Source organism: Cynocephalus volans, chromosome 8 (genome assembly GCF_027409185.1).
Source record: "Cynocephalus volans isolate mCynVol1 chromosome 8, mCynVol1.pri, whole genome shotgun sequence".
NCBI lineage: Eukaryota > Metazoa > Chordata > Mammalia > Dermoptera > Cynocephalidae > Cynocephalus > Cynocephalus volans.
Genome location: NC_084467.1, coordinates 46,039,695 through 46,183,109, shown reverse-complemented (window position 1 = coordinate 46,183,109; position 143,415 = coordinate 46,039,695). Strand labels below are relative to the sequence as shown.

Here is a 143,415-nt window from a genome sequence, read left to right as displayed (position 1 = left end):
CTCTTCTGATTCATACCCATTTCCTCTGTGAGATGGGCAACATTGCCCACCTTCCCCTCCCAACCCTTATGTTCCCTGTCTTCATTAGCCATCACCCCTAATACCAGCTACCACCTTTGGTTCTAGGTTTTAAACATCCCAGAGACAGTCACTTGAGTGAGGTGCCCACTCTGGACCAACAACTATGGCCAGGCAGCAGGGTCACTTAGCAAAGACATGACTACTGATGGTCCATCCCTGTATATCAGGGTGTTCCTAGAGACTGGAGAAACTGAGCAAGAGAGGCAGCCATCGGATTGTTGGTGCCTGCTGCAAATGGCTCCGCACTCATTTTAGTGCTGTGGTCTTACTGTTTAGTGGGGGTTATATGCCCTTTGAGAATTTGATAAAAGGCATAGACCTACCCTCTAGAAAAATAATCTTCACAAAATTTTGCATAAATTTCAAGAGATTTGTAAGCCTTCTAAAGCCCAATGTTTGGTCCTTGAGTTAATGCCTGCCTAGGAATGAAAAAGTCTTTGCCTGGCTTCTGGGGCCCAGCATGATCCAGCCTCATCCCTCCACATTGCCCCCTCGGCCCTAGGACCTATTCTCTAGCCATGCCCGACTCCTCACCTGGACGGAGTTGCTCCACACTTTGGTTTGTTTCCCATCCCTCCCCACATTTTGAATTCAACCTGCAAAACTCAATTCATGGATCAGCTCCTCCAGGAACCGTCCCTGATTCCAGTGAACCCAAGCTGAGTTTCTAGATTCAAATTGCCTCTACTACCCCCAAACACTGTTACAAATAATTCCTAGTAAGGCTTGAAATTTTTCTGGAAACCTGCCAGACAGTAACAGAAGCATAAAGCAGAGACATTTATAAAAAGCAATTCCTGGCTATCTCCCAGTAGATATTATTGTCTGGGTGCAATGGCTAAAATCCAGCCTACCGCAAGGTTTTATACAGCCCATGAACTAAGAATAGTTTTTACATTTTTGAATGGTTGACAAAAAAAATCAAGAGAAAAATAGTATTTTGTGACACATGAAAATTATATAAAATTCAAAAGCCAGTGTTCATAAATAGCTTTATTGACACAGCCACATTCATTCATTTACATATTATCCACGGCCGCTTTTGCACTACGACAGCAGAGATGAGTAGTTGTGACAGAGACCATATGGCCCACAAAGCCTAAAATATTTACTATCCATCCTTTTGTTTTTTAAAGTTTGCTGACCTCTATTCTAGACACTCCAAATAACTACCATATTTCATTAAAAGTAAAATGTCATCAATTGTGTGGCAACATTAGTTTATATACCAGCAAGAAAGAAGTGATGCTGCCAGTCAGACTTTAACAATGAATCCCAGTATCAGGGAAGTTCAAATTTAGGGGGTAATGCCTCTTTGACATTGATTAAATAGATTGTTCTAGAATGCCTATTATGTGCTAGACAATATGCCACCTATTTGATATTTATTTTCCTAATTAATAATTCCTAATTAATCATTCCCCCTAATGAAACTTTTCCAAGAGGAAACAACTATTATCCCTATGTCCTAGAGGAGGAAACAGGCTCAGACAGGTTAGGTAAGACGCCCAAGGTCATGCCTTCCCCCAAAGCCTGACTCTTTCCCTCCACCAGGCTCTCTCTAACTCAGTCCTGTCCAGATCCCTAATCCCTTCACCCTGAACTCTGTGCTTCAACCATCACCAAGTGGGAACTGAAGGCTCTCTTGCCCCTCGAGGCTTTGCAAATGCTGTGCCTGCTGCTGGCACATCCCTGCCGTCTCGTCCTTCCTGTTCCAGCTGAGGTATCATTCTCCTGAGGAAGCTCTCTCAGATCAGAGGAGGGCCCCTCTCTTGGGCTCCCAACAAAGTGCCAGTTTACCTCTCTATTTCTCCATGACTACACTGGGTTCCTCAGAGATGGGAATATTTTCACCCTATAACCCAGCCCTGCCACAGTGCTGGGCACAGAGTAAGCACCCAGTGCATACTGACTGTGTAAATCAGTGAGGGCGGAGGGATGATGATCACTTTTTAAATTACACAATTGTCCACTAGGTGCCTGGTTCTTAAAGCCAGCCTTGCCCCTGAGCCTCCCACACTCAGCAGACCATAAGATGGGCACTAGACACAGCCGGTGCTGAGGCCATTGCTTGGAGAGCTCCTTTCTCCCTGAGCCACCTCACTTGAATGTCATCTCTTCAACACTGCTCTCCTGGTCCCAAGGGCCCAACTTTGTTCTCCACTTTTGGTCTCTTGTCTTCCTACCTGGCAGCACCTCCCTCTCTCTCTCCCTATCACAATGGCACTGCTCAAACATTTCCTAAAATTCTCAGAGATCCCCATTCTCCAGGCTTATCTACCCTCTGAAGGCCCATGGTCTTTTCCACTGACCCCCCTGACTGGGCTCTGAGGATGAGGGTCACAGGTATCTCCTCCTCACACCACTAGCCCAACCCTTCAGGCTCCTGGAAAGATCCCTTCCTACCCCCAGTGAAAGGCAGTGCTGTTTATTCTCATGGAAATTTAAGCCTCAAGTTTGTGAATATCTAATCTGGTAGGTTGCTACTTCATCAGAAGTCCAGCCACATCCTTGGTATGAGGAAGAATTATCTATCAGTTAGGAATATTTTCAGCTACAATAACAGATGACTAGCAGTTGTTTAAATCAATATGACTGTCTTTCTCGTGCAACAAGAAGTTTAGATGGAGGCATTTCTTCCAGCTGGCTCAGCAGCTCAGCATGGCCAATAGGAGCTCAGGATCTTCCATACTTCTGTTCTGCCAACCTTTTCTTTGGCTTTCATCCTTAAGTTGTTACCTCATGCTAACATAATGGCTGCTACTGCTCCAGACATTGAAGGCAGAACAAAAGGGGAAGGGCTGGCATCAGCTACAGCTGTCCATTTCATTGGAAAGCAAAAGCCTTCCCAGGGGCTGCCTTCCAGCAGACTTTCCCTTGCTCTCATTGGTCAGAACTGAGTCACACAACTACCCCTATCTGTAAGAGGAAGAGAGTTGTGATAACTGACTAAGAATAATCATGATTCATTTGCTGGACCTGAGAATGCAGATGCCCAAAACAACCGTGGAAGGAAACAGGGATGGAAATAGGACAGCCAACTATAGTGGATTCTCTAGATAAGTTCATTCATCACCGGTTCCAACCCCTTTCCAACATGCAGAGGCTGGAAACTTACACACTCTGTTTTCTAGACTTGCTTGCAGCTAGAGTCACATATGTGATTTTGGTTTCTCCAATCAGCTGCACATGAATGGAATTTTGAGTCCAGTGAAGAGACAGGCAGGATGAGGACATTGTGAGGACTGGGTCCAGCAGTGGCTGCCTCACCGTAAGGGAAGTTTTCCAATTGCGGCAGAAGCAGCAGCTCCCTTGATGGTCCAGCTCTGTGCTGGTGGAAATTTCTGGAAATTCAGCCTAGTATCTGTGTCTTCACCCCTCTGAGAAGACTGTGAACCATCTAACTCCCTTAATAAATTCCTATCTTCTTAACTCACTGAAGTAGACATTATTAGTCCCACTCCACAGATGAGTACGCAGAAACCTCACTAGAAAAGCTCAGTGTCTTGCTGCAGGTAACCCAACTAGCAGTGGCACAACTAGAATTCAACTCAGGTCCACCCTGTTCTTCCCATAGGGTTCCTACCCAAGGGTGCTATGACAAGGAACAACAGCTGAATGGAAATCACTAGCCTACTTTATTAGTATTTGAGTCAGTGTCCAGTAACTGCCAAAGTGGTAAAAGTCTGAATTGGATCAGAAAACTTAGGCTTAAGACCAACGTGAGCCATTCTACCTGTTCCAGGCCCTGCAAGGATTCAGTAGGCTCAGGTGAGTTCTGACCTTAAAAAAAACAGTAACCTTGCCCACTGGTATAATCTGGTCCAGTAAACATCTCAGGCTCAGACAAATGACATTAATGGCTTATGGGGTTGAAGAGGTGAGCAGGGGTATGTCTGATCATAAAGGAAGGCAGAGAACACGTCTATCTTACACAAATCCCTCCAGAGGATTGAAAAAGAGGGAACACTTCTCAATTCATTTTATGAGGCCAAACCAACCTTAATACCAAAACCTGACAAGGACACTACATGAAAGGAAAATTATAGGCCAATCTCTCTCATGAACATAGATATATAAATCCTAAACAAAATATTAGGAAATCAGATACAGTGATATATAAGAACAGTATTACATTACAACCAAGTTAGTTTTATTTCCCAAAGCAAGATTGATATAGCACTCAAAAATTAAGCAATGAACATCAGGGTTTCTCAACCTCGGCACTATTGACCTTTTTGGTTGGATGATTCTTTGTTGTGGATGGCAGTCCTGCATGTTGTAGAATGTTTGACAACACCCTTGGCTTCTACCCACTAGATGCCTGTGATGGACACACACCGCCAGTTGAGTCAATCAAAAATGTCTCCAAACATTGCCAAATGTCCCCTAGGGGAAAAAATTACCCCCAGTTGAGAGTCATGATGAAATCACCCCATTAAAGAGTAAGTATAAGATCATCTTAACAGATATAGGAAAAGCATTTGATAAAATTTAACACCAATTCATGCTTTAAAAAATTAGCAAATTAGAATGCACAGAAACTTATTTCATCTGATAAAAGGTACCTACTTTTAAAAAAATCTATATAAACATTATACTTAATGGTGAAATACTGAAAGTTTTCCCCCTGAGATCAGGAAAGAGACAAGGATGTCTGCTATTATTTATTATATTACATCTTATTGGAGATCCTAGCCAGTGCAGTAAGGCAGGGGAAAGAAATAAAAACAGGAAGAAATAAAACTGTTATTATTTGCACATGATATAATTGTCTACATAGCAAATCTAAAGGAATCTACAGGTGAATTTAGCAAGTTCACTATATACAAGTACAAGAAACAAAAGTCAAAAAAAATTTTTTTAATGAACCAGCAATAAGCAATTAGATGTTAAAAGTAATGAGGACTATAATTGCCTATACCCTTTCTACCTCACTGGAGCTGCTGTGAGGGTCAGGTTGGATCATTCTGGCCTAAAATGGCCTGAATGTCAGCGCTTCTGAGGACAGAAGGGAGGGATCCCCACATCTGGGGAAGAGAACTGGGACTGGGACTTGAAGGATAGGCAGCAACAAGGAACAAGAACCTTCCAACCCCGGCCTCTTCTTCACAGCCCCCCTCCCTCCGCCTGCCTCCCACTTGTGACCCTGCTATGTGGTTCCTTACCCTTCCCACCCAAGCCAGGTTCTTCCCTGATGTGTCTTTGCACATGCTCTTCCTCTTGCCCAGAATGCCCTTCCCCTCCTCCTTATCCAGAGAACTCTTCTTACTCTTCAAGGCCCAACTCAGAGGTGCCCTTTTGGGTGAACACTTACCCTCGCCTTCCCAGGCAGAGTTAGGAGTCCTCCAGCCTCCCCCATGGTGAGCCCCTTAGTTCAGCAAACATGCATCTCAGGGGTCCTGGGCAGGGGTGAGAGTCTGATGAAGCAGACACACTTTCTACCCTAAACCTCCCCCTCACCCAAGCCTCCATGCTCTCTCTCTTCCCTTGTTGGCTGGCCAAATGCAGAGGATCTGGGGGAACTCTGAGCCCCTGGAGGGTGGCAAGGTCACTAGATGGAATTACCCTGGGTCCTGAGTGACTGTGTGAAACAGGACCCCTCCCCCCACCATATCTGACTTTCATTAAACTGTGATATGAGTGAGAAATCTCCAGTGTGATAAGTGTGGAGAGTTGAGGTTATTTGTTGGAGCCATCAGCGTTGTTTTCTGTAATATCCTCAGTGACTGTCCTGACCTCCAGACCAGGTGGATTAAGTGAGGAGTGAACTGAGAGACCGCTGAGGGCCTAGGGAGCTGGGACCAGAAGACAGAGAAGTGAGAAGAGAATGCCCCACCCTGGGGGCTGAGGACTTAGTCACTTCTCCCCAGCAGGGGTGACCTTGCACTAGTCACTTCCCCACAATGAATTTCTGTTTGCTTCTCAGTCAAATGGGGAGAGTTCCTACCTTAAGTGGTTACTAAGATCTTCTCAGATTACATACGTAAAGTGCTTCAGATACAGTTCTGCTTTATAAATGTTTGTTTTCCCCACTCTCTGTGGCATCTCCACCAACAAAGGGCAAAGTAAAGCAGGTGGAGAAGACACAGGGTAACTCGCACTTATAAAAACCCCCGTTACATGCCAGGCACTGTTCTAAGCACATTACAAATGAACTCAATTCCCACAGCAACCCATTTTACAGATGGGGAAACCAAGCCACAGTAAAGTTAAATCACTTAACCAAACTTACATAGCTAGCAAATAATAAGAGCTGAGATTTGAAACCAGACAGTCTGGCTCCAGGGTCCATGCTTATAACCACCATGTTATACTTCTGAGTGGGCAGAGACTGTTGAAAAAGACAGAGCTGCCAATAGGGGGCATCTGAGAACAGCTGGCACAGCCAAATCTGACTTCTGGACACTCCCTAGCTGAGCAGACATCAAAGAAATGCCAGGCTCACTTGATGTCTGCTTCCTAAAAACAGAAAGCAAACCAAACCTTGTGCACAGAGGCAAACCCTTCCTGAGAACTTTGTTCAAGAAGTGACTCACGTGGTCCCCTCTCCAGGAGGCCCTGAATCACCCAGTGGACAAGGAATCCTATTACGGTTTTGCAAAGGCCCAGATCTGCAGGAAACTGTGTCATTTCTGGAAGCAATCTGACTGTTCTCTTGTAAATACCTATGTTGTAGTGCAAACTGGAGCCTCCCTTCACCAGGACCAGCCAGCCTTAATGCCAAGGTGTTAACAGATACTGGGCAGGTATCAGAGGAAGTCTTGTTCTGCCTTGGAGAACTGAAGTCATTGTTCTGAACTCCTGTCACCTTGGGCTGGTGGTTAGGACATTCAGTGTCCAGCCCTGGATGGCCACACATTGAATGTGAGACCTAAGGGATGCTACTCACAAACCTGGGCCCAGGAGGACCCGTGCCTCAAGGGAGACTCCTCCAGGTGACAGCACCTGAAGGCAGCCACTGCCACCCCAGCAGCCAGCACAGGGCCAGGGAAGGAGCAGGAGCTCAGTAACTGCTGGCTGGAAGAATCAAGCTGAGGTGGTGTGCAGGGCTGGGTTCTGGGAGGCTTTGGTGAGAAATGGAAAGTACAGTCCTGCTTCTGTCTGACCTTACTTCCTCCAAGAACCCTGTGAGGGAGGAATGATTATTATCCCCATTTTCCATTTGAGGAAAACTGAGGTTCCAAGAGGTTAAATTACTTGCCCAAGGTCACAGAGCTTGTGACCAAGGTCACACTGGTCAGGATGTTGCACTGTTGTGCCATGGGTGGCTGCCATCCAAACCAGGTTGTTGAATTAAAAATTTGGTCTTGGAATCCTAGCCTGTATTTCCCAGGCTGGGCAGTAGTGACAACATGGTAGAATAGGGAACACTACAGCACTTGCAGTCAGCTTGTCATAACTTGTGGAGACCAAGTCAGGGCTCTGCTTGAATCCCAAATTTGTCATGAATCCCCAATTTGTCGTGGAGGGACGGAAATGAAAAATACAGAAAGCCTGTGAGCGCCACCTTGTGGTGAGTGCCACCTTGTGGTGAGCTCTGCCATCCCATGTCTACTAGTGGCGCTTCAACTGAGGACACATGACACTGTAGTTCTCAAGCCACTTAAGCCACTCAGCCACAGGGCTGGAGATCAGCCTGCCAGGCTGCTCTTGGTCACGGTGCCTGCCGCTCAGAGGGCTTATAAATGGTCATTAATGGCCTAAGGCCTATGCCCAGTTACCACACCTAAATATTTGTGCATCTCTCCATTTCTCTGCCTTGCGGTTCTTGCCTAGTGCAAGCCACCACCATCTCTGCCCTGGACAGCAAAGACCCACTCACTGGCCTCCCTACCCCACCCCCTGACCCTTGAACCTGTTCGGCCCACTGTGATCAGAGTCAACCTTCTAGAAGGGAAATATGAGCAATGGAAATTTCCTTGTAGAAACCCACCAGGGAAAGTTCTCAACTCTATAAAATAATTAAAAGGGGGAAAAAATCAGGAAAACGTACAAAATGGATATATAAAGGAAATGTAAAATTTAATACATAAAGAAGTTATTTCTTAAAGTGCCCCATGCTCGGCACCTAGGAGATCTTCAATACACAGCCACTAAATTACTCCTCAAAATGTGCAGGAGACTGCAGCATCATATCATTGGGAGCTTGTTAGCAATGCAGTCTGGGCCCCAACTCAGATCTCCTGAACCAGGATCTGCATCTTTAATCCGCTCCTGGCCTGCAGCCTGCGTGTGTGGTACAGCAGAGGCTGAACTCCTTGAGTGCAGGCCCTGCCCTTTGCTTCTGTATCTGCACCCCCAGCCCTCAGCCTGGCTCCCAGGGAATGCGAATGTGTGTGACAGAACAGGAGGAGGTATGCATGACTGGGGTCTGTCCCAGCAACGCCTCTGCTAGGCTGATCTCTGTGCCCCACTCTGATGTGGAAATACCCTGACTGGTGACACAGCCAGGCTCAGTGGGGTCTGTATTAGTCTGTTTTGTGTTGCTGTAGCAGAATAGCTGAGACTGGGTAATTTATAAAGAACAAAGGTTTATTCGGCTTACAATTCTGGGACAGCTGCATCTGGTGTGGGCCTCAGGCTGCTTCTACTCATGGTGGAAAGAGACAGGCAGCCAGCACAAGCAGATCACATGGCAAGAGGAAGCAAGAGAGAGAGAAGGGGGAAATGCCAGGGTCTTTTAAATAACCTGCTTTCATGGGAACTAATAGAATGAGATTTCACTCAGGACCCTTACTACCCACAAGGGAGAGCATTAATCCATTCATGAGGGATCCGCCCCCCTGACTCAAACAGCTTCCAGCGCTGCCACATTGGGGATCAGATTTCCACATGAGTTTTAGCGAGGACAACACATCCAAACTCTATCAGGGTCCATTGTACAGACACTCACCTTGGTGGCCACCCTGTGCAATACTGAAGAGTATGTGGAAGATCTCAACATGATCTAGGACAGCTGCAGACTGTCAACAAATTTAAAGATGTCAATGGCCTTATTGTGTTTCTAGAATCGGGCAACATTTCATTCCATAAAATAGAATAGGTGTTCCAATGAGTTGAGCAGAAGAGCTTGGTTTTATAGACAGAAAAGGCTGAAGAAAGCAGAAACAAAGAACAAAAAGCAGATTGGTCATTTCAAGGATACTTTCCTTGTAAGGAGAAGACAGGGAAACAGAACAGTAGAAAAATAACTATTTCACATCAGGTCACTTCAGGCTATCCTTTCTGCATAAGGATTAAAGCAGAGGGAACTTCATTATCCTGCCTACTGAAGATTTAAACTGGCCTCTTTGGGAAATGGCTGTTCTTGCCCTCTCCTGATATCTGGAAAGTCAGGCCATACCTTAGTTTAGGTTTGGTGACATGGAACTTAGCAGGAGTGACTTTATTTTGATTTTTAGACTGGTCTTTTGGAGCCTACTACAGGAATTTAGTCCAAAACAATGGACCCCTATAATTTGTATCTAACAAGACACACTGAGAAGCCACCAGTTTGTTTTGAAAGTTTTCTTGTTAAGAAAAATCATAAGAATAAAAAAATAGCAAGAATAAAAAGTACAGTCACTTCTCCTTTCCGGAACCAAAGAAGTGGCTGGACTCCCTCCCCTACCCCTCCCTACCAAGTCTTCCTCTTCACCCTCCAGAGTCCTTTTTCTGCCTCACTGTGGCTGGTATTGGGGGAGAAGGGCTCTTTTCACAGTTAAATGAACATGCCACAGATTGGATGCCCCCCCAACCTCACTGAGGCTCAATCCCCATTGTAACCATTGAGAGTGGGAAATCCTATTAAGGTAATTGAAAAGTGGAGCCTTGAAGAGGTGATTAGATTATATGACCACATTGTAGTGAATGGATTAATAATGGTGGTCAGGGGCATGGTTCTGAGGGCTTTAAAAGGACAGTGAATGAGGAGGTTAACTCTCTCTGCTCCACCATTTTCTGCCATGTGAGACCCCTGGGTCACTGTCGCCACCACCAAGGCCTTCACCAAATGTGCTTCCTGGTCTGTGGACTTCCCAGCCTCCAAAACTGCAAGCAATAAATTTTGTTTTCTTTATTAATTACCCAGTTCCAAATATTTTGTTATAAGCAACAGAAATGGACTAATACAGTATACAGAGTCCTTCATGACAATTGCCTTTATGATTAGGAGATGAGAGAGTGGGGCCACTGAATGGGGCATATGGACATCAAGATGGGAGAGCAGAGCTCTGGTATGGGCTCTACCCCATTATCCTGCTATGTGACCCTGCAGGCCACTCGCTCTCTTTGGGCCTTGGTTAGCTTTGTAGTAAAATGCAGGAAGGCAAGGGTGGGATGGACTGCTCTTTCTCTCCCCTGATTCTGGGCAGCCAGGCCCTGGGTTGTTCTGGGTTGTGCTGGGGCTCTGGGCAGAGTGAAGCAGTGGAGGAAGCAGAGGCATCAGGGTCAGATGTACATTTTAGTTGTGATTCCACCACTTCCCAGCTGGGCAGTCCTACCGACTGTGCACCTTACCTCTCCACACCTAGACTTCCTCTTCTAAATTGGGTTTGAACACTGAAACAATAAAACTTCTTAAAGAAAACATAGGAGAAACACTTCAGGAAGTAGGACTGGGCACAGACTTCATGAATATGACCCCCAAAGCACGGGCAACCAAAGGAAAAATAAACAAATGGGATTATATCAAACTAAAAAGCTTCTGCACAGCAAAAGAAACAACAGAGTTAAAAGACAACCAACAGATTGGGAGAAAATATTTGCAAAATATACATCTGACGAAGGATCAATATCCAGAATATACAAGGAACTGAAACAACTTTACAACAAAAAAACAAGTAACCCAATTAAAAAATGGGCAAAAGAGTGAAATAGGCATTTCTCAAAGGAAGATCTACAAATGGCCAACAGACACATGAAAAAAATGCTCAACGTCACTCAGCATTCGGGAAATGCAAATCAAAACCACACAGAGATACCATCTCACCCCAGTGAGGATGGCTAAAATCCAAGACTGTGAATGATAAATGCTGGCGAGGTTGCGGAGAAAAAGGAACTCTCACACATTGTTGGTGGGACTGCAAAATGGTGCAGCCTCTATGGAAAATGGTATGGAGGTTCCTCAAACAATTGCAGATAGATCGGCCATATGACCCAGCTATCCCACTGCTGGGAATATACCCAGAGGAATGGAAATCATCAAGTTGAAGGTATACCTGTTCTCCAGTGTTCATTGCAACACCATTTACAATAGGTAAGAGTTGGAACAAGCCCAAATGTCCATCATCAAATGAGTGGATACAGAAAACGTGGTATATCTACACAATGGAATACTACTCTGCTGTAAAAAAGAATGAAGTACTGCCATTTGCAACAACATGGATGGACCTAGAGAGAATTATATTAAGTAAAACGAGTCAGGTAAAGAAAGAGAAATATCACATGTTCTCACTTATTGGTGGGAGCTAAAAATAAATAATTAAATACACAAATAAATGGCGGGGGGAGGGAAGAAGACACAATTACAATTCCTTGAAGTTGATACGACAAGCAAATGGATATGAAGTCGTTGGGAGGGAGGGGGGAGAGGGAAGAGGGAGGGAGGTTTCGGTAATGGGCCACAATAATCAACCACGTTGTATATTGACAAAATAAAATAAAATTTAAAAAATAAATAAATAAATAAATACCCAAAGGTTCTTAGAGTTGGGGATGTATGGAGGGGGAGGGCCAGGCAAAGCCCTGCCCCAGACTCATGAAAGGCCAGAGTTCCCTGGGTCATTATAAATCTTCAAACCTCCCCATCACAGCCCAGTGAGGGAGGTCAGGCAATCTGATGGGTCTATTTGAATATCACCCTCAGAGCTGCAGGTGCTTTAGCTACAGTCTCCCTGAGTTGTCACCTGGCTGGCTGCCAGCATCCTTGGAATGGGCAGGGGTTGGGGAGAATGAAAGGGTGGAAAGGGTCAGAAACTACACAAATTTTATTATCTACCATGGGCTAGATGCTTCACAGACATCTTGAATCACTACAACAATTACATGAAATAGATACCATTTTCTTGTTTTACAGAGGAGGAAACTGAGGCTCAGAGAGGTGAAAGGCTTTGCCCAAGGTCTTGCAGCTAGTCCGAGGTGGAGCTGGGATTGGACCTGGGTCTGACCCCAGGCCGACGCAGTAAGTTCATTCATCTGTCCTCCTGGATTGCAGGAGTGTGGACCTCACTCACCCAGTTCTCAAGCCTGGGGTGGCTCTGCTGAGCAGGCAGGGAAGTGCTCTGCTGTACTGTGCTCCTCCCTAGATGGTACTGGGGCAGGGCAAGGGCTACTAGAGGGAAGAATGGGGTCCTTCAACCCCAAACTCCATGCACAGATATGTGCGTGCACACACATACACACACAGCAATCACCATCTGACCTTGCCCAGATAGCCTCTGTGTTACAGGAACCCCCCAGGAGGATTCTAGTTTCTTTCTACCATTTTTGCTTGCAGGTGCAGACTACTTAGCCCAGCACTGATGAGTAGCAGGGCTGATCTTATCCACCTGGGTTCCTGGTGCCCAGCCAGGGTCTGAGAGTATCTGAAATGTTTGCTCAAAAATGAATGAATGAATGGAAAGGCAATTAGGAGTAAATACCATAATTCCAGCTTTAGCGGTAGATAAATGAGGGCACAAGGTAGCCAAATGTCTGTGTCTCAGCACCCTGGCTAAAGCCAATGGTGGCAGAGCCCGAACTTCCTTCCTAGTTTAAGGTCCCCTGTTAAGTCAGACCAATGTTCTCACCTGCTCCTCTCCACGGAGAAGGGAGAGAAACGTTGGTAAGCTATGTGACCTGCTGCTTTGTGCTGCCACCTTGTGGCCTCACAGGGAGAGGTTTTATTTTTCAACCCAAGCACTCAATGACAAAAGACTGAGATAAAACCAATCTGAATTGATTTAATCCTAGAAAATTTATCTTCATATTCCACTGACAAAACACATATTCGAGTGATAAAGAGCAAGAGACCACCAGTACGCACACACTGGATTATAATTTCAACCAAAGCCACAATTTCTGATGCCTGTGACTCTCCATTATGGGTAGGTGTGTGACTAGGTTATATCTTTCGGAATTTTGAGAATTATTCAAGAACCCTACTCCCACCCCACCCCTATTATGGAGAGGCAGCATACTACAGTGTAAATTAAATAGCAGTCCAGGTTGTGCCTGCTTTGGGCGAGGTTCTGTGAGATACGTGGTGAACCAAACAGAGTTGGTCCTTACCCTCAGGGAGCTTAGAGTCTGGAGGCCGACACGGATCTTATTCAAGTAATCATATGACTGCATCATTTTAAACTGAGATAAATGCCATGAAGAAAAAGTACGTGGGGCCCTAAAAACAAATAACGCTGGGATCAGTTCCAGCATGGGGGACTGAAGGAAAGGCTTCCTTGGGGAAGTGACTTTTGAGTGGAGTTCTGAAAAATGAGTAAGTATTAGATATTGAAGGAATCTGATTCATTAGAGATATTGAAGGATCAGTGTGGCTGGAGCATGGAGAGAAAGGGGGGAGAGGTATAAGTCCAGTTTGGCCAGATTGGTGGGATAGGAGACCACTTAGGGTCTTATAGGCCAGGTCTCCCTGAGAGCAATGGGAAACCAGAGAAGAGCTTTTAGCCAGAGGGTTGGCATCAGATGCTTTATTTTAAAAGACAGCCTGTGCCACCTGGAGAATGAATTGGAGTGGGCGCAAGTGGCTTCAGGGAGACCTGTGAGGAGGCTGTTGGGGGAGCCAGTGAGAGACGGGCGCAGTCTATGCTAGGAAGTCAGCTGGCAAGAAGTTCACCAACCTTACATACACTTAAGCTAACTCAGCAGTGCTTGGCGATGGGTATAGGGAAGGGGAGGAGAAGGAAGTGAGATGATAAGTCCTAGATTTCTGGCTTATTCAACCCAGTGGACAACAGTGCCACTTCCTGAGATGGGGGACAATGGAAGAGGATTGGGTTTGAGGGAAAGAGCACAAGTTTTGTTTTAGGCAGGCTGAGTTTGAAGGGCCTGAGGGGCATCCGCTCCAAGGTGATGGGCATTAGGATCTAGCCAGTTTCACTATCTACTAGTTACGTGACTTTGGGTAAATTATGGAGCCTCTTTGAATCTCCATTTTCTAAGCTGTCAAACAGGGATAATAAAGACTATTATATTGAGTAGTTCCAAGATCAAACTTGGGGAGAAGATTAAACAGGTGTGACATGATGTTAAAATGTAAGTTTTGAATAAGATAGCAAGATATGATCAATATCAAATACCAAAGTGATATGACAAATGCCAAAATGCAGATTTTCAAAGGCGATGTTGTAGAACTGGTTTCCTAACTCACTTGGAGGTCAAGGTCCTATTAAAATATTTAACAACCTTGTATTAGTCAGGGTTCTTCAGAGAGACAGAATTAATAGGATATGTTATAATTATATGAGAGGGATTTATTAGGGGAATTAGCTCACATGACTATGAAGAAAAGTCCCACAAAAGGCTTCTATTAACTGGATGCCGGTAGCGTGGCTCAGTCCAAGTACAAAGGCCTCAAAACCAGGGAAGCTGATGGTGTTCTTGGTGTAACTTCTGGAACCCAAAAACCGAAGAATCTCGAGCTCTGATGTCCACGGACAGGAGAGAAGAGTGTGTCCCAGCTCCAGCAGATCAAGAGAGCTTCACCTCTTTCCTCTGTCTTTTGTTCTCCCCGAACCTCCAGCGGATTGAATGGTTCCCACCCACACTGAGGGTGGGTCTTTCCCACCCAGTCCACTCAGACTCTCATACTAATCTCTGCTGGAAACACCCTCATGGACACACCTTAAAAGATTGCTTTACCAGGTTTCTCAGCATTCCTTCACCTAACCAAGTTGACACCTAGAATTAACCTTCACAAACCATAAGGCATTAACCTATCAGGGAGGAAGTGGTGCTGAGGCAGGGTCCCAAAGATCCCTGTGTGCTCCCCAAGCATTGGGTCCAGGATGTTGGGGGCACCAGTAGGGGGAAACAGGATAACCCCACGGGAAGTCTTCTTGGGGAAGCAGCTATTTGCTAACAGGTACAGAAATATTTCAATGTCTTAACAACCAGTATGGCCACACTGGCGCATACCAGCTCAACATCAGTTCTACTTGCAGGGTCTTTTAGGCAGAATTCTAAAAATGCCCCCCACCCAGGTTCCATGGCTTAATCCCTGGAGCCTGGGAATATGATGAGACCTCAGTCCCATAATTATATTACATAATATGGCACAGTTGACTTAAACAAAGATTTAAAGAGATTACATGAATGGATTTACTGTAACCACAGAGTTTTCTTGGGCTGGTAGAGAAGAGAAAGACACAGAGGCTCACAGCACAGGGTGATCTGACGCGTCATTGCTTAGATGGAGGGGCCACGTGAGGAGGAGTGTGGGTGCTGGAAAGAATTGAGAGAGAGGCCTTGGCCAACAGCCAGCAAGAAAGCTGTCCTACAACCTCAGGGACCTGACTCCTGCCAACAACCTGAAGGAGCCTGGAAGTGGATTCTTCCCCAGAGCCTCCAGATAAGAGCTTATCAGCCCGGCCGACACCTTGACTTTGGCCTTGGGAGACCCCTAAGCAGAGAACTCCATTGAGCCATATTGGACTGCCCCACAGCACTGTGAGATTGTAAATTTGTCTGGCTTCAAGCTGTCACATTTGTGGTCATTTGTCACAGGGCAATAGGAAACTGATACAGAGGGTATGGAAAGGGTGGGTTAGAAGGGGGGTATTCAGGAAGCACTGTCTTTGGAGAGAGCTGCTGAGGGGCTGTACTCTTTCCCCTCTCTCAGTTCCAGAAAGGAGGCCTCCTGGTCTACTCTCTCCCAGCATCTGTTCATTTGTTTGAAAGGCACAGTAGCCTGACTCCCAGCTGAAGATCTGAGGGGGCTGCACCAGGGGATGGAAAGAAGCAGCTGCAGGAAGCATGGCTCAGAGGACCCCAGGATGTCCCCAGGACCACCCAGGCCATGGACAGAGCTTGCTGGAACTGCTGTGATTCTTACAGGGGGACTGCGAGGTGACAACAGGCTCCAGCTGAGAGTCTGTGGGACCCTGACACTGGGAACACCAGGGGCTGAGGGGAGGGGCATCGGCCAGAGTAACAGACGGCAGAAGAGGCCCCAAAGGACCCCCAAACACGCCTACTGGTTAAAAAGCCCGCTTTAGACCCAGAGAAGCAAAGCCAGTCTCAACCTTGTCAATCAAATGAAATCTTTCCTGTACTCTCCCTCCCTCTCCCTGCCCCAGCTCCAGCAGAGGGGCCTGACCCCGTCAACAAGCCTCACCAACTGACTGAGCACATCGTCTCACTAAACCTCACCACAAGTCTCCCAGGCAAGCACCTTTAGCCTCCATTTACAGAGGAGGAAACTGAAGTGCAGAGCAATGAGGGGATGTGCCCAAGATTCTACAGTCATGAAGAGCAGCCCTGAGACTCAAGCCCACCTCTGTCCAAATTCAAAACCCGTGCCATTTTCACTGAGCTGCACCCCAGACAGACAGCAGCACACAGGAGAGCGTGTGGGGCAGGCACCACGTGCAGGGAAGTGCTTTACCTTTCAGGACACACAACTGAGTGAACCGGCTCCCTGAGTCTTCTCAGCAGCCCCATGAGGGTGTTATTATATTATCATTATTCCTGTTTCTCTGATGGGAACCAGAGGCTACAGAGAAGAAGTACTGTGCCGGTGCCGGCTCGTCTGATGCCACATCCTTTAACTTTCACCCTCAGCTTGGACGGTAGCAAGCAGAGAAGCTTCTGGAAGGTGGAGGGAGCCAAGCTGGACCTGGGAGGATGGAGCGATTTGGAGATGCAAGGTGATTTGAGCCTCCTGGGTACAGACAGCATGAACAGAGCCTCTGATGAAAGAAAGCCAAGGTCCAGAATATTCTGGAGACAGTGGCAGGTGGGAATGACCACATCCCAGCCCCAAGCATGCCCTCCATGCCTCCTGCCTGGCTCTGACTGCATCACTCTTGCCTGGACACAGACTACCTCCTACTAGGTGTCCCTGAGAGGTAGCACAGGATAGGCCACAGCGTCAGGCTGCCTGGGTTTGAACCTCATTTCTTCCAGTGACTATGTAACTGTGTTACTTGGTTGCTCTGTGCCTCAGTCTCCTCACCTGTGAAATGGGGGCAATGATCATAGATAACAACTTGCGTGGGTTCACTATGTGCCAGGTAGAGTGATCAGTGCTTCACATGCATGCAAGGGCTTTTGTGAGGATTAATGAAAAGTGCATGCAAAGTGCTTGGAACAGAGCCTGGCACATAGTAAGGGCTCAACAAATTTTGGCCATTATAATTAGGGAGGAGTCTGGCTCCTGGCCAAAAACCTATGCATGATCTTTCAGGCCCCACCACAGGTGATTACAAAGGCTTTACCTAACAGGCCTCACAGGGCGAGCTGCCCTCCCACACCAACTAGGCGCACAGCCCCCACGTTGCAGCTCTGAAGGGACTGCAGTCAAGGACTCAGGTCCCCTGGCTGGCTATTCTCTTACACATGTCTGCAGTCCTAGCCCAGGCACCCCCATTCCTGCCTGGAGAACTTATCAGGAGGGAGGGAGACCTGGAAGACATTGTTCTCCACTCTGACTCAGTACTCAGTACTTTTCCTCTTCTAGCCCTTCCCTCTCTCCTTCCTGTGGAGGAGCCTCTCCTTTGTGGTTCCCTCTCATCCCCCAGTCGGTCCTGATTTATCCAAATCTGACCAGTGCCGTTTCAGGAGGGACCAAGGGGAATGGAACAGAGGTTTAACCTCTTGCTTCAGCTTTAATCACAGTAAGTGATTAAAGCCTTGACTGTTACTTTCATTTGGGCTTTTTGTTTTAACCTGGCAACTCATCTCTCTCTCCAAATCAGCTCAGCTGTTGACAGTTATCAATAATAAAATTCCCTGCCTACATGCATCCTCCCCTCAGGACATCAATGTGACCTCCTCAAGTCTCATCCCATCACGCTAATGCCTAATGCCCTCCCATGGCTCTGTGTCCAATGGGACAATGTTTGGACTTCCTACTCCAGCCTTCAAGCCTGCTGTGGCACAGCCCCTGCCTGTCTCCCCGGCCTCATCTCGCAACCACTTAGTGCTCCCTCCAGGAACTCTTCCTGCTGCTGCACGCAGCACCTGCTCCTGGCCTCCCTGCACAAGGGGTGGTCTGCCCTGCTGCCTTGTCTTTCAAAACACAGGAAGTGATGAGCTCTTCCTAGGAGCCTTCCTCACCCCAAGCCTGATCAGTCTGATTAGATCCCCCTCCCATGCTCCCAGAGCACTGTGTGTTATTGCTCTTCTCATACTTTATAACAATCTTGTATTATGGGCTGTTTCTTAAAGGCAGGAACAAGGTCTTACTAGATTTTTTTTTTTTTTTTTTTTTTTGGTGGTTGGCTGGTGTGGGGATCTGAACTCTTGACTTTGGTGTTATAACACCACACTCTAACCAACTGAGCTAACCAGCCAGCCCACTAGGTCTTACTAGATTTTATATAGCTATACCTAGCACAGTACCTAGCACATAGGATGCATTAGGAAATCTATGGAAAATGAGAGAGGTGGCAGGGAGGAAAGGAGAGGGAAGGGGAAAAAAGGGAAGGAGGGAAAGAAAGAGAAAGAGGAAGAGAAAGAAAGATAAAAACGGGAAAAATTAAAACTCTTTGGCTTGATGTTCAAGGCCCTTCAAGACCAGATTCCTCTCGAGACTCCTTGTTTGTTACCCTCCAGCCTGCTGAATGCCTTGCAGTGCCCAATGCACAGTGCCCTCTTTTACACATCTACACACACTGTGACCTCTGTCTGGAGCCTGGAAACCCCTTGCTCATCCCTCTCCCCTTCTACATGGTGACTTCTAGTCACCTCTTCTCCCTGACTCTCTATTTCAAACATTTCAAACTTCCTACCCAGCCCCCCTTATCCTCCCTCCCAGTTTTAGTTTTCTTCATAGTGAAATGGACCCTAGCCAGGAAAATAGCCATCTTTGGGGTAACTAAGACCAAGCAGAAAGTTTCAGTCAGCCTTAACTTGAGATTAGCAGAAGAATGGAGAGACTGAACATATGGCTGAGACCGTGCAGAGATGAAATCACCACCTCTTATGTGGATTTACATCAGAGGTTGTGCACCTACAATTAAGGACTGAAACTAAGCTTCTTGGTTTTCTTTCGTCTCTAATTAGCTGCAAACAAGAGGAGATATAAGAGAGAGGCAAGACAACATCGCTGATTATAAACTCTCCCTCTTACTTAAAGGAAAACGGCATTCATGTTAATTAGAAATCCAAGTCAGGTATTTTTATGATGTTTGACTGAGGTTATTATCCTTGAGCTCTCCCTAGGAGATAAGGACTCTGACCCAGAGGTAACATCAAGGACTTGAAGCTGACTGCAGACTCTGTGATGCTGAAGTTCCCAGTCTATCATGGGGCCTCGACATCTGACTCAGACCATCTGCTGATCCCAGCCTCCCCCTTCTTTTTCAGAACAAAGACCCTTACCTCATCTTCCTGCCTCTTCCCCTTTATAAATCCCCGAACAGGCATCAGAAGGCGGATGAGTTTAGCCTGGTCATCCCCCAGATGCTAGTTATCTCGATAAACCTTCTAATCCTTGCATAAACTTCTGGACTTTTGAGTCATTTGTTTAATGCGAGAGGGCAGGCCGAGCCTGGTCTGCCAGTAACAATCTCAATTATCTCCGTCTGTCATGACATCCATCCTTCTGTCTGTCTGTCCATCCATCCATTCATCCATCCATCTGGATATCTGTCATCTACGTGTAATTTGACTCTACCCACATGAATGTAAGTTCCATGAAGAGCCAGTACAGGGATCCAGGAATCTGAACCCGTGACCTTGGTGTTATAAGGCTGCACTCTAAACAACTGAGCTAACCCACCAGCCCCTGAGGACTTCTGTCTGTTTCATTCACTGCTATATTCCCATCGGCTAGAACAATACTGGCAGTAAGGTATTCAACAGTAATTACTGAATGAATGAATTCATCCTTCAAAACCCGGTTCAACTCTTCCCTTCTTACCTGCTTTATCCATCTCGTCCCCAGTCCCCCAGGGAAATCACTTCCTTGCTTGTGTGACTTCTGCACCTGTCACACGACTGGCTTATATGGCTATCTTAGCCCAGGTTCCCTGCGTAAAGAACCCGAGGCAAAAGCTTTGTTAAGGGGTGCGATCCCAGGGAAGCGAGGGTCGGAAAGGGAACGAGGCAGGCAAGGAGGGGGCTAATATGACGGTTAGTGAAGTCTCATGGACCCTGGCCTCTTCCCTGCCTATCCCTAGTGCTCAACACAGAACCTGGCACAAAAAGGGGGCCGTGAATGTTTAGGGATGTGGTGAACATTTGTCACCTTGTTTGCCATGGAGTGTAGATAAACTGTTTTTGTGTTTCTGCAAGGCTAGGGCTTCCTGAGCAAATTTTCCTGAAACCTGGGACCCACCAAGGAGCAAACCTTTAAGTTATCTACAATTGTATAGATAGTGAGAGAACTCCGGAGAGGTTTACCTAACCCTGGAGGAATTCATTTACATTCTGAGGGATAATGAAGACTCTCAGTTTACCCAGGCCCCAGAGCGGCTGTTTACATGCCAAAGGGTTGCAATAAAAACTCCTGCCCCTTGGTTACCGAGGACACACTTTCAGTGAGCCAGGGACAGCTGCCTCCTTCTCCTTTCCAAGCAGAGAAAATTCTTTTTCAGTTCATCCTTCACTTATCATACAGACTTTGTATGCACAGGAGATTTTTTGGCTTTCCTCATGTCACCACTGGGATAAGAATTGGGGTATGAGGAGCCAAGTGATCATTCTTTGCTTTTTAAGTGAATAATGATACTCTCTCTGATCTAGATTGCCTTGTGTATACATTCAGTATAAAATTAATGAAGATCAGTATTGAACTTCCTAAAGCCTCATCATTAGGAATGATTGAAGACTGGAGTCAGGTCTTCAACGGCCTGGCCGCAAGTTCCGGGAGGCAATGCCAGATGGTTTCCTTCCCAAGCAGACACTTCACGGCCAGAATCTTGGGTGTTTGGCCTGCTGAAACCATCCCATCAAGTCTGGGAGCTTCCTGATACCCTTTCAATAGATTTCTTTTCCCCTTGGATTAGTCAGAACCCATTTCTGAGTTTGGAGGGAAAAAAAAAAAAGGCTGACAGACACAGCTGAATTTAATTCTCTGTTGACTACCTGTGATTAAAACCTCCAGCCATAAGGTTGAAAGGCTCCCACTCCCCGCCCCCCACCCCTCTGCCAGTGGCAGAAAACAGTGGCACCAATTTTGGGTACGTCCTGGCCTCTTGCCAAGAGCTTTCTGTCATGCCCAGATGTGTCATCTGATAGTGGGTGACATTCTCTCTGCTTTCAGGTACAAGTTTATTTATGCCTTCAGGACATGAGGAACTCAACTGGCTGAGATTAACACTATCACAGACCCCTAAACCAGAAGTGTTTAAATATTCAGTCCCCTCTCCCACCTCATCCCTCTCTTCACTCCCTCTCCATGCCCCTTCACACCTCTGTGCCTTTGCTCAGGTAGGGTTCCCTGGAAGCCTTTTCCCCTCTTCTGCCTAATGGGATTCTACACACCTAAAAGGCTTAGGTCACCTCTGTGAAACACCACCCACCCCTAACTCCAGAGCTAATATGTATCACTCAGTCTTCTGTGTTCTAGTCATGCTTTTCATACTGATGATGCACACAACCATTTCCATGCCATCTGACAGTTTTATGAAGCTACAAGTTCATTGACTTCACAATAACTATGCAGTACTAGTCACCTAATGATGATCAATAAATGTTGAATGATTGAGAGTTCAGTCCTCTCATTTGACAGACAAGGAAACTGGGGCTCAAAAGAAAGAAGTAATTAGGGCCGGCCCGTGGCTCACTCGGGAGAGTGTGGTGCTGAGAACACCAAGGCCCCGGGTTCGGATCCCATATAGGGATGGCTGGTTGGCTCACTGGGTGAGCGTGGTGCTGACAACACCAAACCAAGGGTTAAGATCCCCTTACCAGTCATCTTTAAAAAATAAAAAAATAAAAAAATAAAATTAAATAAATAAATAAATAAATAAATAAATAAATAAATAAATAAATAAAAGAAGTAATTAATCTGCTCCAGGCAATAGAACAAATAAGTAGTGGAGCTGGGATTTGAACTCAAATCTGCCTGAATCCAGAGTCCTATGTACCTTTCTGGCATGGTCCACGCTATGGTGGGGTCTTGAAAAGAATAGCTTGGGCTGCCCTTTCTGAGTTGGCAAGGCCCCGGAGGGAGAGCTGCTGGCAGGGCCACAACTACCAGCACTTGCTTTCACTGTAAAGATCTCTGCCTTGGCATAGTGGTGCGGCTTTTGCTTTCTCTTTTGATATTTTGGTCAGCGTGGCAGTTTCCTGAGTTTCCAAAAGATGTAAAAAATGACACACAAACAGTTGTTGTCATAAAATTAGATTATCCCACTAAAGATCCAGGAAGATTGAACAATTCCAAATTGTCCCTTTTGAGTCAATTTATTACACCAACGGATGTTTTAAAAACACCTTATGAATAGCCATGAGCAATTGTTTTTACCGAAGAAATTAATAAACAATAGAAATCCCCATCCTCTTCCCACCATCTGGGTAAATGGTTATACGGATTGTAAAATGGGGAAAGGAAAAATTTGGTACCCTCCTGGGGGAAGTCCTAAATATGACTTAAGTTGGCAAACGTCATTTACAGGGGATTACATTCATGGTAAGAGAATGGTTGGAATTAATGGAAAAAGATACTATAAAAAGAATTAAGTTTATGAGAAAGAATGCATAGAAACCCTGTTACTCACTGGTGTCCTAAGTTAAATAAAAACATCTTAGTAAGATATTGGGACAAAAACATATGATGTACAACTTTCCCTCCTAAAAATAAAGATTATAGATGGAATTTAGAAAGCACCTGGTTTTCTGAGGGATGGTGCTGTGCACTTTGACACTTTACATTGGGCCACACAGCTGCTATATTAAGTACATGCATGATAAAGCTGTTCAAATATCTTTTATTCCTTTTCCAAATAAACAATAGGTTCATGCCTTTAGAAATATGAGAATCATTAAATCAAAGTTAAAAATATATGTAAGGTTTGTTTAACACTTTGAAACCACAATCGCTGCCGTTTCAATTTTGAGTCAGACATATAATTTATGCTTGCTGGTAGTAGTAAGTTTAAGGTTAATACGAGGGCAAGAAAAAAAAAAGAAACACAATGGTGAAAAACGTCAAGAACAGCGAGTCATGGACTAATCAACCACAACAGATATAATCACCAGAAAGAATTGGCTGACCACCGAGTTTTATTTAACCTTATGGATTATTAATTTTATGAGAACTGACGTAATTTTAAGAAAAGTTTCCTTTTAACTATTGGTTTAATAATTCTAAAGGTTTATGTAGTTAAAATGCCCACATTAACCCCCCCACACCGTGTTGTGTAACAAATAAAAATGCTGTTTTCAGTCTGAAGGCTGCTTCAGCTGCTTTAGCTGCTCTGGCTGCGACAGCGCTGACAGCCCGCAGGGTGAGAACGTGCTTCAAAGGAACTGAGGTCTCTGCCTGTGTTTTTTACTTTCGCCGCCTCTCCATCCCTCTTTCAAAGACCCCCAACTCAACTGGAGCTGGTCTCCGGCACCTTTCATTTCTATGCCTCCACCATCATCAACATCATTGTCTCCACCTCCACCACCATCATACTACCATCACACCCACAATTATCACCACCAGTACCACCAACAACCAGCACCACCAACATCAACATCACCACTGCAACCATTACTACTGCCATTATCACCGTCAGCACCAGCGCCACCACCAGCATCACCACCACCTCCACCACCCCCACTAAGTCACTACCAACGCCTCTAACCACCACCTCAATTACCCCCATCCTTACCATCACCACTTCCACCACGACTATCATCATTGTCATCGTATCTCAAATTTATTCAAAAAGTTTCAGAATGCTGATAGAGTCCTCTTCACTTTCCAGACTCGTGTTCAGTTATTAAAGAAGCCAGCTTTCCCAATACACTGAGTCCCCAGACCTGTCACTGTAAATCTGTCTCTGCTGGCCATTCCTACAACTTTGATAGGTTTCATATAGGACTCTCTGTGGCTGTATCAGCCGGAGAGTACACACAGAACATGGCATAGACAATAAACAGGGCTTGTGTCTATGAGGAGCACATTGATCAACCAGGAACATCATGCACAGAGCAAATAGTTAGGCAGCACGGATCCTGGCATCTCTTGAACTGTCTTCCATAGTGGTTTCTCAAGTCAGAGTGACCTGGGCTCAAATCCTGGCTCTTCCTTTAAATGGCTCTGAAACTCTGAGTCAGCTCCTTAACACTTTATCTGTAAAAGTAGACTAATAGCACCTGCCTCAGAGACTGCTGTGAGAAGCAATGAGGTAACGCCTGTCATGGAGCTGGCTCGCAGCTGCTGTATTGAGCAGCCACCATTATTTCTGTCTGCCCAGAGTCTAGTGTAATGCTTGGCATGTTGGTCCTCTCAATCAATGTTCCCTGAACTAATCTCATCAGGGTGTGTGATAAATTTCTTACTAACATATAAAGAGTAACCAAGGTTCAAAGGAGGGAGTACTTATACTCAACCGAAAGCTAGAGGTGGGGCAGGCGGTGCTGACCCAAGGGGACTTCCTGGAGAAGGTGGTCATTGAGCTCACTTTGAGGAATAGGTAGGATTTCCCCTGGCTGAGATGGACAGGAAGAAAAGGTGGATTTGTTGTCCATTCTCTGCCTTTTAATTTCAATTGTAATACGGTTTCTGCTGCAGGTGCCTAGCAGAGAGTTGACTCACAAAAAAGTTAGTTGAATGAATGAATGGAAGGTGACTTTATTTACATGTTGCCTCACTACCACCACTAACCTGGGAGTCCTTGAGAGCAGGGACCAAGCCTTATTCATGTCTATATCCCCAGCACCCAGCACAGTGCCCAACAATTTGGCAGTGAGGTTTATTGGCAAGCAACATAACCCAATGCCAGGTATTTAAACAGAAAACAGAAAAGGAATGCATTCAAGTATCTTGGTTACTCTGCATCTCTGGAAGGACTGGAGAACCAGGCTTCGAGGCTACACATCTCCAAACAAGGCCACCAAAAGCCCAGTAAAGACCCCACTGCTGCCCTGGGCATTGATTCTGCTGCTTGCATGGCTAACACCTGGTCCTGGTGCTGCCTCAGGAGACCTAACGGAGCTGCTGCTGCCAGGGCCACCACCCTCACCACGACAGAGTCCTATGATCCCTGCTTCCTTGTTCTCTAGCTGCTGGGTCAGAGTCTGGGTGGGATGCTTCTGATTCAAATCCCTAGCAGCAAGGGAGGCTGGGAAGGCCTCCTTTGGCTTCTCTATGTAGCACTTGCCTCCCAAGACTCAAAAGTTGGGGGCTTCCCAGACATGGGAAGGAGTTCAGAGGTGGATGCTCTATTGGCATTAAGAGACTCTAGTTTGAGGGAACAGGCTGTGCACATGCTTCACATCAGGGAGGAGCTCAGAGAACATGCGTCCACCTGCTGGCCCTGAGCTCATGGGGCATGTTGTGGAGCAAACTCTAATGAAGGCTGGAAAGGAAGGGTAGGCAACATCCAGAGGGCCTTGAGTGCCAGGAAAAGGAGTGAGTGCTTTATTCTGTAGGCGATGAGGCCACTGAAGGTTTCTGAGCAGCTGTGTGATGTGAGAGAAGCAGCGGTGGGTAATGGGAAGAACTGGGTATTCAACTCAGACACACCTATGTGCCAAGGACAGGCCTTTCCAAAGAGAGGACCCCACGCCCACTTCCTCCTCTAAGCACTGCCCATCTGATAAGCCACTCCCCTGGAGAGTGAGACTGGAGGCTTCCACTCCTCCACAGAAGCCAAAACATAGAAGAGTAACCCTCTCCTCAAAAGGGCCCATGATTCTTACCTTGTAGGATTATTTGAATATTAAATGATTACCCGAATATTAAATGAGATAAAGTGTCCCAAGCATCCATCACATAATCGGCCTTTAATCAAAGATAGCTAATAATAACTAGCATTTATTGAGCACTCGATAGTATGCCAGTCACCGTGCTGAACAGTTTGCACACATTCTCTCACTAACCCTCCAAACAACCCTACGAGGTTATATATTATTCAATTTTATTTTTATTTTTTAAAAGATGACCGGGGGCCGACCCCGTGGCGCACTTGGGAGAGTCTGGCGCTGGGAGCGCAGCGACGCTCCCACCGCGGGTTCGGATCCTATATAGGAATGGCCGGTGCGCTCACTGGCTGAGCGCAACCAAGCCAAGGGTTGCGATCCCCTTACCAGTCACGAAAAAGACAAAACAAACAAACAAACAAAAAAAAAAAAAAAAGATGACCAGTAAGGGGATTTTAACCCTTGACTTGGTGTTGTCAGCACCACGCTCTCCCAAGTGAGCCACGGGCCGGCCCATATATTATTCAATTTTAGACAGGAAATCTGGCTCAGACTTGCTCAAGACCTCTCGGGGAACAAGCAGAGGAACTAGGATGCGAGCCCAGATCAGTCTGCCTCCTGAACCAGAGCTCTCAGCTGCTAAGCTCCTTTTGGAGCACAGCTAAGCCTTAGGGACATGCGTGCAATGGCATGGTTAGCAGCACAGGCTGGACAAGGAGAGACAGGAGGCAGCAAGACTGTTGAAACAGCAGGGCGTCCTCCAAGCTTTAGGTGCCACTATTCTTTCGGTCTGAATTCCTGTGGTCAGAGCTGCTTTAATTTCCTTCCACAGCCTCAGCCCTGGCCAGGGCCTGGCACCCTGTCTCTCAGTGAATGCGAGTTGAATGAATGGATTGAATGTACTGGCGGCTTCCAAGAGCAACAACTTGGCCCCCTTCACCTCTGCCCCCTAGTGCACAGCACAGGGTCCAGCACATAGAGGGTCCTCATGCTTGTGAGCTGACTGGCCCCTCTGTTGTCACCAGGCTCCTCATAAATCCAAACACCCCTCATCAGCCCAAAACCTCCTCTGAGAAGCCTTTAGGCTTCAACTCCCTCCCGAGTCATTTCATCAAAAAATTACCTCCCATTTATCTGATCTTCATGGTCAATTTAACCTTCCTCGCTCACTGCATCCTACTGGTTCTTCTCGCCTGGCACCCAATTAGAACATCGACAATCTCCTTTTAACACATTGTGCCCTGGCGACTCTCCAAAGCAGACTCCAACCACAGTTGTCAGCCTTTTACCTGTGTCACTTCTAATTCTAACATCAGCCCAAAGGAGCTATTGTTCTTCCAAAGGAGGAAATGGAAAGAAATGGAAATGAAATGGAAAGAAAGGATAAGCAATTTGTCTAATAGTTGGAAGAACGAGGATTAGAAGCCTAAGCCCTGTTTATTCTAAAACCTGGACTTTTTTCATTTCTCCCCATGTCCAGGAAGCTAAAAATTTATTTTCAATTCAACCAGCAAATATTTAAGAAGACCCTTTATGGGTCTAGCATTAAGGGAAAAGTATATAATAGTTTCATCCATTGTGTGTATGTGTGTGTGTTTGCTACTGTACCCCAGGCTCTCACTCTGACAGGGGCTAGACTCAGCACAGTGACCCAGTGACTGCCCTCTAGGAATTCATAGTCTAGTGGGATGTTTTATGTATTTCTAAATTAATATATAAGTCAAGGTCTAGTTGTTTTAACAGAGATAATTTAGCAAAGAGAAAAATGTAAGCTAGGTTAAAATTGTTGACTCAGTATGTGAAAAGTCAAGAAGAAAATGCTTAAATATCATGATGGTAGCAAGTGCAAGAAACTGCCTCCACTCCTAGGGTTGGGGGAACAAAGTGGAGAGCTTGGAATTATTAAAAGTAAACACTAGAGGAGGGCCTTGCAGGCCTGGGACCCAACCCCTGGGGAAGGGGTGCTGGTTGGCTGGTGCTAGTGCCTCTGAGACTGAGGGTAGAGAGGATGGTCTGCAACCATGGGTGTAGAGGATTCTTAAAGCAAATGTACTTCACAGGGCCTGGTTTTCCAAAGCCTTGCAGTTTCAAATATTGACCTTGCGGAGGACTGGAAATTTTCCTCAGGCTATAAAGTGTCTGGTGTAAGAAAGATAAAGATTTGTGGCACAGCAAGGTTGCTGGCTCAAGGACAGACTAGTTACTGATTGATATGTGCAGATACTGGAAAATTGGTAGAGGGAGAAGGAATGTTTGCTAAGATCAAGCTTTTGTTAATGGATCACCTAATTGCCTTACTGGAATGTCATCTGGCTTGTTTCACTGAAAGTTACCAGCCTATATTGTTAAACTATAACATCACCTATGTTCTCTTCCTGTAACTTCCTGGTCTGGAAAATAAATGCAGGAAGAGAACCCCAATTCAGGGTTAATTTCCCAAGGAAGGGATGCCTCTTGCTGGAGGGTTCCAGGGAAGTTAACCATTTCGGGGCTTCTCACTGCTCAGAAGAGATGGGCTTTCAGTACTCCTTTGTGGCTCCATCGCCCAGGGGAAGTGGGGTGACAAATCCGTGGGGGGCAAAGCAACACATGGGGAATCCAGCAAACTGGATCCAGCTGCTGCTGCAGAAGGAAATGCTACTGCAGTAGAAGTGGTGCTGGGTGAGCTTGTAGGAGGAGGAATCCAGACAGAAGTCCTCAGGAAGCAGACAGGAAGGAGCAGGGCCCTTCCTCCCCAGTTCAGCTGGTTGCTGAGTCATCTCTGTCTCCCTCTCCCTCTCTCTGAGCACATGCACAGAGCCTAACATGGGGCCAGTGGGCAAAGCAGTCTCAGTCAGTTCAAGCTGCTACAACAAATGTATCAGGGACTGGGTGGATTAAACAACATTTATTTCTCACAGTTCTGGAAGATCAAGGTGCCAGCAGATCTGATGGATGGTGAAGGCTCTCTTCCTGGTTTGCAGATGGCCACCTTCTCATTGTGTCCTCACATGGCAGACAGCAGAGAGAAAGAGAGAGAGAGAGAGAAGATCTCTCATGTATCTTCTAAGGGCATTAATCCCATTCATTAGGGTTCCACCCTCCTGACCTAATTACCTCCCATACGCCACCTCCTAATTTCATCCCACTGGGGATTAGGCTTGAACATATGAATTTGCAGGGGGTTGGAAGGGGACAAACATTCAGTCCATAGCACAGACCCCACAGCTAAAGCTGAGTGTAGAAGGACGGGGTTGGAGCTGAGAATCAGAAGCTTAATAACTGGCACACAAGGTAAAGGAAAGGCTCTGGACTGAAGTTAGGGTTCCTGAGTCCTTCTCCTTCTCCCTTCCACTAACTGTCATGTGGCTTGAAGTAAATCACTTTACTTCTCTCAGCCTCAATTTTTCCTGCTGCGAAATAAGGGGGTGCCCTAAACTCCTGCTTCTCACATTGTGGTTCTCAGATCAGCAGTGGTGGAATCACCTGGGAGCATCTCTAAGCTTGTTAGAGATGCAGAATCTCAGGCCCTACCCAGATGTCCTGCATCAGAATCTGCACCTTAGCAAGATGCCCATGTGCACAGTTACATTCCAGAAGACTGCACCAAACATCCCTCCTAGCCAGGCACATGCTCAATGAGCATCACGATGCAATGGAAAGGCATGGTGTTTACAGTCAGAGGATCTGATTTGAATCCTTGTTTGCCACAGGAGCCTGGCCAAGTTGCTTCACTTCTCTTAACTTTAATTTCCTCATCTGAAAAATAAAAAGGGGGCAGGGGTTGCATGAAACTCACAGGATTACAGTGAGGATGAAATGAAGGGAAGTATGCAAATACTCCAGCACCAGCAGGGGCCCCAGTTTGTTTTGTAGAATCAGTGTGGGGCAGGACATCAGGGCAGGCTTCCTAGGAGCAAAACTGATGCTGGTCTCAAAGAATTCACAGGATGTGAACAGACAAACCACACTCAAGAAGACTGGAATCTGAAGGGACTTTTGTAAAAAGACAGAAATGTCAAACATTTGTTCTCTTCTGCAGAACAGGTGGTGTGGTAGGAAGGGCATGATCCTTAGACTGCTTTGTATGGGTCATGTAACCTTTAGGTCATGACTCTTCTTCTGGCCTCAGTTTACATCTGTAAGATGGGATAGTTTTGTAATTTTTCCACAGTGAGCAATTCTTTTATAATGAAAAGATGTTTGCATAGTGGTTTTTTTTTAAAGAATGACTCCAGTGCCTCTGGGTGATTGTGTACAGACTGTGCCATGACTCAGGATAGGACATCTAGGAGGATGAACCAGCTTGTGGCAGGAACATCAGCATGCTGAGTTTGAGGTTTACATAGGACTCCAAGCAGAGATATCTAGCAGGCATTGCATGTATAGAATGAAAACCTAGTATATTTGTATAAGAGTATGTGCCATCTACGTCCCACCTTACCCACTCAGTATACAAATGTGGCCACAAATATGATTTTTCAAATTAACTGTTCAAGCCCCCACCTGCCCTTCTTAACAGAAAGTCCAATATCTTTCTCTTAAGAGACCTGCCTCCTTCCCAGCTACCTAAGAACTCTGAGAGCTCCAGGAACTGAAAAGTCCAATTCACTATTGCAATTACTCACTACAGCCAGAAGGTGTCACTGTTCAACACCATTCCTGCTGTAGCTCACAAATGCCAACCCGCTCCTTCAATTCCCCAAACAGAACAGCCTGTCAGGGTAGCTGAGCCCCCAGGAATGGTCAGCCTCAGCTAAGCACTGCACACGAACCAATCCTCCCCCACAAATCCTGTGTGGATGCTCATCCACCAGACCACCATGGCATGCTGTCCTTTCAGGCTTTTGATACCCTTTCACCAGTTCTGGGACATGGACAAGATCATGGCGATCCACTCTGCTTCGGATCTCAGGGAGAAGGGACTGGGGGAAAGGTGGTGTCCCAGGCCCTCCTCTTCCCAGCGTGCTGGGATTCTTACACAAGGGTACTTCAAAAATTCGTGCAAAAATAGAGTTAAAAGATAATATGCACCTTTTCATAAACTTTTTGAAGACCCCCCTCATATAAATTGGCCCATGCTCCCCTCTATCCTCTACACATCAAGGGGAGTTGCAGCTTGGGCTAATACCCTCTTCTCCTAGAACAATGTGGCAGACTCCAGAGACCCTGTGCAGAACCAAGATCAGTGCCAGGGCATCTTGCTTGGAAACCACATTTCTGCTGCTGAGGAAGGTTTGGGAACCGCTGCATGTAGTTGGTGTGCGAGGTCACACTAGGAGTGGGGGGTGTCGAGCATTAGGAGAACAATTGGCCAAGGAGGGGACCCTGGCAACACCAAGGCTGGGGGTGGGGGGTAGGGACAGAGCCAGGCATGAGGCTGAGGAGTCAGACTGATGGAAAGGGGCTGCCAGGTCACAGAACCAGGTGAGGACTGGTTTCAAGGAGGAGAGAGGGGACCAAGAGGGGAGGCAGGAAGACTGAACAGGCCCACTGGATCTGGCAATTCTAAAGTCATCGGTGGTCTAGATGTCAGTGGTTAGGAGAGGGTATAGGAGTGAGGAAGGAGGGCAGCAAGTAGCTTCCAAGAAGCTCGTCTGTAGAGAGAAAGTGAGAGGAGCTGGTTGAACAAGGTGCTGACAGAATTGTTGCTGGGATTAAAGAGGATTAATTTAGCTGGGGTGTTTGTCTTTAACCCCAGGGGATCAATGAGGTTGACAGTATGTCTCAAGACAACTTACCAAATTAATACCAACAATCTAAGATATATTTCCACACCATGCTTTCTCAACCCTGTCATCTTCACGACTAGCTGAGCAACATTACTGTGCTGGTGAAGAAAGGCAGGGCTCGACTTGGGCAAGGGTATGGATTAACTCAGCCTGTTTTATTAAGATAAATGTGCTGATGACTTTGGGGGATGAAAATGTCCTAAAATTAGATATGGTGATGGTTGTAAATATACCAAAAAAACTATTGAATTGTGCAGTTGCATGGGTGAATTTTGTGATATGTAAGTTCTACCTCAATAAAGCTGCTTAAAAAAAAAAACAAAAAAACACATGTACCCAACTAATATGCAGTCACCTATGACACACCAAGCCAAGGAAAACAATTGGCTTTTCACCTATGATAGAAGAGTGCCTTATTCCTAGAGGCTACAACTTATCCAAGCTGCCTACACACACTCCTTCTAATGCCGACATCTGCAGCATCGCTCTGCTCGTCCATGCTCTGGAACCAGTGCTAGGCTGAGCTTTCATTACTAGGGAACAGAGTTCCAGTTACAGAACATCTGCTTACTCACCATTGCATCCCCAGCACCTGGTAGACCACCTGACACATGACAGGTGCTCGAAAGATGTCTGCTGAATGAATGAAAGAATGATACAACTGGAAGAAAAGTAAGGATTTATTTTTCATATCACTAACTTTAAGAACAAGAAAATAGATACTGAAAGAGGTTAAGCAGTTGAAACCACACAGCTAGTAAGTGGCAGTCAGTACAGTTCTACATGTATTTATGGGGCATCTGTGTATAAAGTATTGTTCTAAGTACTGTGAGAGACACAAGTAAGATGAAATCCTTGCTCTCAACAAATAGGGGGAAGAAGCTGTTACCCATGCAGGGGAGAGGAGGGTGACAGACGTGGACAACTTGCTATGAATCAGGCTCTGAGCAGGGAGCCTTACATTCCTTAGTCTCGTTTAGTCTTCACAAACACCACAGGAAGAGAATTTGATTATCCCCAATTTGCAGATAAGGACATTTAATCTCAGGAACATGATACACTAATAAGAGGAAGTTTCAGAATTTGAACCCAGGTCTATCTGATGGCAAAATCTAAGCTATTTTCGTAACACCATTACCATTCAAGAAATAAAGGCCAAATGAGTTCAAAGGAATAAGTTGCTCATATTTCTTTGGGGATTGTAGGAAAAATTTCATGAGAGAGGCAGTACTGGATCATTAAAAAATTTTTGACAGCCAGTGGAGCAGGGAGGGTAGCAGGCGGAGGGGGGAGGGGTGGCTATTTTGGATGGAGAAGATGCAGGAGGAACGGTGTGTGTGAAGAAAGGCCCATAACTCGGTTCAGTGGGAATGAGAGTCCCCACAGGTCCACAGCAGGGGCAAGGCGGGAATGGGGATTTGGACCATCTCCTATACGAACCCTTGAAAGCCAAGAAGAGAGAGCTCGACTCCATGTGAAGACGATGTTTCAGTAATGGGATGATGCACATAATCAGAACTGGGTTTTAGGAAGATTCGATCATCAGCATAGGTAGGTTGGCTACCCGATCTCATCTGATCTCAGAAGCATGTGTAGGTTGGCTTGCAGAAGAGAGAGAAATTGGAGGCAGGGAATCAGGTACAAGGTTTCTGGAAAAGTCCAGAGCCAGAAATAGATAGGTTTTCAGCCGGTTTAGAAATGATATATATTGCTAGAATGTGCATATGTCTGGCTATGACAATGATTTATATTGCTATAATGTACATGTGTCTGGATATGACTCATCCACATTATAATTATATAATTGCTGGATACATACACAGTAGTAATAACAGAGATATTTATTGAGTACTTGCTGTGTACTGGGCACTTTGCTAAGTGTTTTATAAGCACTAATTCATTTTCTACTCACAGCAGCTTTATGAGGTGAATGTTGTTATTATCTCCATTGTACAGATGAGGAAATTGAGGCTTAGAGAGAGCAGGAACACACCCAAGATCATATAATTAGTAATTGAAGACAGGACTCAAACAGATTTGTCTGACTCCAAAGTCCATGTCATACTCACCATACTCCATACTCAGGCCTTGTGGCCGCCTCTTCCTGGCTCAGCTCCCCTAAATCAACAATATTTTGATAAGAACTTCAGGGCAGACTTGGATAGTAGAAATAACATGAACTCTGGAGTGCCACGGGCCTGAGTGTTTAATCCTAGCTCAGTTACACACAAGCGAAGTGATGCCGGGCACGTTCCTTGGCCTCCCTGGGCTTATCTTCTTTCTGTGAAATGGAGATAGCAGGCCTACTTCCCAGGGTTGTTGTGAAGATTTAACGTGAAAACATGGGCAGTGCACGGCACATAGTAACAAACGTTGAGTAATTGTATTTGTTAATAATAGTAATAAAAAGGGATCCAGACCAGGCTGACAACAGGACTAGAGATCAAGCCACATGAGCACCAGTTAAGAGTTCAGGCCATGCTTACCTGGAGAAGGGAGATGTAGCAGTCATCTCCAAATGTATTCATAGTTGTCAGATGGAGGGTACAGAGAAGACTCATTCCGTGTGGCTCGAGAGGGCAGAACTGGAACCAAGGAGACTAGTCTAGGAGTTTCCAACCACGTGAAGTTTTCAACTGCATTGAAACAGGCTTCTTTGGGAGGAGGTGAGATCCTGTTACTAGAGGTTTTCCAGAGAAGGACTCTGCAATCCATGTGGAAGGAAGGAACTACAACAGTAGTTCTAAGCTTGGGAGTGTCAGAATTATCTGGATGGCTTGTTGAAACATAGGTTGCTGGGCCCACTTCCAGAATTTTTGCTTCATTCACCCTGAGTGGAGCCTCAGAATTTGTACCTCTGACTGGTTTTTAAAGGATGCTGAGACTGCTGGTCTGTAGCCCACACTTTGAGAAGCCCACAGCTTTAGGGCATTGTAGTTTCTAAATGTTGGTCCATGACAATGCTTCCAGAAATTGCAGCAAGGTCAGAAAACTTATGAAATGCAGCAAGTTTTTCATAATGCTAAATGTATTCAATTGGAAGGACTGTTTTTATTCCAAGATTGTGACCGGAATACTGTTTCTGGCATTAGCATTTTCTTTCTTTTATGCAAAGATGATGTTGGAGTGAGCAGGACTGAAGCCATGTTGGGACCTAAAGCTGGCTGGGCTGGGGGAGGGGGGGGATTTTAAAAAGGACAGATTTTTCTCTCCACTCTTGCTTCCCATCCCCTGACTTTCTTATATCGCTCACTAAGTAGGAAAAAAAGGCTAAGAGGCTAATTAGTACTTTGCAAAGCTAACAGTTCTTTCTTTGAGACTTGTAGAGTTTTGAGAAATAATCAAGGCCAAATGACTGAAGCTGACCTTGGGCACCAGCCAAGGACACCGGTGCAAATCAAAACTTTGCAGTGTCCTGAGATAACAGCGAAGATGAAAACAGAAACCAGAGGAGGCCTTGGCAAGACCTTGTACCTGACCCATAGAAACGGACCCCTTGTAACTCACATCTCCTGCTCTCTTGCTTTTCAGCTCACACATTCCATTCCCTCAAGCCCTCCTTTAAAAACCCCTCAGTAAATGTAAATCTCTGAGATGGGATAGCCTACCATCTCCTTCAGCTGAATACATCTGCTTTTCTAACGCCAACCGTTTGACTTCAGAGTTTTCTTCTTTCTGTTTCAAGGGGGCAGGCAGCCTGACCTGAGTGCGGTAACAATGACAATAGCAGATGATGTTTCTTTTGTTGGTTTGTCTTAGTATCTTCATATGGCAAAATAACAAGCTGGCAACCCTGTGGTATCCTTAATTTGTTTTTTTTTTTAAATATGTTTTTGGCACACCAACTCCTAAAATCTAGGAAACATTGTTCCTCAGTGTGTAAGACTTTGGACTAAGTGGTTTCTCTAAGAGAGCTCTTCCAAAGTCAAACTTAGGGTTCTCAGGTGTCTTTTAAAAAAGCATTACACACCTTTTATTGCATGGCTGAATGCTTGTTCTGAACATAGTTGACCTTTTATTGATGCCTCAAGTGATCATTATGTACATCTATTACTATAAAGAGCTATCAAACCCACAGCCATGCCCTCCAGGAGGCTACTTAAGAAAGGGGGACTGTTTGTCCCTTATTAAACTACCCAGGCTGCCTCTCTGTTTTATGTGCAGCAATCCTGCTACCTCTGAGGTTCCCTCTTACCCTAATAGCATATCGTCTCCTTGCATCAGCTTCTTCCTGCACCCATGCCCTCAGAATGTCAGACCACCAAGTTTATTAAATCAGTGCTTTCATTCTGCAAATCAATTTAAGTCAATAGTCTGTGACTTTGGGACTGTTTATCTTTACCAAAGAAAGAGGGCATAGATTAAGTAAATAATCAAACAGATTTGTCCCCTCCTGTAACAAAATGGTAACGACAGATAATATTCATCAAGAACTTAACACAGGTCAGAACTTATCTAGAGTGGTTGAGTAACTTGCCCAAGGCTAATAGATGGAAAAGTCAGGATTCAAACCAGGACCCTCTGAATGAAATTGGCACAGCTAATCTTTACCTGTCCCTGTCGGTGTTTTCAATAGCAAGCTGCTGGAAGTCTGATCACTAAATAAATGAAGATAGATATAGGTATTATTGTATGTATGTTATGCTTCTCTGCTAATAGTTGTTTTTTTTTTTTTTAAAGGATGTCCTGACTTTGTTAGAAGAAACTGAAATGATTCTGATTGAAGAACCAAGCTGGAAACAAGTTGACTTCAAAACACTGGCCCTGTGTTGGTCACTGGGCACACACAGATTAGGAGACAGCCCTGGTCCTCAGCCCTGCAGGCCTGGAACCAGCTGCAGGAGAAGAAAGCAGGACTGAGGTATGGGAAGGGAGGAGCAGGAGTTTACTATTTTTGTGAAAATCCCTTTACTCTTTCTTGGCCTATTGGACTTCATGCTTTTATCTTCTCTAAAAGTTGAACAAAGCCAAGACCCATACTGGTGTGTGCTGGCTTGTGACATCTTTCCTAAAAGGTCAGTGTCCAGCATCTGGTTCTATCACTTATTCGTCTTGGACCAGCTCCTTAACTTCTCTGAATATTGATGTATCAAGGGCATGTCCACTTTGTAGAGTTGTTTTGAGAGTTATATTGAGATGATAGGTGTGTAAAGCCTAGTACACAACAGGTGCTCAATACTTATTATTATTGAGTCAGAAAATTTTCCCTCCCTTTTAAGTACTTCTGCTGTATTGGACCACTCATGAGGTATTTAGCACAATCTACTTTGTACTTTTTGAAAGAAAGTGAGCTGAGGTGCTAGGTACTGTTCAAGCTTTATTAAAGAAAGAAAATCTGCTGGGCTGTGCTCAAAGTAGCAGGCAGCCCAGGGCCACCCTGGAAAGGGGACAGCACCAGGTGTGGGGGTGGTAGAGCTTATATTGATATGTTGGCACCAAGAGCTGTGTGATATCATCAAGGAGGGTCATTATGCTAATGTGGATCGTGGTGGTGAACTGCATCTTCCCGCGGAAGCAAAAGCGGTTTCTGTTTAAGTCAGGAGGCTTCCGGCAAAGGGAAGGTGGGAGGGGAGGGGAGGAGTTGGGCGGTGCCATTTTGTACCTGGGCTTGTCTAAAGTGGCGCTGGTTATGTTGCGGATCTATTACTGTTATGTTGTATGTAACTGAATTATCATGTTATATGTAAATGTAAAGCATTTAGAACTATCACATTAGTTAGGGTTCTCCAGAGAAACAGAACCAATAGGATATATATAGATAGATAGAATAACAGGGGATCTATTATGGTAATTGGCTTACACAATCAAGGAGCCTGAGAAGTCCCACAATGGGCCATCTATAAGCTGGAGAACCAGGGAAGCCAGTGGCATAGCTCAGTCCAAGTCCAAGTCTAAAGGCTTGAGAATCTGGGGGACCACTGGTGCAAGTCCCAGAGTCTGAAACCAGAGAACCTGGAATTCTGATGACCAAGAGAAGTAGGAGACGGGTGGGCCAGCTCCACAAGAGAGAGCAAATTTTCCTTTCCTCTGTCTTTTTGTTCTATCCAGGCCCTCAACCAATTGGATGATGCCCGCCCACACTGATGGGGCAGATCTTCCTTACTCAGTACACTAATTCAAATGCCGATCTCTTCTGGAAACACCCTCACAGACATACCCAGAAATAATGCTTTACCAGCTAACTGGGTATCCCCCCTTTTTTTTCTTTTTCTTTTTTGGTAGCTGGCCAGTACGGGGATCCAAACCCTTGACCTTAGTGTTACAATGCTGTGCTCTAACCAACTGAGCTAACCAGCTGGCCCTATCTGAGTATACCTTAACCCAGTCAAGCTGACACCTACAATTAACTCGGAGTGCCTGATAAATACTACATGCTCAATAAATAATATATGTTATCATTCTGATTGGCACTGCTTTTTCTGCATATACATGTGACCTACTAAAGTATGATCCATGAGACAGAGGTCCTATTGGATGTATCTAAATTTCATCTCCTAACCCATGCCCAACAGTGTTAGGCACATAGTAGCCACTTGATAAATATTTGTGGAATGGATTATCACCTATCTTAATCATTATAAATATGTATGTGATACTCTCAGCATTTTTAGTAAAGGTTGTATTTGTCCTCAAGTCTTGTAGTGCTCACATACTGCCCTGCTTTATAGGTGGTTGTTTTTATGTCTCCCCCTTTGGTTCATGACTGTTCTGTGGGCAAGGACCAAGTCTCCATCACTTGTGACCCAGCTAGCTACAAACTTGCTGTATGTAGTTGAAGCTGGAAACACAGAAAAGTCTCCTCACTTGAAGGAACAACTCCTGAAGCCCTGGTTAATGAGTGTACTCAATTCAGAAAGTAGAGATTATTCCCTGTGTGAGAAAATTTGAAATGCTTCAAAGTCTTACAGCTCATAACTGAAAGAAACTTAATAGAGGTTTTCCCAAATTTCACAACAGTCCTAAAATGATTACATGACATTAACAATAACTATCTGTACACCCAAAACTTTTCCAAACTATGAGTAATAAAAAACAAATTTTAATCAACCATGTTGAAAGAACTGAATTATCGTTTTATTCTCTCTGTATAAAATGGTATTATAAAACTGTTGTCACGTGAAGAAATGACAAAAGATAACGTAGCCCCAAAATGCAGGAAAAAAGTATTACAGAAGTACATCTGGCAGTTTAATAAAAATATCATGTTATTTTGTGATATTTGTGGTACCTGTCAACTTTTAAAAATTTGCCATTTGTGATTTTCTTCTTATTCTAAACGAACAATGAAATTTATACCCCATAATTTTGTCTTCTTTTTCTTAAAGAAGGCATCCCAAATTGTATAAACCTTAGGCTTCACAAAACCTGGAAATAGCCTTGTTGATACTGGTTGATTTTTAAAATAAAAATCTAATTAGATCACTCCACAACTTTTCATGGCTTTCCTTGCCCCAAAATAAAGTCCAAAATCATTATCGTGGCCTGGCTCCCGTCTGGCTCTCCTCCACTAGACCCCTTGACCTTAAGCTTCAGCCACATGGGCTTTCTTTCCATGGTTCCTCCCAGGTCCAAAGCCTTCCTTCAAGTAGGCTGTTTCCTCCATCTTGATCAATTTTCACACCCAGTTGTTGTCTGGCTAATGTCTATTCACATTTCAGGTTTCAAATTAAATAATTTTCTTGGGCAAACCATCCCTCTTCCTCTAGGCAAGATTGTGTAAGTGGGAAGGGGGAGGAGGGAGCTTGAGAAACTGGTATCAGGCCACAGAATATGATCACATTGTGTAATGTTGAATGTACTAATTATCCTGATTTGAGCATCACATATTGCACACAGGTATTGATATTCGACGCTGTATCCCACAGAAATATATGATCAATTATCTTTCAATAAAAATCAAACAAAAAGATTCTGATTCAGTAGGTCTGGGATGGGGCGTGAGATTCTATATTTCTACCAAGCTCCCAGGTTGCTAGAGACTGAATGTTTCTGTTACCCCCAAATTTCCAAGTTGAAATCCTAGCCCCCCATTGTGATGGTTTTAGGAGGTGATTAGGTCATGAAGGCGGAGCCTTTATGAACAAGATTAGCGCCTTTATTAAAAAAATCTCAGGAGAGCTCCCTCACCTCTTCCACCATGTGAGGACACAGAGAGAAGATAGCCAGGAAGCCAGCCCTCACTAGACATCACATCTGCCAGCACCTTGATGTTGGAATTCCCAGCCTCCAGAACTGTGAGAAATAAAATTTTGTTGTTTACAAGCCACCCAATCTATGGTATTTTGTTATAGCATCTCAAATGGACTAAGACACAGGTGATGTACATGCCGCCTGTCCAAGGACCACATTTTGAACAGCCAAGCCCTGGACCTCAGGAAATCCCCTTGTTTTACCCTACATTTTTCTACTGGGCAACTTGAAAAGAATTACACTTATGATTGCCTATTCAGTCTGTTTTCCTCTTACACCAGTGGTTCTCAACAAGGGGACATTTGCCAACCCCTGGAGATAATTCTGGTTGTCACACTTGATGGAGGGCGCTGCTGGCACCTGGCTACTGAACATTCTACAATCACGTCAAAGACATCCCCAAAGCAAATAATTATCTGACCAAAAATGTCACTAATGCCAAGGTTGAGGAAACCTTGCTCCTTGAGGGTAGGGACTAGACATCTTTTCTTCTGTTTTACTCCCAGAGTCTGGCAGAGTATCTGGCTTATAGTATAGCATAGCCACAAAGTCCCTAAACATGCTCTCCTTCATTTTCCATCCCAATTCTAAATATCTCCATGTTCCGTACATTTCCTTCCATGATGACAGCTGGAAGATATGAAAAAAGTCCCTAATATCATAAATTTCTACAAAGAAAAAAATTAAAACAAAGTATACACAAGCCAATGCATAGGGACTTTATGACTACACTGTAGATGTTTGATATTCAATGATTTACTGACTGATTCCTTAAATGAATGAGTGTTGTACTCATGAACATGGGTCAGAAAGTTTGTTGCTGACCTGTCCACAAGCAAGGTTGCAGCCACAAAGGAACTGCAAGAACTATCCTTGGGGATGATAGTAAAGGACAAAAGTATTATGGGCTGCTACAGTGCCAGGGATAGAAATGGTAGTGCCACTGATTTCTGCTGACTGCCTTTCAATCACCAACACATGTCAGCCTGGGACATTCACTTCAGTCTTTCTGGTCTAGAAAGCATTGAGCGCTGGACATCATGGCAGGCCAGAAAAGGAGAGAGGTGACTGAATTTCCTTTGGGGTGGGCTGATCTTAAGCGAATATTTACATGTGAGACATGACACTGATAGGCCAAATGGAGCAGCCAGCTACAGTATCTGAAATTCCTACTATTTAAACAACAATGAGAGACCATAGTGGCAGTAAGGGTGTGGGGAAATTTGTATTCTTATATCCTGTGGGTAGCATTTTGGGACAGCAATTTGGCAATAGGTTTCAAAATATAAAAGAAATTTATTTTAAGAAAATTTCATAAGTTTGAGAACATGTATAATAAGGAAATTCATTGAAACTTTGCTCACCATAACAAAACTTGGGAAACACTTAAATGTCCTTCAGTAATACACCAAATAAATTAAGTTACACACATGCAACTGTACACACACACCTATATCCACACACACAAACATACACACTGGAATACAAATAAATCATTTTAAATGTCTATAGTATAGTGTTAAAGTTTTTTTAAAAAGCCAATTGTAAAGCCCATGTAGAGTTGATCTATTTCTTAAAATTATATACGTGTGTGTATATGGGCCTAGAGATATATCTAAAAGGAATGTCAAGAAAATGTGAACTTTAGTTAGCTCTGCATGATGAAATGAGCTGTTTTTACTATCTTCTCTGCACTTTCCTGTATAGTTTGAATTGCTTAGAAGAGTATATCCCATGTTTACAAAAGCAATAAAACTATTTTATATAAAGTATCATTTTATAGATGTTATTAATCTCTTTTCAAAAAATATTACCCTCTTAAGACAGCCCTTGCTTTAGTAAGGGCTAATTCATCAGACTGATTCATTGACATCTTGGAAAGAAGACAACAGTGCCCCAGAGGGAGAGTATACAGCAGACGGACTCCCATGGCTTTGTCTACTACTTACACCCGGGTGATGTCCAGTTAGCATTTTTTTGCACAAGACCCAATGACCTCTGACTCATCTTCCCTCCCACTCTACCCCCAAGACTGATCCTAAACCTACATTCTCTGCCTTGCTGGTAGACATTCCCATCCACCTTGTTATCCAAGCAAAATACCCAGAAAGCATCTCTGACTCCTCTTCTTTTTTCCTACCTTCTCCTTCAGTATCTCTCAAACTTTTCATCTCCTTTCCATTTCTGCTGGTACTACCTTAGCCTTGTGAGCTCATCACTTCTCACCTGGATTTTTGCCTACCTGGCCTCACTCCTACTCACCACTGATTCATTTCCCTTCCTGCAGTCAGATTGGTCATTTTAAACGCAGAAACAATCAGTGCACTCTCTCTTCTGAAATCTGCCTGTGGTTATCCTTTGATTGTACTACACAGGATAAACTCCTTTCAGTCCCCTCCTGGGCTTTTTGCACATGGCATTCCTTTCCTAGAATTCTCTTATTCCTTTAAACCCAATACTTTGCCTGGCTGACTCCTACTCATCTGTGATGTTTATGCTTAGTCATCACTTCCTCTCCGAAGCCCTCCTGGACTGCATATATATTCATATTATCTTTTCATTCTATTTTTCCACAAATTATTTTAAGTGCTCTCATACATACTCGTGCGCTTCCATAGTATTCTATAATTCCTTATCATAGTACTTATCACACTGATGTGTAATTACCTGCTTATTTGTCAAGATCACCCACAATGATTTGTCAGGTCAAGAACTATGTCTGGTTCACTACAGTATCCCCAGCACTTTGCACAATTCCTGCACATCAATAATCACTGAATGAATGTGCTGCAGACATGTTAATTTCCATCCAAAATTGATTCTCCTTCTTTTGCTGTATTTTGCTGTAACTGTTGTAGCACCTGGAAGCATGGCTGCTTTTGCCATCATCAGGGGAGTTAACCTGAGAAGACAGAGTAGGCAAAAGATAGGAAGAACTGAGTCTTTCAAACTGTCATTGAGACAATGAATTAATCAACTCTGGGACAACCTACATTCACACTTCTTGTAGATGAGATAACAAGCACCTTTGTTGTCATGGCTGTTTGAGTCAGGGTTGTCTGTTACATGCAGCCAAAATCATCATAAGTGAGAAAATTAGTGAATGAAGACATGACTCAGTCCTCTAGGTTAAGAAAGCCAACTCCCCTAGAACCGAGTTAAATTCCTGCCTTGGAGACTTCAAAAACTTCTACTTTTGAGAAACTCAAGGCAATAAGACAATAAAATCTTGATTATCTGGAAGGTAGCTTATTATAGTTTTTTGGATAAACTCGGCTTTTATTTTTTATGTTATTTTATTTTTTTGTCTTTTTCGTGACCGGCACCCAGCCAGTGAGTGCACCGGCCATCCCCATATAGGATCCATACCCACGGCGGGAGCGTCACCGTGCTCCCAGTGCCGCACTCTCCCGAGTGCGCCACGGGCTCGGCCCAAACTCGGCTTTTAGATGAAAACTGTGCTTTGTAAGAGAAAAGAATCCCCTATTAGGGCTTTATTTAAAAATAAGTGTAGGCTTCCAGTCAAGATGGCAGAATAGACAGTCCCCAGCATCACTCTCTCCTACAAATCAATCAATTTACAACTATTAATAAGCAAAAACAGCCAAGCTAGAGCTCAGCGGAAGAGGAGGAGAGACCTGCGGAGATCATGAATGCAGGAGAAACCATGATGAGAGAAAGAAAGGATCACTCCTACCATTTCGAATCCCAGCTGCTTCAAAGCTGGAGCTGGTGAGCGCACAGAGCAACTGCTGGCAAAAGCCGCAGCCGTGCCTTTCCTGTGAAGTTGCTTGGAGGTGTTAGGGGAGAAGAGGGCCGTGGTGGCCCTCAGGCCAGCAAGACCACTAACAGGGTTCCTGTGGACCCACATAGGAGTGAGGAGCTACAACTGAAAAAAGGAGCCACTTAGAGGCCAGTGAGTCATCACAAGGACCTGTGCATGCCCCATCCCATGGGAAGCATTTGGAGTGCGGGTGGGGGGGGAGACGGGCTCACCAGGGGAACACTGGGGCACAGCATGGACAGCTGATCTGCCCTCCAATCAGCACAGGCCCACTCAGTGTAGATTGGTCAGGAATACAGAACTGCAGGGGGAACAGTTTGCTGAAAAGACTGAGGTCCAGTGTTGCTTTGCCCCCCCACGGATTTGTGACTCCTCTTCCCCTGGGTGATGGAGCTGCAAAGGATGACTCAAAGCCCATCTCTTCTGAGCAGTGAGAAGCCCCAAAGTGGTTAATCTCCCCCAGAACCCTCAAGAGAGAGGCATCCCTTCCTTGGGAAATTAACCCCAAATTGGGTTTTTCTTCCTGCATTTATTCTCCAGACCAGGAAGTTACAGGAAGAGAACATAGGTGGGATTATAGTTTAACAATATAGGCTGGTAACTTTCAGTGAAACAAGCCAGATGACATTCCAGTAAGGCAATTAAGCGATCCATTAACAAAAGCTTGATCTTAGCAAACATTCCTTCTCCCGCTACCAATTTTCCAGTATCTACACATATCAATCAGTAACTAGTCTGTCCTTGAGCCAGCAACCTTGCTGTGCCACAAATCTTTACCTTACACCACAGACTTTATAGCTTGACGAAAATTTCCAGTCCTCCACAAGGTCAATATTTGAAACTGCAAGGCTTTGGAAAACCAGGCCCTGTAAAGTACATTTGTTTTATAGTATATTCCACATCCCCCCGTTTTATTTATTTAAAGGAAAAAGCAAAAGCTATAGTTCAGGTTGGCACAGTTAAGACAAAAGCATTTAAAGCAAAGTTTGTATCATTTAACATGGCAAGTCCTTTTAATTTACTTCAGGTGAGGACTGATGCTGTCATCTCTCAGGGAGGCTGCACCAGCATCACTCCAGGTGTTGTGAATTGGGTGTAATTACCAATTGTTGAAACTCTGGAAAGGGATTCTGCTCTTCAAAATAGCTGAAAGTTTGTGAATGTAAAGCTGTCCAGGACATTACTGCTTTTAGAGCATCTAGTCTTTCGTAAAATTTTTGATCAATTATAAGTCTTATGTTTAAGAGCAGGATGTCTCATCCAAGTTACAAACACCCTCTTTAAGGCCAAGAAAATTTAGAAAACTGCTTTTGTAGAGAAGATGTTATTTCCCCCTTTATGATCAAGGCATTCCTCATGAAAGCATTGATGATCAATATCTTGATTGAAAAGGTCTTACTTTTCTCTGTATAAATATTTCGGTGTTGGAAAGGTTCTTTCCCAGGTGGTGACTGAAAGAAGCATCTTGGCTTATTTTCTTTCAGTGATCTGTCTCACATCGGGGAAAAGATGAACAGCATGATGAAGCAGCAGTTTAGGCAAAATTTCGGCAAACATGAAAGAGAGTCAGCAACTTGGAAGTGAGACATGCTATCTTATATGCAAAGTTCTAAATTATATCCTGTTATAAAGAGAGAGAGAGTTAATTTTCATTGAACTTATAAAAAATAGCCATATTGCCATAATAATCATAAGGATGCTTGGAGTTATTAAATTTTGTGGGGGATCAAATAGAGAGAAAACAAATGCTTTTATCTCTGTTTTAAATGACATTTTACCAAACTGTTGTTAGTTATAGATAGCTGAAGAGAGAGGGAGAGTTTTCTTACATTTGGAAAAACATTAGGAGAACCAGCAGTGTTTTAAAATAAAGAAATTGTAAAAACTCATTATTTTTTTAAATTAGTTCACTAATTAACCTTCGTTGTCTTGACCTTTGTGAACAATTTCAGAAACCCATCAGTTTCTTCATTAGAATTTTGGAACTTTAGTTTAAAGCTATGAACTTAAAGTTTGTCAAAAAACTGTACCTATCAGAATTTTTCCGTGAAATATTTGAAGATATAACATTTTTAAATTTTAATTAAACCAAGATTATGACCAGTAGCATTTATATCAAGACACAGATATTTAAGAAACTTACAAGATTTTAGAACACATATCTATAACACCTTTAGTACCAACAATGTTTTTCCATACAGTCTAATTTATTAAATAAGCCAATTAGTTTTGATACATTTTTTATATATCCTTTGAGAAACTCCAGGGCCCTTGGAATTCCTCAATGTTATTTTAAACTTTCAGAATTTCGTGTTAGAAAGCTTGTTAAATAACAAAAGGCTTAAAACACTTAGTTGAATAAAATCACAAATTATTACAAAAAGGAAAACCAAAATGACAGAGGATTTCAAAGGCAGAGAGCACAAGAAATTATCATGAAATAAGTTTTTTAAACCAGTTATCTAAAGGACAAAGAAAATCTTTTACAATCTTGTATTAAGAGCAGTCAAGTGAAAAGACCTCTAGTAATCCTGTTTGATTAGTAAACCCAGGCAATGATGTGTGCTGATAAGAACATTTTTATACATTCAGGTTAGTAAATAGGCATCCATTTATCAGAGCAAATTACACAAAGCCCAGTTTGAGTTTTAGCTATATTTACCAAATAAATATTTATGGTTTCCCAGCCAAAAACTTGGTGTATTAGATCTATACCCTTATCAGTTAATGCTAACTAGCGCCTATGTGATATTTGGCATAGGTTTCTTTTCACTAGCCATTTCAGGTCCCAGGTTTCCACGTGACATTTAGAACCAAGTAGAATCCAGAGAGGCAGAGGGCAGTATTCACTATCTATGTCTAAAAGATATTGTTTCTCCCAGCATGGCCAGGAGGCAGAGCTGAGATAACAAGGAGACATATTGACCTACAGACAAATTTAGGTAAAAGGTTTGAATCAAATTTTGAAAATATATTTATCAAAACTTTAGAAGATTTAAGTCATGTGAACTTGAAAAGTATACTTATCTATTTAATGAGCACACATTAATTATAAGGCAATTTGGTACCTTGCACATAACACAATTACACAAACAGACATGAACATACAGACATAAAATACAGCTTACACATGCATATATGCAGACATAAGCAACAAGAACAAACAAGGATCTTATAGGTTTTGTTCAAGATGTAATAAAAAGCTCACTAGTAAAAAGGACAGTCAGGTTTAGATCGTGTTTTTTCAAAAAGACTTATTGGTGAGGCCTCACCTTGCCTTAAAGAAAGCAAGATAACAAATTTACATTGTAAAGCAAAGTATGCAAGCCTTTTTAAGAAGATGCAGAGAAGATTTTCTTCCTTTTAAGAAAATAGCATAGAATTTTACCATAGGATTTTGTGAAGAAATACATAGATGAGACTAGAAGAGAATTTAGAAGTCTGTTTAAGATAACCAAGTGAATGCCAGAAAATTTGAGACCATCTAGTTAAACAGGTAGATTTTAGGTTAGTTTTAGTTTCTTAAATGAGTTACAGAGCTCAATAGCTGAGCCACCAATCAGAGATGAAACCATTTGACTCTTGAGGTTTTTAGGAGAAGAGCAGTAGACCCAAAAGGGGTCTGGTTGGCGCCATGGCTGCTTTTCTTCATAAAATCCCAGAGTCTCCAGTGAAAAAGAGTAGTACATGTAGTTAAAAAAAGAACCACTGCTTTTAAGAGAGGAGAGAAGCATTGTGCAGATAAGAAAGAAAAACATGCTCAAACAGTACCAACACTATAAAAAAATATTAACTTTCTTTACTTTAGATTGTCCAATTTAAAGTTTTCTCGGCCACTGGCAAAGATTAAGTTTTATCCTTTTTTGGTGACATAAACATGTCTTAGTTTTTTGTTAAGGTCTTGGATACGTCTCAGAGCAACTTGACATTGATTCCTAGTTGTTAGGTGGGAAGCCCTAATGAGACCCATTGCATAATTAACCAGTGACCAATTTGTTCCCAAATTTTTATGGTAAGGCTCCCTTCCTTGAGGTATCAAGGACATGGTTGTTTAATATCCACTAACAGTTTTACAAGCTGCTATTCAGTTACTTACAGCCTGCTGTTTTTTTTTTTTTTTAAAAAAAGATGACCGGTAAGGGGATCTTAACCCTTGACTTGGTGTTGTGAGCACCACGCTCAGCCAGTGAGCGAACCGGCCATCCGTATATGGGATCCGAACCTGGGGCCTTGGTGTTCTCAGCACCACACTCTCCCGAGTGAGCCATGGGCCGGCCCAACAGCCTGCTGTTTTAAGGGGACACAGGAGTTTTAATGTATGTTCAGTCTCCCTTTTCATTAACAAATTATCCATATTTTAAAAGTAAAGAAAAGGAAAAAATATCTCTGGGGTTGAAAAGACCTAACTTTGACCTGCCACAGGTGCACAATCACTTATTGAAAGCCGCCTGTGATTCCCTTACTGGGATGCTTTTCCTTTATTAGGGACTCCCTTGCCAGGATGAATTGCACGTCCTTTTCCTCTCCAATGCTTGGCAGGTCGGTCTCCGATCCATGGAGAACGTCCTCATATGGGGCACCATTTTGTTGCTTTGCCCCTACGGATTTGTCACCCCACTTCCCCTGGGTGACAGAGATGCAAAGGATTACTCAAAGCCCCTCTCTTCTGAGCAGTGAGAGGCCCCGAAGTGGTTAACTTCCCTTGGGAACACTCAAGTGAGAGGCATCCCTTCCTCGGGAAATTAACCCTGAATTGGGGTTCTCTTCCTGCATTTATTTTCCAGACCAGGAAGTTATAGGAAGAGAACATAGGTGGGGTTATAGTTTAACAATATAGGCTGGTAGCTTTCAGTGAAACAAGTCAGATGGCATTCCAGTAGACAATCAGTGATCTTACAGCAATTTCTCAGTATCTTTACATAACAATCAATAACTAGTCTGTTCTTGAGCCAGCAACCTTGCTGTGCCACAATTCTTTATCTTACACCACAGACTTTATAGCCTGAGGAAAATTTCCAGTCCTCTGCAAGGTCAATATTTGAAACTGCAAGACTTTCGAAACCAGGCCCTGTGAAGTACATTTGTTTTATGCATACTCCACATTAAAAGACATCTCAATTTGGACTAACCACATACCAGGAGCCAGTAGCTATTGTATAAGACAGTACATGTCTAGACTATTCATTTTTGAAGTCCAATACAAACAGCCTCTGACTCTTTGGACTTTGATCACTACTGAATATTTAAGCCTGTGCCTACATTCTCCATTCATTCATCAGTTAACAAACATTACAGTGTCTGCTATGCACCAAGCACTGTGCTAGAAGCTGTAGGAAATACAAAAGTGAACAAGACATTGTTTGCCCTAAAGCTCAGTCTGTGGAAGTTAGAGACACATAAAGAGACAATTATAAAATAATGTGAAAGTACCATGACATAGATGCACGCTATTTTATGAGGACCTGAAGGGGGAAGGAAGTGCCATATATGCAGTTTTAGAGGTGGCCCTGAGCTGGCTTCAAGGACAGTAATGTTGGCCCTGTGAGAGAATCAGAAAGGGCATTTCAGAGGTGATATCTTGACCAAAGGTGTTGAAATGAGGATGGTGAAACCCAGGGTACCTCCCAAGAGTGCAGATCAGGGCAGAGATGAAAGTAGAGAGAACTGGATGAATAAACAATGCTGGACAAAGAAGGGCCTGGTATGTCATAATTGGTTTCTAAAATAAAACATCTCGAAAACTTCCTAAAGTTTCAGAAGAAATGCAAATGATACCAAGTGTGATGGTAGCAAGGGCCACTCCCATGGTCTGGGTTCTCGGTGGGGGCTGGGCCCTCTGCTTTGCCCACCACCCTAGCCCAGGTCCTGCAACACCGCCGGACAGGGAGGGCGCGGGAGGCTTACAACGGCTGGGATTCCTTCCTTCCTTCTTTCTCCTCCAGGCCTCCCCGTCCGCCTCTATGCTTCAAAAGTCCTTCGGAGTTCACGGGCAGGTCTTCACCTTTCTGGGCCTCTTCCTCGTATATAAAATGTAGGTACCCACCGCCCAGGACTGCTGTGTGGCTCAAACGGACTTATGGAAAGAGCCTTGAAAAATAAAAAGGTGCCTCTTCCCCTGCCTTGCGTGCACGGAGCGACAGGAGCTGCCGAGGTCAAGGCCACGTTCCACCCTCCCTGGCCCCGGGAATCTCCTGGGTCTGGGGCGCCTCCCCCCGCGGGAAGTGACCCGACGCGTGACCGCTTTACGCGCGTCTCGAGGAGGCACCACCTAAGGAGGAGAGGAGGGGGCAGCCGCGGCGGTCCGCTGAGGGGCGGCACCGCAGCCTTGAGGGCCGGAATCCCGTCCCGGCCGCCCGCGCCCGGCGCCCCTCCCCCACCCTAGCCTTGGAGCGCAACTGACCCCGCTGGCGCCCGCGTCCCTAGCTACCCCCTCCTCGCGCGTCTGCGAGGAGAAGAGGGCGGAGCGGACTGACTTCCGCAGCCAATGAAAGCAGCGGGTTCCTGGTCCGATCCCCGGCGCGGCTCGCCATTGGTCGCCGCCGGGGTCTCGGCCCACCGAACCTTGGCAACCCGAGCCAATCGCAAGGCGGCGGGCGCTCCCGGGCTAACCGCGAGGCGGCGGCGGCGGGCTAAGGCGAGCGGCGGTGACAGGCGGCACGAGCCCGCAGCCCTCCCCGCGCGGCGCGCCGCGGCACCATGGAGCCCGCCGTGTCGCTGGCCGTGTGCGCGCTGCTCTTCCTGCTCTGGGTGCGCGTGAAGGGGCTGGAGTTCGTGCTCATCCACCAGCGCTGGGTGTTCGTGTGCCTCTTCCTCCTGCCGCTGTCGCTCATCTTCGACATCTACTACTACGTGCGCGCCTGGGTGGTGTTCAAGCTCAGCAGCGCGCCGCGCCTGCACGGGCAACGCGTGCGGGACATCCAGAAGCAGGTGAGCGGCCGGGGCCGGGCGCCCGGGAGACGCGGCGTGCGCGGGGATAGCGGTCCACAAGGCGGCAAAGCGCCGTGCGGTGCGGGGGCAGCCAGCGCTTCTCGGACGAGCTGGATTTGGAGGGGGATTGGAACGAAACAAAAATGTGACGGGGGGCTTCCCGGGGAGGGCACAGGATCATCAAAGTCGGTGGGAAACAGAACATTGCTCCGATGTTCATGGAGTGCCCACTGTGTGCAGGGCACGCGCGGGCACCGGGAGGGACATGCAGAATCCTGAGAGGGGAAGGTACGCAACACTCTGGTGACTCTCACCAGGCCCCAGCATTTCCGAGGAGGTCAGGCTTCCGGGAGGTGGAGCTGGGTCTGGAGGAAATGCTTGGGTCTCGGAAGTAGGGAAAATGCTTGAGGGGAAGGCGAGTACCGGGTGGAGGGACTGGTGCGAGCAACGGCAGGAAGGGGAAGAAGGTTGGGAAGTCAGGTTGGAGCGAGGTTGGAGAGGGGCCTTGATGCCAGATGAGTTTGGAGTTTGTTTTGTCGCAGCAAGGCGACCCCATCCCGGGTGCGGAGCCTCACAGCCTCTGGTGAAGGAGGTCTCGCTCCCTGACAAAGGCCGTAGTCCACCTCCCCGTACCCCTGGACAGCGCAGCTTCCTCTTCCACGTCCAGGGCTGGCCTGGGCGTCGGTCCGAGCAGTTTCTTGGCTCCCTCTGCCCCTCCTAGTCCTTTTCTACCGGCATCAGGTTGCAGAGAGCTTCTGTTTCCTGCCTCCGCCTTCGCTGCATTCTGTTGGCTCCGTGCGGGGTGCTGCAGACAAGGGCGTGAAGATGGATGCGCTGAGATGTCCTGTGTGGGATTAGACCTTAGGCTTAGGGGCAGAATGCTGCTTCTGGAAGTGCTTTGCTCTGCTGCCCTAGGTTTTGCTGGTCACAGTCAGAGCTCCAGAGCTCCCCTGCCTACCTTCCCTCTCCAACTGTACACTCTTTCTTAGCTCTTTCTACGAGTTCAGATTCTTGACTGACTTACCTGCTTTCTCCCCCATTAGGCTGTGATCTCCTGGGAGGCAAGGACTGTTACATGATTCACCTCTGGCCCATGGGCCTGGCTCAAAGCAGCCTAGTGAGTGCTGAACCAAAGGGCTCATTGTGGACAGAAAGAAAAGGGGTCTAGCCACACTAGCCCACTGCCCTGGACCTGCTTTGTGTCACGTCCTGGGCCATTATTTCTAACCCTCACAGCAACCCTAGAGGGTCTTGTACCTGTTTTACAAATGGAAAAAATTGAGGTTCAAACTGAGTTGTGTGTCCAGGATTATATAGCTAGTAAATGTGGCTGGAACCCAAGTTAGCTTGATTTCAGAGCCTGAACTCTGACATGTCTCATTTCCCATTCTTGCATTCCACCTGTAGGTTTGGTTCTGTTGCCTCACACCCCTGGCTCATTGTAATAGCTGCTGGGCCTGTTGCCCTTTTTCTGGGCCCTCCCACCTCTCTTTGGCCTGCAGAGTGGTTCTTCACAGTATTTGCCTTCCTGCCAAAATCTTGGTTGGCTCCCATCAGTATCCGGTCCAACCAGTGTTCAGGATTTATGGCTTGCACGTTCACTTCAGGTGACCTGCCTTCCAGCCAGAATAGAGCACTCCAAATCCACTCCCTCACACCTCTGAGCTTGTATTAAGTCCTGGGACTGCAAAGTCGGGCAAGAGCAAGGCCTGGTTGGTCATGGAATGCCACCTCTCATCCCTTCACCTCTAACTTACAGGAATTCCTTCCTCAATACCCACACCCACCCCCACCCCTCAGCTTCAATACCTCTATTTTATGTGGCACCCTGGCCTCTGATTGTAGGAAAGTCCCTCCCCAAGTTGAGTTTTTTGCCTGACCAGCTCCAATGCAACTTCCTCCAGGAGGCCTGACCAGTATTTGACTGGACTCTTGGTTGCAAGTGAGAGAAACTCGGTGCAAACTGGCTTGAGCAAAGGGACTTTATATTGGCTCAGGTCCTCAAAAGTCCAGAAGTCTCAGGCATGGCTGGATCCAGGATCCCCTCTCCCATATCTCCATGTTTTCATTCTTCTCCCATCTCTTGGTTCTGCTTTCCTCTGAACCGACTTCATTCTCAGGGAGGCAGTTTCCCTGTGGAAGCCCCAAGAGTTTCTGGCTTATATCCAACCAACATAGCAACCCCAGTAAAGAGAGAGTGCCTGTCCTGGAACTGACTTCATTGGCTCAACTTGGGTCATAGGTCCATCCCCAAACCTATCACTGTGGCCAAGAGCAGAATCAGACCTGTCACATGCCCACCTCCTGAGGCAGAGAGAGTAGAATCAGCCTCACCTGGACCAAAGGAAGATGGAATTGTTAGAAGTAGATGAAGAGGAAATGGATGGTCACAGGTCAGAACAACAGATATCCACCTCATCTCAGCCATTATCCATCTTAGCAGGAAAGGGACACTTCCTCCTGTGTTCCTGATGGGCCATTTGTTCTGTGTATTGTGCTCTAGTCATTTACAGTAGAGGTTTTGCAAAAGCTGTGGCTTGGTGGTCCTTCCCTGCCCCTTCTCTCCTCCTTGAAGTGATATATGAGTTAACATGTATAAGTATTTAAACAGGGCTTGTCACATAAGTTTTAATAAATGTTACCTGTTATTCTGTGGGCTGTTAGTACACAGGCCCATCTATCCTTCCAGGCCTGAAGTGCTACAGTACTGGCTGTGAATCTAGGCTCTGCGGTTCACCAGTTGTGTGAACTTCGACAAGTTATTTTGCCTCTGAGTTTCCTCATCTGCAGAAGGAAGTCATCCCAGCCTCCTGGGATTGTTATGAGAATTAAATAAGACAGTGTACCATAGGTACCTAGCATGGTGGGGACACCCAGTAAATGGTAATCATTTTTATAATTGCTATCATTACCAGTACAAAACCTTTCCTGAACTTTGCAGTTAAAATTAATGTTTCCCAAACACTTTGATCCTATATTCTAGCTCTTCATTCTGCCTTGTGGTATAGCAACATGTTGGCTTTTCTGTTGGCTTGCTAGCCAGGAAGATGCCAGAGTGCCTTTTCATCATACCGTTCCTCCCACTCTCTCTCTCTGGAAGCAGGGCTTTGAGCTGCGCTGGGGATCCCTGGTGGGGACAGCTTAGCCTCTGTCCTGTGGTTGCAGGTGCGAGAATGGAAGGAGCAGGGCAGCAAGACCTTCATGTGCACGGGGCGCCCCGGCTGGCTCACTGTTTCGTTGCGGGTGGGGAAGTACAAGAAGACCCACAAAAACATCATGATCAACCTGATGGACATTCTGGAGGTGGACACCAAGAAACAGGTGAGAGTGGCACCATTCCCTGGCTCTTGGAGCAGGTGGGGCACTGCCCCTTGTGCAAGTGTCTCATAGGGAGATGACTTTAGCTAAGGGCATCCCAGAGTGGACATGACCAAGGCCCATGGTCATCACAGAAGGCTCTGCCCACCATTGCCATCCTTCAAAACCTCACAGCCACCAGGGAGAGAAATTGATCATAGGCCCATCTCACAGGTGGACAGACTGAGTACTCTGGGGGATCCTTTGCAGTTCCACAGGAAGTCAGGGGTGGGGAAATCACGTGCAAAAATGAGAGACAAATGGCCGGCCCATGGCTCACTCGGGAGAGTGTGGTGCTGATAACACCAAGGCAATGGGTTTGGATCCTATATAGGGATGGCCTGTTCGCTCACTGGCTGAGCGTGGTGCTGAGAACACCAAGCCATTAAGATCCCCTTACCAGAGAGACAAAAAGGAATCTATTTATTCCTTTCCAGTAAGGAAGTGTGCTGGTGAGAAATGGGCTACGAAGGTGGCTGGGAGGCTCAGGCCTTGTTACAAGCTTCCTGGAGACCCACTTGTTTAACAGCCCATCTAGTAATCCAACTTCCTGACACCTGGCTTAAGGAAAAGGAAATAGGTTTAAATGTAATTAAAGATATCCAACAGAGAGAGATTGTATCACAGCTTTATTTCTAATTGAAGGTGACACGATACCCAGTGGACATACCCATCACCCCCAAAATTTCCTCATGCCCTTTGTCATCCTTTCTCAAGCCTCTCCCTTCCTCTTCCCCCCACATCCTTGGGCAAACAATGATCTGCTTTCTGTCACTAGAAATTAGTTTGGATTTAGAGTTTTATATAAATTGAATCATATAATATGTACTCTTTTTTTTTTTTTTTGGTCAGGCATCTTTCACCCAGCATAATTATTTTGAGATGCATCCAAGTTAAAGCATGTAGCAATAGAACATTCTGGTCAAGGGTTCAGATCCCTGTACTAGCCAGCCACACACACACAAAATAATAATAATAATAAAATAATACATTCTGTTTTACTAATGAGTAATATTCCATTGTGTGGATACATCACAAATTTGTTTATCCATTCACCTGCTGGTGGACATTTAGGCTATTTACAGTGCTGGGCTATTACAAGTAAAGTGGCTAGGAACATTTATGGACAGTCTTTATATGGATATATGCTATCCTTTCTCTTGGGCAAATCCCTAGGTGTGCAATGGCTGGATCAATACAGTAGGTGTACATTTAACTTTTTAAGAAACTGCCAAATGTTTTCCAAAGTGGTTATAGCATTTTACATTCCCACCAGTGGTGCAAGTGTTACGGTTGCTCCACGTCACCGTAAATTTTGTGGTATGGTTAATCTTCTTAATTTTAGCTATTCTAATAGGTGTTGTAGTAGTATTTCGTTATGGTTTTAATTTGCATTCCCCCTAATGATTAATGATGTTGGGCATCTTTTCATGTGCATATTTGCCATTTGATTTCTTTGGGAATCTTGTTCAGATCTTTTGTCAAGTTTTTTTATTGGGTTGTTTGTTTTCTTATATATTCTAGAAAAAAGTCATCATCAGATACATGATTTGCACATATTTTCTCCTAGACTGTGGCTTGTCTTTTGAAAACCAGAAGCTGTTAATTTTTATGAAGTCTGATTTCTTAATTTTTTCTTTCATAGATTGTTTTTGATGTGCTTTTCAAGAAATCTTTGCCTAATCCAGTGCCACAAAGGTTTTCTTCTATATTTTCTTCTAGAGGTTTTATAGAAATCATAAAGCTAAGTTTTCTGGGCTGGAGTTTTCTTTGTGAGCAAGTTTTGAACTACAAATTCAACTCTTTTTATAGTTTTTTAAGGTTTAAGCTTAGGTCATTGCTTTAGACCTTCCTTATGTAGTTGTTAGCGCTATAAACTTCCTCCTAAGTACTATTTTAGAGGTATCCCACAAATTTCAATTGTTTTCTTTTCATTTTCATTCAGTTCAAAATAGTTTCTGACTTCTCTTTTGATGTCTGCTTTGACCCATGGGTTATTTGGAAGTATGTTGTTTAGTTTCTAAATATTTGGGAATTTTCTGGAGATCTTTCTGTTACTGATTTCTAATTTAATTCTGTTGTTATCAGAAAACATGCTTTTATTTATTTATTTATTTATTTATTTATAATTTTTATTTTTTTTTAAAGATTACCGGTAAGGGGATCTTAACCCTTGACTAGGTGTTGTCAGCACCATGTTCACCCAGTGAGCAAACCGGCCATCCCTATATGGGATCCGAACCCGTGGCCTTGGCGTTATCAGCACCGCACTCTCCCGAGTGAGCCACAGGCCGGCCCCAGAAAACATGCTTTTATGATTAGAATGCTTTTCAACTTATTGAGACCTACTTTATGACCCAGAATATGCTCTATGTTGGTAAATGTTCCATGTGCATTTTTAAAATATATATATATTCTATTTCGGCGTAACATGTTCTATAAATGTCAATTAGGTCAAGTTGCTTAATAGTGCTATTCAAATCTTCTATATCCTACTCTCTACTCATTCTATCAATTATTGAGAGAGGGATATTGAAATCTCTTCCTATAATTGTGGATTTGTTTATTTCTCTCACAGTTTTATCAGTTTTGCTTCATTTATTTTGAAGCTCTGTTATTAGGTATAGAAATGTTTAGGATTTTTATGTCCTCTTGGTTAGATCCTTTATCATTATGAAATGACCTTGTTTTAATCTCTAGTTACATTCTTTGTTCTGAATTCTACTTTGTATGATATTGATAAAGCTGCCCCAGATTTCTTTGGACTAGTGTTAGCATGGTATTTTTTTTTTTGTATTCTTTTACTGTTAATCTATTGTGTCTATATTTACAGTATGTTCCTCTTATAGGTAACATATAGTTGGGTCTTGCTTTTTCATCTAATCTGACAATCTCTGCCTTTTAATTGAGGTGATAAGACCATTTATATTTAATGTTATTTCTGATGTAGTTTGGTTTAAATCTGTCACCTTGCTCTTTGTTTTGTATTGTCCCATTTGTTCTTTGTTCGTTTTTCTGATCTCGTTTTGGATTATTGGATAACTTTTGTGATTCTATTTTAGCTCCTTTGTTGGCTGGTTATTTATAACCCCTTGTTTTGTTATTTTAGCAGTTGTTTTAGAGTTTATAGTATACAGTTTATTTATCACAGACTATCTTCCAGTAATATTATTTTGTTTCACATATAGTGTAAGAATATTGAAATAATATACTGTACTTCCATTTTTCTCCTCCTGACCCTTGTGCTATTATTGTCAGACCTTTACTTTTACATGTTATAAACCACACATTATATTATTATTATTATTATTATTATTATCATTATTATTATTTTAATGGTCAATTATCTGTTAAAGAAGTCTAAATAATAAAAAATCTTATGTATTTACCCATGTAGTTACTGTCTCTTCATTCCATTGTATAAATTTGTATTTTCATCAGTTTCATTTTCTTTCTGGCTAAAGGACCTCAACATTTCTTGTATTTATATATAAATATATGTATATACATAAGTGTATATATACACACATTTGTATATAACTTTAAGTTGACAGATATCTTCTATAAATACTTTGTTACTCCACCATTTTTTTGCTTGTGTTGTTTCTGACAAGAAGTCTGTCATCCTTATTGTTCCTTTGTATGTAACATGTCTTTTTTTTCTCCCCTGCTTTTAAGATTTTTTTTTTTTAACCACTGGTTTTGAGCAATTTTATTGTTATGTGTCTTGGTATTGTTTTCTTCATAATTCTTGTGTTTGGAATTTGTTTTTATTTTTCACCAAACCTGGAAAAATTTTGGCCATTATTTCTTCAAATATTTTTTTCTATTTCCTCCTCTCTCTTCTCTCCTCTGGGAACTGCTATAAAATGTATATTAGGCCACTTCAAGTTGTTCCACAGCTAAGCTCATTGAAGCACTATTTATTTTTTAAAATTGCTTTTTTCTCTCTTGTTTCATTTTGGATAATTTCTGTTGCTGTTTATTTAAGCTCACTAATCTTTTCTTCTGCAATATCTAACTTACTGTTAGTTCCATATTGTATCTTTCATTTTAGGAAATATGGTTTCCCTTTCTAGAAATTCAATTTGGGTCTCTTAAATATGTTTTTAATGGTTCTACTTAAGTTTTTGAATATAGAGAATATGGTTATAATAACTATTTTGATGTTTCTGTTTGCTAATTCTAATATCTGTCAGTTCTGGTGCTGTTTTGCTTGACTGATTTTTCTTCTCATTATGTGTCAAATTCTCCTACCTCTTTGTATATCTGGTAAACTTCAGTTGGATTCTGACATTGTGACATTCTGACATTTTACCTTGTTGGGTGCTGGGTGTGTTTATATTTCTGTAAATCTTGAGCTCTGTTCTAGGAGGCAGCTAAGTTACTTGGGAAGAGTTTTATCCTGTTGGGTTTTGATTTTTTTAGGAGAGGCCAGAATGGTATTTAATCTAGGGTTAATTATTTCCCACCGCTGAGACAAGACCATTCTGAGTACTCTACCCAATGCCTTGTGAATCACCAGGCTTTCTAGTTTGGCTTATTGAAACACTGTTTTCTGCCCTATGTGAGCCCCTGGTGCAGTTACCTGTTATCTTTTCTGGTGGTGCTTTTCCTGGCCTCGGCCTCGGGTTATATCCTCATGTGTACGTACTTATCAGTATTCAGTTTAATACTTAAGGGACATCCTGTGTACTCCAGTACTCTGTCCTGCAAACTATATTCACCTTGATCTTCTGGGGCTCTCATCTCCATCTCAGCTCAGAGAGTCCATCAACTGGGCTCCAGGTGGCTTCCCCTCCCTACAGGTAGCTAACTGGGGCATTCATAGACATTACTTTGTTTGTTTTCTGTCTCTCATGGTTACTACCTTTCATTGCCTATGTCCACTGTGTTGAAAACTCTTGTTTCATATATAGTCATGTGTCACATGATGACACTTTAGTAGATGGACTGTATATGTGACGGTGGTCAGAGCAAAAGGCTATACCATGTAGCCTAGTGGGTAGTAGGCTAGAACATCTAGGTTGTGTAAGTACACTGTATGATGTTCGCACGACGAAATTGCCTAATGATGTATTTCACAGACAGTACACCTGTTGTTAAGGAACGCATGACTGTTTTTTGTTTTTTCAGGGTTTTTTTCAGGTAGCAGGGTAAATCTGGTCTTTGCTGCTCCATCTCGACTGGAAGTAGAAGTCCCTGTGATGTCCTATTAATGTATCCATTAAAAATCATGTTTTCTGTTGTTTGTTTGTTTGTTTGTTTGTTTTTTGTGACCAATAAGGGGATCGTAACCCTTGGCTTGGTGTTGCCCGCACTGCGCTCAGCCAGTGAGCGCACCGGCCATTCCTATATAGGATCCAAAGCCGCGGCCTTGGCACTCCCAGCGCTGCACTCTCCCAAGTGAGCCACAGGGTCAGACCTAAAAATCATGTTTTCTGAGAATATTTAATGATAAGGGATGATGGTCATAGTATAGTATCGAATTCCAAAAAGGCAAGCCAAAAAAATATGTTTTTGTGTTTATGTGTTTGTGCCTGTATGTGTGTTGTATTAAAATATACAAAAGAGCAATATATGCATGGAAAAAACTGAAAGTAAACACACTCCATTATTAACGTTGGTAACTCTGAAGAATTAGGATAATGGTTTTTATTTTCTTCATTTTTGCTGTATCTTCCAAATGAATGAGTATTTCTCCTATAATCCAGGAAAAAAATAAACTAAGCATTAAGTATAAAGATATTTGAAAGGATGAGATCAAATACCAGCTAACCTAGAGCCAGAAATCACATTCACTATAGTTAAAGGCAGTGTATATTCTAGAAAGAGCCTGTAAAAGCTGTGTAGGAATCCCTGTGTTGAGTGTTTGGGAAGTTTTGAAATGGCACCTCTATGCTCAGGAGCCCCTGTTAGGCCTGGCAGCCTCCCTGTGACCCAGGGTCTCTTTTCTTGTGTCAACAGATTGTCCGTGTTGAGCCATTGGTGACCATGGGTCAGGTGACCGCCCTGCTGACCTCCATTGGCTGGACTCTACCCGTATTGCCTGAGCTTGATGACCTCACAGTAGGTGAGGACTCCATGTTAATGAGCAAGAGGAGTCAGACGGTCCTAAGATCAGAGCTGATGGGCCTTGGCCACCTCCAACTAGCCCTAGAATTGCTGCTGTTCCATCTGTGACAGAAGTCGTCCTGTCTCTTACTTACCTAGCCCCTATGACAGGGCGTGCACTGCCCACTGTTTCATTCCTGAGCAGCTCAAGTTAGCAGACAGCACATTTCCATTTCTGGCTTGCAGCTGCTTCCTTGTGACTTGTATCCATGGCTCCGATTCTATCCTGTGGAACACACAGAATAGTCTCTCTTTTCCTCACACACGATTCATGGCCTCCAAAGGCTTTTCTGCTCCAGGGGCAGCATCTTCAGTTCCATTAGCTATTCCCATGGGACATGGCTTCCTGCCACACCATCAACCCCCTTTTTGTTAAAGTCTCTCTTAAAATTGAGTGCACACAGGTGTCCAGGTTGAGGCTGGCCAGAGGTGAGGGTGTAAGCACCCTTGGTGGGGTCTGCCCACCCACCCTCTGCCTCTAAGGAAGCCCTCATGCTCCCATCTAAGCCCCTCCTTCTCTCTCCTACTCTCCAGATTGACAGATATGGAAAGTCTACCCTAAGTCAACACTCCCCATTTCTGCCATTCCTGTCATGCCTCCCTTGTACTCGGAGGTCCCCCAGCTCCGAGCTGCTCCCTACCCTGTAACCTGCAGCTCTCCCTGGCTAACACATGTCTCTACAGGGGGCTTGATCATGGGCACAGGAATTGAGTCATCATCCCACAAGTACGGCCTGTTCCAACACATCTGCACCGCCTACGAGCTGGTCCTGGCTGATGGCAGCTTTGTGCGATGCACACCAGTAAGTTCAGAGACAAGGACATCTTTGCCAGTCTGCTGTGTGCATTAAGGATCCTGGTGACTGGGAGGTGGCTCCCCTGGGGTGCTTCATTTCAAATATACCTCTTTAGTCTAGGTCTATATGCATGATAATAACAGAAATTTATATAGCTTCTTATGTGTGCTAAGGCAATGCTTTACGTATATTAAGGCATTTAATCCTTCAACAACCTTATGAAGTAGGTGCTATTATTATCCCCATTTTACAAACGGGAAACTGAAGCACAGAGAGGTTACTAAACTTGCTCTAGGTCACATAGCTAGTAAAGCCCCCACAGGTGAGACTCAGACTCAGGTAATCAGGTTCCCAGATCCTTGCCCTTAGCCATTCATTACACGGTCCTTCCTCTCTGGAGAAAGTCAGGACTCAACATCAAAGCTCATCATCAGGTGTTGTGAGGTACAACTAAAAGAAATTAGAGGGGCTGTTTTTGGTAAAATAAAAGACAATTCTACCACTAAAGCAGGACACAAACATTTAAGGCATTTTACCTGAGGAGTAAGACAAGATTTTTGAAATTTTAAATAACCTCACATCTGTGCTAGCATATTTAAGGGGCCCCTGGGATGAGAGGGACAGTCTCATCCTTTTGACATGGATATTTCAGAGAGCCACCAGCATTGCTGGCCTCACAGAAGAGAGTCCAGGGAAGGACTCTCAGCTGGGGAGCTCTGGTCTTGGATGAGAGATGCCCCTATTAGGATTCACATCAATTCAACGCATTTCCCTGAACTCTTACCTGGGCCCTGTCTTTTAACCAATTAATTATCAGCAGAGAAAGAAGTCAAACATTTGTGAATTACCTCTCTCCTGAGGCCCAGATTCCTCATCTGACAAGTGCATGCTCAGGAGGAGTGAGTGGGTACTGTATGTGAAATTCCTAGCCTAGAGCCGGGCCCAAAGTGGACACCTAGATCAGGACAAGATCGGGACTCGCCAAGATCAGATACTTGTCAAGATCAGATACTGCCAAGATCAGACACTGCCAAGATCAGGCCAGTGTGATTAGCTGGAGGCCCAGATGGGGGATCAGTTGGCATCTGCAGGCCTGCTGCATAGATTTCCTGCTCTGCGTCCCTGCCCCGCTACATCCCATCATGCCCACCACCAAGGGCTTTGGGTTTAGCATAGACTGCACAGGGCTGTCCTGTCGGTAAGGCTGGACTTTTTCAAAAGGAGCTTTATTAGAAACAAAGAATCCAATTTAGAATGGCCAAAGGAAAAGTCAGTTGTCTGTCTCTGTGACAAATGTCAAAACAAGAAAATGATGATGTTAGGAACAGATTTATGAAACCGGATGAGGTATTGTACGGAGAATGCTGGATCAGGAGTTAGGTGATATTGCTTGCACCCCACTGTTGCTGCACCTAACTTTCTGGGAAGCCTCGGGTGAGTCGTGTCACCTCTTGGAGGCTCACCTTCCTTACCTGTCATAAGGGGGTGTTAATGCTCTCCCTGGGCTTTGGGGGAGTGGGGAGCAAAGCTAATGTACTAGAAAAGCCTTTGTAAATTTTAGTAATGGCTCAGAAGGAGGCATTTTAATGTTCCCTGGCTATCCTGACTTTCAGTAAGCGTTCAGCTCTTTCATGGTCTAGCCTTGGACTGCTGCCCCTTAGTCCCCCATTTTGGGTCTTTGGGCAGGTGTGGACATGGGCTTCTTCCTGGGTAGCCAGTGATTCAGGATCTATGCCTCGATGCAGAGGGCGGTATTAGGTTAAATGTCATGTTGAAGCTGCAGAGGGAAAACTAAAGCCCAGAAGTACAGCTTGTAAAGCACGTTGTTTGGGTTTACAGAAGACAGTAACAGAATAGGGATTTAGCCTAGGCCCTGGGTTCTTTGTTCCCCCACTGACTGTATGCCACAATGTGGGGTCTAGAACCCAACTCTCAACATGTGTCAATTCTGTCTCACAGTCCGAAAACTCAGACCTGTTCTATGCTGTGCCCTGGTCCTGTGGGACCCTGGGCTTCCTGGTGGCTGCTGAGATCCGCATCATCCCTGCCAAGAAGTACGTCAAGCTGCGCTTTGAGCCAGTGCGGGGCATGGAGGCTATCTGTGACAAATTCAGCCACGAATCCCAGCAGCGAGAGAACCATTTTGTGGAAGGGCTGCTCTACTCCCTGGATGAGGCCGTCATCATGACAGGAGTCATGACAGACGAAGCAGAGCCCAGCAAGGTAGGCCAGCGCAGCAGCTGCTGCAGACCAAGACCGGGAAGAGGAAGGCCTGGGTGGGCTAGGACTGAGCCTATCCCCCCAGCCTGACCCTGGCAGCTACCTTTTCGCGGCTGTTACCTGGGTCAGCCCACCTGGGATACAGGCAACAGGAGCTACCATCAGAGATGTCTTGGACAGAGATGAAAGATTCCACTAACTCTGTCCTTCTCTGCCCCCGCCAGGGATGTGCGAGTCTCTTGATAGGTGTAATCGTTAGTCCTCATAGCAACTCCATTGTATAGATGAAGAAACTGAGGCCCCAAGAGGTAATGTAAACTCCCACAAGATGACAAAGCCAAGATTTAAGCAATCGATTTGATGCCTCAGAATCCAGATTGATACTCCTTCAACTCATATCATGTAATTTTAAATAGCAATCTTTTTCTCCATTTAGAAAGGATTTTTGCTTATTTTAAGAGACTTGGAAGGAGTGAAGAAATAAAAGGGAAAGAAAAGACTCGACCTATAAACGTGACCCACAGCCAGATGTTGCTAATGTGTTTGGTATATTTATTTCCTCTCTTTTTCTGTGCATGGGTTTTTTTTTTTTTTTTTTAAGTTTTTAAGTTATAAAAGTGGTATAACAATGTTGAAATATATAAAGAAAAAGTTAAAGTGCTTGTCAGGGTAGTCATTTATAACAGTTTGGTATACATTCTTCAAGACCTATTTCTATATGTGTGTATACGTGTGCATGCTCTCCTTTTATTCCATAATATTCTGTTGTTGCATGTAAATAATGGGCCTAACTCACTGCTTACTCATAAGCATTTATGTTGCTTAAATTGTTTTGCTCTTACAAATAAGATTGCATTAAAGAGTTAAGATTTCCTTACATCATCCTTACCCTTTGGACAAACGTTTGTAGGACTGAGTCAAATAAATGGAATTTTTGAACTGAGGAATTCATTGAGCACGTTGTATATTGAGAGATAAGACCACAAAGCCCTCCAGAAAAGTTGTGCTTCTGACCACCTGCGGCAGTGGTGTGTGAGCATGCCTTTGCCTACATTCTTGCCAACCTGGGTAGTATCACTCTTCCATTTTTGCCAATCTGATTGGGTTAAAAATAGTATCTCGTTTTATTTTACAGTTCTTAGGTCACTCGCGAGGTTGAAAATGTCTTTGCCGAGTTTTTCAGTTTGTCTTCAGCTGTGATCGGCTGTTGGCGTTTGTCTTTTCTTATTTAATGTGATGAGCATTTCCCCATATTGTCACATTGCCTTCATAACTGTCATACTTTCTGTCTACAAAACATTGCATTGAGCAAGTGCCCTATCATTTACTAAACCACTGCCCCATAGTTGGAAATTTACATTGCTTTCATTTTTTTCATTATGTTAGTTCATGGAGCAATGAACATCTTTTGTCTGTAATTTGAATATCTTAAAGTAGAATTAGTAGATCAAAGGATAGGCACCTCTTAAGGCTCTTATCTATACCTATATACTTAAAACATTTAAAAATTGGCAAGAACTCAAGAATCATCTAGTGCAATCCCCTCTCCAAATAAGGAAATGAGGCCCAGAGAGGGGAAGAAAATTCTCTTAGGACACACAGCTAGCACAGAGCAGATTTACATTCTGGCCTCTGACTAGAATCTAGAATTTAGCATAATTCACACTCATTGATGCTTGTAGGACACGGTGTTGGAGGTTGGGGGCCTGGAATAGTAGTAACACTGGACATTCAGCTGAACTGCTCTGGCCCTCTCTGGGCCCTGGCTCTGCCTGACCTGGTCCAAGGCCCAGTTAGTGTGTGTCACCTAGCACCTAGTCACCAAGCAAGGACATTTAATCCAGAAGTTTTCCACCTTCTCCACGGTGTCCCCTTCGAGGCCATCAGCAGTAGTAAAGCTGAAGGAGGGGATCAAGGGGATCCCCACTGTACCCAAAGCGACTCTGCTGCCATGTTTGAGGTATCAGATACCACCTAAGGTTATGGTTGGGCAGAGGGCTTTGTACAGCTTCTAAAATGTTTGAACACCTGACCTGATTCCCTTACTTCCCATGGAGAAGATTGAGGCCCAGAGGGCCTTACCCAGAGGCTGTCCCAGAATTAGTGGCAGAGGGGCTGGGCCACAAGGCCGTAGACATTTGCTGAGTGTCCCAATGAGCAAGATACTGATACACAGTGGGAACCAGGCTGGGGCAGGAGAGTGGTAGATGCCATCAGGTGTGTGGACATTTCATTTTAGGAGCATTTCTTGCAAACATCTCTGTTGGGAAGGCTGCTCAGAAATTTGCCTCTGTGTGCCAGGCACTGTGTTGGGCCCTCTGCAGGCACTGTCCAGTATAAGGCTCACTGCCACCTCACTAGGAGGCAGCCCATTCCCATTTTGAAGGGGAGGCCTAGAGGTAGGTAGGGTTGGAACTGGAGCTCTTGCAGCCATCTGGCTCTCTAGCTGACATGTGCCCTGGGAGAGATGGCCCATCTGGGTTCTTTTTCATCTCCTGAGCTTCTCTGGCACAAGTGGTTCCTGATGAGTCAGTGAGTATCAGGGGTACCCATATCCAGGTACCCCCAAGTCTCCATTTCATTGTGCAGCTGGTGCCATTGGCAGGTGTGTGGCCAGGCCTCGGCTGGGGTTAGATCAAATTGCTCTGTTTCCTGTTGGGTTTCACTCTCCTTTGCATTAGCAAGCAGAGGCCAGCGTGTAGCATCTTTTGCCCTGCCATGTGCTATCCACACTAAAACTGTTTGGGCAAACAGGCTCTTCAGCCCTAGTTTCCCAGCCCATCATGGTCCCCAGTTTCCTCCCTGCAGGGTGACCAATCACAGAGTGGGCTCGCATAAGAGGAGACACCCAGATAGGCTGCAAGTGAAGTGCTGGATGCCAGAGATCGCAGGCAAAGGGTTGCCTGGCTCTAGTGGTGAAGGGGGTTGGCAAGAGATGGGGTGAGAGCAGGCCAGTGAGAGAACAGAGGACTCTTACTGTGCCCCACTATAGGCCAGGCACTGTGCTAGGTACTTTCTGTTATCTTTTTTAGTCTTCCCAGCCACTCCAGGGGATAGTAATGTCTCCATTTTGTCTGTACAGAAAATGAAGCTCAGAGAGGATGAATAACTTGCCCAGGGTCAGACAAGTATGTAGAAAGTGGAAAAAGCAAATTGGCAAACAGTATGTATAGGATACTTTTTTTCTAAAAGAGTGTGTGTGTGTGTGTGTGTGTGTGTAGAAAATAAAGCTTAATGAATACCTCTAGAGCCTAAGGCTACAGGGATTTCTCTCTATCAAGTTATATATTTTTGTAATGTTTCAAGTTCTCATAAAGAGTATATGCTTCTTTATATGCTGCTTTTGCTTTTGGAATCAGGGAAAAAATTAATGGTTTTGTTTTGTTTTGATGGCTGGCCAGCCTATTTTTTTGTTTGTTTGTTTTCATAACGTCCACATTCCAGAGCTCACCATTCAAGGTTTCTGCCTTATGGCCCTAGCCTTGTTTTGCAACATGAAATGGGTCTGAGTGCTGATCTGCCTTTGCCAGCCTTGTGGCTCTGGCCAGTATGTTCAGCCTTGATGATTCTGAGTCTGCTCATCAGCAGAACAGGGACAAGCCCTGCCATGCTAGGTCTTGGAAGAGAAACAGAACTTGCTGGCCTGGAATGTGACACTGAACACGTGTGGTTGTGATCATTTTCTTCTCTCTGCTCTGGCTGTTCCCTCCCTGATTTTTCCCACATCCACATTCTACCTCTCCTTTTCGACCTATTCCACTCTCTACTTCCTCCTGACACTTTGCCCAGTTCCCCCTCTGGGTGTGATCTCACCTTCCCCATAGAACTCAGGTGGCTCTCCTGCCCCCTAGAGAAGCTGTTCTGACGTGGGGCCCAAGCATCTGCCACCAGGGAGGAAAAACCTGGCCTGGTAGTTTGTCTCTTAAGGGCTGTGGGATTTGTAGTCTCAGAAAGATAGGATTTTAGAACAGGAAGGAGTGTTCACCAGCATGGGGCTGAGTAACTAGTGTGTATGTGCGTGTGTGGGTAGTTTCTCAAAAATCTCCCACGGAGTAAATATTTTCATTGTCATTTTACATGTGAAGAAACAGACACAGAGAGTGACCTGCCCAAGGTCACATAGCTAGTGGGTAACAGGGCCAGGGTTTGGCCCCAGCCGCCCAACTTGGAGCCTGTTCCCTTTCCAGAATGCTTCCTCCTTTCCCCAAGAGCATCTGCCCAGAATTCACTTCATGCATGAGGAAGCTGAGGTCCAGAGAAGCTAAGTTATCCCAGGGCACACAGCTATTTGCATCCTGAAGAAGACACCAGCTCAGTATAAGATTTAGGCATTGGAGACCATGAGGTCCAGTGCCAGGAAGGCATGTAGGTTTATTCTTGTGAGCTTCCTGCAGAGGACGGTGGCTGCCAGGGGGGAGTGTTGTGCCCAATAGACTGTGGGGCATGGTCCAGGGACAGCAGGGAAAGTGCCCTGGCCCATGGGTTGCAGTGAGGGGAATAACCCACACTCAGTGTTTGTGCAAACACTGGCCTGGTGGAGGTGGGAAGGAGGGAATTCACCTGCGTGGAGCACTGCATTGTGGCAGACGCTGCCAAATGTTTGCACTTCTGTTCTCTCACTGAGAAGGAGCACCAGGCTAAGATGGGGTCACTAACTTCTCTAGACTCAGTAACGAGCTGTTTGGCCCTAGGCACCCCACTTAACCTCTTTGAGCTTCTGCTCTTTCTGCTAGAGAATTCCTGCTGTGCCCAACCTCACCCAGCTTTCAAGAGTCTCAAAGGTAGTAACAGACATGAAAGAGCTTTGAAAAGGCCAGGAGTGCTGAACAGAAGCCGGGTATCACTTACATCCTGGGGTGCTTGGCACGTGTCTGCGGCTGTTCACAGTGCCCTCTGTCATTACAGCTGAATAGCATTGGCAATTACTACAAGCCGTGGTTCTTCAAGCACGTGGAGAACTACCTGAAGACAAACCGAGAGGGCCTGGAGTACATTCCCTTGAGGCACTACTACCACCGCCACACGCGCAGCATCTTCTGGGAGCTCCAGGTGAGGCTTGGGTTTCCCATAGTCCTAGCTCCTTTTGACCAGCAGGCAGGGAACCCGGACAGTTAACATGGTATCCACACTCCCCTTAAGTGAAAAGGGTAACTTTGTCCTAAGGAACTGGAACACCTTCTTAAGCTGCAACACAGTCATTTCCTTCTGAGGGAACTGACTGCCTTCAGATAAATCAGCAGGATCTGACCAGGCATCTGTTCAGTGCCAGGGAGTAGGCCCCTGGGCCGGCACTTTGGAGAATACAGACCAGTTCCATCCTTGAGGAACAGTTAGCCTGCCAAGCAGACCGGTTCTGGCACTATAAAAGGCCACAAGAAAAGAGGACGATGTGGCTAGCTCTGCCTAGGATTGGAGGTGGCAGTCAAGCTTGGCCTTGACAGGTGAGCAAGAATTTGCTGTGTGTGTATGGAGGGGTGGGCAGATGGGGAGGTCTGGAAAGGCCCCTCAGAGATGACCTGTGTGCAGGGACCTGAACACAGGGAGGGCAGGCCACACAGAACTCTGGGGAGAGTGCCCAGATGGAGGAATAGCCAGAGCCAAGGGCTTGATATGGGCTGACATAAAATTAGCCACTTTCATGTGTACAGTTCAGGGGAATTTAGTATATTCACGATGTTATGCAACTAACACCTCCATCTAGTTCCAAAACACTTTCACCCCAAATGGAAATCCCATACCCAGTAAGCAGTCACTCCCATTCACCCTTCCCCCAGCCTGCGGTATCCACCAGTTTGCTGTCTCTGTGGATTTACCTATTCTGGGCATTTCATGTAAATGGAATCATACAATATGTATCTTTTGTGACTGTCTTCTTTCACTTAGTTTAATGTTTTTATGTATCAGTATTTTATTTATTTTTATGAGTGAATAGTACTCCATTGTGTGTATATATCATGTTTTGTTTATCCACTCACCTGCTGATGGACGTTTGGGTTGTTTCAACCTTTTGGCTATTGTGAACAGTGCTGCAATGAATATTCACGCACAATTATTTGTTTGAGTACCAGTTTTCAGTTCTTTTGGGTATATACCTAGGAGTGGAATTGCTGAGTCATTTGGTAATTTTATGTCTAACTTACTGATGAATTGCCAAACTTTCCACAGTGGTTGCACCATTGTACATTATCACCCCCAATATATAAGTATTCCAATTTTTCTACATTCTCACCAACACTTATTATTTTCTGTTTTTTAAAATTATTACAGCCATCCCAGTGGGTATGAAGTGGTATCTCTGTGGTTTTGATGCATTTTCCTAATGACTAATGATGTTGGGTATCGTTTCATGGGCTCATTAGCCATTTGTATATCTTTACTGGAGAAGAGTCTATTCAGATCTTTTGCCCATTTTTAACTGGGTTGTTTGTCCTTGTTGAGTTGTAAGAGTTCTTTACATATTCTGGATAGTAGACTTTTATCAGATACATGATTTGCAGATGTTTCCTCACATTCTGTATGTTGCCTTTTCACCTTCTTGATAAGTTCTTTGATGCACAGGAGTTTTTTATTTTAACAAAGTTCGATTTATTTATTTTTTTGTTGTTTGTTCTTTTAGTGTCATATCTAAGAATCTACTGCCAACTACAAGGTCATGAATATTTACCCCTATGTTTTCTTCTAAGAGCTTTTTGGCTTTAGCTCTTATATTTAGGGTATTGATTCATTTTGAGTTTTTTTTTATATATGGCATGCGGTAGGGATCCAACTCCATTCTTTTGCATAAAATTTTCCAGTTGTCCCAGCAAGGCTGCATGTGCTTGAAAAACAGCAAAAAGACCACTGAGCTACAGCCATGGTGGAGAGAGAGGTCAAAGGGCAGCTAGAGGCTAGATCATGTGACTCCTTGTAGGTCAAGGAAGGATTTTGTATTTTATTCTAAGCATAATAGGAAGCTAATGAGGGCTTTGAGCAGGAAAGTGACATGACTTGATTTTTGTTTTGAAAGAATAACTTTGACAGCTGGATCGAGAGTGGATGACAAAGGTTGGGGGGAAGGGTAGGCAAGAGAAAGAGTAGAAGAAAGATTTCTCTTGTCCAGGTGGCAGCAGTAGAGGAGGGAAGAAGAGTCAGATCTGGAAGATACTTTGAAGGTTGAACCAGCCAACAGGATTTCCAGGTAGATTGGTCGTGGGTGTGATTCCAAAGGTCCAGGGCCCAAGAACTGGGCGAATGAAGGCATGGGAATTGATTGGCATGGGAAATGTGGGGGAGGGATCTAGTAAGGAAAATCAAAAGTTTGGTCTGGGACATGTCAGTTTGAGATGCCTTTTGGACATCCAGATGGGATGCCGAGTAGGCGACTGGCTACACATGTCAGGACTTCAGGGATTCATTAGAGGCTGGGGCTACACCTATAAATGTGGGCATCAGCAGCAGAGAAGTGTTGTTTAAAGCCAGGGAAGTAAATGAGTGAGGATGGTAAGAGAAGAGGTGCAAGATTAGGAAGAAGGAACCAGCCACAAGAGGAGGAGGTGTTGTCAGTCAGAGGAGGGGAGAAAAACCAGGAGAGTGTGGCGGCCCAGAAGCCAAGTGAAGGCTGTTTCAAGAAGGGAGACAACAACGGTGTCAAATGCTGCTGAGTGAGATGAGGACAGAGACCGACCTCTGGTCTTGGCCAGCCATGGGAGGGTCATTGTTGACCTTGAGCAGTGGAGGTGAAACCCTGACCAGTGGGTTTGAGAGAGATCGGAAGACAAGGAGAAGTGGAGACAGTAAAAGCAAACCTGAGAGACTCCCTCCAAAGGGAACCAGAAAAGCAGGGTGATAGCAAGGGGGTTTTAGAGCCAAGGGAAGCTATTTTGTTTGTGCAGTTGTTTTAAGATGGGAGAGATTACAGCATGTCCATGTGTCATGGGAACGATTCCGTGGAGAGGTAAAATGACAGTGCAGGAGTGAGGGTGGATATGGTGACATTGTGAGTAGGGGCACGGGAGTGGCACCTGTGCTCAGGTAGAGAGGGCCTTTTGATGGGAGTGTGGAAAGTTCATCCACTGGACAGGAGGGAAGCAGTACGCATGGGTACAGTTGCTACAAATATAACAATTTGGTGGTGGGAGGCTGGGAGTTCTCTTCTGATTGCTTCTAATTTCAAAATGAAAAAGGAAGCAAGGGTCTCAGCTGAGATGATGGGGGTAGGGTTGTTGACGGTTTGAGGAGAGAGGACACTTGAAATTGTCCCTTGAAAGTAGGAAGTGCCAAGATTGCTGGGCAGCACTGCGCCTGCCTAAGGTTCGTGATTGCAAGTCCACAATGAGAGAAGTGTGTGGTTATGGGTTTCATGGTCCAGCTGTCTGGGTGGGTGTAGAACAGGAGAGGGTTAGATTCAACCAGGTGAGCATGAGGAGTGGGGCAAGGGTGCGGGCCCTAGGGTGTGACTGTGGTGAAATCTAAGCCAGCGGGGGAGGCGGGAGAGGAGGGGCTCCCAGGGCCCAACAAGGGACTGGCATGGTGACCTGGATGCCCAGTTGGCTGAAGCACTGAAGTCAGGGTGCCAGAGGGCATGAGCTGGAGAGAGGTGGTGATGCTCAGAGGCAATGCTGACAATTGAAACTACGGAGACAATGAATATGACAATGACAAAGTCTAGGGATCAGCAGACTCTCCTAAAGGGCCAGATGGCAAATGCTTTAGGCTTTGCAGGCCATGGAGGCTGTCACAGCTACTCAGCTACTCAGTCCTGCATGGACAGGGTCATCTCTCTGGGTATTAAAATCACCAAAAATTAATGTTGAAGAAGGTGACAGTGACAGGTGTGGAGGATGGGAGGGAATTCAGTGATCCAGAATCCAGTGACGGGAACCATGGGACTAGGGGGTGAGGGAGAATCCAGTGATTCAGGATCCAGTGAGGGGAACCATGGGAGTAGGGTGGAATATTGGGCATGTGCTTCATAGTTGCTAAGGTTGGTTTAGGGAAGGGGGAAGAACAGAGATCTAGAAGCAGGAACGAGGGGCCAGAGGACCTACCTCACCCCCATCTATCCCAGTGTTGGGAGGGACATAGAGAAAATGATACCTATTAAGAAGTCTGCAGTGGACAGCCAAGTTCCAGTTAAAGACAAGGAGAGGGAAAGAATGTTCAGAGAAGAGACAGAAGATGGAGGGGGTTTTGCTGAGGTCAGACCATGAGCACACAGGGGAAGATCTGGAGCTCATGGGACAGAGGCAGATGGGTCAGAATGAGAGATGCTGCATTGCTGTAGCAGGTTAAGAGTGTGGGTAATGAGGCGCCTGGAAGTTCACGGATAAGAAAAATAGGATGTGAGGCATGGCAGAATGACCCCTGGTAGTCTCTTTGGAGGAGGCAACTGGTCACTTCTGATCTTGGGATAGGTCTCCTAGGCAGAATGTGGTAGGCTAGTAGCAGGGGTTGGAGCAGTGGGGCCATGGAGGTCTCATCCCGGCCTGGGTGCTCTGGGCTTCCCCCACCCCCACGGAGCAGTGTCAAGGCCCAGAGCAGGTGGTAGGCAGTTTTGCCAAAGGCAGATGATATCATGAATCCTCCTCCATCCCTGCCAACAGCAGTGTTAGGGTTGTGGAGGTGTGGCTTTTTCAAGAGCAAGGATATTTAAGAGACAGGAAAAGAAAAGAGGAGCCAGCAAAGGATACTGAGAGAGAGCATTGGAAAGATAACAGTAGTTAATATTCATCACTCCCGTGTGTTAGTTGTTATGCTCAACGCTGTGCACACATTATCTTCATCTTCCCAACAACCCTGTAGGGGGAGCTACTAGTGTTATTTCCATTTTACAGATGAGAAAACTAAGATTTAGGTTATCCAAAGTAAGTAACACAACCCAGTAAGAACATATTAGTTATCTCTTGCTGCATAATGAACTAAACCTAAACTTAGAGGGTTAAAAGAGCTAACATTTATTATCTCACAGTTTCTGAGGGTCCAGGCTTTGGGAGTGACTAATCTGGGTGCTCCTGGCTCAGGGTCTCTCATGATGTCAGCTTGGGCAGTGGTTATCTAGAGGCTTGACTGGGACCAGAAGATGTGCTTGCAGAAAGTCTTACTCACATAGTTGTTGACATGGGCTCCTCCAGTGTCCTCACAACGAAGCAGCTGGCATTGTTTATACCACAGCCCACCCCATCAACCAGTCGTAGTGTGGACTAACCTTGAACTGACCTTAGATGAGGCAGCTCCCTTTTGCCAAGGGCAATTCTCCCAAGAGGGAGTTGGTGTCAGTAGACAGCCCTCACCACAGCTGGCGGGGAATGGATGCCTCCCAGGAGGAGGCGGAGGGGACCCCTGGGTGGAGCACCTCAGCATCCTCTACGGTGGGAATTGCAGAAGCTAAGACATTTCTAGGAGTAATAATTTCAAGTGCATGCCTTTTCTACCTCCCCTGGGAGAACTCCTCCTTTCATTGGGGGCCTTCTCCCGGAGCTCAGCTTCTTCCCTGCTGAATCAGACCCTCACACTTGTGCCAGGCCCAGCTGGTCCAATCACTGCCCCTCACCCAGCTTGGTCCACCAGCAGCAACACATGGGTCAGGATCAGCTACATAATTTGCAGGGCCCAGTGCAAAAAGCAGACAAAAAGTGCTGTTAAAGGTACTGAAATATAAATCTTTTTCCTTTCTTCTGTGGTCTCTCTCTTGTCGTAAATATTTGCAATTTAATGTCATTCTAAATAAAGAAAAATTGAAAATGTAAATAATTATCATGAATTTTACGGTTCATTTTTAAAATACAGATATAAGAGCATTTAACACCTCATGCATGTGTATTTCTTGGTTCCATTAAGAATGCTGCATAAAACTAACTCAACCATTCTTATTTCACTTCTTGACACATGCACATTTTACCAACCAGCACCACCTTTGGCTTGCTGATGAGTGAGGAAGGACTAAGAGCAAAGGGACCAAGGGTAGCCATGTCTTGCCCTTCCCTTTTACGTCATCATTTTCCACGTAAGTGATTGGCCAATACAAGGAGCTAACAACACCAGTAAGAGAGGAGATGATAGGGTCCTTGGTGTTCACGTTTCTTAGAAGGCCATCGCCCAGGGCCTGCCTCTGGGATTGGGGTTCCTGGTTCAGGCTGGGCCCCTTGGATGTGTAGTGGGGCCCTGTAGCCCAACAGAGCAGAGGCAGCTGGTAGCAGGCTGGACACCAGTAAAGGGCAAGGGCAACTGGAGAGCCGGGGGCTGAGGAGGGAACGGGCTGTAGTGAGGGTCCCTGGAATGACTGGCCTCAGTGTGTTGGCAGGGCAGGGCCAGGGGACCCAGGGTCACTAAGGGGCAGAAGGGTACGTAATGAGGAAGGATGCTAGGCAGGAGAGGAGAAGGGCAGGGCACAGTGTTTAAAACTTGAACTTTCTGAAGCTGAGATTGGTGGGAGGGGGTTCAGCTGATACATTCAGCTAACAATTGACTCTTTTTAGGGGGAAACCATAAATGGCTTTTAAATATAAGAAAGGTGATGCAGTCTCACTCAGAATTAAAAACAGGCAAAACAAAACTGCAGGAGTCTCATTTTTCGCCTCTCAGAGTGAAATGACAAAGATGGAGAAGTTTGATAACACATTCTGCTGGCGAGGGTGTGGGGAAACAGTGTTCTCCTGCATCATTGTGGAAAGTATAAAATGGTACAGCTCTTGAAATAGTGTCCATTAAAACTGTACATCCTGTTTGAGCCAGAAGTTTCCACATCTAAGAATTTATCTTACTGATACATATACATATTAATGGGCAAAGACACGTGTAAAAATCATATTCATTGGAATAATCTGGAAATAATCTAAGTGGCCATCAGTATAGAACTGGTTAAATACATTATGGTACATCCATACAATAGAGCAGGAGTCAGCAAACATTTTATGGAAAGGACCAGATAGTAAACAGTTCACAGGTTTTGTGGACCATAAGATCTCTCTAGCAGATACTGCCCTTGTAGCCTGAAAGCCGCCATGATAATATATACATGAATACAAAACCAGAGGGCAGGCCAGCTTTGTGGACTGACCCCTGCAGCACAGCATTAGGGTCCATGGCAGAATGCGGTAGCACTCTCTGGATTGGGGCACAGGATACAGGATAAGCACAGTGCTCCAAGATGCTACCATTTATTGGGGGTGGTTTTTTATTGCTTTTTTTTAAAAAGTCCATCTGCTTGTTCGTGCATCAGATGTCTCCAGAAGGGTACACAAATAATTCACACCAGTGGTTGCCTTTGGGGAGGGGGAAGCAATTGGGGAGGGAGGGGCATGAAGTAGGGATAGGGCTGGGAGGGAAACAGGGTCAGGGATGTGAAGGGAAGCTTAACCTTTGCCCTGTTAGGATTTCTGTTACAGGCATGTGTAGCTGATCCAAAAACAACTGTGGAAACAATAAAAGCCATGCTGTTTATTGAGCTGTTTTGTGCCAGGCATTGGTGCAGGCGCAGGGATCTAACAGAAGAAAGTGAGAGTGATCTGCTGATCACAAGAGACTGGAGGGGAGGAGTCACTCAGCCTTCGATGCTTAGCATGTGTGGCTTCTTTGGGGAGCTACCCAACCCCTTGATTAATGTGGACCCTTTTATGAGCTGCCACTGCCTCTCTTTGTTCCAGCTCTTCCCACACTGTGGTCCTGTGCCCTGTCTCTGTTACTCCTGAGGGAGTGAGCATCTTAAGGACAGGGAGCAGGTCTCAATTCTCTTGGTATCCCCAGCACCCAGCATAGAACCTGGCACCTGACCTCGTAGGCACCTTATAACTGTCTGGTAAATGAAGGAACATCCTTGGCTTCAAGGGCTCCAGGAGCTGTGAGAACGGGGTAGCAGGTGGACACTGGTGACCCTCAGGAAGATGGCAGGCTTTTGTGAGCCAGGAGCCACAGTCTTCTCTGTTGGAGAGTGGGTGGGATTGCTGCCCAGGGGGAGCAATGGAGAAGCTGGAGGAGAGCAGAGGGCATGCTGGGAAAGCCGCAGTGCTGGTGAGGCGGCTCCTCAGCTGGAGGCATGCATAGAAGGGGAACGGCCTCTGCTCAGGGGGGTTCTGGGGAGGCCGGATGGGAGAGGCAGGCAAGTGACCAGGCTGTGAGCAAGGAATGCTGTAAACCCACAGGCCCCTTGTCAGACCTGAGCCGGACTTCACCCATCTCAGGAGAGCTGTCCCTGGCTGTGTGACCTTAGGGAAAGTGCTTCTCATTCAGCAGCACTCACTTCTCAAACATTTATGGAATGCCTGCTCCTTACCAGCCACTCTGATCACTGCTTTACTTTGCTCCAGGCACTGGGCTGAGTGTCTTCCATTTGGTGTGAGGGTACTTCAAACAGTTTGTGGAAAAAGAATTGAAAGGTTCTATGCATCTTTCCATGATCCTTTTGAAGTATCCTTTTATCTCATCCTCCAAGTCCCATTTTACAGATAAGGAAACTGAGCTCAGAGAAGTTAAGTAACTAGCCCACAGTCCTCAGAGCTGGCAAATGCTAGAGTTGAGGATCAACTCCAGATCTGACTGGTAAAGTCCTAGATACCATCACACTCCCAACAAATAGGGGGATTGTACCCTGTCATACTTATGTCAAGCACAAAACGAGGACCTGACCCCTGGCCCCTTGCACATGGAAACATATAGCCCTTGTTGGTTCCTTCTCTTCATCCCCAGCCTTTGTCTTTCAGGACATCATCCCCTTTGGCAACAACCCTGTCTTCCGCTACCTCTTTGGTTGGATGGTGCCTCCCAAGATCTCCCTTCTGAAGCTGACCCAGGGCGAGACCCTGCGCAAGCTATACGAGCAGCACCACGTGGTGCAGGACATGCTGGTGCCCATGAAGTGCCTGCCACAGGCCCTGCACACCTTCCACAACGACATGCATGTGAGCCGGGGCAGGGCAGGGAGGGCGGACCAAGCATGGTCCCTCTGGGCCTTAGCTTTCCCAACTGTAAGATAAGGGCCTTGTCCCCATGCTTTGGCCCACTCAGTGATGGCTCTGATGGGAGAGGAGCATAGGGCCTGGTGATGTGCACTCCTGCAAGCTGCTCCCATGAGCTGGAGTCATGGGGAAGCTGTGAGCAGCCAGGGAGGGCGGTGGTCCCTGTAGAACACTGTGAAGCCTCCTTTGGGTGGGCATGCGTGGGCCAGCCATGAGCCTGTCACCTGTTGGAGAAAAAGCACCAATAGCCATCTCTGTGGTCTACTCAGGTGTACCCCATCTGGCTGTGCCCATTCAACCTGCCCAGCCAGCCAGGCCTGGTGCACCCCAAGGGAGACGAGGAAGAGCTCTATGTCGACATTGGAGCATACGGGGAGCCGCGTGTGAAACACTTTGAGGCCAGGTTCTGCATGAGGCAGTTGGAGAAGTTTGTCCGAAGCGTGCACGGGTGAGTGGCCCAGAGTGTGGTACGGTCCCTCTGGCTGAGAGCCCCAGGTTACTGCTCTGGGGCAATGAGGCCAGCTCTGGGTTGAGAACCAGGAGTCCCGGGCTAGACCAACTAGTTGCTTAGGGGCCCCACAGCTGTGGCAGCCTGTGTCTGGGAAGTAATCTGGGAAGACAGGGTAGGACTGCAGGGACTCTTCTTCCTGCACCCCTCCTCCAGTGAGCACATCCCCAACCTCCCAGATGCTTGAGTCAGAAACCTGGGAGGCACTCCAGCCCTCACCACAGGGCAGATGACAAGTGTGGTTTTAGATATGTTCAGGGGCTACTGCTCTAGATTGAAAAGCCAAAGCTATGTGTTTCGATTACTATGAAAACCACAGAGAAGCCCAGGACACAGACTATTGCTCAGAAAACAGCCTGGAACAAACTATTGACAAATACAGCATGGGTGAATCTCAAAAAATTGTGCTGACTGAAAGGAGCCAGGATAAATAATACCATGTGATTCCATCTATATAAAATTTCAGAAAACACACATGAATCCATAGTGACAGGAAGCAGATCAGCAATAGCCCAGGGATGGCCGAGGGCAATGGATACCCAAGGGGCATGAGGAAGGTTTGGGGCGATGAATGTGGCCACCACGTGGACTGTGGTGGTGGTTTCCTGGTCATATACATACACCAAACCTATCAGAGTGTACACTTTAAACATGGGCAGTTTATTGAACATCAGTAAAAGATTAACAGGAAACAGCCCTGCCACCTATCAGGGGAGGCAGCTGGGTCAGGGAGTAGTGCCCTGGGGAGATGTCTGAGTTCTCCTCCTGACGCCACCTCCACCACTAAGCCACTTAACCCCTGAGCTCCCATTTCCCACCTGCAAAATGGGGAGAATTCTTGCACCTCCCTGCATCCCTACCCCCGGTCTACCCCTGCAGGTTCCAGATGCTGTATGCCGACTGCTACATGAATCGGGAGGAGTTCTGGGAGATGTTTGATGGCTCCTTGTACCACAAGCTGCGGGAGCAGCTTGGTTGCCAGGATGCCTTCCCTGAAGTCTATGATAAGATCTGCAAGGCTGCAAGGCACTGAGCTGGAGCCCACCAGGAGAGACAGACACATGTGGGAGGACAGGCATCTTCCCTTCACTCAAACTTGGCTGCTTTCCCAGATCCACACTTTCATAAAGAAATCCCTCCAGAAATCCCACCCAGACATCCCCAGTGGTCTCCTCCTGGCTCCCAGGGGCAACCCAGTGGAGTGGAAAGATGGGGTTTGGAGTCAGACAAACGTGAATTTAGTTCCCAGTTCAGCCACTCATCAGCTATGTGGCTCTGGGTGAGTCACTTAACCCCTCTGAGTCCCAGTCTCTTCGTCTGTTGAAAGGGCATAATAATATCTACCTGCAGGTGTCGTCATCCGAGTCAAGCACCTGTCACATTGAAGGTGCTGGGTAAGTGGTAGCTGTTGCCCCGTCAGCATCACACCTGACTGAAGTGATTTCGATTCAGCAGCTGAGTCTGGAAAGGCACCATGCTGGGTCACTTGTGCACAGGTTGGCTGGGATGATGAAGGGGATGCCCTGGAGCTGCACTGCCCATGCCTCAGTCAGCCAGAAGAGCTCCTCGCAGGGAGAAGGAGGGCTCCTGTCCACCCCGGGGGCCTCAGGAGGGCAACAGACAGGGCAGGCAGGCCCAAGACGTGCTGTGCCAAAGCCAGGTCCAATTCCAAAATTCTCTGTGCCGTCTTTAGTGACGTCCTGCCACTTCGTCCTTCACACCCAGGCTTGCAGGCCTACCTCAGCCATTGCCAAGTCCACTCAGAGGACTGTGTTCCTGGAGACTTGCAAGGTTGAATCCTATCCCAGCCTCGGCCTGGAATGCCCCTGATGGCGAAAGTGATCTCTCTGAATTGGATCCAGAGCACCTGGGCTCACTCTTCTTGGCTTGCCAACCCTCCAGCCTCCACTTGGTAGTGGGAGTGTGTCCACGCTGCTCCGCAGCATGGGGGTGGGGAGGGTGGGCCACATCAGGTGGGAAAATGGAGTTCATTGTATGCTACTGTGAGGATTCTCACTGTGGGGCTGAAAGAAAAGGGCATCAACATTTCTCCATCCTACTTTTTTCCTTCCCACCCCCAGCTGTAGTTAATTTCAGTGCCTTACAAATCCTAAGCTCAGAGAAAAGTTAGCTCCGTTTCCGTTCCAGAGGGAAGGGGACCTCTCCAGGTCCTTCCCCACTTATTACTGAAGCTTGGTTGTTTATGCAACTCCATCTCAAGAACTGCCCAGTCTCAGCTGAAAACCCAGAATCTGAGAAGAAATTGTGTCATGTAAGGGAAGCTAGAATTAAGGGAGCTGTGCTAGTCACATCTGTGAGGTTCGAGTGAGGAGACTTGGGTTTCGGTCCCTGCTCTGTAGTCAGCAAGCTGTGCAGCTGTGGGCAGGTCATTTGTCCCCCTGAGCTGTAGTCTCTTCATCTATCACATCAGCATAGATGAGACCTCCCCAGAGCCCTTCTGTCGTAAATAACATGGTTGCCAAACCCATGGAAGGCCTTATGTTGAAAGTCAGAGGGAAAATAAATGATCCCAGTGCACACTTGGGATTGTAGTCATTTGAGGTCCTTCAGCCCCAAGGCCAGCTCCCATCTCATTTTCAGAAAGGCTCATCTGTGGCTTGCAGAGAAGTGTCAGAATCCTCTGAGAGTCACACTTTGAAGGACGCTCACCCACCCACCCAGGGGTCAGCATACTGCAGAGGGTCTCAGCATGGCCCTGGGAAGGCTGGGTGCATTCATGGCACTCATAGGGTCAAGAAACCACCCTTACCCGTTTGCCCTCTGGAGGGGGCAGAAGAAAAACATAAACCTCATTTTCTAGTTTGCAAAGCATGCAAATTCTGGCATTAGCTCTCATAGTGGGCCCGTGTGCTTCCTCGCTGGGTGCTAAACTGATGATTCTACTTAACTGTAGATGAATGGTTAACACAAGGTAGGTTAATCCAGAAGATAAAGTGCCATCATTTCACCAGTGGAGCCTCCCTCCCTAAGCCACTGGGACTGGCCAGGGATGCCGGCAGCCTTTGTCACCCTTAGTCATATAACCAAAATACAACCCTTCACAGACCTTACCCAGAACCTGGGGCTTGGAAGGGAAGGTATTTTGGAATCGCACCAGCCTCAGGTTAATATTTTGCTCCAGTAACATCTTGCCTGGAAAGAAGCAGTCTTCCAAGGATAGTGAGCTGAGTTACTGGCTTTTTCTTAGAACCAGTCCCATCAGTCCAACCATGTGGATGGAACTGAACAGTGCATGTGGAAAGAACAGAGTAGGCCTCTCCCCTCCAGAGCCCTGAGTCTTGGTTGCATGAAAGTTTTCTGTAAAACCAAGATTGTACCAGTTTCTTTGGCTGGAAGGATGAATAACTGGATATTACTAGAAGGGAAGGGAGGGGTGGGATGGGTGTGGCAATGTATGGTGTGTGGTTTTTATCTTTTCCTTTGGTCATGGGGACCAAGGAGAAAGGCATGAATCTCGCCTATTGGGTCTCACAGCCACAAGCTCTGCACCTACTCTGTAGAACATTCCCTGTGGCTCTGGGGTCACTGCTTCTGTAAAAATAAAAGTATGGCCTGGAAGCTAGCCTTTGTCATTTGTTGCTTGGGGGACCACAGTGTGGACTCAGAACTGGGCTTAGGCACAGACTCTGCCACTTCCCAGCTCAGCTGCCTTCCCTGAACCCGTGTGCCCATGGACAAGGGCTGAAAGCTTGTGTATCATTGTCACACTGATTTGGAGTAGGTGTTACTAGGAGCCTTCATTGGGGGGAGGGTGAAAGCAGTTAGAAGGCTACCACAAGTCCAGGTGAGAAATGGTGGCAGCTCAGGTCAAGGTGGGGCTGTGCTTTTTAAGGCACCAGATGTGGTCATCAGGAGGTCTGAGATGCAGTCCTGGTTTTGTCACTTGGTTGTGACCAACTCACTTTGGCAAATTAGTTAATCCTGTTGAGACTATCTCATCTATAAACTGGTGGAAACCACTAGCTGTCCACTAAAATGCATTCTTTTTTTTTTTGTGCACACAGCTAGACTACAATTCCCAGCCTCCCTTGAGGTCAGGTGTGTCCTTGTGTGTTCTCCAGTGGAATGTGAACAAAAGTAAAAACCTATGAGAGGTCACCTGGCTCTTTCCTCTTCCATTTGCTGGGTGCAAATCACAACCAGGCCATAGGTGGCAGGAGAGTCTTAAGTTGGAAGGAACATGGATCCCTGAGTCACTGTATGGAGAACTGCCCACCAACCTACACCCTTCCTTGGACTGTAACGGGAGTAAGAAATAAGCTCCTATTGCAGTTGAGCCACTACATATTTGGGACTCTGTTAGAGCAATTTAGCCCAGGCTAACTGCTACAGGGTTGTGAGGTTTAAATGAGCAGAGATATGAGATGAACTTAGTGCAATAAAGTTTTCTGCAAATGCATGGATATATATATGGTGGATGTTTTCCTAAAATATATGTGATGTGTTGGTCTCATCCTAAAGCTATCCAAAAGGACTCCTTTAGGAAATTCCTTTTCCAGTTATGTTTCACAAACTGGATTTTATACATTTGCTTTAAAGGAGAAATCTTTAATGTTTCCTAAAACATAGCTCTTGCAATTTAATCCTAAATATCACCTTACATTTGAATAGCACACAGTATTCAATATTTTATCTAATCTTCACAATCCTGTAACAAAAAAGGTCAATATCTATCCCCATTTTACAGATAAGGAAAGTGAGGCTCAAGAAAGGTCAAATGATTTGCCTGAAAACCGCGTTGAAGCTATTAATGAGTTAAACAATGATGCAGGGTGGTCATCTTGTCTTACAACATCAAGGTGCTTAAAGAGCCTTGGCCTGAGCCAACTAAGACAATAGCTCCAGACACAGAAGGCAGAAGTGAGACCCCGTGGCCACGGATCAGGTGGTCAGGGTTCACAGCACTGGACTCAGCTCAGAAGGGAAGCTGCTAGTGGTCAGCAGGGAGGGTTCAGCTTTACCCCAGAGCAGTTCCTTCTATGAGGAGCCCTTCCTGCCCAGCCAGGCCCTCAGCCCACACGGACAGTGTCCAGACTGATGTTCATGCTAGTGCTGCAACAATTGGTTTTCCAAACTCGGCCTGTGTAAGAAAAATCATACATACACACACTACATAAGTTAAATGTAGATTTATTTCAAAAATATGCTTCCCAGTTAGGTCCTGGCGTTGAGATGACCCACAGGTTTCATCCTTCATGACCGCTAATCATTGCAGGTAACTGCCCTGGCATGCCACTTTGAGAAAGACTGCAAGGCTCTAGGAGGTGGTGTTTTGATGGTAAGACTGTTGGACCAAGGGATCAGGCTTCTGAACCTTCTACATCTCTGTGGTCATCACCCTCTCCCTTGCTCGTCCATTCCAATTTTTGTTGAATTCCTGTTCCCTTGCTAATGCTGCAGCAGGTCCAGAAAGAGGAAATGGATCACGAACCCAGAAACACATGTAAACTGCACCTGAAAAGGAAGAGCTCCAATCAAGTTGGAGAAGGTGAAACTGCCTTCAGGGCCAACGCACCATGGCAGGTACAGAAACAGGTGCTGGGCTTGTTTAGCACATGGTAATGAGGATCGAGGATCTCAGCTCTGAACAAGACTGGCTTCTACACTCCATCTCACCAGGCCTGGCTGGGGCGCCCACAGACTCAAGGTATAAAGCCAAAGAGGGCACACTGTACAGCATTCATGATCGTCATAATCATCACCCTCAAGTATTAAGAACCTAACACAGCTAAGAAATGCCCCATCCTGTTAACTGTGATTAATAAAGCAGCAGTGCTGTGCAAGCTGGGTACACTTGTTCCTCCTCTGGGCTTTAGTTTCTTCTTGTAAAATGAGCAGCTGTGCTAGCCACACTTGGTCCTGCCAAGGCGCCCACTGGCTGATCATCAGAACGTGGTTGCAACAGGACAGATGACCTGTGATGCACACTCACTGGTACATTACCTGTGGTCCATGTTGCAAGGTGGCACTGGAAGCATGGTGAGAACCTGGATGGTAGGTCTGGTGGCGTGGCTTGTGAAAAGCCATTTTTGCCCCACTCAGGGCTTCCCACAGCCTGGCAGGATCTGACACTGGAGAGGAAAAAATTGCTACCCAACTGAGCAACCAGGGATATGCTAGAACTTTATATTACTTTTGTAAGATTTATGTGGCAGAGTGCTCAACCAACAGGATGACTTCAAGAGATTGAACTAGAATTGGTAGTTATTAAATATTCATTCATTCATTCATTCATTGGCTTTTAGCCCTTTTTTCCCAAACAAAAGCTTGTAGGAAAAGTCCAATATATAACAAACATGCTTTGATTGAAGCTGGGTGGGCCAGTCCAACCCTCCTGGGCAGCCCTGTACCCTCCTTTAACAGAGGTTGCTGGAGGCCTCATTAGAGCCCAGTTAACAAACCTCAGATCTCCATGTCCTCTTCTGGCCCTGCCCAGGAAAAGGGCGAAGATCACAAGGAGCTGGATTTCAGCTCAACATCTCACAAGGAGAGGCTGGACAGACAGAGTTACTGTTGTGGAGTAGGGCAGTGGTCTCCAAAATGAGGCACTCAATCCAGGGGACGGTGACAAGATGACTCAGTGAGATGCCTGAAAAAATATTGGTGTTTGTCTTTGCGTTTCACAAGAAGCTGACCCTGGAACAAGAATTTGAGCACACATAGTTTATTTGGGAGGTAAAAGAAAACACCAGGAGGGAAGTGGGAAAAGGACGACAGCCAACCATGGGTGCATTATCAAGCAGGTTACCACTGTGGGCAACTAGAGTTCAACTGCACTAGGAAAACTTTGGAAGCCAATGTAAAACATACACTTCAAAGGTGTATCCCCACAAGGGGTAAGGGAGCTGGGTATTTATGAACCAACTCCTGTAAGTTAGGGAGGGGGCAGGTCCTGAGGGGTGTCAAGTTCTGGGCACTTCCAGCCCTCCATGGATACGCAAAGCCTGCCCTGGCGGCCAGAGAACCTTTCGCTCCATTATATGCGGGTGTGCCTCCCGAGCACACATGACTTCTATAACACGCACAAGTTTATTGGTTATCTCATGGCTAAGGACCTAAGAAAATTGCCCAATTTAAAGTTGTTACATAGGTTTCTCTTATAAACCAGCAAGCATTCCAAATTTGCTGGCCTTCTCCATGGTGACAGTAATATAATAGCTGACAGATACATGTGAAAAAAATGTTTTTATTCTATAAGGTAAATTGTCTTTTTTAAAAGTTTTATTGAATATGTTTTTTAACTTATTTTTAATTTTATTAGACTTGCAGAAAAGTCACAATGACAGTACAGAGAGTTCCCATGTCCCCCACCCAACCTCCCCTAATGTTAACATCATAGTAAAAGGATCAAGACCAACAAATTAACACTGCATAATATTATAAATTAAACCACAGACTTTATTTGAATTTCACCAATTTTAACACTATTGTTCCTTTCTTTTTCCAGAATCCTACCTAAGATCCTACATTTCATTTAGTTGTTATTTCTCCTTATTTTCTTTCAAACTGTAACTGTTTGTCAAGGTACAATTAACACATAATAAACTGCACATATTTAAAGTGTACAATTTGGTTAGTCTTGACATATGTGTGGATATACCACATTGTTTATCCAGCTGATGGGCATTTGGGCTGTTACCAGTCTGAGGCTATTACGAATAAAGGGGCTGGGAACATTTGCGAACAGTCTTTGTATGGACATATACTTTCCTTTCTCCTGGGTAAATACCTAGAAGAATGGCTGGGTCATATGGTAGGTTTATGGTTAACTTTTTATCTTGCTAAACTGTTTTGTGAGATGGTTGTACCATTTTACATTTCCACCAGCAGTATGTGAGAATTCCACATCCTCACCCACACTTGGCATGGTTGGTCTTTTTAATTTGAGCCATCTTATTTTGGTTTTAATTTGCATTTCCTTAGTGACTAATAACGCTTTTTTTTTCAAGTGCTTATTTGCCAGCCATATATCTTCTTGGTAAAGTGTCTGTTTATATCTTTTTTACATTTTTTATTTTCTTTCTTATTATTGAGATATATATAAATTCATTTGTATGAGGGGTCTTCTAAAGGTTCATGGATAGATTCGTATTATCTTTTTAAAGATGACCGGTAAGGGGATCTTAACCTTTGGCTTGGTGTTATCAGCACCACACTCTCCCAAGTGAGCCACGGGCTGGCCCTCACATTATCTTTTAATTCCACAAGGTTTTTGGTTGTGTGTGTGTGTGTGTGTGTGTGTGTGTGTGTGTGTGTGTGTGAGGTTTTTGGGTGTGTGTGTGTGTGTGTGTGTGTGTGTTTAACAATTTGTATGATCTATAAAAGAATAGTTAAATTTGTATCTAAGTTTTTGCCTAACCCAAGGTCCAAAGATTTTCTCCTATGTTTTTTTCTAGAAGTTTTACAGTTTAGGTTTTACACTTAGGTCTATGATCCTGAGGGGAAAAAGTTTTTTCTTCTCTCACACACCACTTACCACTTCTGACACCAGATTCTGGCGGTGGGGAAGTTCCCCACACACCAACCAATCAATTCTCCAGCTGACTCCAGCTGCTGTCCTCTAATTCACTTCAATTCTGACACTGTCTACATGGACATAGCATCAGATCCCACAGGTGAAGGACTCAGTCCCACAAGACTGCCCTCCACTTTCAATGCCAATTGCCAGTCCCAGGTTGTGAGCTGTAATCCTGACTGACCGGCTATAAATTGAAGTTCCCACAAATCCCTCCTCAGGTCCAATTAATTTGCTAGCGCATCTTACAGAACTCAGAGAAACACTTTATCCATTTATTATAAAGGACATTACAAAGGATACAGATGAACAGCCAAGTGGGAGACACATTAGGCAAGGCATGTGGACAGGGGCGTGAAGCTTCCATGCCGTCTCCGGGTGCACCACCTCCATGTGTACAGCTATCTGGAAGCTCCTAGAACTCAGTCCTTTTGGGTTTTTATGGCAGCTTCATTATGTAGGCATGATTCCTTAAATCACTGGCCATTAGTAATCAACTTAACCTTCAATCTCTCTCCCCTCCACAGAGGGGGGGAGGAGGTAGATGGGACTGAAATTTCCAACCTTCTAATCATGCCTTGGTTTTGACCAGCCCCCTCCTGAAGCTATCAGGGCCTCCAGCCACCAGTCACTGCATTAGCATACAAAAGATATCACTAAGAAAATTCCAAGGGTTTTAGGAGCTGTGAGCCAAGAAACAGGGACAAAGACCAAATATCTATTTCTGAATATCACAGATCCATTTTGAGTTAGTCTTTGTACGTGATATAAGTCACTGATTACGGCTCACTTTTTTGCATATTGATATCCAATAGTTCTAGCATCATTTGTTGAAAAGACTGTTCTTTTCCACTGAATTATCTTTGCACCATTGTTGAAAACCAGTTGTCCATATATAAGTGAGCCTGTTTCTGGATTCTCTGTTCTGTTCCTTTGATCTATCTGTCTACCTTGACAACAATTCCACACTGTCAATTCCTGTAGTTTTAAAATAAATCTGGAAATAAGGTAATTTAGTCCTCCAGCTTTGTACCTAAAAGGGACCTTAGTCAGAAAATGACCATCTTGGTCTTAGTTAGACCAAGCAGAAAATTTCAGTTAGCCATTAACTTGGGAACTAATAATCATCAATTCCTTGAGGTTAGCAGAGGAATTGAGAAAATGACCATATAACTGGAACTGCCCAGAGATGAAATCACAACCTCATGTTGATTTGCTTTAGAGGTTGTGCACCTACAATTAAGGACTCATACTAAGTTTTCTTGTTTTTTAACCTCCCTAACCAGCTGCAAACAGAGGAAATCTAAGAGAGAGGCAAAACAACCCAGCTAATTATAAACTCTCCCTCTTACTTAAACAGAAACTGCATCCACATTAGTTAGAGGTTGAGTCAGGTATTCTTACGTTCCAATGATGTTTGACTGAGGTTATGATCTTTGAGCTCTCCCTAGGAGATAAGGTCTCCAACCCTGAGATAACATCAAGGGCTTGAAGCCAACCAGTCAGTCCACCAGCTGCAGACTCCATGAAGCCAAAGCAACCAATGCATCACAGGACCCTGACCTCTGACTGATGATCCCAGCCTCTGCTCATCTCATCTCTGCTGATCCCAGCCTCCCTCTTTTTTTGCAGAACAAAAACCCTTACCTCATCTTCCCACCTCTTCCCCTTTATAAACTCTAGAACAGGCATCAGAAGGTGGGATGAGTTTAGCCTGGTCATCCCCCAGATGCTGGTTATCTGGATAAACCTCCCAATCCTCACACCAGCTTTTGGACTTCTGAGTCATTTGTTCAGTGTGAGAGGGCAAGCTGAACCTGGTCTGCCAGTAACATACCTCTTTTTCAAAGTTGTTTTGGCTATTTTATGTCTATTGGATTTTCATATAAGGTTTGGGATCAGCTTGTTAACTTTTACAAAAAAATTACTGGAATTTTGATTGGTATTGCATTGAATCTATAGATCAATTTGGGAGGAACTGATACGTTAACAACACTGAGGTTTTTGACCCGTTGTGGAGCCACGCCTAATGTCTGGGATCCTGCTCACAGCGCCAATTGTCTAGCTCTTAATCCTGTTCGTTTTAATCCTGTTCGTGATGCCAATTGCAAAGCTACTGAACCACACCAGTTGTCGGGCTCTTTTACCTGCTCGTAATTCTGCACTGACTGGGCTGATTGTCAAGCTAAGGCTGGGTCTGGAGCCCACAGACCCCTAAAGCACATTCACAAACTGGGTCACAAACCCTTCACATGCCAGGCTGGGTCCCCAGACCCCTTCATGCAGGTCTATGAGGTAGGTAACTGGCCAACAGCTCCTTGGAAGCTGTAGGTTGGAAAGCATGGCTGCACCGTGTGGACACCCAAGGCGGACACCTGCCCGCTTCACTAAAACTACCTCTACCTCTCTCTCTCTCTCTCTCTCTCTCAATAACACAAGAACAGCAACAAAACTAAAAAGATACATTGGTGCCCATGCGCACTAACTACACATACACATACACAATTTGCTTACAAAGAATGCTGAACCACACCCAACTGGACCCGAGGTGAGGGCCCTGACCAAACTATTCTATTTTCCCAACACCCATGAACATGGTAGAGCTCCCATTTATGTCTTCTTTAATGTCTCAGCAGTATGTTACCACTTTTGTATACAGCTCTCATACATCTTTTGTCAAATTTATACCTAAATATCTCATAGTTTTAATGGTTATTATAAATGGTATTTTAAATTTTCAGTTTTTGATTGTGTGTTGCTAGTACATGAGAATACAGTCACATGCTACATTCGATGTTTTGGTCAATGATGGACCACATAAACAATGGTGGTCCCATAAGACTAAAATGCTGTATTTTATTGTACCTTTTCTATGTTTAGATATACAGATACCATTGCGTTACAATTGCCCACAGTACTCAGTACAGTAACACGCTGTACAGGTTCGTGGCCTAGGAACAATAGGCTGTACCATATAGTCTAGATGTGTGGCGGGCTACACCTCTAGGTTTGTGTAGGTGCACTCTATGACGTTAGCACAACAACAAAATTGCTTAACAACACGTTTCCCAGAACATATCCCTGTCGTTAAGCAACACATGACTTGGTTAAAGTGCATCGATCTCATTTTCTGAAACCTCGTTAAATGGACTTAGATCTAGTAGATTTTTTGAAGCTTCAGTATGAATTTTTACATAGATGATCATGTTGTCTGTGAATAGAGATGGTTTAATTTCTTCCAAAATAGTTGCTTTGACAGGCGTGAGAAAGTAACTGCTTTTTGTAAGATACTCTCCATCTGAAGAAAATGTTGTAAGTATTTTTTAGCATTATGTGAGTTCTGTAGCTGAGACTGTGGGGTTCTACTCTCCTCTTCTCTAGAACAATCCACCGCCCCATCCCACCCAATCTCTCACTGACAAAAAACAGTGAGGGATGAAGCTCAGGATGTAGTGACCAACCCCACAGACCAACCTTTGGACCTGACTAGGGTGCCCAGAAAGGCTGACTCCGGGAATGGAGCCAGTTGTTCCCAATGGCTGGACACTGCCTGGAGGTCTGCAATGTCCTCACAGGATGAGGCCCTGCTGAGCTGCCAGAAACATCCTGGGATGGAGACAGGGTATTCCCGGAGAGTCCTAGAGCTGCCATATGATATATGCTACACTCGCCCACCTCTTTTTTGGACTTTAATGAACAGGGAGCCAAGAACTCTGGTGTTAGAGTAGAAGGGGTTCCAAGAGTGAAACCACATCCCATCCCTCAGTCCATCTGCTGTCTGGCTTCCTTGTTCATGTCATTGGCTGATTCGAATTCTCAGGATAACCGATGTCTTGTAGCAAAAGATATCTGGCCCCAGCTGTCCCAGCAGACATTGTGACCTCCAGGTAGATAGCTCCAGCGAAGGTGAGCCCACCACATCGCTCCCCTCTCCCAAGCATTCTCCTGTGTCCTTTCTCCAAGCTCCCCCACCACTTCCCACTCCCATCCTCCCACCCCCAGATTTGTCTTCAGGCCTTTGGGCCCTTGGGTCATCGCAGGCTGTCCTTCACATGTGCGTTAGGGAGTAGGATCTGAATTGTAATCTATAGTTGGGCGGCACTTCCCCTTGGTAAAAGGTGTGATCCTTTCCCTTTAAAAAGACAGAGAGAAAAATCAATTAAACTGGTCCTTTGGAAGGCAGAATCTCCCCACCCCTGGAGGAAACCCACAGGGGATGACCAGGTACCTGTTGGTTGTGCTTCACAGGGGATCCTACATTGGGTGAGAGGCCAAAATTGAAGACCCCCAGACCTTTTCCAACAAAATGGCCTGGTTCCAAAGAGATCCCACTACTTTGTACCCAGCTCAGCACATCAGAGCACACAATTTGATCTGTAAGAATTTCAAGTGAAAAATCACAGTGCCTGAAAGATCATCTAGCCCAACCCTGAGAGGGAGACCAAGGGCCAGAGAGAGGAGGGAACTTACCTGAAATGGCCCTGAAGGACAGGGTTAGGGCCAGAATTCAAGCCCAGAGCTCTTGCCCTCAGTCCAGCGCTCCTCCCACCACTCTGATTCTTTCCTGGGAGTGGAACCCCTGAGGACTCTGATTCCCATCCCAGGAACTATTTGGAAGATGGCATTTCCATAAGAACCCCTTGCAATGTGTGTCAAACAGCATCCACCAGCTATTGTTACACACGTTATGCACTTGTTTATTGCCTGTCTACCCCACCAACATGTGAACTTCTTCAATTTTTTCATTGGTATTTCCCCTATGGCTGCTCCATTACCTGGTGCTTAGTCAGTGCTCCACAAATATTTGTCAGAGGAAGGAAGGCAAGAGGGAGGGAGGGTTCACCAGGGTAAAGGGCCTTTTCTACTATCCAGTGGGTCTCCATGCCTCTGTCTCTTCACTCCTCCCCATCCATACTGCCCCCAGCCTGGCCCAGAGCCTCATCTCTCATCTGGACCATGAGGACAGCCTCCTTGCCTCTATCCCCCTCATCCCATTTCCCCACCCCATAATGCCACAAAGTCAGTTTTTAAAACACAAGAGTTACTGCCCGTTAAAATCCTTCTGAGTGGCTGGGAGTAAATATTCACAAAACACATATCTGATAAAGGACTTATACCTAGCATATATAAAGAACTCTCAAAACTTAACATATAAAAACAAGCAAGCCATTTTTTAAAATGTGCAAAAGATCTGAAAACACCTCCCCAAAGAAGAGGTGAAAGGAAGCTCATGAAAAGATGCTCAACATCTTGTCACTGGAGAGATACAAATTCAAACCATAAATCATAATGTAATATATTATTGGAATGGTTAAAATTAGAAAACAAGAAAACAATGACAGTACCAAATGCTGACAAGGGTATGGAGCAATTAGACCTCCCACACATTGCTGCTGGGAACACAAAATAGGACAGCCATTTCAAAACAGTTTGGCAGTTTCTTATAAAGTTATTCATTCACTTACCAAATGACCCAGAAATCCTACTCCTAGATATTTACCAAAGAGGAATGAAAACATATGTCTATCTAAAGACCTGTTTATAACCATTTATAGCAGCTTTATTAAAAATTTCCCAAACTGGAAACAATTCAAATGTCTCTCAGCTTGGGAAGGGATAAACACACTGTGGACAGCCATACAATGGAATACGGCTCAGCATTACAGAGGAACAAACTACTGATACATGCAGCAACATGGATGAATCTCAAAAGCATTGCGTAAAATGAAAGAAAAAGACAAACTTCTACATATGGAGGATTCCATTTATATGACATTCTGGAAAAGGCAAAACTATAGGGATGATGACTGTATCAGTAGTTGCCAGAGGCTGGAGTAGGAGGAATAGATTAACTACAGATAGCACAAGGAAACTTTTTAAGGGAATGGTAATATTCTATATCATCCTTATGGTGATTTCATGACTATATACATTTCTCAAAACTCATAGAATTGTGTACCTAAAAAGGATGAATTTTGCTGGATGTAAATTATACTATTATAAATTCGACATTTTGAAAAATCCTGGGGCTTCTCACACACAGGATAGAGTCCAAGCAGCTTAGCTTTGCTTTCAAGGCCTCTAAGAACTGCCTGATCCAGCCTCTCCTGCCTTATTCTCGCTATTCCCCTTTACACAGTCCACAAAAATGAACCATTTAGCATTTCCCAGACATGTCCTGAGTTTTTTTGTTTCCTTTCCTTTGCTCATGCTCTTCTCTTTGTCCTAAATTTTTTCGAAGTGAACTCTCATGGAAAGAATGCAGCTCAGAGCCAGCTAGACCAGAGATCCAATTCTGTTTTGCTACCAGACTAGACAGACAGCAAAATGGCCCATGCTTTCTTATACCAGTGCCCTCTGCAATGTGACTTTGCAGCTACTCCCACCAAGAAGTAGAGTTTACTTCCCTTCACCTTGCATGTGAGCTGGCCTTGTAACTTGCTTTGGCCAACAGAATGTGGTAGAAGCAATGCAGTGGCATTCTGGGCCTAGGCTCCATGAGAACAAGCCTGGGCTACACTGCTGAAGGATGGGAGTCCATGTGGAAGACAGTCTAGTTGTTCCATCCAAGACCATCCTAGACCAGTCCCCAGCTAACCCAGACTCATGAACAATAACAAATGGCTACTGTTTTAAACCACTGAGTTTTGGGGTAGTTGTTATGCAGCAATAGCCAACTGATACAGTCAGTAACTCACTGTGGCCCTGGCAAAGTTACTTAGTTTCCTCATCTATGTAATAAACATAATACAAAGCTCAAAGGGCTTTGTGAGGCTCATAAGAGATAATGTTTATACAGAACTGAGCACAGCGCCTGGCATACAGTCAACCTTTGATTAACAGTTGTTATTGCTTTTCAAAGTCCAACTCTTATCCAACGTTTGAGAGCCAGCTTAAATGCCACTTCTTCTGAGCAGCAATCCCTGAACCTCCAAATTGGATGTAATCTTTCCCTCCTCTGAATTCCTGCAGTACTATCTCTATCCTCCTCTAATACACTCTACACTCAATTGTAAGCACTTTGAAAACACGGCTGTGGCCTTAAACATAGGCATTCAGTCAAAGTCAGAAAAAGATTAAATGACTGGTATAGAGCTGGGACAGAAAGTCTATTTTCCTGCCTCCCAGGCCACTCTTCCTTCTACCATAACACACGATCCCCTTCAAGGGCAATCCCAGCATTTTTCCTTTCGCATAGTTGGCATTCAACAAATGCGTCTTGAATTGAATCAGCTAAACTGGGGGTGGTACCTGCCCCCTAGGGGGCAATGAAAATGTGCAGGAGAGTTTGGGGGCTGTCACAAAGGCTGGGAGCCACTACTGGCAACCAGTGGGCAGGCACCAGGAAAGCTAACCACCCCACCACTGGGCAGGAGAGTCTGGTACAATGAAGAAGTGTCCCTCCCACAAGCCAGCAGCACCCTGCTGAGGAATGATGGGCTATGGGAAAGGAGTGGGATGGCAAGTCTTTCTTCTGGACAGACTCTGGCCTGTGAGACAGGCTTCAAAATCCCCATCCTACAGCTGAGAAAGAGTCTTGCTTAGTAGCCCAGGCCACACAGCTAGGAGATGACAAAGCAGAGACTTTATCTGCATGTCATCCCAAAGCCCACGGATTTGTGCAAGCCTCAAGCAGGCCATGTCAGGCTGAGAAGTGCAGGCTGATCTGAACCAGGCCATCCAGCAGACCACAACGGATGGAGCAGAGTCCAGGTAACCCACTGGGACATGGGCTACAAATGCTGAGGCCATCTGGAGAACGAAGTGTGCCTCAGGAAGATCAGTGCCACCCAGTTTGTAAACCACGGAACCCCAGTTTCCTCCCCCAAGCCAGGACCAATTTTTAGGGTCTACTGTAACCTCTCATAACCCCCTGAGGGTTCCCTACCTGAGCAACTGGTAATTCAGACAGGGTGAGGCAAAGGAGAGTCCCACCTTGATGTTATATCTGCCAAGTGGCCCTTTCCCAAGATTTCCTCCTGTGTCACTTGCACTTTGATTTGTAGGTATTTCTTGGTAAAAAGGCCAAACTCCTCCATCAAGACTCACACCACCTGATCTGTCTCACTTCATTCTTCCACATCCTTTTCCATGCCCACCTACTGCTGCTCAGCCACCCCAAACAGGCCAGGCTGTTACCCCCATGCCCATGCCCAGCAGCCTGAGACATCCTCCCTCTCTCCATGCCACCTTTCCAGGTAGACCTGGGCATTTCTCTCTCTGCACTTCACACTCCCATGGGATCTGGCTGAGCCCCTGCATCACGTACCTGATGCTAATCAATCCCTCCTCTCTGCCTCACTTGCCTGAGACCTTCTGAGGGTAGGACCCCTGGCCCCTAGCAAATGCTCACTAAATTCAATTAAATCATCAGCCTTTCTGTCTCTCCCACCTCCTGCCCCCATCCAAGGCCAACAATTCTCCCTGTGCTCGGGGACCACCCCTCCAGCCCATGCAAGGAGCATGCATGTTCCACCACCTCACAATAGAATCTCCTGCTCTTCTTGCCGATTAGTCCAGAAACATGCTCAAGTCTCTACCTCCACCCACCCCCACCAAAAATAAGGAAAAGAAGATAGAAGAAAAGGAAGGAAGGAGTGAGAGAGAAAGGAAGGAAGGAAGAAAGGAAAAATAAAAATATGGCCTTCTCTCTACTCTGCCTTCCCTTGGAGCTAAGGCTCTGTCTTTCCGTGGTGCCACGTTGTCTCTATGGCAACCTCCTGATTTGTGTGCTACACAGTAAATGCGTAGTGGGGTCTAAAAGGGGAGAAGAGGGGGCTCTGTGTGCTGAGCTTCCTAAGAGTCCCTCCCCCTACTCAAACTTCCAAAACTGTCACCAAAGCAGCATGCACAAAGGCCAGAAAGTAAAAGGAAAGTGATCAGGTGAGGGCAGGTTGGTGAGCACAGGAAGATGGGTTGTGCTGATGGCCAACTCTGCCTCAGCCCTTCTGGGTTCAGACAGCCTTTCCACCTGGTCTTGTCTTTCAGGAAGCTTCGGGGCAAGAGTGGGGAGGTGTTCTGGATGGAGAGAAGCCCTGGGTGCCAGCTGCCCGCATCCCTCGTCTCATGCTGCCCTGTAACTCGGGGAGGGGGTAAGTGCCTGCCCCATGAAGCTGGGAGCTACTGTGGGGCAGAACTGCCATCTGGTTCTCTTCTACAATGTCTCGGGAGCCAGCAAGTGCCTGGCACATAGTAAGTGCTCCATCAGTTTTTGAGGAATGCATGTTCCAATGCCATTTCCTAACAGTGACTCTGGAAAATCACCTTCTCCAAACTTCACTTGTCTCAAGTGAAGAACATAGAGAGTAACACCTACTCTTTACAGTTACTTGCACGCAGGACGTACCTAAAAAATCACTGTGTCCATTTTAAATACACTCCAGAAATATAAGTGCTCATTATTATTATTACATAAAATGGACATTTACGATTTCGATTTCAGATTTCTTAAAAAGAAATACGGCTTTTAGTCTAAAATACCAAAAAGGCAGTATGCATGCTGAAGTATTCAGGAGGAAATGTACTGCCTGCTATTTCTTTTGAAACATCAAAAATAAAAGATAATTAATAGATGAATACAGAGTCATGTAAATAGAAAGATATGTCATAAAGTAGGAAGAGTAAAACATTAACAGTATAGTCTAAGTGATAGGTATACAAGTGCACACTGTAAAATCCTTTCGACTTTGCTGTGTATTTGAAATTTTTCATAATAAAATGTCAGGTGAAAAAACTTGAAAGGAAAAATAAACTTCGCTGAATGAAACTGGAATTATCGCACATGTTCCTTTCATGGAGTTTTCCAGACCCTGGCGCATTTCATTAATTAATGCACTGACTTGTCATTCAACAAATACTCATTGAGCTCCTGCTATGGTTGCCAGCAGGACCCTGGGGCTGGAGAATAGAGAAGTTCTGTTTGGTGGGGACCAAGGGCATATGAACAAGTAATTACAACATAAGTGGAAAGTGCTCCAGCCTGGGGATACACAAGAGGCTGAGAGTAAAGAGACATTGTCTGGAAAAATCACGGAAGGCTTCAAATTTGAGCAGAACTGTGGAGGATGAAGAGGAGTTTTCCAAAGAGAAATTAGGGAAGGATGTTTCAAGGACAGACCATAGTGTGGCCAGTGGCCCCATGGGCTGAAAGAGCAAGGGTGTAGCGTAGAGCCTGGCCTAACTAGAGCAGAGTTCTCACGTCCACACGGCCAGCCAGAAGGTCAGCCAGAAGGAGGAAACAAGACCTGGCTGTGAGATCCAAAGATCCAGAAAGGTGGCCAGATGGAAAACCTAGTCCATTGGTCAGTCCAGCACATTTATGGAGTGCCCACTGTATACACAGCTCGAAAGAATGAAAAACAAAAGCCTGCCTTTCCCATACAGGATTTAAATCCCAGGCTGCCTGGCTGGAAACCGGAACACTTTGGATTGCAGGAAGAAGCAGGTGAGGCTTGGGAGTGAGGGGTGAGAAAGATCAGCTGTACCCATGCATTCCAGAAAGAGACTTTGCCACTCTCTCACACATGCCCTCCTCGCCTGGACTGAAGATGGCACACTGGTCGAGGACATGTTGTGCTTTGTCGCCCATGGCCTCCTCCCAACCTGGCCAAGGAGGCAAGGCTGAAGCACAGGATCAGAGTCAGAGCCGTGTGTTTCTAGTCCCTGAACTGCCTCTGTTCGCCCGTGGAACTCGGCAATGCCCTTCACCTCCCCCTACCCCACCCCGCCCCACCCTGCCCTGCTCCAAGCCTCATTTACTTATATATGAGCTGGGGAAGATGGCACTGACAATCACCCGTTGCATTTCTATAGCACCTCTGCTGTCTGTGGACTTGTGCATTTCACATCCTCATGACACTGGATCATGCCCACCACCTTGGAGAAGAAGGCAGCATTAACATGAAAGAAGTGGTGAGGGCTTCTCCAATGAGAACTTCATCCATCCAGTCTCCATTCATTTTTATTCATTCTTTACTCCTCTATTTTTACTTATTTTGGTCTTTTTTGTTTAAACTTCTAGAGTTGGGTGATTGCTTCTTTTGGTTTTAATCTTTCTTGTTTGATATTAAAAGCACTTAAAGGTATGAATTTTCCTCTAACAGGTGCTTTGGCCATGGTGGGGGGGTACTCAAAAAGTTCATGGAAAGATTCATATTATTTTTCAATTCTAGTTTTCCACGAATTTTTTGAAGTACCCTCATATTACACAGGCTTTGATCTATTGTTTTTATTGTAATTACTTTCTAAATAGTCTGTAATTTCAAATTTGATTTTCTCTTACACCCAAGAGGTAGTTAGAAGAGTGCTTCCTAATTTCCAAGTACTTGGCTTTGGGGGTTTTCCTTTTCATGTTAACTTCCTATTTCATTATTTTATTCTTAAAGATTCATGAAAAAAATAGATTAAAGGATAATTCAACAGCCACCAAAATAAAATAAAATCTTTCCATGAACTTTTTGAAGTACTTTTGTATTATGCTTAGAAAGAGTGACCTAAAAATTTCTATGTAAGGTATTTTTAACTTAGACATTTTTGATATTTTCTTTCCTTTTTTTTTTTTTTTTTTGCAGATTGTTTGGCCTGGATTTTACTATCCCCAAATACTGTCAGAATGATTCTTTTCCAAGCCATAAGTGCGTAAGTACTGTGGTCGTCAGACCCTAGACGTGCTGTGTTCCAGCTCACGAGACCTGTAGCTGCTTCGCATGCAGGAAAGCCGGGAGACGTCAGGGGAAAACATCTTCACAAAGTCCTTAATAGCAATGTAGGTTTTTTTTTTTAATGATTTACACATTTTTCCCTCTTTGCCTTTCACGTGCAAATGTCCAGAATATAGAAAATAATTTCCCCACTGTGTGCACTGATGAAAGACCTCACACCATGCACTTTCGTTTTCATGATGTGGAAAAGCCAAATGGATGTCCAGTTGGCTTCCAAACACCACATTTGCAAGGGCAGAGCACTTGATTTGCCAGCCAGGCCCTCCATTTCCCCAAGGAGAGGCCCAATAAACCTCCTGGAGCTTGGCTGCCTTACACAGGGCGAAGTCGCTGACATGTCATTTGTCAGAATCAGCTGGCTCCCTAGCTGGACCACAGCCACGCTGACCAGTTTGCTGGACTCGTCTCCTCTAGAAGTCAGGTCAAAGCAGACATTGCCTTTTACTGTTGAATATGCGTGCCTATGAGCAATCATTCCTTCAATGAAAGAAATGATTTGGGGAATATTTTTAGTTACCGTTATGTACCCTATGGGTGGGAAAACCTTCACAACTGCCAGGTCTTGCTCAAAATCTTCCTCATAAAGACTGGTGAGAGGGGCCAGCCCGTGGCTCACTCGGGAGAGTGTGGTGCTGATAACACCAAGGCCATGGGTTCGGATCCCTATACAGGGATGGCCGGTTAGCTCACTTGGGAGAGCGTGGTGCTGATAATACCAAGTCAAGGATTAAGATCCCCTTACCGGTCATCTTTAGTAAAAAAAAAAAAAAAAAAAAAAGACTGGTGAGAGAAGTGGATGAAATAGTCATCTCATTGGCTCTTTTGACTACTTTATCATCCACATCTGTAATACTCATCACTATGACTGTTGCATCCAAAACCCTTGGTTAGGATCCTTCCAATTATATCATATCTAACATATGAGCATGCGTGGCCAAGGTGTGCATGATCATATACAGCTGGTCCACACCTATACCAGGAGGCCCGCTCTGCACGCACCACAACCAGAGGGTCCTTCCTTCTGGGCAGCTGTCGTACACCTGTACATCCCTGTCCCATGGATTGCAACTAGACCCGCGCACCTCCCCCTTTGCCACCCATCCCACAGGCCCACAGCAACCATTGCATATGAAGCCCCATGTGGCTCCGAGCAGCTGGGCAGCCAGGCAGGACCCGCACATCTGAAGCACGCCCATGGCTGGGGACAGGGATGGGGACGAGGAGGTGAGGAGCTTGATGAGATTTTCTTACAGGATCAATTTTTATAAATGTTCATGAGTACCTGAATATAGTGTGAAGCAAAATACATCCATTCAAATCCTCCAAATAATTACTTATATACCTTTGTCTGTCAAATTCTCAAACAGGTCTATTATGAATTTCCATTATGATTGTGGGAGTTTATCACTGTTATTTTGGGTGTGTAAAAGTTCATGGTTTTTATAACTTCTTCATGGGTTGTGTTGCTTATTATGACTAACACTCATCTTTGTCCCACTTCATATTTTTGCCTTGAATTCTACTTCGCTTGGTGTTTGTATTACTACTTTTCCTTTTTTGTTGTTAATTACATTTGTCTGGTATATCACAACCAGTTATATTTTGAAATATTTTGTCTTCCCCTTTCTTGAGTTTTCCATGCTAATTCATTTTTCATTCGACTGGTGTATATCTCCAGAAATATTTTCAGAAAAGATACATTGGGTATATATCCCAAATCCTCATGTATCTTTCATTTGCCTGGCACATTGATAGAAGTTCGGCTACACAGAGGATTCTACAGTCCCAATTCTCTTTCTTGAGAATTCTATAAACAGTGATTTCTATCGTTCATGTTTTAGAAGAGAAACCCAAAACATACCTGATTGTCTTTGATTTAGATTGCAGGTTAGGTGTCTTTTTAGATATGATACTAGCAAGATTTTTATTTTCCCTTCGAAACACAGAAATTTCACCACACTTTCCATGGATTGAATTGGTACATTGACCTCTTTCTCCCCTGAAACTCCACTAAAACAAGAGTAAAGGAATAAAAATTTTAAAGCATATACCCACAAGGACAAAAAAGAAGAGAAGCAGCAGTAAGAAAAAAATATTCTGGAAATTGAAAAGCAAATGGAAGAACGGGAGCTCACTTACCAGACCCAAGAAAGCAAAACCTTGTGTCAGTAGATGGTAAAGCTAAGAATCCCACTTCAAAGGACTAGGGAATTAGCAGCAGCAGGTACCTCTGGAAGTGGGAGTGAAGGTGGAAAATGGGGATATTGATTGAAAGTCTGTATAATATTAGTTTCCCTCCCTCACTCTCTGCAGCCAGATAAGTGCCCTTCATTCACCCTGGCAGAAGATTAGAAATTTATTCTCTGGAGACAGAGACGTTCTCTGTTCAGGATGACACCAGGCACAGTTGAAATCATGAGTACCATATTTAAAACAGAGAATTAAATGGAAGTTTAATCACTAAATATTGAGAACTCTAGCTTCTTCTCCTCCACTTAGATTCTAGAACTTGGGCAGCCAGGTTTACATCCCCAAGAAAAGCTTTCTCTGGCCAAGGCCAAGAGAAAATATCAGTACTGACACTGGAAATTCTCCTGGTGAAAACATTCATCTTGATCATCCTATGGTGAAGTCTATGATGAACAAGCGTCCCGGAGCCTTCAGGAGGCTTTTTAGTTGGACAGGAGTGCACAGCCAAGGATCACCAAGAATTTGAGAAAAATCTCTGATGTGGAAGATTGAGGCCAAAATTAATGCACAGAAAAAAGATTTAGAGAAAAAGACTATATCAGGCAAATTTGTCTTAATATCTTCCAAGCATGAGAAAGCATTGCTTCCTTGAAATAAGAGTAGGTTGGGGCCGGCCCGTGGCTCACTCGGGAGAGTGCGGTGCTAATAACACCAAGGCCCCAGGTTCGGATCCCATATACGGATGGCCGGTTCGCTCACTTGGGTGAGCGTGATGCTGACCACACCAAGTCAAGGGTTAAGATCCCCTTACCGGTCATCTTTTAAAAAAAAAAAAAAAAGAAGAAATAAGAGTAGGCTGTAATTAAAAGGAAAATTCAGAAAACAAAGAATAACTCCGAAATTAAAATATCAATGCAGATGTGAACATTTCAGTGAGTAAATGAGAAAATATTTCTGGTCACCTGAAAACAACCAGCAGCTCAGAAGTGTCCAGAACAGAACCAAGCACAGAACAGGTTTTTCAACGAATCAGTCAGTGAAAGAGTGTAGAAGGGAGCCCTTCTTCGCACCTTATGACCTACCTTCTGTGCCTCCTGGCACAGTCCTCCTGACCCAGGAACCCAAGTGGAGTCAGGACTTCATGGACAATGCCAAGCTGGAGCCCTGGGGAGAATCGTGCACCAGCCTGACAGTTTAGACCCACAGGGACCTGCCGGTTGGCTTCTGTGCAGTAGCATGCATAAGCCTTAATTAAGCCTCACCATGTCCCTGTAGGGTATAAATTATGCCCTTTTCACAGATGGGAAAACTAAGATCTGGTTGACAAAGGGTGACTCCTAGGGGATGGGTCTAAAAGGACAACCCACAGTTTGTGTAGTCTATTTAAGAGAGCTCTTGGCCTTCCCTTTCTATTTGCATTTTTTCCTGATCATAAAAATAGTTTATTTTGAAAAATTCAAAGAGTTCAGAGGTAAAACAAACAAGGTAGAATGTGAAAGAACCTAGTAACCCTCCCCTCTAGAGGTAATCACGGCCAACAGTTTGGTCCTCCGTATTACCTTTCCTCCATATTGCCTTTTCTATGCATTTTTAAATAAGATCATTCTTCTTCTATTTTTAAAATAATTCATATATATTTCTTCTTTTGGATGAAGTTTATAATCAACTTATCCAGCCACTCCCACCAACCTCATTAGGATCAGAAAATAATGGCATTAAATGTTTATATCAATGGGAAGAGTTAGTATTTTTCCAATAGCAAGTCTTTCCATCCATGAACACGATATTCTTTCTAGTTAGTCAGACTTTCTTTAACATCCTTTAGTAAATGTTTATATTTTTCTTTATTTATGCCTTATCTATACTTTTTTTTTTTTTTAGGTGGCTAGTCACTACGAGGATCCAAACCCTTGACCCTGGTGTTATAACACCATGCTCTAACCAATGGAGCCAACCAGCCAGCGCTTATGCATTTTGTTGTTTGTGTTGCTAATAAGAATGGGATCTTTTTCCCCCACTTTTCAATTAAGTTTTCTATTTGTTATGGCTGCAGCATAAAAGGAAACTATTCATTTATACACTTTATTGCACTTGCCCTCTTAGGCTTACAGTTTTAAAATTACCTCTCTTGGAATGTTTTATAGTTATTGTTTTTGTTTATTTGTTTGTTTTTTGGCAGCAGGACAGTATGGGGATCTGAACTTTTTGTTTTGTTTTTTTCTCTCAGAATATTTTAGTAAACACACATTCATTATAAATTTTGATGATTTTGCTCTTCCTTACCAATATTTATATTTCTTATTTACTTTTCTTGTCTTACTGCATTTGCAAGAGCCTCCAAAACAATGATGAATAATGCCAGTGACACAAGCATCCCCGTCTTGTTCTTGACTTCAATGAGAAGCCTCTAGTTATATCCAATGTTTCTAGCCTCCTCCTTCAAAGCCCCCATCCTTGCTCAGGATTCAAATGCCTTCCTCCTGTTTCTCTCCCTGTCTCTATCAAAATCCCCATCTTAACATAGGCTTCTCCTTGGGTCTTTGACAACAGAGGGTGATTTAAGCCATTGTCGTTTTTTTCCTGGATGATGCACATTTTAAGCCTCTGTAAAGAACATACCCCTCATGCAAACAAATAAAACACAGAATTCTGCTAAGTCAAACGAAGCTGATAAAGGAAGGAGAAGCTGGCATTTGCAGCATCCGTACAAAACAGCACCACAGGCAGAGTTCATTTACAGGCATCGTCTCATTTAGTCTTCATAACAGACTCTGCAAAGTGGTTATTAGTTCACCCTCATTTTTCAGATGTGGAAAGTCTGTCTCCTAGCAACTTGCCCCAGGTACACAGCTAAGTGTCAGACATGGAATTCTAAGCCAGGTTACAAGAGCAATCCTATAACTCTCACAGGCCTATGTGCTAGATGCAATAACAGTGATGAAGGAGAATTTTTGAACAAGGGGGAGGCAGATGTTCAGGGGGACAAAGTAGAGGGTCCAATGGGGATGAGGCATCCGTCCCTTAGAGCCCTTCACCGAGCAAACAGTATGTAGGCTGGGCTTTGCTGACGGGGCGGCTGGGGATGAGTAACCCTGCAGGAATCCGGGCATGGCACCTCCAAATCCTCACATGGGCGTTGGTGTGTGAAAAGGACCCTGACCTGGAAGGGGAAGGACTGGATTCCAGCCCCAGCTCTATTACTTACCAGCTATGTGACTCTGGGCAAGTTGCTGCCTTCTCTAGTCCTGGTTCAACACCCATGAGATAAGGCTAACCACCTTGGCTAGAAAGGGGAAGAAAATGCTTTTGCACACTACCAGTGTTCCATGTGATTCACCACTCAACAAGCAGGTGAATACACGCATTTATCTCCACTCCCTCGTGCAATCCACTAAAAGAAGATAAAGGAATTTTTTTTTTTAAATAGGCAAACAACAAAGGGAGAGGAAGTATCAGGGGACAAAGGATGTTAACATGTTTTTGGGAAACGGGGAGTGCAGGGAGGCATTGGCAGAGCTGAGAAGGCTGAAGAGCAAGCGGCCTGCAGTAGGGAAGCCAGTGAGAAGCTTGCCAGCTCCTGCCACAAAACCCCAGAAAGGCCCAGGAATTGGAGGCACTAGTATCTCGAAAAGCAGGAGCAAGACCAGTGACTGACAACAGGTGAAAGTTAAACAATTCCACTCACCAACTCCTCACACACCCAGTAGGAGAGAGACCAGAGGTTTCTTCTTGAAGGAGTTGCAGATGGGGGAAGCTGGGCACAGTGGACCACAGGCGGACAGGTACCACCGTGAGAACAGCGGGATGACGAAGAAGTCCATATATTGAGTGAGACCATCCAGTCTTCTTCCCCAAAACACCAACAACCACACTTACACCCCCCGAGGATGGACGATTCTTTTCTAGAGAAGCTGAATGGTCCCAGAGAAAACACTGACATTTGAGGGTCTCCCAATGGAATGACCAGATCCCCAGCCAATCACTCCTAGTGAAGCCACAAATTGACAGGCCCCACCCAGGCCCATGGCAGTTTTTAGTCTTTTCCTCTTAAATATGAACAAGTGAAAAAAAAAAGGAACTTAGAAGAATTGGAGACAATGTAGGGAGAAAGAAAGAAAACTTAAGAAAACTGGACCGGCCCGTGGCTCACTTGGGAGAGTGTGGTGCTGATAACACCAAGGCCATAGGTTCGTATCCCACATAGGGATGGCTGGTTAGCTCACTGGGTGAGCGTGGTGCTGACAACACCAAGTCAAGGGTTAAGATCCCCTTACTGGTCATCTTAAAAAAAAAAAAGAAAAGAAAACTTAAGAAAAACAAATTTTAATATCCTTAGAACATACCACGTATGTGATGAAGAACTGGGTGTTATTAAAAGGGAAAAAAAAAGCCGAGCCCGTGGCGCACTCGGGAGAGTGCGGCGCTGGGAGCACAGCGACGCTCCCACCGCGGGTTCGGATCCTATATGGGAATGGCCAGTGCACTCACTGGCTGAGTGCTGGTCACGAAAAAGACAAAAAAAAAAAAAAAAAAAATCAAAAAAGGGAAAAAAAAAGCAATCCACGACACAAAAGAGTCCTTGAAAATTAAAAAATATGATGGCCAACATTTAAAAAGGCAATAGTAAGGTTGTAAGACAAAGAAAACTTTCAGAAAGTAGAGCAGAAAAGGCAGAGATAGAGAATAAGAGAGAGAGAAACAAAAAGACAAGAAAACTAGAGTATAAAACCAGGACTTCTAACATTCATCTAAAAGAGATTCCTGAAAGAAAGAAGAGAGAAAATAGAGGAGAGGAAATCATCAAAGAAAAAAACTAAAAAAAAAAAAAAAGTCCCCAGAACAGAAGATGCTAAGTTTCTAGATGGAAAGAACCCACTAAGCACCCAGCACAATGGATGAAAGAAGGCCACACTAAGACCAATCATCATGGAATTTTAGGGACACAGAGAAGATCCTAAAAGCTTCCAGAAAGGAAAATGCAGGCCACATACAAAGGACAGGAAACCAGAATGGCATGAGACTTCTCAACAACCACACTTGCAGCTAGGAGCCAAAGGAGCAAAGCCTTCAAAATTCCCACAGAAAATTATTTCCAACCTAGAATTTTATTTCCAACCAAACTATTGATTAGATGTGCAGGTAAGAAAAATAAAAAACATTTGCAGGCATGCAGTCTATCAAAAATCTTATTGCCCTTTCTCAGGAATCCACCAAAGTAAAAGTAAATCAAGAAGGGGGAAGGCACAGGACTACTTTAATAAAAATAAAACACTTTTAAAAATTACATTTAAAAGCTAGTTTTCCCTGAATAATCTCATCCCCAGAATCTGGTTCTCATGCACTCACCATCACTTCCAAAAATCAAAATGTTCAGTTCTAAAGTGCATGTTTATTCACCTTTTAACATTTCTGAAATTGAGATTATATTACAAATGGTGGCCTCTTTGATCAATAAAATATGGCAGCAGCTAATACTTGCAAGCTGTTTTATAGTTTGCCACAGTATTTCATATACCGTTTCTTTCTTAGGTTTCACAACTTCCTGAAATGAGTTTTACCATCTCATAATGAACCCCAAGAAACAGAGACTCCATGTGGCGAAGCCACTCAGGGCAGAGCCCAGACCACGTGGGTTATGGATGGAGGATTTAGTGTTGACTGAGTACCTTTTCCTTACCAAGAATTTTAGGTACATCATCTTATTCGGGAATCCTCAGCCATCTACTTTTCTTCATCTGACAGCTGAAGGAAATGAGGCTCAGAGAGGTTAAGCAACATGCCCCACCTCACACAGCCAGTAAGTGGCAGAGCCAAGATCTGGACTTGAACATCTTTCCACTTCCTCTGCTGTTTGGCTGGCATTAGGATCAGCAGCTGTGTTCCCATGGGAACTGTATTAGTCAGGGTTCTCCAGAGCAACAGAACCAGTTAGTGAGAGAGAGAGAGAGAGAGAGAGAGAGAGAGAAGGATTTATTAGGGGAATTGGCTTAAATTCTCTACGTATTTCTTAATCCAGCAACTTGACACTAACTTAATCATCACAGGAACCAAGCACGGAGAACCCCAGCCCATGGCAGAGCCCACCCTCGCCCCTCTCCTGGAGCTCCAGTGGCACTCACTGCATGAGCATGTCCCAGGCCGGGTCTGAAGGGTAGCGCTTGGATTCACCCATGAACAGGGACCGATATCGCTGCCGTCTGTCCTTTTTCTCCATCAGCCAAGTGTTGAGGTAGTGGCCCACACCTACTGGGTTCTGCAACAGGGAGAGGAGGGCAGGACATTAGCAAGCCTGGCTCAGACGCTTGGTCTCAGGCCTCCACCTTCCCCCAGACTCCTTCCTACTCTACCTGTTATGAGTTGAATTATGAATTGTGTCCCCCCAAAAGATATATTGAAGTCCTAACCCCAGTCCCTTAGAATGTGACCTTATTTGGAAACAGGGTTGTTGCAGATATAATTAGTTAAGATGAGGTCATACTGGAGTAGGGCGGCCCTTAATCCATTATGACTGGTGTCCTTATAAGAAAAGACACATGGCGAGGAAGATGCGAGACATGAAGGCAGAGATTGGAGTGGTCTTTACAGGTCAAGAAACACCAAGGACTGCTGGCCACTGCCAGAAACTAGGAAAAGGCAAGGAAGAATCTCCCCTACAGGTTTCAGAGAGAGAGAAGACACCTTGATTTCAGACTTCCAGTCTCCAGAACTGTAAGAGAATAAATTTCTGCTGTTTCTAAGTCACTTGGTTTGTGGTTCACTGTTATGGCAGCCCTAGGAAACAAATACACCCTGGCACCCAGAAATCTGAGTGGCAGATACAAGAGGTGCCAACAGAGAGGTTCAGAGGTCCCAGTGACAAAGACCTTGTAATTTGCCCAAGGTGACATAGCAAGGGAAGAATAAAGGCAGGACAGGAACCCAGCTATCCATGGAGAAGCAGTGCCAAGGGTGGGCTGGGGGGATGTTAGGAACCAGAGACTAGTCCAGTGTTAGGCAGAACTTGCCTCCCACAGGGAGAGGCCTGTGTCAGGAGGGAGCAGGCTCCCAGGCTGGTGGTGCCAGCAGAGCCTGCCCTGCAGAACAGTGCCAGTGAGCCAACGAAACCCAGACCCCACATCAGCCCTTCTGTTGGGAAAATAGAGTAGTTTGGTCAGGGCCCTCGCCTCAGTTGGGTGTGGTTCAGCATTCTTTGTAAGCAAATTGTGTGTGTGTGTGTGTGTGTATGTGTGTGCGCGCGTGTGTGTATAGTTAGTGCACACAAGCACCAATGTATCTTTTTAGTTTTGTTGCTATTCGTGTGTTCTTCAGAGAGAGGGAGAGAAGAGAGAGGAATTTTAGTGAAGCAGGCAGGTGGGTGTCTGCCCTGTGTGGCCATGCTTTCCAACCTATGGCTCCAAGGACCTTTTGGCTGGTTACCCAGGTCATAGACCTGCGTGAAGGGGTCTGGTGACCCAACCTGGTATGCAGGGGGTCTGGTGACCCAGCCTAGCGTATGACGAGCTTGTGACCCAGTCTGTGAATGGGCTTGAGGGGTCTGGGAGCTCCAGACCCAGCCCTAGCTCAACAATCAGCCCAGTCGGTGCAGGATTACCAGCAGGTAAAAGAGCCCAACAACTGCTGTGGTTGTGTAGCTTTACAATTGGCATCACGAACAGGATTAAGAGCTAGACAACTGGCGCTGTGAGCAGGATTCCAGACATTAGCCCGAGCGCCATACACCTTCCTTCTTGGGAGTGGCCAGCCCTGGGGCAGCAGCTTGGTCATTTGGCTCTAGCCTAAACATTTTACTTGGGGTCCCCAGTGAAGACCCTCTCCCCTGCAGGGGTGCAGGCTGGAGGTGAGAAAAGGGAGGACGGGGGTGAGGGTGGGGGGTGGCTGACCAACTGGTCTTCACAAGAGTCAGCCAGTGGGGGCTGGGCACACCAGGGACTGTGCCATCACGGGGAGGTGAGGAGGGTGGAGAGCTCAGACGTGGGCTGCAGGAGGGGGCAGTGGGAGGCAGAACGATGCGAAGGCAGATCAGTTACAAGCAAAAGGCACCCAGGGAGACCAGGAGAGACCTTGAAGAAAGGTGTGCAAACCCAGCAAACTAGCCTGTGCTAGTAGCAGCCAGGACAGGGGCTACCTGATGGGGGCAAGTGGCATGTGGGGCTCATGGGTGCTGGGAATGTGTTCTTGAATGCTCTGGAGGGTAGTTACATGGGTGGGGTCATTTCATGACAATTCCTGGAGCTGTTCACTTAGGATTCATGAGCCTTTCTGTATGATTGCTAGACTCCATTTAAAGGTGTACTTAAAACTGAAGGGGGGTGGTAAGAAACAATGCGGTCAATGCCCAAGGCCATTTGTGTAAATCAAGGAGGCATGCACACAAAACCCCAGAATTTAGCTGTTTTTCAGGAAAAGTAAGGTCCCATCACACACAGGAGATGGCTGCCTCTGGGGAGGGAAAGGGACCCAAAGGTGTTCAACCAGGGGTGAGAAATGAGCCAATCTCCCTGCTGACCCTGAGCCCAAAGACAAATACAAAGAGAGAATGAGGGAGCATTTCTCTGGGGAAATGAGAGCATGGGATGGCTCACTCCAAGTGTGGTCCCTGGACCAGCAGCATCCACGGTCATCTGGGAACTTATCAGAAATGCAAATTCCCGTTCCACCCTTACCCTCTCCAGGCCTTCTGAATCAGAATCTCTGGCCTGGGCCCAGCAATCTGTGCTTTAACAAGCCTTCCAGGTGATGCTAATACCTGCTCAAGTTTGAGAGCCCATGCCTTAGAGAAATGACTGTGGGAGTGGGTGTCTGGTCCTTTGGGGGAAAAAAGTGAAGTGGCCTCGGCGGCTCACGCAGAGCATCATCAGTTCCCAGGGGACAGGGAAGGATTGGGGCTGCCTGTAGAGGCAGGAGAGAGTTCTCTGCCCATCACCATGTATCCCCCACCCCAGGCCCACTCACCCAGCTTCCCAGAATCATCTGGTAGGCCTTTATGCCTGACCGCTTGGAGGCCAGCAGGAAAGGTGGCGGGTTGACGTGTTTGCATTCCTTCTCATGTGGAAGCCACAGACCAGGACCTGATGCGGCCTAAGGGTAAGAAATGAAGGCTGAAAGCTAGAGGCCCTGGTAGTGGTCAGCCTGGGGCCAGGGCAGGTGAGAGCTCCTGGCAGCTAACTGCACCTGTCTAGCAGTCCTGGGTTGAGCCAAGGACGGTGGGAGGTCCCCAGCCACCTCCTAACAAAGGAGCCTTGTGGTGCCCTCATGACCCATGCCCCCAACTCTAACCTCCACCCAGCAGCAGGTTCCCAAGGGCCCTCATGATCTGGTAGGGTCCAGAGAGATGCTCCAGACCCCACTCTGGGGAGTGGAAGCGACGCAGGCCTTAGAGCTAGACGAGCCGGTTCCACTCCTAGCTCCTTCTTGCCCTTGCTGAGGAACTCCAGGCAGATCCCTCCCAGATGTGGACTTCAACTTCCTTTTGTGAAATGCATGATAATCCCTCCCTCAGGGTGGCTGGAAGGTGCCCAGCAGGCATTCAGGATACGTTTGTACCCTTTTTCCTTCCCCTTTCCCATGCCCTTAGGGACAGACCCTGCATGGGGGGCTTGAATAAAGCCCAGGGCCTACTCAGACCACTGGTTGCCACCCCCAGAGAGGACTGCCTTGCCACTGAGGCAGAGCTCATCATTCCCCTACACAGAGCAGATGGGCAGACCCCATGAAGGTGGACACCCTTATTCATACTCTGCCCTGCCCAGCCTCCCTCTTGGCCTTTCTCCAGCATGCTGAGGGCCAGGAGATGGAGGGGCTAGGTGGAGCTCCACAATGGCTGGGCACATCCTGAGCACAGGGACCATGCCACAGGCTCTAAGCACACTTCATCTAATCCTCACAGCCATATCATGTCCTCACAGGATAGGCGTGTAAACTGAGGCTCGGAAAGTGAGAGGGTCTTACCCAAAGTCACTGGTAAGTGCAAGACCAGGATTGGAAACAAGGCTTGTCTGATCCCCAAGACTGAGTCTTTCCCCTGAAAACAGCCACCCCACCCCCATCCCCGCAGGAGAGCCACCATCCAAGAGAGGAAGGCAGGCCGTGGGGGCACACTGACTAGTTTTCGGGGGCACTGGCTAATGGTGGCCCAGTAAATCCTCTCTGTAGGGGTTTCCGGGTTTCGGGGAAGTTTCGAAAAAATCCCATGCTTCTTATTGTGACGTGAATTAAGTTCTTCCACAAAGCTCTTGACACTCATCAGTTCCCTGGGCTTTTTTTTCTGAGAAACAGAGAGAGAGAGAAAGAGATCTGTTACGCCAGGGAAAGCAAGAGCGCCTGTTCTCAACCCTCGCCAGCAGTCAGAGAAAAGCAAGTGCCAACACCAAGGAGGCGTTGCTCACCGCCCCGCCGGTGCAGACGGCCCCAGGGCCAGGCTGTGCAGGGGCCAGGACAGCTCAAGGCCCACCCTGACCTGGGCAGGGAAACAAGACAGCCTCCCACCCACCAGCAGGTCGGGGGTGGGGGTTTAGTCTCCTGCAACCCCCCTACGATCGAGCTTGCCTTTACCCACACCTTCTTTCTTTCATTCATTTACTGGACATGTATTGAGCCAGGCACTGTTCTAAGCAGGAGGGATGTCTCAAATATTTAAAAATCAGTGCGACTGGAAAAGCACAGAAGATGTTCAGGGCAGTGAAACTATTGTGCAGGATACTACAGGAGTGGACGCATGTCACACATTTGTCAAAACCCACGGAATGTTCACCACCAAGAGCAAACCCTAAATTAGACTATGGATTTTGGGTGATGGGGGCGTGTCCATGCAGGTTCATGGATTGTGACAAATGGACCCCTCTGATGCGGGATATTGATAGTGAGTGAGGCTTGCATGGGGGGAAGTACGGGTAGGGGATGTATGGGAATTCTCTGTGCCTTCCATTCAATTTTGCTGTGAACCTAAAACTGCTCTAAAAAATGAAGTCTATCAAAACAAAACAAACAAATGCAACAAACTGCACGGCCTGGGCACTGGCCAATCAGAGCGGGGGCTGGCTGCAGCACCTGAGGAGGGTCCCCAGGCCTCTGCTGTGCTGGGCAGGACCACTTTAGTGGCTGGTCATGGGGGGGCTGGGGGGGCCCAGGGGAGCAGCCGGGTCAGAGGGCTCAGTTCAGTGGCTCTTTACCAACTGGACCAAAAGTCTCTGGACATTAACCCCACCCCTGCCCAACTCTCCCAAGGCCTCTGCATAGCGCTTATCCCCTGATAACACTCTAGAATTTTTAAAAAACTCATTGATGATTGTTTTTCTTTTTCCATTAGAGTGTAAGTTCCACAAGGGCTGGTTTCTCCTGCACCTGGATGATGACCTGGCCTGATTGTACATACCGGGTCAATGCACAGTGGAGACAAAATGAACAGGTAATTAGACAAGTGCTTAATTCCAGTTGCTGTGAGCAGAAGAAAGCAAAGCACGGCGTGCTGTGAGGTCACAGAACAGGGGCTTGAGGGGGTAGGACAGGAGGCCCTCCAGCTTAAATTCTCCTTCAGTTGTCCCTCCCGGCCCTCCAGTTCTTGGCCTCGTTAACAGAGCACTGCCACTAACCCAGCCAGCATAGCTGGGTCTGTGTCCAAAACATCAGGATAGCCAGCCCTGTGCTGTCGAGGTCCCGCAGGCTTGTGGCCTGTCTTCCATCCAGTACTGGCACTGTGGGCTACCCACACCTCCTGTGCAGTTCACACCGGTGCAGAGGAGAGAGAACTGGCCATGAAGTAGACAGACATACTTGTGTTCAATCCCAGCTCGGCCCCTTTCCAGCTATGTGGCTAGCCTCAGTTTCCCGATCTCACACTCACACAAGTAGCCAGATCCCATGCTGGCTTCAGGGTGGGAAAGGACCTGGCCCATAGGGTAGTGTTCCTGGTGTTGATTGGTGAGGCGTGTCATCCTGCTGGGGAATGAACCCCCACAACCCACCTGAGTACACACCTGCACAGAGTAATGTCCATGAGGCAGAGGCTTGCTTCTGTCACCAGAGTAAGTGTCATAGGGGCCGCGAGTGCTGATGGATCGTGCCAGGTACATATCGATGCCGCTTTTGAGGGAGTAGGTGCCGGGTCCCAGACCACTCCCCTAGAACACAGCAGAGGTGACAATGCCTGCAGGAGAGCTGCTGATGCAGTGCCATTGCTCTCTCAGGGTCTTGGTTTTCCCATCTGCCTTGGGAGTCTCCCCCTCCAGGCCTGGCCAGGAGAGGGGGTACCTGATGCACCAAGGGGGGTGGCTTGTTGGTCATCCTGCACATGAGGCCCTCGGAATGGGACCGGTTCCAGTGGTTCTCCTCCAGCTTGGTGTATGGGTTGCCCTTCTCCCCATAATTTCCGGGGCCTGGATAGTAGTTCTGTGGGGCAGAGGTGGAGACATAAAGACCATCAGTCTCACTCCTAGCACTGAGTGCATCTGAGGAAGAGACACTTGGGATCCCCATTCCCGAGAGAGGAACAGAATTTTCAGGATGCCTGTGTGTTACCTTCCCCCCAACACACAAACTGTTGCCTGTGAGCCCCCATCACTGCTCACACTTTCCTCCAAGTTCTGCCTCCTCACCAGGGTCCCGCTGGCCTGTCCAAGTTACGTCTTCACTTTCAGACTGAGCACATGACATTCCACCCAACCTCCCTGCCCTTCCTTGCTTGTGCTGTTACCACCACCTGAAATGTCCTTCCTGCAAAGCAAGCTCAAACGTCATCTCTCCTGGGAACAAAGCCTTCCTGCCCCTATCGGCCCAGACAGTTGCTGTTTCAGCAGCCTTGGCAGTTCCATCCCGCCTTTACACGAATGGCTTTGTCATGGTGCTGTGAACAGTACTACGGCACAGAGGAACCTGGAGTCCTGGTTCAGATCCTCACTCTGCTGCTTCCTACCCGAGTGGCCCCAGGCCTTCTGAGCCTTGTGGTCCATGTTGGTAACATGGAGATAGTAATACTTTCCTCCATGGTAATAAGGATGAAGTTAAATAATGTTTGTAAAGCCCCCTGCACAGTGTCCAGCACACAGTGGGTGCTGACACATGATAAGTCAGGGTGTGGGGGCTGACTGTCTGGGAGGCAGGAGGAGAGGATAAAAACTATGGCTGGAATGGCCATTTGGGCCTGGACTTTGAGAGTCACAAGTGCAGTCTGTAGGAGGAGTGAGGTGGGAGGGTGGGGGTCCCTGGGTAAAGACCTGGCAGGATTTTTGCTTCTGCTCTGCACCTTTTAGCCACGCGGGGTCGCTGCCGCTCTACAGATGGCTCAGCCCTGCTCACCTCCAGACCCTGGGGAAACCAGGCAGGGCGGAGGGGGCAGGGACCTCTGTTGGGGAAGTCAGGCCACTGTGAGCATCAGATTTGTTCACACCCGGAAGAATGAGACTACAAGCTGCCTCCTTCCAGGTCCCAGGGTTCCCTGGTGGGTTCTGGAAAAAACCCCCAAGGGTAGTAAGCTGGGATCTACAATCACGTATTTGGAGTTTCACACGCCTTACAGCAACCAGATGAGACCAAGCTCACGCCATCTGAATGTCTGAGGTCCCAGCTCCAGAAAGGGGTAGTGCGAGGGTTCCAGCTCCAAAACCCATGTTCTTTCTGAGCCTCTACTGTTTGCCAGGCACTGTGGTAGGCACTGGGAGAGTGGGCAGGGAGTACCGCAAGTCTGGGAGACTTCAGAAATGAGGGTTAACGAAGGGGCAGAGTGGCCCTTGCTCCGGAGTTAACGAATGGCGGGCCAAGCCCAGTGCTGGGCGCTTTGTTGGCATAATCTCTTTCTTCCTTAAAACCTTCAGGTTCAGAGGTTTAATACCACATTTGGGCAGGACTTAGGCAGGAATGATTAATTCCAAGGAGGTGGCAGGGGGTGGGAATGAGATTTTTTTTTATAAGATTTTTTTTAAGCTGGGCCTTGAAGAATGAGAAGGATTCCCAAAGACAGGTATGGGGGCGGTGGGGTGGTCCCCCAGGCAGAATGAGCACAGGCAGATGCCCCAGTGCTGTGGGCTGGGGACACAGGAAAGAGACAATGTCAGATTTGTCCCCCAACTTTTCTGCCATCAGCTGGGTTGCCCTCTGACATTAGACCCTGTTCTCCACAGACAATCGAGGAACAAAATCCAGGAACTGAGGGAGTCAAGCCTATGGTTAAAGCGCAGTTATTATACGCTAGACACCTTGGATTCAAATCCTGTTTCTGCCACTCAGTAGTTCTGTGTTCTCATCTGTGAAGTGGGCATAGTGATGGTACCTACTTCACAGGATTGTTGTGAATATTAAATTAATTAGTACCACTAAGTGCTGTGCTAAGTGTTTAAATCGAAGGTAATGACTCATTTTTAAGTGCCTCCAGGCATCCCCTCTCCCTAAGTTGCAGTTATAGCTTCTGCACCTGAGGATGCATCTGCTCGTCCCCTGAAGGTGGCAAGGAATAATTTCCAGCCTTCATAGCAGGTTTTACAGTGGTGAGGTGTGGGAGAAAGCCCTGGGTTTGGGATTGGACATTCAGTGTTTGGATCCCGGCTTGCCAGCTTGCAGCTGTGCAGCCTGGGCAAGTTGCTTATCCTCTCTGAGCCTCTAGGGCCTCCTCAGGAGTGGCTGCAAAGAATTACAGAGAATGTTTTGGATCACCTGGTACTTCGTAAGCATGCATGCACTTAGTCCACAAATACTGTGCGTGCCTGGCACTCCTAGGACCTCAGAATGCTGCAGTGAATGACTAGGCAGACATGGTCCACCCTCAGGGGCTGCTGTCCAGTGGAGGAGAGACACTAAACACACAACCACAATAGGGACTCCTGGGAAGAGAGATTCATCTAGGGGGGGTCAGGAAGCCTTACGGAAGCTGAGTGCTGCAGGATGAGTAGGGGTGCCTTAGGCAGAGAGGCTGCTGGGAGAGGAAGGGCATTCCCAGCAAAAGGAACAACAGGAGCCAGCCCCAGTTGAAAGAGCATGGCACATCTGAGGGGCGACAGAGTGTCCAGTGCAGAGAGTTCAAGGGCAGGGGGAGAAGGGGCACTCAACAAACTGCGGAGCTTGCTCCCTCGGTAGGGGAGTGACTCCCGCCTTCTCCCTCGCTGAGCTCACTGAGGATACTCCCCACATGCACACAGGACGATCCTCCTGACCCACACAGCCTGCGGCTGCAGCCCTCCTCCCATCCCCACCTCTCACCCATCACCTACCTGCATGCCTGCAGCCTCCTCCCAGCCCTGCCCCCACAAGCAGGGAGTTCCTCCAAAAATTTAAATCAGGTCCTTGCCCTGTCAAAGCCCTCCACTGTCCTCCCACAGCACTTGGAATGACAGTGAAAGGCCTCACCTTGCTGCAAGGTCCTCAGGACCCAGCCACTCACTCTTTTGCCCTCTTGCCTCCTCTCGCCCTCACCCACTCCCCTCCAGCCACACTGGCCCCTGCCTGCTGGTCTAACTCAACAAGCCTGTTCCCACCTCTGGGCCTTAGCCTTTGCTGTTCCCGCTGCCTGGAGTGCTCTTCTGCAGATATCGCAGGTACCACGAGTCTTCTCTGTTGCTTACAACCTGCAGATTTTGCTCAAATGCTGCCTCCTCCCAGAAGCCTTCCCTGACTACTCCATAAATTGCATCGCCATTAATCACTCTCTACCCATTCCCTGTCTCACTTGTCCTCATAGCCCTGATTATATATGTATTTCCTTCTTTGTACTGTTGTTTCTACCACTAGAACATCTGTCCCATGAGTGCAGGGACCTTGTCTTAATCACTGCTGGATCCCCAAGGCCTAGTACAGTGCCTGGCACTTACTAAGTGTTTATTCATTATCTCCTGGCTGTATATATAGATAGGTGAATTTATTGAGCACCAAATGTGTGCTGGGCTCTCTGTGGAGGACCCAGAGGTGAACCAGACCTGTACCTGCCAGAATGTATGACAGCCAGTGGGCTCAAGGCTGTGGCACTAGAAAGCAGAGGAGCTGTGAGGATCCACAGGGGAGCCTGGACAAGCCTGGGCAAGAGACAGCTACAACCAAGGGCATTTCCAGCACCACCCAGGCTACACGCTTTGCAGGCAGAGCATGGAGGGTAGGAGGGATCCTGCTCATATATGAGAACACCTACCCCAATGAGTCCTCGGAAGCGAATCTCCCCAGAACTGAGCAGCCCTCGGGTGCTACATGGTTTCTGCTGCAGCAGTTGTAAGAAGTCTTTGAAGTTGTAGGAGCCGGGCCCCAATTTTTGCTCCTTAAGAGAAGAGAGCAGAAGACAAACTTTAAACTTGGGAATGTCCTCGCAGGAAGGAGCCCAAGGGACAATGGTACTCCTGGAAGGATGAGCTCCACCTGGACACTGAAGGCCACACTTGGAAATGCTGCAGTAGACAGGAAGACCTGGCCCCAGAGGTGGAGAGAGGCAGCCCCACAGGTCTCACCTGCAGCTGCTTCTCTCTCATGATGGCCTGGTACTGGAAGTGGGGCAGCTTGGTCAGCCGGGTGGCTTCCTGTGCCTTGGCCCAGCCTGTGTCCATCTCCTTCTTCAGCTTCTGCTTGCTGAAGCAGGTTTCCTTGGAGCTGTAGATCCCAGGCCCTATGTGGGACTGAGCCAGACGGTGGTTGGAGCTGTGCCAGCCACATCCACCCAGCCCACCCACAGAGCAAGTCCTCACCAAGCCACCACCCTGACTGGGGGTGGAGACCAGGCAATTCCCCTCTGCTGCCCCCACCCCCAGCACCAAGCCTGGCATCCCAGGGCTTGACACTCAAGGTGCAATCCTGACACCCTCTGTCATTGGCCCCATCACACTTCAGGGAGGTACAGTGACTTGTTCATGAGCCCCTAGCTAGTCAGTGCAAGAGCTGGGCATAGAAGCCATGTCTCTTGGGCCCCAAACTCATGCTGTTTTCACTACAGTCCTGTATTTATCAAACATGTCAGAAGCCCTGACTCTGGGCTAAGCTCTGTTCTGGGGGCTGCAGGCATGAAGAGCTATAAGGTATGCCCCTTACACCACTCAGCTTGTCCACCATGGTGGGTGACTCGGAGGGGCAGTGGCCACCCCACATAGAAGGAGTCAAGGAAGCTGTACAAACTCACCACTTCCACGGAATGATACCTGGAGTACGGGGCCTCGGTGAAGGTGCTGAACTTCTTCTGGTTGGGGTAAACAGCGGAAACGTCAAACCTAGGGAGGGACAGAGGCCCAGTGAGGGCCCCATGCCTGGCATCCGGCCCTGGCCTGGGCAGTTCTGGGGCTGGGGAAGTTGGCTTCCCAGGGAGGTGACTGTGAAGCTGGCCCGTGAAAGATAAGCAGCTGGGTTGCAGTGGCTTGGAACATTCCAGGGCTGCTCCCACCCCCACCCCTTCCAGCTCCTCCTCCCACCTTTGTTTTTCCCATAGCTGTTACACTAACCAGCATTTCATATATATTTTGTTGCTGTTGTTTATTATCCCCCCCACCGTCCTCCCTGACAAGGATGGAAACCCCATGAGTACCAGGTTTTGATCTTTTGTTCACTGCTGTAGCCCCAGATTCTACAACTGTGCCTGGCACATGGTAGGTGATATATGTACATATCATATATTTATGAGGGTGCTTCAAACAGTTCATGGAAAGATCTGTACTGTCTTTCAGTCCTGTTTTTGTGCGAACTTTGGGAGGGGGGAGGGGGAGGGGGGAGGGGGAGGGGGAGGGAGGGAGGGAGGGAGGAAGGGAGGGAGGAAGGAAGGGAGGAAGGAAGGAAGGAAGTTAGACACCTGGGCTCATCCACCCCTGACTTTTTAGCTGAGTGGCCTGCTGTGGGCCCCGCCACGTGGCCTCTCCCGCGCTGGTTTTAGAGAACTTGCTGAGGGCGGTGGAAGAGCTCCGGGCAGGAGTGCGTGCGGCGTGAGCGGGGACGGAAGCAGGCCCCTCACTGCCGGCCCCTCCCAGGGTTCGCCCCTCCCCCAGGCTCCAGTCCGCGGACCCGCTGCATCCCAGGCCCACCTGTGGCTCTGCACCCCGAAGGGCGCCCCGCTGAACCACTTGGTGGCCGTGGCCACGGAGCCGGCGCGGCCCCAGGCGCGGGAGCCCGCGGCAGCCCGGGCCTTGCTCCCCATGGCCGGCCCGGTCCGCGCCCGCCGCCGCTGCCACGGCAACCCGGGCCTTGTGACTCGCGCGGAACCGTGGGCCGCCGCCTCCGCGCGCGCCGCCAGGACCGCTTCGTTCACCCGCGCGCGTTCCACGCTCCCTGGCCAGACGTCTTTCCCTGACCGCTGCAGATGTCATGGCCTCTCGGTGTTTAACGTGGATGCCGTTTGGTCGTGTGTTCGAGTCGTTCGTGGAGGAACGGTTTCTGATTTCTCGATTCATCCCAGCGCCTCTCACGGGGCTTGAGAGAGCTGAGGCTCAGGACGTGCCTCTTAATGTTCGCCTTGTGCTGACGGGAAACCGAGGCCCGCAGAGAGAGCACGACTCGTGCAAAGGGCATCCCAGCTCCTTCTCACGTTGGGGACAGAAGGAGGAGAGGGGGGAATGGACGAGGTGAGCCAGAGGTGAGGGCAGGGGCGAGGCTGGAGAGACCGCAAGGGTTGCTCTTCCGTGCCCCGGACACCCCCGACGCCCACTCTGGGCAGACACTGTGCAGAGTGCCTGGGACCCAGATGTGGTCCCTGCTCGGACAGTCTAGTGGGGAAACAGTGACCACACAGTGTGGTCAGGCCTATGAGAGAGGGAGGACTCTGACCCAGCCTGTGGGTGGCTAGGCCAGGGAAGGCTTCTTTGAGGAGGAGAATCCCAAACTCAACACTGAAGCATGAGTACGACTTGCCAGGTGAAGAAAGGAAATGAGGGCATGTGCCCCCAACAGGGCATGGTCAGCTCTCTCTTTCCTCCTCCTCCTTTACCCCCCACCAGCGACCCATGGTTATGCTATGAGATTGTCTAATATCTCCCATGATTGATTGATCTTCCCAAGGGCCTTTGGTCAAGGTGGGGCAGAGATCTACACCCCATCCAGTGATGACAAGATTGAAGCCAGAGAGAGGTAGGATGTGCCCCAGATCCTGCATCCAGCCTGTGGCAAAGCTGGACCAGAGACACGGTAGGTCTCCTTTCATGCCCCCCACCCCCCATGCCCATCTGATATCCCAAGCTGATATTTAAATAGGAGGTATGGCCACCCAGCACAGCCAAGAGCTAGATTCTAGGGCTCCTGGTCCAGAGGGCACATGGTCATGGCTGGCAGAATGTCCACACTTCACTGATGAGCTGATGGTCAGAGTCATCAGGCCTCAGGAACACAGAGAGTACCCTGGGTCAAGCATAGACTCTGCCCATTCCCCACAGTGGGCCTTGGGCAAGTCACTTCCTTCTCTGATCCTCAGCTTTCTTACCTGTCCGATGAAGCTAATCATCCCTATCTCCCCAGACTGCTGTGAGGATTAAAGGGACCTTACAGAGGCCCAAGGGCAGAGACTATTTCATTCACTTCTGGTGCAATGCTTGGCACATAGTAAATGTTCAGTAAATATTTGCTGAATGACAAGTGAATGAATAAACGAATCTAGTCCAACTTCCCAGTAATACATAAACCCTCAGAGACTCATGTTTGAATCCTGGCTCTGCTGCCTCTCCTAGCTGGTGGCCTTTGGCAAGTTACTCTTGCCAAGCTTCAATTTCCTCATCTGTGACATATGACTGTAGCTTCCTGGAGGAGCAGTTTTTGTCAGTGAGGCGTGGATGTGTACACTATCAAGTTCTGTGCACAGGGAGGCCCTCCCGCCAGCCCTGGGTCTGCTCAGGGGTTCTCAGGGTGGCCCAGACCTGCCTGCAGTTGCTTTGCTTCTTCTCACCTGGCCTGAGTCCCTCGGCTCTGGGATTCATGGGGGAGTAACATATAAGCCAAAGTCCATTGCGCTGGGAGTCCTAGTGCCGGGCAGGCTAGAACGGGCCAGGGTGAGTCAGTTCTGTAGCAAGGCAGCCTGCCCTAGTCGGCCCAAAGCTTCTCATCACAGCAACTTCCTTATCCCAGCAACTAACCCACTCTCCCTTGTAGGCACTGTGGCAACCCCCTCCCACTCCCACCGTACAGAATTGGAAACAAAGACTCAGGCAGGGAGAATAACTTGCCCTGTCACATCTAATGAGGTATAGGGTCACATAGGGAATATGGGACTCACAATGACATGAGAGTCCCCCACTATAAGACTTGCTAACTCATCCAGACTCCAGAGTCATCTGTTATGTCAGTGGGATCAAAGCAAGCTCTTCAACCAGGATTCAAGCCTCTGTGATGGGGCTGTGGCCACTGCCTTCAGTCCTCTTCTGCCATCTCTCCCTGACGCTTGGTAAGCTCCAGCCGTGTGGGGCTGCTCTGTCTCTAGGACACGCCCTACACTGGTGAACTTCTGGCCTTTTCATACCCTTCCTGTTTCTGAAATACACACCCCCAACCTACCCTCCCCACTCAACTCCTCATCTCCTCAGAATCAGATCGAAAGCCGATGACCCTAAGATTCTCTTAGGATGGCCATTATCAGAAAAGTAGAAAATAACACATGTTGGGAAGGATGTAGAGAAATTGGAACCCTTGTGCATTGCTGATGGGAGATTAAAATGGTCCAGTTGCTGCGGAAAACAATATGGTGGTTTTTCAAAGAATTAAACATAGTATTCCCATATGATCCAGCAATTCCACATGTTGGTCTATGCCCAGAAGAATTAAAGGCAGGGATTCAAACATATATTTGTATATCTACATTGATAGCAGCATTTTCACAGTAGCTAAAATGTAGAAGCAACCCAGGTATCCATCCACAGATGAATGGATAAACAAAATGTGGCATATATGTACAATGGAGTATTATTCAGCCTTAAAAAGGAAGGAAATTCTGACACATGGTACGACATAGATAAATCTTGAAGACATTACGTGTGTGAAATAAGCCTGACACACAAGGACAAATCTTGTATGATTCCACTTATATGAGGTACCTAGAGCAGTCAAATTTATAGAGACAGAAGGTAGAACGGTAGTTGCCAGGCACTAGGGGGAGGAGGGAATGGGGATTTATTGCTTAATGGGTATGGAGTTTCAATTTGAGATGATGAAAAACTTCTGGAGAGGGATAGTGGGGATGGTTACACAGCAGTGTAAATGTACTTAATGTCACTGAACTGTATACTTAAAAATGGTTAAAATGGTAAACTTTATGTTAAGTATATGTTGCCATAATTAAAAAAAAAAAAATCAGATTCCCTCTAGGAATCCATCCCCTATATCCCCAAGCAAGTAAAAGAACAAGTTTTATTTCGTGATCACCAGCAATTTATACTAGCAATTTTTTAAAATTATTAAATTTATTAAATTTTATATTTAAAAATTGCGAGGTGAGACATGGCACCAGAATATTGTTTTTATTTACCTTTGTATTGCTAAAATCAAATATTTTTTCCAAGTTTACTATTTGTCCCTATTTCTTCTTTTGAAAATGCTGGTCTATTTTTCAAGAAGACGATACAGCAGGGCTCACAGGAGCTCAGCCTCAGGTGGAATGAGGAGCAGAAGGGACTTTGACACTCAGACCTGTTGCAAAAGCCCCAGCGTTAGAGGACTAGCAGCCCCTGCATCACGGAGTACACCACCCAGCCTCCAGACTAGAGGTCAGGGGACCAGTCCTGGGAGGAAGACTGGTCAAGCAAGAAAATCGGGACGGGAGGTGGAGTGCAGGATGGGATGGGAATCGGGGGAGGAATAGGAGCTGCCGTTTATCCAGAGTGACCATTTATCAGGTTTACCTGTGGTATCTCCACTGCCCCTGGGGGAGGGATTGTCATCCTGATGTGGCAGATGAGGAAAGTAAGAAGTATGACAGGTCATACATTATTAGGGATGGAGACTCGGAATTAGAACAAGCACATGGAGCCCATAGTCTCTCCACAGTTGTCCAACACAGAGCAGAGAGGACGCAGAGAAACCCCACGTGGGAAGCCTGGTAAATAATGGCCAAAGGAAGAGAGAGGAGAGAGGCAGCAGGCTCCATTCAGAGGGAGAACCTGAAGGAACCGCAGGTAGGATGGGACAACAGCAGAAGAGAAGGTGGCTCTGCAGCTGGAAGGGCCAGTCCTGACCCTTAGTTAGAGAGCTCATCCAGAGAGGGTGGAGCAGCGCGCATGCAGGAACAGCCCCGGCTTCAGCAAACTGGGGTTCCAGGCCTACTTGGGAACGCCCCAATTCTGTGACCTGGGCAAGTCCTTTTCTTCCTCTAAGCCTGTTTCCTCATCTGCTGAGCAGAGAGAGTAAAACCCCGCCCTTTGCCTTGCACCGGAGTTTGCGCGCCCCGTATTTGGCAATGCACCTGTTTTTCTGGCACACCTGGTTGTGCAATGCCAGAGTCTAAAAGCCGCTGATCAGCGAAAGAGGAAACACCCACAGGGCGCTCCCTGGACCAGTGCTCAGACCCACCCACCGGCGGGCTGCGCCCCGGAACCAGGAGGCTGCCGCGCCTTGGGTCTCCGCGCGCTGCCCCTCGCTTCCCGCGCCCGGCTCGCTCAGAGGGCGCCCCGTTCCGCTGCCCTCCGCAGCCTCGGGGGCAAGGGCGAGGCCCGAGGAGCAGCAGGGCACCCATGGCCGAGCCGGAGGCCGCGGCGGACGACCTGGACGCCTTCATCGACGACCTGGACTACCTCCCGGGCCACTTCCACTTGGAGATGCAGCTGAACTTCGAGCCCCGCTCGCCCGCCTCGCTGCGCGCCCGGGACCTGAAGCTGCAGGGGGAGGGCCTGCGGCAGGAGCTCGAGCTGGCGGGCGCCCCGCAGCGCCCCGCCGTGCGTCACCTCCTGGGCGCCTTCGCCTTCTACCTGGAGGAGCTGGACGAGGCCAGCGAGAGCTTCCTCGAGGTGGCCCGCGAGGACCCGGGCAACCTCAACGCCTGGGCCAATCTGGCGCACGTGTACGGAAGGCTGGGCCAGGAGGAGGAGGAGGAGGCATGCGCCGCGCGGCTGGCCGGCCTCATGGGCCTGGCGGCGGACCCCGAGGCCGCCGGGGACCCCCAGCTCCGCGCGGCTCGCTGCCTGGCGGAGCAGGGCTATGCGCACGGCTTCGACGTTGGCTGCGCCAGCCCGGAGGAGCGCGCGCGGGTGCTGGAGGCGGGCATCGCACTCTACGACAAGGCGCTGGGCTACGGGCAGCAGGTGGGTGACCGCCCCCGGCTGGGAGGGCTGTAGTCACGATCCCTTCCATGCGCAGAGAAGCCCTCGCACCTGAGACTCTCCCTCAACCCTGGAATACACTTCGGCCCTCGGAATAACTTTCCAATGTGCATCCCCTCTCCTGTCCCTGACCAGGCCTTAGCTTTTCTCTGCTGGGCTAGGGGGTGGACCCGCTTCCTAACGGGCTGCCTGCCTACTGTCTCTTGCGGCAGGACCGCAAACCCAACCCGGCAACTCACCGCTCTTGCCTTGCTCCTCCCAGCAAGTACCTGTCCTGTGCCTGTACACACCCGCCTAAAAGGCACAACCAGACATCCCACCAGAAACTCGAGCAGCAGTCCTGCCTCCTCTCTCCCGCTCACCCCCTTTCTCCATCCATTCAGACCCCAAACCTTGTCCACGCCACTTCCTCATCTCTCTAAGTCTCTCCATTCCTCTGCCAGCCCAGCGTGCATAATTTCCCACCTGCACCTGGGTAGTTGCCGTCCTCCTTCTGGGTTCCTGCCCTCCAGCTTGACCCCTAGCCTCATCCCCCACTCTGCAGCCAGTGTCCTATTGCTCCATCTTGTTGGCTATATTAGTCCGTTTCTGTTGCTTATAACAAAATACTCGGAATTGGGTAATTTGTAAGAAAATGAAATTTACTGCTTACAATTTCTGAGGCTAGGAAGTTCAAAGTCCAGGGACCATGTCTGGTGAGGGTCTTGGTGGTGGTGACAGTGACAGCAGAGTATCACATTGTGAAAATGGTGGAGCAGAGAGAGACTAACCTCCTCATTCACTGTCCTTTTAAAGTCCTCCAAACCACACCCCTGACCACCATTATTAATCCATTCACACTGCACAGTCCTACAATCCAATCACCTCCTCAAGGCCCCACCTTTCAATTACCAAAATAGGATTTCCCACCCTCAACAGTTACAATGGAGATTAAGTTTGGGAAGACATTCAACCCTAGGCACTGGCCATGTCCCTCAGTGGCTTACAAACCCCTAGTGGCCCACCACCACCTGACAGCTAAATCCTGGGCTTCTTGGTGGGCATTTGAGGCCCTCCATGATCTACTGCCGTGCCTTTCCTCTGCCACGTTCCCCCTTCCAAGCCAGGCTTTGACACATCCCACTTCCCCTTGTTCCCCATGGTCCAGGTCTCCTTCCAGCTCATCTTGTCCCTTTCTCAGCCTCTTCCTGGGATGCCCTTCTGTTCCTCCTTTACTTAAAAGGTGCTCTTCGACCTTGTGTGTGTCTCAGACATCACTCCTCTAGGAAGCCTCCCCTCACTTCTCCAGCAGGGTCACATGCCTCCTTCAGGCTCTCATAGCACTTTTCATGCTGTCTGTTTACAAGTCTGTCTCTCCAACTCAACCTGGAAGTCTTTGAGAGTGGGGATGATGTCTGTTTGGTTTACCACTGTAAACCCAATGGCACAGCACCTGGCACATAGTGGCACTCAATAAATGTATCTTGAATGGATGTACATAGCATAGGGTCTGGCACTAAGTAGATAAATAACTAGGTATATTAGTTAGCTATTGCTACATAACAAATACTCCCAAAACTCAGCAGCTTAAATCAGTAAGCATTTATCACACAGTTGTTATGGGTCAGGAATCTAGGCATGACTTAGCTCAGTGCCTCTGGGCTGTGGTCTCATCTGAAGGCTCACCTGACTGGGGGAGGATCTGCTTCCAGCTCACTCACATGGCTGTTGGCAGGATTCAGTTCCTCACTGGCATCTAGTCAGAGGCCAGATCCCTGCCACATGGGCATCCTATGACTTTTTCTGTATTCTGCTCATTAGAAGCAAGCCACTAAGTCCATCCCACGCTCAGAGGGAGGGAATTACACAAGGACTTGAATACTAGGAGGTGGGCATCCCTGGGGGCCAGCCACAGTAGGCACTGGATGACAGATGAATGCTGGGGAGGGCATGGTCCTCTTTTACAGAAGAGGAAACCACAATTCAGAGGGGGCCCCTGACTTTTCCGTGAAGGCATAGCACTGACAGAGTTGAGCTGATATCAGTGATGTTTTCTAACGTTTTTGATTTGTGATATTTAAATAACAACAAGCTTTCACACATGGGCAGCACACATGGTTCCATTCACAAAGCCCCCACACCCCCCCTTGGTGCCTTTTCCACCAAAGCTTATGGCTTCTGTAAGAGGAAATGTGGGAGTCAAGACCTCAGGGGTACAGGTTGGAGTGAGTGGACTTAGGGCCTAAGGACAGTGGTGCGGTAGTTACGAGAGTAGCCTCTGGGTAGATGGTCCAGGTCCAATCCCAGCTCCCCTGCGCTCTCACCTCAAACCCATCCTTAGCATCTCCAGGCTTCCTTCTCCTCTCTGTAAAATGGGGATAATAATGGTACGTACATTATAGGCTTCCTCTTCTGTAAAATGGGGGCATCTCTCACTTGGTTGATATTTTAATTAAGAGTTAGTATTTGTAAAGCGCCTAGAAAGAGCCTGCACAGGGATGAGCAGGGTCCCAGATGACCCTCCCTTTCCCTGGCTGTGAGAGCCCCCTCCACACCTAAGCTGGATATAGATGTGACCATCACATGGGGCCAACAGGGACCCAGATCTCCTGTTTTAAATCCTAAGCCTGTGTCCCTGAATGCCTGACTGCCCTCAGTGGAAGACAAGGCTAGCACTGTGTATGTTGTATGTGGTCATGGCAGCAGGTCATAGGAGCAGAATGGGGCCTAAAGAGCCTCAGGCTGGAGCCAGGAGGCCCCTGTCCTCATTTCAGCTGCAGCACTACCCACAGTGTGGGTTTCCCCATCTGTGAAATGGTCACAGGAAGAGGGGGACCATATGGTCTCTGAGGTTCTTTCCTGCTCTCAGGAAGGCATTCACTGGGGGAAGCCTTCCTGGAGGAGGTGAGCAGGGAGGCAGGGATTGAGGGGTAGAGATCAAACGGAAGCAGGGCCCTCCCTCTCTGCCACTAGTCAGCACAGCCACAATGCTGGCTGCCCAGTGAGTGAACGCCCAGATGAGACAGTATGAAGCAGGGTGAGTGCCCAGCCAGCGGCTGATTGCTTCGTGGGTGTGGCTGCTGGGTTCTGAGCTGAGAGGCATTTACTGAGTATCTTAACATTTACGGAGCACCTACTGTGTGCCAGGCCCTGTCTTTAAGGAGCTCGTGAACAAAGGGAGAAGCAATTATTTGTTTCTCCATTAACTAGTCTTACCTGAGACCCTCCTCTGGGAGTGAGAGCCAAAGGGACAAATCAGAGATGTGTCTGCAACTGGCTGAGGTCACAGGCATTCATCACAGGCCTGTGTCAAGTGATAATCATCCCTACCTGCGGTACATCCAGAGTCACACTTTTTGTACCAAAAACAGGGCCCCAGAGGCTAACAATGGAAGTACACGTTGGGGACATGGGGACCAAATGTTCGTGTCAGTAGTGACCTGGGAAGTCCGGGTCCTGTCATAGAGTGGCAGTGACTAAGTTTCAGAGAAGGAACACTCCCTTTCAGCAAAAGTGACTGAGGGAGGCTTCCAGAAGAGGCAGGTGTGCACTGGCAAGAAGAAGGTGAGGGCACTCCTGCAGGGGCTGGTGTGTGCAAAGGCCCTGCGGTGGGAGCATGAGGGCTTCAGTGACAGCTGAGCTGTAGCAGGGGATGAGGCCTGGAAGGAGGGCAGCCCGAAGCTTGGTGGCAAGAATACATAATCGCCCCAAGGAGCTGCTGATAGGGCCTCTGAAATCGGATCCCATCTTCCTCTTTAGCCACATTTCCTCTTAACTTCTTTTTAACCTTACATCCCAGCAATTCTAAACTACCTGTAGTTCTCCAAACACGCTATGCTGTTTCACACCTCTCTGTGCAGGTACTGTTCCCTCTGCCTAGACAGCAAACTGCATCCATCAAAACCTGACTCAAATGCCACCTCCTTGGAGCCTTTCTTCACACAACTGCAGACAGTAGCATTAATGACTGCCTTCTCTGAGCACCATCTGGACTTCATCTTAGACAGTCCTCACAAGAACCCATGATCTCAGTTTACAGATGTGGGAACTGAGGCATAGCAAAGCTAAGTAACTTGCCCAAGGGCACAGAGCTAGTAGGTGGCAGTTGAATCACTCTGCTCTGCCTGACTGCAGAGCCTTTCTGGAGTCAGAAGCAGGAGTGTGATAAGTGTCATGTGGGTGGATGGCAGGTGGTGAGTGGAGACCCCTCCCAGGTGGCCTCTTGGAAATCTAAGGCAGAGGAAGAGTCAGGAGAGAAGAGGTGGCAGGTTTGCCACATGTCAGGGAGATCAGGAGGGGAAGGCAGAAGGCAAAGCCAGACCCAGGGCCTGGGAAGGAGGAAGAGGGACCCCAACTGAGAAGGGGTGGGCAGCCAGTGATCTCCCCAGCGGGTGGGCTATCCCAGTGGGGCAGACTGTCCCAGACAGGGATGAGCCCCTGAACCTCAAAGGACAGAGAGCTGCTGAAGAACCACGAACACCTAACTCATCTGCTAAGCTAAATGACAAAAGAAAACATTGTAAAAGTTAATAATTCAGCCCATAATCCAATAATAAGCAGAGTGTGTGTGAGTGGGTGAGGCTTTGTGAATTCCTTTCTTTGCTCTTCATTCCCTCCCATTTCTATCTCTTAAATTACAAAACATATGAAAAGGTAGATTGCTTTTATCACTCCTCCCCTCCTCCCATCACCCTCTCTGTATGCACACACACGTACACACATGCACACACATGCGTACACACACACGCACACACACACACACAGCCATGGGTGGATTCTTGGTGGCAAATCTCAAGGTTTAGTGGATATTATGAGCATAAGCTTTAGAGTTAGATCAGGTTAAAATCCTGCCTCCATCATCAGGTGGCTACAAGCAAGTCACTTTGCTTCTCTGAGCCTCAGTTTCCTCATCTGCAAAATGGGATTCTAACATTGATCTCACAGGGCTGTTGTGAGGACTGAGAGAACATGGAAAGCGCCAGGCAGGGTGCATGCCAGGATGGTGTGCAGTCCTTCCCTGCCCACCCTCTGGCTCCTCCACGGCACTTTGCTCTTTTTTTTTTTTTTTTTTTTAGATGACCGGTAAGGGGATCTTAACCCTTGGCACGCTCAGCCAGCGAGCGAACCGGCCATCCCTATGTGGGATCCGAACCCGGGGCCTTGGTGTTCTCAACACCGCACTCTCCCGAGTGAGCCACGGGCCGGCCCTTGCTGTTTCTTTTTAAGGAGCTGTTCCCAGCCTCTGGCTTATCGCCAAGTGATTTATCTCGCCTCCTAGAGGGTGAGCCCTTTATCTTTACTGTCTCTATCTGCCTCCTCCACCCCTTCTCCAGTGTCTAGCATAGGGCTGAACACCCGAACACCCACAAGGAGTTTGCGGCAACTGCTGAATTTAATTTAGTTGGCAACTGAATTTAAGTCTTAAAATCCCTATTATTCTTTTAAATAAGGTAACTTGAGTTTATATTTCTCTAGAAAAATAATACCTCTGTCCCAAGTCAACTCAGTTACTTTATTTTCTTCCCCTTTTCCCAAAATATGGGTGGCTTAACACATGCACGCACATGCACACACGAGCACACTCACCCGCAGGCACGCGTGCAGGCCCCTCAGCCCCACAATGAGAGCCCGTACACCACATGCTGAGCTCAGGATTTTACCCTCATGAGCGCATTTGATTTTTATTCAAACCTCACAGACATGCTGCCCATGGGTATTGTGACTCGCCTCGCACGCAGGACACAAAAGCTCAGGGAGGGGAAGCGACTTGCCCAGTTGACCCAGCACACCACAGGGGCCATCTGAATTTCACCCACCAGCTGGGACGGGTGGGGGAGGAGGCAGCGCTGGCTGGCCAGCCTCACAAATAAAGGTGTGGGCGTTCCAGGCAGGAAGGGCTGAGAAGGCACAGCCAGTCAGCAACCCCAGGGTTCCTGGTATGCGCGCGCGCGCAGGCACACACGCACACACACCCACACACCCACACACACCCACACACCCACACACACCCCCTCCACAATTCCGAGTGGTTTGAGGAGGATAAAGCTAGGAGGTGAGCTGGGCACTGGCATGCATGTGCTTTTCATAGATATCTCACTTAATCCTCACAGAAATACTGGGAAACCCAAACTGTAACCCCATTCTACAGATGAACAAACTAAGGCTCAGAGAGGTGTAGTGACTGGCCAAAGGGCACGCGGCCACACATGTCTGGTGGGAACTGAACTCAGGTCTGTCGGACATTGGAGCCCAGGATGAGGGCCACCTTTCTTGAGGCTCTGGCCCCAGCCTGCTTATGGCCTGGGGCCACTCACCTTTGCTTCTCGGTGCCTTCTGAGTTGGCTGCTGGATTCTCTCCCCACTTACCTGTAAAGTTTGAGAACTGGGTCTCCCTCTCTTCATACATATAGAACCCCAAAGCCAAAGCTGCTTTTGGTATTGTCTGGCCCAGTCACTGCTTTTATAGGAGAAAAAGTAATGCACATTAAGGGTGTAGCGCAGCACGGCCCCATGGGAGGAGCTGAGAAAATGCAGGAGTCACTGTTATTACTCCAGAGGAGCAGACACTTCTTCAGACCCTCCCAGCTGCTAGTGGTGCTAGAGTTGGATTTGGACCCAGGACTGGACAGGGGGTGGCCTTTTTTCTCTAGGGACAATGGAATAGAGAAGTGGTGCAACACAGTCCAGAAAGTCTGGGAACCAGCACAAAGCAAAGATGACCCACAGGGCCTGCATCTGCATGATAAGACCAGGAAGGAGTTGACAACAGGGAGCTGCAGCAGATCTGTCTCAAAGCTTAAAATCCATGCAGTGCTGTCTAGGGAACCCAAGACAGTGCTGAATATTTACTTCCTTGGCATAGCACCCAGCCCCCAAATTCCCTCCACAAGATGGCATTCAGCAACCCTGCCAACACACCTGTGACACAGGCAGGCCACATGGGATCATTCCCTGCTCGTAGATGCAGAAGCTGAGCCAGTGGCCTTTCTGTGATCCCTGGGGGGCATTTGCTCCCCACACTGACAAGGTGGGAGCTTGAGCTCATCGGCACCCATAGCTGGGAGTAGAGAGGAGAAGCCCCTTCCCTGCCTGTGCCTGTCTTATGCATATGCCCCACAGGTGGCAGGAGGGGCGTGGGCGTGGGAAGGGTTTGACGCACAGGAGCAGAGAAGCTGTTCTGTGTCATCACAGAGGACGTTCCAGTTGTGCACAAATGACATACCCCTGAGGCCTGCCACCTTGTGACTTTTATTTCTGCAGTGTCAGCCTTCACAGGGTCGTCATAATAAGGCAGAAAGAACAGGGGCGTTGGAGGGAGGCAGATCCAAACGCGAATCCTGGCATTTCCTCTCTGGGCTGTGGGGCTGGACTAGTGGCTTTTTCTTGGTCTCTGTTTCCTCATCTGTAAAAGGAGGGGGACCCCTTTACATCTTCTAAGGCTGCTGGGAGAACCCAGTGTCACGATGCGTTAAAGTACCCAGTGACACTGGAGAAATGTTCATTCTCTTTCCTCTGTCAGTTCCCCTCCCCCAGAGGAGAATTAGTTAGCTCTCGAGAACTGACTCTGAAATGTAAAGTATCATTGGGGGCAAAGTTCAAACTGCAAGGCAAATATTTTCCCTAAGAACCAACAAGGTCTCTGTGTAGCCTATTTAGATGCATACAGATTTGTGAGCCACCAGTATAGTAAAAACATCTATTAAAATCCCTTAAAATAGCCAGCCCCCGCCCCCAACATTTCTCTTTGCGGGCCACCTTTTGAAGTAAATAGAGCTTAACATCCATCTTTATACCTAGTACCAAGTTAACACATACCTGCTCCTGAAATGGCTTATCCCAATCCTACTTTGAGGACACCATCTTGCTTCAGTTTTCTCATCTGTACTGGGAGGGTAATGATACCCACTTTATATTACATGCAGGATATTCTGAGGATCAAATGGAATCTTTGTGAAAACACTTTGTAAATGGTAAACACTGCACAGACACTAGGTTGCTGCAGCTAGATATTGTGGAAGGAACATGAACTTGAGGTCAGAGAGACCTGGCCTGAAATATCAGGTTAAGTAGGTCAGTCTCTGCTTCTTTCAGCCTTGGTTTCCCCCCCTCTAAAATGAGGAAAATAATAGCGAGGGCCTCAGAGGAGCTGGGAGATGTTCTGAGTACCCCTCGCCTGAGGCCTGGTCCCATGCTCACTTTCAGCTAGTACCAGGGTCTATGGATTTCACTTTAGGGTCAGTGTGGGTCTCACGCAGTTCCCCCCACAAATCTGCCACAGAACTGCAGCCTAATGAGACCCCTCCAGCTTAAAGCCTCGCCTCATGTGCTGGATAGCCCCTTCTCATAGACCCCAAAATGCCCAGCTCACGGGACTATGAGAAGGATTAAAGAAGAGAAAAAGTGGGGTGTCCTGCCCAGAGCCCACAGCAGGCAGGTCCTCGAGAAATGCCCCTCTTCTGGCAGAAGTCCTTTGAGCCCCTCCCAGCCTGCTTCCAAATACCTTGTCTGTGGGAGTCATAAACTCTGTAACTGAATTCCTTACAGCTGTGAGAGGTTTCACAGCAACTTTGTTTTCCAGGAGAGATGGATAGTCCCCTCCCTTCTCTAGGAGGGGAGGAGGGAGTCAGAGCCCTGTTTAATTTAATTTAACGCACTGTGGCTTGCCAGGTTGCCCCTGGTAACAGCTTCAGCCATTGCTTCAGTTATAACCAGAAGGATTTTTAAAGAGACAGCCCATTTGGGGGCCAGAATTGCACAGCAGAGTGAAAAGCCTCCACCAGCTTCATCGCAGGGATAGAGGATTAAAGCCCAGGCACAATGAGACCTCAGACTAGATCTGTTTATCCTGTTAACCCCATTCCATATCTACCAACCCCATCTGCAACCCCACAAGCCCTCCTGTAAATGTCACTTTCAAGTGGGATCTGATGAGGGACTATGTTTGGGATTTGTCACATAGCTGTCACTAAGCTATCTACTTGTTTGAAAATCAGTTTTAGTCTTCAAGTTGAGGGAAAGGAGGAGAGGTATCTAATGCTTAGGAGTTGCCCCTGCAATTCAGGCATCCTGCCGCCAGATGGTGGTATTGCTTAGTGAAAAACCATAACCAAGCTCTAAGATTACTCAAGAATATTGCACAGAGGCTGGCAGGTTAGCTCAATTGGTTTAGAACATGGGGCTGATTACACCAGGGTCCAGGGTTCGGATCCCCATATCGGCCATCTGCCAAAAGAAAAAAATAAGAATATTGCAGAGTGGTGGTGAAACCACTGGGTTTTAAGCTGTGATGCTACCTCATGTGAGACCTTGGGTAAGTCACTTCAACTCTCTGGTCTCAGTGTCCTCAGATATATAATAAGGATATTGATCGAGATAACTAAGTGTTGTGGACAAGGCTTGGAGGAATGAGTCTAAGATCTGTCATGTAATAACTGTGTGATTTGGGCACATAGTTTAATTTCTTGCAGCTTGAATACCAAGCAGGAGAGTGAACCAGGGGAGTCCTGAGGACAACATATTGCTCTCTAACACTGGGAACCTATGGAGTCAAGAAAGGTACCTGGGGCCTCACAGGGCACCTGAGGTCCTGGGAGCACAGTGGGGAGGGGAGAGTAGGTGAGGCAGTATGTCTCCAGACTCTGGGGCCTTAAACTTTGTTGCCCCATGGGGCACTGAAAAAGATCACAGTGGACAAAGCAGCCTCGTAGAGAATCCTAACCCCACTCATCTCTAACCCAAGCCAGGAGAAAGGGAGCAAACCTTTATTCTGGGCCAACACTCAGTATCCTCAGGAGTTGTGAGGGCCCCTATTAGTATCCTCCTTTGCAGATAAAGACATAGCCTATAAGGGACAACTCACCCCCAGGGTCGCCCACCCATTCAGCCAGGCCTGTCAGACACTCAGGCCTCTGCTCTCTGCATTACAACCCCCAAGTCTACTACACCTGCTCTCACTTGTGGCCACACCCCCTTGTCAGGAGCATGGAAGGGAGAGCTGTTCTCTTTCTCCCCACCATGACTCAGTTTAGACAACCACAAGGCAGGCATGAGGCCAGAGGTCAAGAGATTACATATACAAGCAGCCACATGCCTTTGGTCCCTCACATGGTCAGGCTTTGACATTAGGTCAAGGTCTTTAGTCAGCTTGGCCCACAGTTGGTGCTCCATAAATCCAAGTCCCCTTATTCCTTCCCAGGTCCTGTGTCAGTAAAGCAGATAAGGTTATCCAGCATCCTATGCCCACCTTTTGCTTTAGGAAATGTTCCCCACTTCTCAAGTGTTGCTTTGTGTTGCTTCGCCCCCCACGGATTTGTCACCCCACTTCCCCTGGGTAACGGAGATGCAAAGGATTCCTCAAAGCCCATCTCTTCTGAGCAGTGAGAGACCCTGAAGTGGTTAACTTCCCCGGAACCCTCCAGCGAGAGGGATCCCTTCCTCAGGAAATTAACCCCGAATTGGGATTCTCTTCCTGCATTTATTTTCCAGACCAGGAAGTTACAGGAAGAGAACATAGGTGGGGTTATAGTTTAACAATATAGGCTGGTAACTTTCAGTGAAACAAGCCAGATGACATTCCAGTAAAGCTATCAACAAAGCTTAATCTTAGCAAACATTCCTTCTCCCTTAACAGTTTTCCAGCAACTTAGATATCAGTCAGTAACTAATCTGTCTTTGAGGCAGCAACCTTGCTGTGCCACAAATCTTTATCTTACACCAGAGACTTATAGCCTGAAGGAAATTTCCATTCCTCTGCAAGGTCAATATTTGAAACTGCAAGGCTTTGGAAAACCAGGCCCTGTGAGGTACATATGCTTTATAGTATATTCCACACTCAAGGATGCCCTTCAATGCTTGGGCCTGCCTTCCCTCCAGACAGCCCTATTCCCAGCTAAAGCCCCAATATACATATTCCCCGGGCCGGCCCATGGCTCACTCGGGAGAGTGTGGTGCTGATAACACCAAGGCCATGGGTTCGGATCCCATATAGGGATGGCTGGTTAGCTCACTGGGTGAGGGTGGTGCTGACAACACCAAGTCAAGGGTTAAGATCCCCTTACCGGTCATCTTTTAAGAAAAAAAAAAAAAAAAAATATATATATATATATATATATACATACACATACATATTCCCCACTAAAGTAACAGAATCACCCTGCAGGGTGATGTGAATGTAAAAATACATTGGATGATGGCACTCCCTAGCTCTAACCCCTGCTATGGCTCCCCACTTTTCTGCAGATGAGCTCCAAATTCTGAGTCTGGCACTTAGGGGCCCCTCCTGATGTGCCCCTGTGGTCATTTCTCCTACCCCTTACCACTAGAGTTCCAGCCCTCGGGGCTGCATGTGATCCCAGCATACCACATTCGCTCATCTCTGAGCTTTTGCACATGACGTCCTGTCCTAGAATGCCTTTTCTCACCCTGTCCACCTAGGTGATTCCTATTTGTCCTCGAGGAGACTGCTCCTGCACCTCCTCCTCTTGGAAACTTGGGGGATACCCTTGGATTGTGAAGGATACCTCCTCTGGGCTCCTATAGCCCAATGTTCCTTCTACTCTAATTGTGTCTTTGGGACTGGCTTTCCTGCCAGACCAGGAGTTCCTAAAGGCAGGACCTGCCTTTCCTCTTCTGTCCTTGTTGCCCAGCCTAGGGCCACACAGAGAAGATACTTGGGGAACACTGAATGAGAAATGCAATTGGTAGGGCCTGCTCTGGGTGGTCTGGCTGGAGCCCAGATTCCAGACCCTGCCCCAATGGGCAGTCACTCCACTCAGTGGGATCTGACTCACAAGGTCCTCTCCCTCCTTCTTCCCTTCAAGTTCACCCAAGGCCTCCCCAAAGTGGCCGCAGCCTAACTCACCAGTGTTGGCTCCCCCCACCCCATTCACACACACACTGCTCCACACCCACCAGGCTTCTGCCCTGCATGCCTCTGCTGACACTGAGCCCTCCACCTGGGATGCCTTGGTTCCCCCATCACACTCTCTGAAATGCCACTGCCTATTCAAGACCCAACTTAAGTCCACATCCTCAGGCTGAGAGTGGCCTATCCATCCTGCTGCACTTCATCTGAGTCACTCTCATGGCCTTGACCAGGCTTGGCCTCAGACTATAGTTACTGGCAACGTGGCATGGTGAAGGGAACCTGGGCACTGGAGACTAACAAATGGGGATTGACTCCCAGCTCTGACACTTCCAAGCTATATGACCTTGGGCAAGTCACTTTACCTCTCTGAGCCTGGATATGTTCACCTGTAAAATGGGGATAACAATTACCCCATACATTTGCTGTGAGATTGAGACGATGGGGGTCAGGATCCCGGCACACAGCAGGCACTCAGTCAAGTGCTTTTATGCCTGGGTCTGTTTCCCTAGCCAGGTTGCCAGCCTATTATAGTCAGGCTGCAGGTCCCATTCCCTGCCACATTCCCATAGTCCCCAACACAGGGCCTCACACCAGCAGTGCTCAAAAATGCATTCACTCCTGCTACTGGGGGTAGGGGGTGGAGGGACGTTGGGTCCTGAGCTGAGAAGGCCATGGTGGGGGTGGCAAGTTCAGAATCAAGGACAGGAGATGAATGCAGAGGGAGGGGCTAGAGCCCCAGGCAGAGCTGCTGATATGCACTGGGGGTTTTATTGGTTTTCATTAAAATTCCTTCTCGAAGCAGAAGCAGCTACTCCCATAAATAACGGCATAAATATTTTATCTGGTGCCCAAGTCGGTCTAAATGCACAGCAAAGTTGGCAAGAATAATACTGGGAAAACAGTTTAGGGGGGTCCCGGGCTTCAGTTGAACTGGACCCACTTAACATGCCTAAAAGGGCTTTCTGAGAAAGGTGGGAACTGAGGGGAGGTGCCAGAGGGGAGAAGCGGTGGGCAGTGGGGAAGAGAGAAGGTGACCAGTGGAGTATGTCTGGGGAGGGGAGAAGAGGGAACATATCCCACACCTGCTCTGTGATGGGCACCTTACTGGGGGCGTTCACACAGCTCAAATTGTCAAAAGCTCTGTGGTCAGAGAATTGAAGTGACTTGCCCAAGGCCACCCAGCCAGTCACTGGCAGAGCCAAGGCTATAGTCAGGGGTGTTTAAGGCCCGAGTCCTTCCTACTGCATTTGCTGCTTCTTGGGGTTCAGGGAAAGCATGGGAACTTTTGAACAATGGCCTGAGCACCTCAATGAGCAGCACGGGGCTGTTCTGTTTCCCCAGATCCCAATGGAGGAGAAAAGGGGCTGGTACTTCACCATGGCAACACTCTTCATCAGGTCAGGCGAAGGGCTGGGGTGGGGGATGGAACAGGGGGGAGGTGTGTCCTGGCCAGCTCGGCCTAGAACCCAGTCAGGAGGGGCAGGACAGAGGTGGGGGCAAGGGCTTCCCAAGACCCCCGCTTTGCCATCGGTCTGGGGAGGGCTCGAAGCACGATGGAGACAGCTAGGAGGGATGCTAACCCGCCACATCCCCTTCTCGGCCACAGGCTGGATGGCATCTTCCTGGAGCTGGGCAGTGAGGAGCAGAAGAGGCTACCCACCTTCAACCGCACACTGGCCCTGCTCCGGCAAGTCCTCAAGTCCTCTGACCCCCACCACCGAGGTAGGGGCCCTGGGGAGGGGTGGAAGGGCAGCCTACACCTGTCACTTGCCCTGCCTGCCTCTGGCACTGTCCCGACCTCTGGCATCATCGCTCTTTTTTGGTCCTTGTTTCTTTCTCCCTCACCTGTCTCATACACTCACTTGTTCACTTGACTCAAGGAGCCAAACACCTTGCCCACGTGAACGCACTGATCGCACATCACTGTCATTGCAGGCCTCTGGGTCTGCATCTTGCCACCTGGAGTGTGAGCACTAGTGTGCCCTATCTCCGCCCACCACCCCATTTTATGGTTGGCGGAATGAGGCTCTGTTGGACAGGAGTCGAGTCACTCCCTCCCAGGGCAGGCAGCTAGCACAGGGACCAGAATGCTCAGTGCTAGTAAACAGCTGGAGTCAGAGGAAAGCTATGTCCTGAAATGAGGTGCCCCAGGTGACCTACTAAACAGAGAATAAGCACTGACGTGCATTCCTTCACTGCCTCCTAAGGCCCCTCTCCCCACCTGTTTCTCTCTGTCCCTGGGGTGCCCTCAGTGATTTCACACCACTGTCTCTTCCTTTGTCCTCATGGGGGCTGACACCAGGAGAGGAGCTGGCCTCTCCCTCCTTGAGTCTCCCCTCCTTCTTTCCACTCGCTGCTTCCTAGAACCCTTCTCCACCCTTCAACCCCAGCTCTGGCCTGGTGCTACCTTGGGATGCTGCTGGAGAGGAAGGACACCTTCTCTACCACCCCCATGGGCATCCACGACTGCGGATACTCGGGGACCGATCCTCTGGACTGCTTCGGCAAGGTACATGCCCCTACCCACACCCACACTCCAATCTGTGAAGGAGCCTGACACCCCAGCCTCTGCCCCCGGAACCTGCCACTCCTCTGGGTATCATCCCCCACTGTGTGGCCCACCAGGAAAACCTTTCTCTCCATCCTCTCTTCTTTCAAAACAAACGTGCTCCCTTGAGGTTCCTCTTTGCTTAAGAAGACCCTCCCCACACCCAGTCTGGCTCAATCCCATTTCTCCAGCCTTGAGTAGACCCTGAGATTTTTCCCCTTGAGGCCTTTGCTCACACTGTTCCCCACCCCCACTGGCACAGTGGAAAGAAGATGTGTTTAGCTAGGTCTGCCCACAGGCCATGTGACTCTAAGGCAAGTCACTTAGAACAGGCAGCAGTCAGTAACAATACAGGGGTAAGTACTGTGGCCCACACAGAACCCTGTACTCTGTAAATTTGGGAGGTAGAGGCTGACTCTGGCCCTTCCTCTTACCTGCCCTGGGGTAAGGAGGGGCAGGAGAGGTTTGCTACACGATCGGTGACCATGGCAGACAGCGTGACAGTGAGTCAGGCTCTCAGGAATTGAGTGCTGGTGGGTCGTGCCCCGAAGTATTGGGCTCCATGATATGACTGAACTTGCTGGCAGGTGGATATGAGGTAGGTACAGGGAATAAGAGCACTGGGGTGACATGGCACCATCCAGTTGCAAGGTTCCTGTGGTTCAGGCACCATTTAGCTGGTTCTGGCTAAAAACCAGACAAATGGTTTGCTGTTACCCTCTTCCCTGACCTAGGCCATTGAGATTGCCAAGGACCAACCTGCCATCCTGAATCGCCTGGCCAAAATCTTCTACTTCTTAGGAAAGCAGGACATGGCCATTGGAACCTGTAACATGGCCCTGGATGTCCTACGAGATCCGGAGCTCAACTGGCAGGCTTACTGCACAAGGGCCAAGGTGGGTAAATCTGCAGCCCCACCTCATCCTGCCACAAGCATCAGAGAACAAGAGCCAGGGGCTAAGATGCTATTGCCTGAGCCCAAAGGTCATGGAGCCTTCATGATGGAAGGGAGCTTAGGAGTCATCAGAGCACACAGTTGTGTTCTATAAGGTTGTGGAGTGAAGGAATGAGGGAGCCTCCCCACATGGCAGGAATCCCTTCTACATGCCTGGTCAGTGAACTTCCAGCCTCTTCTTGATTAGCACTGGGAGAATCAGACTGCCCAGAGCTGAAATCCAGCCTCTCCACCTATTACTGGGGGACTTGTGGCAAGGCACTTACTCCTCCAAACCTCAGTTCCCAAATCTGTAAGATATGGATAATAACACCTATCTTAGGTTGTCAGAAGACTAAATGAGGTAACATCTAAAGTACAGTGCCTGGGGCACAGGAGGTGCTTTTGAAAGGCAGTAGTGTATATTAGAGATAGTTTAATGTTGTGGATAATAGCCTGGCTCTGAACACAGACAGCCTCGGTTCGAATTCCACATCACCACCCACAGGCTACAGGATCTTCAGCAAAATACTCTTCCCAAATTCTGAGCCTCAGTTTCTTCATCTGTAGACTAGAGATGATAGTGCTTCACAGAGTTGTTATGAAAATTAAATTAGTTTCAGTATATAAAACTCAGCATCAAGCACACAGTAAGAGCTCATAAGTGATAGACCTATTATTAGATATGTTTTCGACTAATTCCCTGTCTCTTGAGCCAATCAACTGCATAGTTATTCAGCTCTGCAAGTTACACATTTACGTGAGAGCCGCCTCCAGCCACTGGTCCCAGATCTGCCCTTTGGAGTTCCCAAAGATCCCATCTCCTTCGGGACAGAGACCTAGAGCTCTGCGTTACTTTGCTCCAAGCTAAACAGACCCCCTCCTCCCATCTTCTCCACTACCTTTCATACAACCTAGTAGCAAAGCTGCTCCTGGTCTTGGTCTCAGTGGCTTAATTATTTTGCCAGCAGGTACTAGGCAGGAAATTCCTTCCCTGTAGTTGATGTGGTTATTATTATCAATAATAATGATATTAATCATAATAGTAAATAATAAAACATTTCTATAAAACTCTGAATTTCAGCAAGCACTGTCATGTTCATGGTCTGGTTTAAACCTCACAGGAGTCCTGTGAGAGAGGCCTGACGTGTGCCATTCCACAGATGAGGCCACAGGGGCGCACAGAGGCAGTGAGCTTCCTTAGGAAGCTCATTCATGCACGGGAACTCCAGCCTTACCCTACTCACTCCGTCGCCATCTCTTGTCTTATGCTTATTGCCTCCCTGTAGCCCCAAAGGTCACACTTAGTACTCAGCTGAGCAGATGAGCAGCAGGATGGCAGGAAGGACGGTGAGGAAGGAACAGAGGGAAGGGAATTCACGTTATCGCTGTAAAAGCCTCAGCCTGTGACCTGAAAGCTCAAACCTGGCCCTGTTACCTCTCTACTCCACCTCCCTGTGCTCATGCCTCACTCTCTTCTAGCCCCACTGGCTGGGGCCTCTTTCTAGAATGTTCTTCTCCCAGATATCTGATTGGCTTCCTCCCTCACTTCCTGCATCTTGATAAAAAGCCAGCTTCTAGTGGCCATCTAATTGAAAATGTTAACCTCTTTGCCAACATTTTGTCTTCCTTTCCTGGTTACTTTTTCTTCTTAGTCCTAATCACTCCCTAACATACTACTTACTTATTTAGCATGTTTATTGTCTCTCTCCCCCACTAACATGGAAGCTCCATGAGGGCAGAGATTTTGTTCCTTTTGTTCTCTGGTGTATCTTCGATGCCTGGAACAGTGCCTGGCATGTAGTAGGCTCATGATGAATATTTGTTCAATGAATGAATGAACTGAGCACCTACCGTATGCTAGGTCCTGGCTAAAATATGTTCTCTCAATCATCATGGTAATTCCCCAAAGAAGATATTAGTGTACTAATTTTTCAGATGTAGAAAAGGAGGTTCACAGAGGTTGTGCAACTTCCTCCAGGTCACATGGATAATAATGGGGACCGGGGGTTAACTGGAATTTAAACCCTAGTCCAACTGACTCCAAAGACAGAGATCTGCCTCCCCACCCCCATAATGCTGTCTTATAACTTAGAGTCAACCTGATGGCTACAAAGCACTAATCCCTACAATAACCATGACCCCTTTCCTTACTTCCTCCTGCCCACCCCTACCTGCACCCACCAAACCTCTAAAATTTCTAAATGCTCCTAGTGTAAGGAAGTGGGGATGAAAGCAAGTGCCTGGAATCATTTGTAACCTGAAGCTTGTCAGCTGGGGCAACCTGCCTTTCTTCCCAAACTGCTTGTGTACATAGACTCGCATAAATCAGTGCTGCCATCGTATCTCAAATAACCCCTCCCAGTCACCTCTATCCTGTCTCCCTCTTTATTTTGTCACAGCACGTATCACTTGAAATGGTACTATTTGGGCCAGCCCGTGGCTCACTCAGGAGAGTGCGATGCTGATAACACCAAGGCCACAGGTTCAGATCCTATATAGGGATGGCCAGTTAGCTCATTGGCTGAGCGTGGTGCTAACACCACCAAGCCAAGGGTTAAGATCCCCTCACCGGTCATCTTTAAAAAAAAAAAAAAAGAAAGAAATGGTACTGTTTACTTGTTATTTATGATTGTCTTTCCTACTAGAATGTTAAGTTCTACCAGAGTAAGGACCTCATCTGTCTGGTCACCACAGCAGCTCCAGTGCTGCAGCATAGGACCTGGCATTCCACGGGAACTCAATACATATTTGTTGAATGAATGAGTGAATGAATGGGGGATTCTGACTTCATCCAACCCCCTCATTGTACAGACAAGGAAACTAAGGCCCAGAAAGGGAGAGTGGCTAGCCCAAGGTGGCACAGGACTAGAGCCTGGGACTCCTGGGTCCCAGCCTCAGGGGCTTTCTGCTGCACCACAGAACCTCCCTGATTGCTGCTGAGGAAAAGACTGGCTTCATTTAGGGTAGAAAGGAGAGCGGATGTCCCTGCTTGGAGCATCTTTCCTGAGCTGACTCTCTGTTGGCAGATCCACATCAGAGCCTACCTGCACAACCTGGAGCGGGCCAAGATGGGGCTTGGGGGCATGCCTGACAGGAACCACCTGGTCTATGCCAAGGCTGACCTCGAGGAAGTGGTCAAGGTGTGCCCAGGCCTCAAGACCTACCTGGATATTGGGCAGGTAAGGCGGCCTCTTGATTTCATTAGTCAATGGCTTACCAAGAACCTATTCACTCCCTACATAGCTAGGCCTGGGCACTCAAGGCACAGAGAGGAATAAGGGGCATCTCCCTGCTTGATAACAATACCCACCTCCTCCAGCCATGGTGAGGATTAAATGAAATAAGGTATGTACAGCATTTACGACAGAGCCTGGCTCTTTCTAAGCACTCAGTAAGTGTGGACCATTATTCTTTATCTAGAAGATATCTATTTTCTATCTGTACTCAGGCAATGATTACCAAGAGGTGACAGTATCATAATTTTACATATGAGAAAACTGAGGTCCAGAGAGTGACTGGCTCAAGGTTATATGGCTAAGCGTGGAGGAGCTGAAACTGAAATGAGTAGTCATTTTGGGGGGGCGGGGGGACAGGAATTAAATTTGTGGTTAATTATGGAAAGAGGGAGGGTGGGAATGAATGAATGGAATTTTTTAAAAAGCAAGCCTGGGGACGGAGTAAGCTGGATGGAGTGTCTGCGGGGGGAGGAAGGCTCACCCGGCCGCCCCCACCCCAGGTCTACTACTACATGGGCGTGGACGCGGTGCAGGAGCTGCTGGCGGTGGACGAGGCGGCGCTGAACCAGGCGCTGGTCTTCCTGGCCAAGGCCGGCGAGTCGGAGCTGGGCGCCACGCTGCCCGAGCTGCAGCTGCTGCGCGGCAAGTGCCTGCGCATCAAGGGTGAGGAGGCCAACGCGGCGGCCTGCTTCAAGCGCGCCGTGGAGCTCGACGACGCGGGCTCCAGCCACACCGAGGGCTTCGGCTGCCTGCTCGAGGCGCTGCTGGCGCAGTGGAGCCAGGCGCAGCTGAGCGATAGCGAGCTGGGCCGCGAGGTGGACGCCTGGCTGCGCCGCGCCCAGGACAAGTACCCGGCAGCGCGCCTGCGCCAGGAGCTGCAGCGCGTGTGGCGCGGCCACACGGACGAGGTGCTGGGGCTGGCTCGGGCCTTGGTGGCCCAGGGACGGCCGGCGCTGGTGCGGCTGCTCTTCGAGACCATGGAACGCGAGGGTGAGGGTGCCGGCGCGCCGCACGGCCGCCGAACATTCTCCCTCTGAGGCGCGGGTGCCCAGGCTGGAGGACTCCAGGAACCCCAGCCGAGGCCCGCCAGGCCCCGCCCCGCCGAGGCCCCGCCCCACCGCTGATTGGACCAAGTCTGGGCGCTCGAGACTGGCCCGCCCTACCATAGGCTGGCGGAGTGGGCGGAGCCGCTCAGTTTCTCTTGCCGGAACTGTGCATGGGGTCGCCGAGACATTCCATGGCAGTTTGAACCGTTCGCCGATGCGGAAAGGCCTGAGGCAGGAGAGCAGAAGGCGCTGGGAGCAGACGTGAGGGGCCACCGGGAAACTGCCAGTTGAGGGACCGAGTTTTGCAGACATGCAGAGGAAATAAAATGGCTGCGGGTCTGCTGAGAGAAACAGAAGATAGCTGTCTCCGCTGTGGCGGTTTTCTAGTCCTCGCGCGGAGCCCCTGAAGCCCGAGGGCGAGTCTTTGCATTCCCGTGAGCCACACTTTATCCTTATAATAAAGCCCCTTTTACTCATGCTGACCAGAGTGGGTCTCAGATCCTTGAGGCCGAAAAGCCCCCGCTGGAACAGAGGGCAAGGTCGCTCAGTGGGTGAGTCACAAGGCAGG

The 143,415-nt window shown here is 46.9% G+C and overlaps 3 protein-coding genes and 1 pseudogene across 4 annotated transcripts; 2 read left to right on the top strand and 2 right to left on the bottom strand.

Moving 5' to 3' along the window:
• The first annotated feature begins 50,419 nt into the window (after nt 1–50,419).
• DHCR24 (24-dehydrocholesterol reductase) lies at nt 50,420–81,186 on the top strand. 2 transcript variants are annotated; one of them, XM_063104725.1, is made up of 9 exons: nt 50,420–50,694; nt 53,860–54,015; nt 60,019–60,124; nt 60,850–60,968; nt 62,922–63,185; nt 68,088–68,231; nt 76,856–77,053; nt 77,380–77,558; nt 78,498–81,186. In XM_063104725.1, exons 1-9 carry the CDS (start codon nt 50,464–50,466, stop codon nt 78,649–78,651), a joined length of 1,551 nt encoding a protein of 516 aa, XP_062960795.1. In that variant the 5' UTR covers nt 50,420–50,463; the 3' UTR covers nt 78,652–81,186. The 2 variants fall into 2 exon arrangements, with proteins under 2 accessions (XP_062960795.1, XP_062960796.1); XM_063104726.1 differs by lacking the exons at nt 60,019–60,124; nt 60,850–60,968.
• A 9,027-nt stretch (nt 81,187–90,213) lies between these two features.
• On the bottom strand, nt 90,214–122,652 carry CIMAP2 (ciliary microtubule associated protein 2). The gene is made up of 12 exons (XM_063105757.1): nt 122,494–122,652; nt 122,343–122,399; nt 118,031–118,299; nt 117,142–117,229; nt 116,480–116,644; nt 116,170–116,292; nt 112,311–112,448; nt 112,037–112,180; nt 110,167–110,328; nt 109,017–109,142; nt 106,184–106,317; nt 90,214–90,286 (listed from the first exon to the last, which is right to left on the bottom strand). The coding sequence occupies exons 1-12, from the start codon at nt 122,650–122,652 to the stop codon at nt 90,214–90,216; spliced, it is 1,638 nt and encodes a 545-aa protein (XP_062961827.1).
• On the bottom strand, nt 97,808–98,933 carry LOC134383241 (probable cysteine--tRNA ligase, mitochondrial; annotated as a pseudogene).
• Nucleotides 122,651–142,838, top strand: TTC22 (tetratricopeptide repeat domain 22). The gene is made up of 7 exons (XM_063105756.1): nt 122,651–123,217; nt 136,422–136,477; nt 136,687–136,802; nt 137,471–137,589; nt 138,363–138,524; nt 141,592–141,744; nt 142,302–142,838. The coding sequence occupies exons 1-7, from the start codon at nt 122,651–122,653 to the stop codon at nt 142,836–142,838; spliced, it is 1,710 nt and encodes a 569-aa protein (XP_062961826.1).
• Nucleotides 142,839–143,415: the final 577 nt, after the last annotated feature.

Coding starts and splice junctions, on each gene's coding strand:
- TTC22 (XM_063105756.1), top strand. CDS start 122,651: ATGGCCGAGCCGGAGGCCGCGGCGGACGACCTGGACGCCTTCATCGAC. Junction 136,803..137,470: donor CTCTGACCCCCACCACCGAG/GTAGGGGCCCTG, acceptor CTTCAACCCCAG/CTCTGGCCTGGTGCTACCTT. Junction 138,525..141,591: donor CTTACTGCACAAGGGCCAAG/GTGGGTAAATCT, acceptor CTCTGTTGGCAG/ATCCACATCAGAGCCTACCT.
- DHCR24 (XM_063104725.1), top strand. CDS start 50,464: ATGGAGCCCGCCGTGTCGCTGGCCGTGTGCGCGCTGCTCTTCCTGCTC. Junction 60,125..60,849: donor GCTTGATGACCTCACAGTAG/GTGAGGACTCCA, acceptor ATGTCTCTACAG/GGGGCTTGATCATGGGCACA. Junction 60,969..62,921: donor GCTTTGTGCGATGCACACCA/GTAAGTTCAGAG, acceptor TCTGTCTCACAG/TCCGAAAACTCAGACCTGTT.
- CIMAP2 (XM_063105757.1), bottom strand. CDS start 122,652: ATGGGTGCCCTGCTGCTCCTCGGGCCTCGCCCTTGCCCCCGAGGCTGC. Junction 118,300..122,342: donor CGCGCAAACTCCGGTGCAAG/GCAAAGGGCGGG, acceptor TGACATCTGCAG/CGGTCAGGGAAAGACGTCTG. Junction 112,181..112,310: donor CACCCCCCTTGGTGCATCAG/GTACCCCCTCTC, acceptor GCTGTGTTCTAG/GGGAGTGGTCTGGGACCCGG.